Below are 144,179 nucleotides of genomic sequence, written 5' to 3'. Positions count from 1 at the left end.
TCCGTCAGCACACACAGGACGTCTGTGGCTGTCCATCAGTACACATATCAGCACACTGGTCCTTGGACTCAGCACGCCGGCCCTTCCCGTGGACTGTTCGGGTGATTTTGGCCCACGTGGGCTGTCTGTTCAGTACACATAAGACGTCTCTGGGTGTCCGTCAGCACACACAAGACGTCCGTGTATGTCCATCAGCACGCACAGGACGTCTGTGGCTGTCCGTGTGTGTCCATCAGCACACACAGGACGTCCGTGGCTGTCCATCAGTACACATATCACCACGTTGGTCCTTGGACTCAGCCCGCTGACCATTCCCATGGACTGTTTGGGTGATTTTGGCCCAAGTGGGCTGTCTGTTCAGTACATACAGGAAGTCTGTTGGTGTGCGAGCACACACAGGCATCTGTGGCTGTCCGTGGCTGTACATCAGCAAACACAGGACGTCCGTGGCTGTCCGTGTGTGTCCATGTGTTTCCGTTAGCACACACAGGACGTTTGTGTGTGTCCGTGTGTGTCCGTCAGCACACACAAGACGTCCTTGGCTGTCCATCAGTAAACATATCAGCACGTTGGTCCTTGGACTCATCACGCTGACCCTTCCTGTGGACTGTTCGGGTGATTTTGGCCCACGTGGGCTGTCTGTTCTGTACACACAGGACGTCCGTGGGAGTCCGCCAGCACACAAAGGACGTCCGTGGCTGTCCGTGTGTGTCCGTGTGTGTCTGTCTGTGTCCGTCAGCACACACAAGTCATCCGTGGCTTTTCATCAGTACACATATCAGCACGTTGGTCCTTGGACTCAAGACCCTGGCCATTCCCGTGGACTGTTTAGGTGATTTTGGCCCACGTGGGCTGTCTGTTCAGTACACACAGGATGTCTGTGGGTGTCCGCCAGCACACACAGGATGTCCGTGGCTGTCCGTCAACACACACAGGACGTCTGTGGCTGTCCGTGTGTGTCCATCAGCACACACAGGACGTCTGTGGGTGTCCGTCAGCACACACAGGACGTCCGTGGCTGTCCATCAGTACATATATCAACACGTTGGTCCTTCGACTCAGCACGCTGACCCTTCCCGTGGACTTTTAGGTGATTTTGGCCCAAGTGGGCTCTCTGTTCAGTACATACAGGACGTCTGTTGGTGTCCGCCAGCACACACAGGACGTCTGTGGTTGTCCGTGGCTGTCCATTAGCAGACACAGGACGTCCGTGGCTGTCCGTGTGTGTCCGTCAGCACACATAGGACGTCTGTGGCTGTCCGTGTGTGTGTCTGTATGTGTCTGTCAGCACACAGGACATCTGTGGCTGTCCATCAGTACACATATCAGCACGTTGGTCCTTGGACTCAGTACGCTGACCCTTCCTGTGGACTGTTTGGGTGATTTTGGTCCAAGTAGGCTGTCTGTTCAGTACACACAGGACGTCTGTGGGTGTCTGCCAGCACACACAAGACATCTGTGGCTGTCCGTGTGTGTCCGTCAGCACACACAGAACGTCTGTGGCTGTCCATCAGTACACATATCAGCACGGCTGTCCTTGGACTCAGCATGCTGGCCCTTCCCGTGGACTGTTCGGTTGATTTTAACCCACGTGGGCTGTCTGTTCAGTACACACACAACGTCTGTGGGTGTCCATCAGCACACACGGGACGTCCGTGTCTATCCTTCAGCACACACAGGACGTCCGTGGCTGTCCATCATTACACATATCAGCAAGCTGGTCCTTCCCGTGGACTGTTTGAGTGATTTTGGCACACGTGGGCTGTCTGTTCAGTACACACAGGACATCCATGGGTGTCCGCCAGCACACACAAGACCTCCGTGGCTGTCTGTCAGCACACACAGGACGTCTCTGGCTGTCCGTGTGTGTCCGTGTGAGTCCGTGTGTCTCTGTGTGAGTCCGTGTGTGTCCGTCAGCACACACATGACGTCCGTGGCTGTCCCTCAGTACACATATCAGCACGCTGGTCCTTGGACTCAGCATGCTGGCCCTTCCCGTGGACTGTTCGGGTGATTTTGTCCCACGTGGTCTGTCTGTTCAGTACACACAGGACGTCCGTGGGTGTCCGCCAGCACACACAGGACGTCTGTGGGTGTCCATCAGCACACACAGGACGTACGTGGCTGTCTGTGTGTGTCCGCCAGAACACACAGAACGTCCATGGCTGTCCAGCAGTACACATATCAGCACGTTGGTCCTTAGACTCAGCACGCTGACCCTTCCCGTGGACTGTTCGGGTGATTTTGGCCCATGTGAGCTCTCTGTTCAGTACACAAAGGACATCTGTGGGTGTCCGTCAGCACACACAAAACGCTTGTGGCTGTCCGTGTGTGTCCATGTGTGTCCTTCAGCACACACAGGACGTCTGTGGCTGTCCTTCAGCACACACAAGATGTCCGTGGGTGTCCGTCAGCACACACAAGACGTCTGTAGCTGTCCGTGTGTGTTCATGTGTGTCGGTCAGCACACACAGGACGTATGTGGCTGTCCATCAGTACACATATCAGCACGTTGGTCCTTGGACTCAGCACGCTGAGCCTTCCACGTGGGCTGTGTGTTCAGTACACACAGGACATCCGTAGGTGTCCGTTAGCACACACAGGACGTCTGTGGCTGTCTGTGTGTGTCTGTGTGTGTCCATAGGAAACATTTGAGAGCCATGCTGGAACGATTACGAGAGCACAAACTCTTTGCTAAACTCAGCAAGTGCAGTTTTTGGCAAAAGAGTATTTGGTTCCTCGGTCATATTGTTTCTGACCAGGGCGTCTCAGTGGATCCAGAGAAGATCAGGGCAATCAAGGATTGGCCCCGACCATGCAGTGCCACGGAAGTTAGAAGCTTCCTAGGCCTGGCAGGTTACTATAGAAAGTTTGTGAAGGGATTTGCAAGCTTGGCTCAACCTATGACACGGTTGACTTGGAAGGACGTTAAGTTCACATGGTCTGATGAGTGTACGAGATGTTTCTCCGCACTTAAAGATATGCTGACTAGCGCGCCCGTCCTGGTTCTTCTGGAGGCAGACCAACCTTATGTGGTCTACACGGATGGGTCCAACACTGGACTCGGTTGCGTGTTGACTCAACATGGGAAGCACATTGGCTGTCCGTCAACACACACAGGACATCTGTGGCTGTCCGTGTGTGTCCGTCAGCACACACAGGACATCCATGTGTGTCCGTTAGCACACACAGGACATCCGTGGCTGTCTATCAGTACACATATCAGCAAGTTGGTCCTTGGGCTCAGCACGCTGGCCCTTCCCGTGGACTGTTTGGGTGATTTTGGCCCACATGGGCTGTCTCTTCAGTACACACAGGACGTCCGTGGGTGTCCGCCAGCACACACAGGCATCTGTGGCTGTCCGTTACCACACACAGGACGTATGTTGCTTTCCGTGTGTGTCTGTGTGTGTCCGTGTGTGTCCGTCAGCAAATACAGGACGTCCGTGGCTGTCCGTGTGTGTCAGTTAGCACACACAGGATGTCCGTGGCTGTCCATCAGTACACATACTTGGACTCAGCACGCTGACCCTTCCCGTGGACTGTTCGAGTTATTTTGGCCCACGTGGGCTGTCTGTTCAGTACACAAAGGACATCCGTAGGTGTCCGCCAGCACACACAGGACGTCCGTGGCTGTCCGTGTCTGTCTATATGTGTCCGTCTGTGTCCGTCAGCACACACAGGACGTCTGTGGCTGTCCATCAGTACACATGTCAGCACGTTGGTCCTTGGACTCAGCATGCTGGCCCTTCCCGTGTATTGTTTGGGTGATTTTGGCCCACGTGGGCTGTTTGCTCAGTACACACAGGACGTCCGTGGGTGTCCGCCAGCACACACAGGACGTCCGTGGCTGTCTGTGGCTGTCCATCAGCACACACAAGATGTCTGTGGCTGTCCGTGTGTGTCCGTCAGCACACACAGAATGTCCGTGGGTGTCCGTTAGCACAGACATGACATCCATGTGTGTCTGTCACCCCACGCAGGATGTCCGTGGCTGTCCGTGTGTGTCCGTAAGCACACACAGGATGTTCGTGGCTGTCCACCAGTACACATCAGCACATTGGTCCTTGGACTCAGCACGCTGGCCCTTCCCGTGGACTGTTTGGGTGATTTTGGTCCACGTGGGCTGTCTGTTCAGTACACACAGGACGTCCGTGGGTGTCCGCCAGCACACACAGGACGTCCGTGGCTGTCCTTGCATATCCGTCTGTGTCCGTCAGCACACACAGTACGTCTGTGGCTGTCCATCAGTACACATATCAGCACGTTGGTCCTTGGACTCAGCACGCTGGCGCTTCCTGTGGATTGTTTGGGTGATTTTGGACCACGTGGGCTGTATGTTCAGTATACACAGGACGTCCGTGGGTGTCCGACAGCACGCACAGGACGTCTGTGGCTGTCTGTGGCTGTCTGTCAGCACACACAGGACATTCGTGGCTGTCCGTGTGTGTCCGTGTGTGTCTGTGTGTGTCCGTCAGCACATACAGTACGTCCGTGGCTGTTCGTGTGTGTCCGTCAGCACACACAGGATTTCCGTGACTGTCCATTGTGGGAACCGAAATTTGCACTGTCGATTTCCATTTAAATAAGGAAACTAGGAAAATCCTAATTTCCCAGAGGACTCGGATATCTGCTAATTACCACACGTCAAGCAATCAGAACACGAGAATAACAATGATAAAGTATAAGTAATCGAAAAAGAGAGCAAAGAAGATCTTATTCCGAATTTGCGTATGAGCGTTAACAACAAGGTATAAGCCTGGGCTCGAGAGCTGTCGGCGAGATTCCTAGTTCTAACCACCCTAAGACGGCTAAACCTAATTGAGTCGCAGCTCGAAATAACAAAAACGGAAAAATGCCTAAATTGCTCTAAATGCTAAGTTTGCTCTAAAAAAGTTCTCCTCCATGCTCTCGCCTAGGACTCCTTATATACTAGCTCCAAGGTTGGTTTACGCATTTACTCTTCTGCCCTTAGGCCGTCATAGCATAAAAATGGAGATATTCCATTTTCCCGATCTTCACAATTATCTTCAAAACTTCCGTATTTATCCGCGGAAACTTGACATTTATCTGCGGAAACTTGACATTTATCCTTCCTTGTGGGCCAAGCGTAAACCGTGCTGTGGTTTATGGGCTTTTGGTTAAGAAATCGTAGGATGGGCCTCGAGTCGTGTTTTAGGTCCCTTTGGGCCATCTTCCGACTCGACACGTTTACTACGATTTCTTTCGATAAAGAACGAACTTTCCGTGGTTTCTTATCCGTGAAGTATGATCGATAATTTTGAATAGCGGAAAACATGGACTCAGCTTGCTACCGTCTTCGGGAGATAGCATTTGAAGGTTTAGCGAGAATGCATAGATTGGTGTCGTATCGATGTTCGGAAGAGCCCGGTCGCTACGCAACGACCGAACTTTGGCTCGAGCTGGTTGCTATGTAGCGACCGAGCGGGACGAGTGTTCGGTCGCTACATAGCAACCAAGCGGGACGAGCGCTTGGTCGCTACGTAGCAACCGAGCTTTGGCTCGAGCTCAGTCGCTACATAGCGACCGAGCGGGACGAGCGCTCGGTCGCTACGTAGCACCAAGCTTCGGCTCGAGCTCGGTCACTATGTAGCAACCGAGCGGAGCGAGTGCTCGGTCGCTATGTAGCGACCGAGCTTTGGCTCGAGCTCGGTCGTCACGTAGCGACCAAGCGGGACGAGCGCTCGGTCGCTACGTAGCGACCGAGCGGGTTGGATGTTCGGTCGCTGCATGGTGACCAAGATCGGCTCAGACTTGGTTGCGACGTAGCGACCGGACAGCGTGTATGTGCAGTAGGTACGCACTGATCGAGCTTCGTTCGTTTGCTTCGAATCTTCAAGGATACTTCTTCGTAAAAACTTCGTATTGGTTATTTTTTACAAAAATTACATCTTTCTTTTTACTATCTCTTTTGGAAATGTGATTTCCGAGGGTTTTCGGGTGATAATTCCGTCGTGACCATTTTTGACCCCAACAGTTAGCCCCCCAGCCCGTTAGGACCATGCATCGTAGGGTCCTAGCGTGCGGCTAGGCATGTTTGGCAAGTTAGGCGTGTTGGACGGGATTAATATCCGAAAGTCCGAACTTGAATAGTAAATTCTCATGCCTATAAGAAGGGAGGTAACTTGTTTCTAGCTTTTCACTTCATTATCTTCTCAAAGTTTAAGAGTGAAAAAGTCCTTTCAATTTTCTCTCTCTACCATTGAGATTTTTCCTTTCCCTCCTTGTTGAGAATGTCTCAAGGGATTTCTGGAAATGCTCGGCCTACTATTTTCAATCGCGAAACCGTCTGTGACCAACGCGGCGAGGTTGTTCGAGAGATCGAGTTTGTGGCACACTCCACTGACCCTGCCGAGGCTGACGCGCATTGGGTGGCTTTGTGCAACGTGGAAGAACCAGCTCCCGAGCCGTGGGTTCCCGTGAGGCCTTTTTCGGAAAGGGTCGTCGGGAGACCGAGCAGGTGTACCCTCCCATTCCTTGGAACCGTACGCAGCTTTTTTCAAGTTCCAGAAAACGTGGATTTTCGATTACCCCTTGAGGGGGAGAGGGCTGACGAACCTCCCGAAGGCCTTTTTACTTTGTACAAGGAGCATCTGATGCGTGCTCGCCTATGGTTTCCCATTCTATCGGTTTATAGTAGAGTTTTTTACTTTATATCTGAACTATGTCTATTTTGCAGTGTACAACCCCATTCCTCCTTTTCCAGAAGATCTGTGCATCGTTCGGAACCTTCTCCGTGGTGGCCCGCTGTTTTGGGGTTATTTCTCTCCCGAGAGGGTCCGTGCTGCGGTCGAAACTCATCGATCTCGTTTCAGCTCGTCGATTGATGATGGCATGGGAGTGTTTTTTGAAGATACCTCCTTGCCTGCTGTCTATGCCATTGGTCAGAGTAGTGGTCAAAGGCCGCCCGACGCTGAGGATGATGCAAAACCGTCCGTTGAGGATCCCATCTTTAGTGGGTGAGAAGGTAGCAATTGGATGGACTGCTCCTTTATGTCGATGTTTGAGTTGGATTATTATTTATCTGGTTTCGGCCGAGTGTGGCCTTTTAAATTTAGATTTCGTTTAGGCCAAGATGGCCGTATTTGTATTTTCTGGGACTGGCCATTGGTGGCTTTGAATCCCTTACCGCTTTACGTGGTTTTGTATATATGATGAATATTTCATTTTGAGTTTTCCTGAGTAGGTTCAAAGTAAATATGAGTTGTCGTCTCATATTTAATTTCGATGAGACGTTCGATCTGTTAGTTCGTTCGTGATTTTCGTAAAAAATTACCTATTTTTACGATTTTTGGGAACATTGAGATGTGAACGGAGAGACATGGTTTAGTATCTCGTATCTTTTAGATATCATGTCTTGAGATGTTTGAGACCAGAGCGTTGGGTTTAGGGCAAGACCTAGGTTTACTTTCGATTAAGGTTTGTGCGGTGACTAGCCGGCTATCGTTTTTCCTGTTGCGATTTCTTCCTGACTCGTACCGATTTAAAGTCCGCGATAGGTTCTCGGCTTATATGACTTGTATGGTACGAATCGAGCATCTTCTCAGAGAAAACTGGAAGTGCTAAACCAAAATTTTGGATTTTTGTTGTAGCGCGCTTTTGTCCTAGTGTTGGACGTTTTTGATGATCAAAAGAGTGATCGAATTGCGTTTGTTTAAGATGGCTAGCGTGTTCGTCGGGGCCAAGTATGCCGCTAGACAATGGTTAGACAATGTAGTAGATTGATTCAAATGATGTTTGAAGCAAGACACTTTTGGAAGCACAACAAGAAGACCGGAAATTGGGCGAAAAACCCTAAAATTCGGTATTATGAAATTTTTTGAAGAAGCCGAAAGCTCGGTAAATATTTTTCCTCAAGATCAGAGTCCCAGTAGGGTTTATTAAAAATACTCAGGCCATCAGAACGGGCGTAGAAAAATATTTGGGATTGATCGCGGGATGAAAATTCACCGGAAAAGCCGAAATCGGCCGAATCAACCGAGAAGCTCGAGGTGGCTTGATGTGTATGTGTTCAGGACGTGGTGGCTGGCTCTTGACAGTGTGTGTGTCAAGGGAAGCAGGAGGTGTTGCAGTACATGCAACCTGTACATGTAAGTAGACATGTGGAGCACGAGGTGGAACGGCCAAGCACGAGGTGTTGCGATGCATGCGACCGAAGTATGCGGCCAGCCATGTGTGAGATGGGGTGTCGACCTGCATGCACTTCAGTCATGCAGCAGGCCATCTGGACGTGGGTGTGTCATCCTGCATGAGACTGAGGCATGCAGCCAGCCATGTGGAGTACGAGGTGGAATGGCCAAGCATGAGGTGTCGAGATGCATGCGACCGGGCCATGCGGCCAGACATGTGGAGGACGTGGTGTCAGCTTGCATGGGAGCAGGCCATGCATTCAGACAGGTAGAGGGCGTGGTGTCAGCTTTCATGTGAGCAGGCCATGCTGAAGGACATGTGGAGCACGAGGTGCCGCCGCGCATGCGTCCGGAGCCATGCGAAGCGACACACGGGCTGCCACACGGCTGGTTCCTGATTGGTTGCTGATTCCTATAAATAGGCCACGACCCCCTCTCATTTCAAACCATCCAGAACACATCAAACCTACTTCAAAACATAAAGAGAAAGCAAAGAAAGAAAGATCGAATTTCGATAGTTTTCGAGCGATTTAGGCAGTTTTCGAGAACAGTTACTCTGCCAATTTTGAGTCAGCACTTGGAGAAAGTTCTTTTCAAGTGAAGAGAGATAAGTTCTAGTGGAGACCAGTTCAAGTGGAATTCAGTCAAGAAGAGGGTCTACTTGTGAAGGTCGGGAAAGGGTTCGGATCGCAGAAGTCGAGCTTGGGGTTAAGGCCACGGTCAACCAAAAACTGTGAGTTATAATCAACTGATTGCTGAGTTGTTTTTATGCAGGGTACCGTTACTTGGAAGTTGGATCATGGCAGGAGGCCAGGTCTAACTGAGTAACGGTTTGAGTAGTTAATAATTGAGGTTATGTTGATTAAGTTGATAGCATGCTTAGTTATTGCTTGAGAACTTTAGTAGCATGCTAATGGTTAGGTTGATTGGTTAGTTAGCGAATGCAGAATGCTTAGATGATATCGCTAAGTTGTGGATAGTTAGGTATTCTGGAATTAGTCTTTATGCCAGATTCTGGAATGTGGTTGATTGTGTTGTGATTATTACTTGAAACCTTGTGTTATTTTTATCGGGTTTAGTATTAATCGTATATTGGCCGATAGCATTTGTGTAACCCACAATGCTAGGCATATTGTGGTGAGTTAGTGTTCCTTCAGACCTTGTACCCGGCGGGTTCAAGGAAACCCTTATTCGCTGGATCGGGAAGACTCAGACGAACGGTGTCATGTACTATGGCTGAGTATTACACGACGGTGTAATGGGGCAGTGACCCGAAGGACTGTGGGCTGTCGCGCGGTGACCCGAAGTACTGTGGGCCGCGGTCGGTTGAAAGTTCCTTCTTCTAGCCTTCGTGGTAGGAAGATAGGATATTGCCGATAGTGAAGGAGGAACATAACATCACCAGGGCCCGAGTTTGATATATATATATATATATATAAAATCGTGTTTTGGGTTGTTAAACCCTGGTTTAAATCGAGTTTGAGTTTGGCGATGAGCTAGTAATTAGCATAATGCTAGTTATCTTGCTATCTTTTACCGCTGCGTATTTCAGATATTGCTTATTGTTATTGAATTGTGTTGTTAGGTGAACCTCTCGCTTTAGATTGTTTGGGGTGGGATAGCGAGGGGTTGTATTTATTAGTTGGGGATTGTAACTCGCTGAGTAATGCTAGATTACTCACTCCTCACTCGTTGTTGTTATCAGGTGACCAGTAGTGAGCTTGTAGAAGGCGCGGGAGGGTAGGCTGGCAGGTGTAGATTTGCATCTTTTTGCTTAAGACGCTTTCAGACTATAAGTATGTACTTTCGCTTTCTTGGCATGCCACCAGTTGTACAATATTTTGTGTATTGTAAACCAGATATTATATAAAATAAATAAAGGGAATGTTTTATGCAAATGCCTTGTTGTTCTGATATTAGCTTGTCCGAGCTAACACAACGTCAGATTAGAGTACGGGTTGAGAAGCCTTAGGCTTTTGTCTGACGGGATGTGTTAGTGGGTGGCTGGCCTAGTTACAAATTGCACCTTTTGTAACTTTGTCTGGATTGCCCGTTAACCCATCTTGTAGCGCTCCTGAACCTTGGTAGACGGTCGGGCCGTCGGTCATGTTCTTGTTTGATTGTTGGCCGGTGGTTCGACCTATGCCTAGAACGGTTTGGGGGTGTTACAAACGGGGTGTTAGGTTTTTTGGTGGTCGCGTTCGGACAATTTGTTAGTATTATCGTCGAATTTTAACTTTTGCTACGTCTCGCAGTTGTTTCGGGGATTATACGTGTATCTTTGCGTGTTTGAAAGATGATAATTTTACGATTTTTGGACCGGATGAGGCCGCAGATAAGAGTCTTAATGTTTCCAGGCGTGTCCTGAAATTTTTTTGTGTTTAACTGAAGCGTAAACGTTTTCGATAAAAAGGAGCAACGTAGATTGTAGTAAAAGTTTTTGAAGTTTCTAAAAACTCGATTACAATAATGAAGATTTTTCTAAGTGTGAGTATACGAGTATATGCACCCACTCCCCCCCCCCCCTTTTTAGAGAGGGGGATAGCTGAACTCGTATTTTGACGAGCTGCCTACGTACCCCTTTCGAGGATCAAGCCATCTCGTAGTTATGTTTCATGCAGCAAGTGTTTTTACTCGGCAGTAGATGTCGCGATGTCCGCCTTGACCATGTCGATCGTGGCTGGGTCAATGCTATTTTCCGGATGTTCCGCTTGAGTTGTAGCGTGGGCTTCGGACTCGTGTCGAGTTTCGACGTCCGATGAGTTTGCGTCGGTAGACGATTTTAATTCTTCTTGTCTTGGGGTGTTTTTGGCCGAAGATCGATCTATCTTCGTGCGTTTGCCGTTTGCAGTTGCAGAAGTCGTGATTTGCCTTAACTTGTGCTCTGCGAGGAAGTATAACCGCGACTGTTTTTGGCATCCCCAGATAGCCGCGACTCCGCTTGGGGTTGGAAATTTGAGACCCAGATGGTAGGTCGACGGAACTGCTTGCATGGCGTTGAGCCATGGGGTTCCCATGATCACGTTGTAGATAGTGGGATGATCGACTACCGCGAACTCGACGATTTTCGTGATCTCCTTGGCCATGACTGGCAACTGGATCGATCCAAGAGTCATTGATACTTCGCCTGAAAAACCCGTGAGCGGTTTTGGCGTCGGAATTACTTCTCCGAGTTAGATGCTCATCCGCTTGAGAGTGTCGCGGAAGATTACATTGACCGTGCTTTCCGTGTCGACGAGTACCCTTCCAACTTCTAAGTCTCGTAAGACGAGATATTTGACGAGCGGGTCGCAGTGAGGTTGATCGATGCTGCCGGCTTCCTCCTTTGTGAAGGTGATCGAGCAATTTTGGCCATCTCGACTCTGCCTTATGTCGATAAGCCTTGATGGCCGACACAGTATCGCTGTAGTATTGTGATCCTCCGATGATCATATTGACTCTGCGACGATTGTTATCGTTCCCCTTGTCGTCCGGCCTCATTCCGCGTTTATCCCCAGGCTGGTTTTGTTGGGGGGATTTTTCAGCGGGCGGATTTCTATCCGTCTTTGGAGGGCGATCAGAATCAAGGATGAGGTCCTTGACGCTAGTTACTTCCGAGAGCTCTCCAGCGAGTAGCTTCGCGGCTAGTCTTGCTCCCAAAACTTTGCAGTTGGTGGTGGAGTGTCCTCGGAACTGGTGGAACTCGCAGAAGGTGTTTTCGTCATACCCTTGATTACGAGTCCATGTGTTGCCCGTACTTGTCATTACGAGAGTTCTTCTTTGTCCCTTTCGGATCCACGTCCTTCGAGGATGGTCTTGCCGCCTTATGTTTTTGCGATAAGACTTTAGTTTATTCCTCGACTATGATGTAGTCCGTCGCTTTGTGGAGGGCGTCCTGGATCGTTCGCGGTTTGTTGAGAGTTATCCACTTTCTGAATTTCGACTTGTACCAGAGCATCTTTCTCAGCGCGTCGATGGCCACTTTGTCGCTTATCCCGCTGACCCTGGACATTATCAGCTTGAACCGACTGATAAACTCGCAGAGGGTTTCATCTTCCCTCTAGGAGAGACTCCAGAGATCAACATCGGAAGTTTCTCTGTCTATGAATACAGAGTATTGTTTGAGAAAATCCGATGCGAGCTGTCGGAAACTCCCGATTGTGTTGCGACGAAGGCGCGCGAACCATTCGAGCGCTGCTCCTTCCTGATTTTCGACAAACAGGCGGCAGTAACCGGCATCCTTTTCGCCGTCCTTCAGTCTAGCTCTTCCCATCGCGATGTGGAAAGCCTGAAGGTGCGCTCTTGAATCGGCCGTACCATCGTACTTTGGTACTTTGATTTTTCCCCAATCGGACACCCTCATGTCCGAAATGCGACTGGTAGAAGGGGTCTTCTGAGCTCCTTCCAGCAGTCGATCGATTTTGGGGGCAGCACTAGTAGCATGATGGATTTGAGACTTTACGGCCCTCACTTCCGCCGCAGTCTTGGTGATGTAGTCGCAAAGATTGCGGATATCCGATGTCTCATCAGTAGATTTCCGAGCCTGTCGGTGTTTACTGCAAGTGAGCTCGGTTTGTCTTTCGGCCAGCTCCTCTTGTTCGTTACAATAGGCGATTTCCTCTTCTTCCGTCATTGGTTTTTCGAACGAGGAGCCTTCCCGAGCAGATCGGCTCCTGGTCCTTCTTTAATGTTTGTCGACGTCCTCGTCGGTGTCGTTGGAGACATCGCTAGGATCAAGGTCACTGTGTTCGGCTTCGTTATCCTCCGAGTCCTTTGCAGGGGGCGGAAGACTTTCAGGGTTCCCCTTTTCGATGGGAGATTTCTCGCTAGGGTTTTGACCATAAGGTCGTTCCCGCGCGACTCCAGATCTATCGAGTGGGGTAGCGAAGTCGAGCCTCTTCCCGTGGATTTTGGTGGTTCCGCGTGGACGGATTGCTTGAGTCCTCGCTGTTAAGGTTTCAACCTGTTTGGTCAAGGTATTCACGAGCTTATCCTGTTCTTCCGACCTTTTCTCATAGGTGGCAAACATCTTTTTAAACTCCTCAAGCGTTGCAGCGTTGGCTTGTGCGTTGGCCACGGATACGTCTGCTGCTGGAGTGTGGAGATCGGTGCCGCTGCCTCTGTTAAGAGGAGTTTGCACGTTATCCGCGTCGTTAGTTGACATGTCTGATTGAGAGTGATGTGGCTTTTGCGGGTTAGATTGATCCGTACCCCCCCCCTCCTTCTAGCGCCAAACTGTGGGAACCGAAATTCGCACTGTCGATTTCCGTTTAAATAAGGAAACTAGGAAAACCCTAATTTCCTAGAGGACCCGTATATCTGCTAATTACCACACATCAAGCAATCAGAACACGAGAATAACAACGATAAAGTATAAGAAATCAAAAAAGAGAGCAAAGAAGATCTTATTCCGAATTTGCGTATGAGCGTTTACAACAAGGTATAAGCCTGGGCTCGAGAGCTGTCGGCGAGATTCCTAGTTCTAGCAACCCTAAGACGGCTAAACCTATTTGAGTCGCAGCTCGAAATAACAAAAACGGAAAAATGTCTAAATTGCTCTAAGTGCTAAGTTTGCTCTAAAAAAGTTCTCCTCCATGCTCCTCGCCAAGGACTCATTATATACTAGCTCCAAGGTTGGTTTACGCATTTACACTTCTGCCCTTAAGCCGTCATAGCATAAACTTGACATTTATCCTTCCTTGTGGGCCAAGCGTAAACCGTGCTGTGGTTTACGGGCTTTTGGTTAAGAAATCGTAGGATGGGCCTGGAGTCGTGTTTTAGGTCCCTTTGGGCCGTCTTCCGACTCGACACGTTCATTACGATTTCTTTCGATAAAGAACGAACTTTCCGCGGTTTCTAATCCGCGAAGTTTGATCGATGATTTAGAATAGCGGAAAACATGGACTGAGCTTGCTACGGTCTTCGGGAGATAGTATTTGAAGGTTTGACGAGAATGCATAGACTGGTGTCGTATCGATGTTTTGAAGAGCCCGGTCGCTACGCAACGACCAAACTTTGGCTCGAGCCGGTTGCTACGTAGCGACCGAGCGGGACGAGCACTCGGTGGTTACATAGTGACCGAGCTTTGGCTTGATCTCGGTCGCTATGTAGGGACCGAGCGGGACGAGCGCTCGGTCGCTACGTAGCGACCAAGCGGGAAGATCGCTACGTAGCGACCGAGCTTTGGCTCGAGCTCGGTCGCTACGAAGCAACCGAGCGGGACAAGTGCTCGGTCGCTACGTAGCGACCGAGCTTGTCCGAGCTCGGTCGCTACATAGCGACAGAGCGGGACGACTGCTCGGTCGCTACGTAGCGACCGAGCTTTGGCTCGAGCTCGGTCTCTATGTAGCGTCCGAGCGGGTCGGATGTTTGGTCGCTGCATGGCAACCAAGATCGGCTCAGACTTGGTTGTGACGTAGTGACCGGACAGCGTGTATGTGCAGTAGGTACGCAACGATCGAGCTTGGTTTGTTTGCTTCGAATCTTCGAGGATACTTCTTCGTAAAAAATTCGTATTGGTTATTTTTTATGAAAATTTTATCTTTCTTTTTACTATCTCTTTCGGAAATGTGATTTCCGAGGGTTTTCGGGTGATAATTCCGTCGTGACCGTTTTTGACCCCAACATCCATCAGTACACATATCAGCGCGTTGGTCCTTGGACTCAGCATGCTGACCCTTCCCGTGGACTGTTCGCGTGATTTTGGCCCACGTGGGCTGTCTGTTCAGTACACAAAGGACGTCCGTAGGTGTCCGCCAGCACACACATGACATCTGGGGCTGTCCGTGTGTGTCTATGTGTGTCCGCCTGTGTCCGTCAGCACACACAGGACGTATGTGGCTGTCCATCAGTACACATATCAGCACGTTGGTCCTTGGACTCAGCACGCTGGCCCTTTTCGTGGACTGTTTGAGTGATTTTGGCCCACTTGGGCTGTCTGTTCAGTACACACAGGACGTCTGTGGGTGTCCGCCAGCACACACAAGACTTCTGTAGCTATCCGTGGCTGTCTGTCAGCACACACTGGACGTTTGTGGCTGTCTGTGTGTTTCCGTGTGTGTCCGTGTCTGTCCGTCAGCAAATACAGGACATCCGTGGCTGTCCGTGTGTGTCCGTGTGTGTCCGTCAGCACACATAGGATGTCTGTGGCTGTCCATCAGTACACATATCAGGACGTTGGTCCTTGAATTCAGCACGCTAACCCTTCCCGTGGACTGTTTGGGTAATTTTGGCCCAAGTGGGCTGTCTGTTCAGTACACACAGGACGTCCGTGGTTGTCCGCCAGCACACACAAGACACTTGTGGCTGTCTGTGGCTGTACATCAGCAAACACAGGATGTCCATGGTTGTCCGTGTGTGTCCATGTGTTTCCGTTAGCACACACAGGACGTCTGTGTGTCCATGTGTGTCCGTCAGGACACACAGGACGTTCGTGGCTGTCCATCAGTACACATATCAGCACGTTGGTCCTCGGACTCAGCACGCTGACCCTTCCTGTGGACTCTTCGGGTGATTTTGGCCCACGTGGGCTGTCTGTTCAGTACACACAGGACGTCCGTGGGAGTCCGCCAGCACACACAGGACGTCCGTGGCTGTCCGTGTGTGTTCGTGTGTGTCTGTCTGTGTCCGTCAGCACACACAAGTCGTCCGTGGCTGTTCATCAGTACACATATCAGCACGTTGGTCCTTGGACTCAAGACGCTGGCCATTCCTGTGGACTGTTTGGGTGATTTTGGCCCACGTGGACTGTCTGTTCAATACACACAGGACGTCCGTGGGTGTCCGCCAGCACACACAGGACGTCTGTGGCTGTCCGTCAACACACACAGGACGTCTGTGGCTGTCTGTGTGTGTCCGTGTATGTCCGTCAGCACACACGGGACGTTTGTGGGTGACCGTCAGCACACACAGGACATCTGTGTGTGTTTGTCAGCACACACATGACGTTCGTGGCAGGCCGTGTGTGTCCGTAAGCACACAGAGGACGTCTGTGGCTGTCCATCAGTACACATATCAGCACGCCGGTCCTTGGACTCAGCACGCTGGCCCTTCCCGTGGACTGTTTGGGTGATTTTGGCCCACGTGGGCTGTCTGTTAAGTACACACAGGACGTCTGTGGGTGTCCATCAGCACACATAAGACGTCCGTGTGTGTCCGTCAGCACACACAGGACGTCCGTGGCTGTCCGTGTGTGTCTGTATGTGTCCATCAGCACACACATGACGTCCGTGGCTGTCCATCAGTACACATATCACCACGTTGGTCCTTGGACTCAGCACGCTGACCCTTCCCATGGACTGTTTGGGTGATTTTTGCCCAAATGGGCTGTCTGTTCAGTACGTACAGGACGTCTGTTGGTGTCCGCCAGCACACACAGGACGTCTGTGGCTGTCCACAGGACGTCTGTGGCTGTCTGTGTGTGTCCGTGTGGGTCTGTCAGAACACACAGGACGTCTGTGGCTGTCCGTGTGTGTCTGTATGTGTCCGTCTGCACACACAGGACGTCTGTGGCTGTCCATCAGTACACATATCAGCACGTTGGTCCTTGGACTCAGCACGCTGACCCTTCCCGTGGACTGTTTGGGTGATATTGGTCCAAGTGGGCTGTCTGTTCAGTACACACAGGACGTCCGTGGGTGCCGCCAGCACACACAAGATGTCTGTGGCTGTCCGTGTGTGTCCGTCAGCACACACAGGACGTCTGTTGATGTGGTCATCAGATCAGCAATTGTACCGGATGTCAACCCAAAGCTCTACTCAACCAGCCAAGGCGCCAAGCAGAACACATGTGCACTAAAATGCCGTATCTTACAAACCAGGAGGGTTTAAATCACGAGAAGGAGTCCAGACCATTCGGAATCAGTCCAAAATATTCACGGAGCAAGAAGTTGTGAATTTTACAAGTCATAGGTTTTCCAGTCCGTCCATCTGCGAGTACCCGACTTTAGAAGCAGATTCCAGACCAAGGAAGGAGCGGCCTGAACCAAAGCCCATCATAGGATTCAAGAGAAATCTCTCAGATTTCCAGAAAGCCCAATATCAGGAGAAATTGCCACGGAATTTTGAAGTTATGATCCAAACTCCAAAACCGGCCAAACCAGTTATACACTTGCCTCAATTGGAAGCTAGCCGGTTCAATCAGCTTCAAACCAGACATTGGCGACCAGGAGATCATTTCAACTAATCAGGAGACATCATACACGGCCAAGAGGAGTTCTACAAGTCCATACCTTGCACCAGCCAACATAGGATAAAAAGGATCCTCATTAACTCCAACTTGCCTTATTTGGAAGCTTTTGCATTCAAACTCCAACAGCTCTTTTTCTTTGAGTTTATGCACGACATCAGAACCTTCCAAGCCATCCAGAAGATCCCAAGGAAGCTCTCTTATCCCCTTAAACCATCCAGGTTCAAGAAAGATCAGATTCTTTACTTGGAGCCAAAATCCCACAAAAAGGCTCTAACGGCTAGTTTTCGATTTCTTTCTTAGTTTTGATTTGTTTCCTTCTCTAATTGTTTTAGAACGTTAGGACCTTTGTCTCTGAGCATTATATAAGCTCCTAGACGTCCATTGTAAAGAGTACCCTTAATCACCAAGTTAATAGAAAGTTTTTTCAGTTTTATCAAAGTTGTTATTTGTATAAAATATCGGTCTTTAGGATTCAAAGAGAGATTCTTTGTTGTCTTATTGATTTCGTGAGTCTAGTTTGTTTGTGCAAATCAAACAATCTCAGTACACAGTTTGAGAGAGTCAATCACTTCGATCCATAATTCATTCAGATTGAGAGATTCAATCAAACCCTCATCCGCAAATCCACTTCAAGTCATCATTTGATCAAGCTGAGAGTGATACACATCCAGCAGCTTGATTCCGCCATATCTATCCCTTTCTGTTGTTTATTGTTTTTGTTTTATTCATATCATAAACCTCATATCATTTAATTCCCTTTGTTTCAGGTTATCAAATCATAATCCGGCCATATCGACAAATCAGCCTCATCTTTGGACGATCCGTTTAAGCTTGGTTCCACCATTCTATCCATTCGTGGGTTACCCCCCTGTGCCTACAACATCTGTGGCTATCCATCAGTACACATATCAGCACGGCTGTCCTTGGACTCAGCATGCTGGCCCTTCCTGTGGACTGTTCAGGTGATTTTAGCCCACGTGTGATTTCTTTCTTAGTTTTGATTTGTTTCCTTCTCTAATTGTTTTAGAACGTTAGGACCTTTGTCTCTGAGCATTATATAAGCTCCTAGACGTCCATTGTAAAGAGTACCCTTAATCACCAAGTTAATAGAAAGTTTATTCAGTTTTATCAAAGTTGTTATTTGTATAAAATATCGGTCTTTAGGATTCAAAGAGTGATTCTTTGTTGTCTTATTGATTTCGTGAGTCTAGTTTGTTTGTGTAAACCAAACAAGCTCAGTACACAGTTTGAGAGAGTCAATCACTTCGATCCATAATTCCATCAGATTGAGAGATTCAATCAAACCCTCATCCGCAAATCCACTTCAAGTCATCATTTGATCAAGCTGAGAGTGATACACATCCAGCAGCTTGATTCCGCCATATCTATCCCTTTCTTTTGTTTATTGTTCTTGTTTTATTCATATCATAAACCTCATATCATTTAATTCCCTTTGTTTCAGGTTATCAAATCATAATCCGGCCATATCGACCAATCGGCAACATCTTTGGACGATCCGATTTAAGCTTGGTTCCACCATTCTATCCATTCGTGGGTTACCCCCCCTGTGCCTACAACATCTGTGGCTATCCATCAGTACACATATCAGCACGGCTATCATTGGACTCAGCATGCTGGCCCTTCCCGTGGACTGTTCGGGTGATTTTAGCCCACGTGGGCTGTCTGTTCAGTACACACACGACGTCTGTGGCTGTCCGTCAGCACACACAGGACGTCCGTGTGTGTCCATCAGCACACACAGGACGTCCGTGGCTGTCCGTGTGTGTCCATCAGCACACACAGGACGTCTGTGGCTGTCCATCAGTACAGATATCAGGACGTTGGTCCTTGGACTCAGCATGCTAACCCTTCCATCAGCACACACGGACAGCCACGGACGTCCATCAGTACACATATCAGCACGTTGGACCTTGGACTCAGGACGCTAACCCTTCCCGTGGACTGTTTAAGTAATTTTGGCCCAAGTGGGCTGTCTGTTCTGTACACACAGGACGTCCGTGGGTGTCCGCCAGCACACACAGGACATCTGTGGCTGTCTGTGGCTGTCCACCAGCAGACACAAGACGTCTGTGGCTGTCCGTGTGTGTCCGTCTGCACACACAGGACGTCCGTGGCTGTCCGTGTGTGTCCGTTAGCACACACAGGACATCCGTGGCTGTCCATCAGTACACATATCAGCACGTTGGTCTTTGGACTCAGCACGCTGACCCTTCCCGTGGACTGTTCGGGTGATTTTGGCCCACGTGGGCTGTCTGTTCAGTACACACAGGACTTCCGTGGGTGTCCGCCAGCACACACAGGACGTCCGTTGCTGTCCATGTGTAGCACACACAGGTCGTCCGTGGCTGTTCATCAGTACACATATCAGCATGTTGGTCCTTGTATTCAGCATGCCGGCCCTTCCCGTGGACTGTTTGGGTGATTTTGGCCCACGTGGGCTGTCTGTTCAGTACACACAGGACGTCCATGGGTGTCCGCCAGCACACACAGGACGTCCGTGGCTGTCTGTGGCTGTCTGTCAGCACACACAGGACGTCTGTTGCTGTCCATGTGTGTCCGTCAGCACACACAGGACGTCCGTGTATGTCCGTCAGTACACACAGGACGTCCGTCACTGTCCGTGTGTGTATGTGTGTGTCCATCAACACACACAGGAAGTTCGTGCCTGTCCATCAGTACACATATCAGCACGTTGGTCCTTGGACTCAGCACGGTGACCCTACCTGTAACACCCCCGAACCGTCCTAGACATAAGGTCGATCAACCGGCCAACAATCAAACAAGAACATGACCGATCGACCGTCCTATACCCAGGGTTGGAGATGAAAGGCCAACCGGCCAGCCAACAATCAAACAAGAACATGACTGACCGTCCAACCCAACACCATGGTCCGGAAGCGCTACGTGACGGGCTAGGGACAATCCGGTCAGAGTCACAAACTTTACTCCACGACCTAGACCAGTTCATCCACTTCTCGTCCCGCTGCGTCAAGGCATAAGGCTTTGCAACCCGTACCTAGAGTTAGCGTTTTCCGTTAGTTCAAGGCCTAAGGCTTTTCAACCCGTACCTCGACTTAACGTTGTGTTCGACCGGACTAGTCAAATATCAGAGTACTCATGAAACGCATATAAAACAATTACTTTATTGATTCAAGAAATATCCATACATTGATACAATTCGAGACTGGTCCCGGCCTAATGCCAAATCGAGTCAACTAAACACAAATCCACAATACCGTTTACAAAAGGAATGAAAATCTACACCGGCAGTTCTAACGTCCAGCATCCAGCTATCCGATCATCCTTACCTAAGCTACCTGCAAAAAGGACAACGGAGTTGGATGAGTAACCTAATGTTACTCAGTGAATTATGATCCCCAACTAACAAATACAACCCCTCGCTATCCCACCCCAAACATTCTAAAGCGAGAGGTTCAACTAACAACATAATTCAATAGATATGCAATAAGCAATATCCAAAATACGCAGCAGATAGTAATAGCTAGATAATTAACGGTATGAAATCATAACCACTAATGACTAGCTAACCACTTAAACTCAAACTCAACCCAATCTAGGGTTCAACAACCCTCTACACTATCTACACTATAACTAGGGCCCTTTGTGACTTAGTGTTCCTCCTCTATCCTCGGCAATATTCTATCTCCCTACCACAAAGGCCAGAAGAAGGAACTTTCAACCGAACGCGGCCCACAGTACAGTCGGGTCACCGCGCGACAGCCCCAGTACAGTCGGGCCACTGGCGGTTGTTACACGACGATCGCGGCCCACAGTACGGTCGGGTCACCATGAGACAGCCCCAGTACAGTCGGGTCACTGCCGGTCACTACCCCGTCCGTGTAACCACTCAGCCATACGCCATGACCCCGTCTCTCTGAGTTTTCTCGATCCAGCGAATAAGGGGTTTCCTTGAACCCACTGGGTACGAGGTCGAGGAAACACTAATCCACCTCAAACATGCCTAGCATGGTGGGTTACACACAAGCTATATGGCATCACACTCTAACTCTACAACACTAACAACAATATCATCACTAAACAACTCAACCAGTTAGTCACTCCCTTACCAAGAGCTGACTAACCTCAATCAACAAGCATTAAATAACAAGCAAGCATTCAACATTCGCTAACTAACCAATCAACCTAACCATTAGCATGCTACTATGATTCCCAAGGAATAACTAAGCATGCTATCAACTCAATCAACTAATACTCAACTATTAACTAATCAAACCGTTACTCAGTTAGACTTGGCCTCCTGCCATGATCCAACTTCCAAGTAACGGGAACCTGCATGAAAACAAGTCAGCAAACAATTGATCACAACTCACAGTGTTCTTTGCCGATAAGCAGCTGGTTGATCGGAGAGGACTTGGCCAAAACCCAATGGATGACTTGACTTGACTGGACTGGACTCATCTTGTCTTGGACACAACCTTGGCTTCACCATGAAGAAGCTGACAGGCCTCGACAGGCTGATCTGGACGCGGACAGAACCTCCTCTAGATTCTGGACAGTTTTTCGGACTTCTCGGCGGAGTATCGAGCATAACTTCAACTGATCTGAAACCGTGGAACTGAACTAAATCCGGACGGCACCTCCACTTGACCATCACAGAATATGACTGGCCTGGACGGATAGATATGGACAGAGCTTCCGCCTCACAATCGTATAGAATCATCGATTGGACGGAACTGGCCTTCTCGGTCTTCAAAATCGATCAAACTCTAGATCGAACACTTTCCTTCTCTCTCTCTTTCTCTCTGGCCAGTTGACTTGATTCCCATCTGAGCTGATCTTCATTTGATTGGCCTTCAGTTGGACAGAACCTTCCCAAGGCGCTGACTCCAAATCAATAGAGAACTGATCTCGAAAACTCTCTAAGACTCTCGAAATAGCTCGGAATCACTTGCTTTCTTTTTCTACTTTTCTCTCACGGTTTTAACTTGGTTTCGACAGGTCTGGGTGTGAATAAATGAGCAGGGGTCGTGGGGTATTTATAGGAGACACCAGCCAATCAGCTTCAGGTTGGTGGCAGCCCGTGTGTCGCTCCGCATGGCTCCGGACGCATGCACGGCGACACCTCGTGCTCCACATGGCTGGCTGCATGTCCAGGATACATGCAGGACGCCACCACTCCTCCCAGATGTCAGGATGCATGACTGGAGCTCATGCAAGGCGACACACATCTTCACACATGTCGATCAGCATGCTTGGGTTGCATGCGCGGAGACACCTCGTGCTTGGCCGTTCCACCTCGTGCTTCTATGTGTCAAGCTGCATGTTCAGCTTTAATGCACGTCTACACCTACTCCTTTTGTTGACACTCAGCTGCGGATGTGATAGACAGAACGTCCTGGCCATATGCATAGGGACACCTCGAGCTTCTTGGTTGGTTTACGCGATTTTTGACCCTTCCGGCATATTTTCGTCTCGCGATCAATCCCGAATATTTTTCTGCTCCCTTTCTGATGCTCAGAACAATTTTAATAAATTCCACTTGATCTCTGAAGTTGAGGGAAAATATGTCCTGAGCCTCCGGCTTCCTCGAAAAATTTCATAATACTGAAATTAGGGTTTTCGTCCAATTTCGGGTTTTCCCGTCGTTCTTCAATCCCGTCGTGCTTGCTTCCCGTCGTGCTTACTTCCCGTCGTGCTTAATTCCCATCATGTTTCCAATGTCTTCGAAATAATATTCCACTGATACGAAGTTTTGCGGAAAACTTCGTGCTGAAGAAACGTCATTCTTCCAAAACGTCGAGCTTCTAAACGGTCGTGCTTCCAAAAATGTTATGCTTCGAAAACGTCCGTCTCATCAATCTAAGACATCTTCTAACTATGGTCGAGCAACTTATTCGACTCATAGTTAACTCGCGATCACTTCTTCGCCCACTTCGTACTTCAAAACTTCTCGATCGATCCTTATTGCCCGCGACTTAACCACCACAAAGATACTCGACCACTCTTTTCTTTTCTTCTTTTTTTTTTAACGGGTTTCTACACTACCCGTGGACTGTTTGGGTGATTTTGGCCCAAGTGGGATGTCTGTTCAGTACACACAGGACGTCCGTGGGTGTCCGCCAGCACACACAGGACGTATGTGGCTGTCGGTGCCTGTCCATCAGCAGACATATGACGTCCGTGGCTGTCCGTGTGTTTTCGTGTGTGTCCGTCAGCACACACAAAACATCCATGGCTGTCCGTGTGTGTCCGTATGTGTCCGTCAGCACACACAGGATGTCCGTAGCTGTCCATCAGTAGACATATCAGCACATTGGTCCTTGGACTCAGCACGCTGATCCTTCCTGTGGACTATTTGGGTGATTTTGGTCCACATGGGCTGTCTGTTCAGTACACACAAGACGTCCGTGGGTGTCCGCCAGCACACACAGGACGTCCGTAGCTGTCCATGTGTGTCCGTTTGTGTCCGTCAGCACACACATGTCGTCCATGGCTGTTCATCAGTACACATATCAGCACGTTGGTCCTTGGACTCAGGACGCTGGCCCTTCCTGTGGACTGTTTGGGTGATTTTGGCCCACGTGGGCTGTCTGTTCAGTACATAAAGGACGTCCGTGGGTGTCCGCCAGCACACACAGGACGTCCGTGTGTGTCTGTGGCTGTCTGTCAGCACACACAGGACGTCTGTGGCTGTCCGTGTGTGTCCGTGTGTGTCCGTGTGTGTCCGTGTGTGTCCGTGTGTGTCTGTCAGCACACACATGACGTCTATGGGTGTCCGTCAGCACACACAGGACGTCTGTAGGTGTCCGTCAGCACACACAGGACGTCTGTGGCTGTTCGTGGCTGTTCAAGGCTGTACATCAGCAGACACATGACGTCTGTGGCTGTCCGTGTGTGTCTGTGTGTTTCCGTCAACACACACAGGACGTCCGCGTGTGTCCGTGTGTGTCTGTCAGCACACACAGGACGTCCGTGGCTGTCCATCAGTACACATATCAGCACGTTGGTCCTTGGACTCAGCACGCTGACCCTTCCCGTGGACTGTGTGGGTGATTTTGGCCAAAGTGGGCTGTCTGTTCAGTACATACAGAACGTCCGTTGGTGTCCGCCAGCACACACAGGACGTCTGTGGCTGTCTGTGGCTGTCCATCAGCAGACACATGATGTCTGTGGCCGTCCGTGTGTGTCCGTGTGTGTCGGTCAGCACACACAGGTCGTCTGTGGCTGTCCGTGTGTGTCCGTATGTGTCCATCACCACACAAAGGACGTCTGTGGATGTCCATCCGTACACATATCAGCACGTTGGTCCTTGGACTCAGAACGCTGACCCTTCCCGTGGACTGTTTGGGTGATTTTGGTCCACGTGGGCTGTCTGTTCAGTACACACAGGACGTCCGTGGGTGTCCGCCAGCACACAAAGGACGTCCGTGGCTGTCCGTGTGTGTCCGTGTGTTTCCGTCAGCACACACAGGACGTTCGTGGCTGTCCATCAGTACACATATCAGCACACTGGTCCTTGGACTCAGCATGCTGGCCCTTCCCGTGGACTGTTCGGGTAATTTTAGCCCACGTGGGCTGTCTGTTCAGTACACCCACGACGTCTGTGGGTGTCCATCAGCACACACAGGACGTCCGTGTGTGTCCGTCAGCACACACAGGACGTCTGTGGCTGTCCGTGTGTGTCCATCAGCACACACAGGACGTCCGTGGCTGTCCATCAGTACACATATCAGGATGTTGTTCCTTGGACTCAGTACGCTAACCGTTCCCGTGGACTGTTTGGGTAATTTTGGCACAAGTGTCCGCCAGCACACACAGGACGTATGTGGCTGTCTGTGGCTGTCCATCAGCAAACACAGGACGTCTGTGGCTGTCCGTGTGTGTCCGTCAGCACACACAGGACGTTTGTTGCTGTCCGTGTGTGTCCGTATGTGTCCGTCAGCACACACAGGACATCTGTGGCTGTCCATCAGTACACATATCAGCACGTTGGTCCTCGGATTCAGCACGCTGACCCTTCCCGTGGACTGTTCGGGTGATATTGCCCCACGTGGGCTGTCTGTTTAGTACACACAGGACGTCTGTGGGTGTCCGCCAGCACACACATGACGTCCGTGGCTGTCCGTGTGTGTCCTTCCGTCTCCGTCAGCACACACACAGGTCGTCCGTGGCTGTTCATCAGTACACATATCAGCACGTTGGTCCTTGTACTCAGCACGCTGACCCTTCCCGTGGACTGTTCGGGTGATTTTGGCCCACGTGGGCTGTCTGTTCAGTACACACAGGACTTCCGTGGGTGTCCGCCAGCACACGCAGGACGTCCGTTGCTGTCTGTGTGTGTCCGTGTGTGACCATCTGTGTTCGTCAGCACACACAGGTCGTCCGTGGTTGTTCATCAGTACACATATCAGCATGTTGGTCCTTGTACTCAGCATGTCGGCCCTTCCCGTGGACTGTTTGGGTGATTTTGGCCCACGTTGGCTGTCTGTTCAGTACACACAGGACGTCCATGGGTGTCCGCCAGCACACACAGGACGTCCGTGGCTGCCTGTGGCTGTCTGTCAGCACACACAGGACGTCTGTTGCTGTCCTTGTGTGTTCGTCAGCACACACATGACGTCCATGGCTATCCGTGTATGTCCGTCAGTACACACAGGACATCCGTCGCTGTCCGTGTGTGTATGTGTGTGTCCACCAACACACACAGGACGTCCGTGCCTGTCCATCAGTACACATATCAGCACGTTGGTCCTTGGACTCAGCACGCTGACCCTACCCGTGGACTGTTTGGGTGATTTTGGCCCAAGTGGGATGTCTGTTCAGTACACACAGGACGTCCGTGGGTGTCTGCCAGCACACACAGGACGTATGTGGCTGTCGGTGCCTGTCCATCAGCAGACACATGACGTCCGTGGCTGTCCGTGTGTGTCCGTGTGTGTCCGTCAGCACACACAAAACATCCATGGCTGTCCTTGTGTGTCCGTATGTGTCCGTCAGCACACACAGGATGTCTGTAGCTGTCCATCAGTAGACATATCAGCACATTGGTCCTTGGAATCAGCACGCTGATCCTTCCCGTGGACTATTTGGGTGATTTTAGTCCACATGGGCTGTCTGTTCAGTACACACAGGACGTCCGTGGGTGTCCGCCAGCACACACAGGACGTCCGTAGCTGTCCATGTGTGTCCGTTTGTGTCCGTCAGCACACACATGTCGTCCATGGCTGTTCATCAGTACACATATCAGCACGTTGGTCCTTGGACTCAGGACGCTGGCCCTTCCCGTGGACTGTTTGGGTGATTTTGGCCCACGTGGGCTGTCTGTTCAGTACATAAAGGACGTCCGTGGGTGTCTGCCAGCACATACAGGACGTCTGTGTGTGTCTGTGGCTGTCTGTCAGCACACACAGGACGTCTGTGGCTGTCCGTGTGTGTCCGTGTGTGTCCGTGTGTGTCTGTCAGCACACACAGGACGTCTGTGGGTGTCCGTCAGCACACACAGGACGTCTGTAGGTGTCCGTCAGCACACACAGGACGTCCATGTGTGTCCGTCAGCACACACATGACGTCTATGGCTGTTCGTGGCTGTTCGTGGCTGTACATCAGCAGACACATGACGTCTGTGGCTGTCCGTGTGTGTCTGTGTGTTTCCGTCAACACACACAGGACGTCCCCGTGTGTCCGTGTGTGTCTGTCAGCACACACAGGACGTCCGTGGCTGTCCATCAGTACACATATCAGCACGTTGGTCCTTGGACTCAGCACGCTGACCCCCTTCATGTGGACTATTCGGGTGATTTTGGCCCACGTGGGCTGTCTGTTCAGTACACACAGGACGTTCGTGGGAGTCCGCCGCACAGGACATATGTGGCTGTTCGTGTGTGTCCGTGTGTGTCTGTCTGTGTTCGTCAGCACACACAGGTCGTCTGTGGCTGTTCATCAGTACAGATATCAGCACGTTGGTCCCTGGACTCAGGATGCTGGCCCTTCCCGTGGACTGTTTGGGTGATTTTGGCCCATGTGGGCTGTCTGTTCAGTACACACAGGACGTCCGTGGGTGTCCGCTAGCACACACAGGACGTCTGTGGCTGTATGTGGCTGTCCGTCAGCACACACAGGACGTCTGTGGCTGTCCGTGTGTGTATGTGTGTGTCCGTCAGCACACACAGGACGTCTGTGTGTGTCCGTCATCACACACAGGTTGGTCGTGGCTGGCCGTGTGTGTCCGTGTGTGTCCGTCAGCACACACAGGATGTCTGTGGCTGTCCATCAGTACACATATCAGCATGCTTGCCCTTCCCGTGGACTGTTCCGGTGAAATTGGACCACGTGGGCTGTCTGTTGAGTACACACAGGACGTCTGTGGGTGTCTGTCCGCACACAGGACGTCTGTGTGTGTCCGTCAGCACACACAGGACGTCTGTGGCTGTCCGTGTGTGTCTGTGTGCGTCCATCAGCACACACAGGACGTCCATGGCTGTCTATCAGTACACATATCACCACGTTGGTCCTTGGACTCAGCATGCTGACCCTTCCCATGGACTGTTTGGGTGATTTTGGCCTAAGTGGGCTGTCTGTTCAGTACACACAGAACGTCCGTTGGTGTCCGCCAGCACACACAGGACGTATGTGGCTGTCTGTGGCTGTCCATCAGCAGACACAGGACGTCTGTGGTGGTTCGTGTGTGTCCGTCAGCACACACAGGACGTCTGTGGCTGTCCGTGTGTGTCCGTATGTGTCCGTCAGCACACAAAGGACATCCGTGTGTGTCTGTGTGTTTCCGTCAGAACACACAGGACGTTCGTGGCTGTCCATCAGTACACATATCAGCACGCTGGTCCTTGGACTCAGCATGCTGGCCCTTTCCGTGGACTGGTCGGGTGATTTTAGCCCACGTGGGCTGTCTGTTCAGTACACACGGGACGTCCGTGGGTGTCCGCCAGCACACAAAGGACGTCCGTGGCTGTCCGTGTGTCTCCGTTAGCACACACAGGACGTTCGTGGCTGTCCATCAGTAAACATATCAGCACGCTGGTCCTTGGACTCAGCACGCTGACCCTTCCCGTGGACTGTTTGGGTGATTTTGGCCTAATTGGGCTGTCTGTTCAGTACACACAGACCGTCCGTCGGTGTTCGCCAGCACACACAGGACGTATGTGGCTGTCTGTGGCTGTCCATCAGCAAACACAGGACGTCTTTGGCTGTTCGCGTGTGTCCGTGTGTGTCCGTCAGCACACAAAGGACATCCGTGGCTGTCCATCAGTACACATATTAGCACGTTGGTCCTTGGACTCAGCACACTGACCTTTCCTGTGGACTGTTTGGGTGATTTTGGTCCAAGTGGGCTGTCTGTTCAGTACACACAAGACGTCCGTGGGTGTCCTCCAGCACACAAAAGACGTTTGTGGCTGTCCGTGTGTGTCCGTCAGCACACACAGGACGTTCGTGGCTGCCATCAGTACACATATCAGCACGCTGATCCTTGGATTCAGCATGCTGGCCTTTCCCATGGACTGTTCGGGTGATTTTTGCCCACGTGGGCTGTCTGTTCAGTTCACACACAACGTCTGTGGGTGTCCGTCAGCACACACAGGACGTCCGTGTGTGTCCGTCAGTACACACATGACGTCTGTGGCTGTCCGTGTGTGTCCATCAGCACACACAGGACGTCCGTGGCTGTCCATCAGTACACATATCAGGACTTTGGTCCTTGGACTCAGCACGCTAACCCTTCCCGTGGACTGTTTGTGTAATTTTGGCCCAAGTGTCCGCCAGCACACACAGGACATCTGTGGCTGTCTGTGGCTGTCCATCAGCAGACACATGACGTCTGTGCTATCCGTGTGTGTCCGTCAGCACATACAGGACGTCCGTGGGTGTCCGCCAGTACACACAGGACGACCGTGGCTGTCCGTGGCTGTCCGGCAGCACACAAAGGACGTCTGTGGGTATCCGTCAGCACACACATGACGTCTGTGGGTGTCCGTCAGCACACACAGGACGTCTGTGTGTGTTCGTCAGCACACACAAGACGTTCGTGGCTGGCCTTGTGTGTCTGTGTGTGTCGTCAGCACACACACGACGTCTGTGGCTGTCCATCAGTACACATATCAGCACGCTGGCCCTTCCCGTGGACTGTTCGGGTAATTTTATCCCACGTGGGTGGTCTATTCAGTACACACACGACATCTGTGGGTATCCGTCAGCACACACAGAACATCTGTGTGTGTCCGTCAGCACACACAGGACGTCTGTGGCTGTCCGTGTGTGTCCATCAGCACACAGAGGACGTCCGTGGCTGACCATCAGTTCACATATCAGGACGTTGGTCCTTGGACTCAGCACGCTAACCCTTCCCGTGGACTGTTTGGGTAATTTTGGCCCAAGTGTCTGCCAGCACAAACAGGACATCTGTGGCTGTCTGTGGCTGTCCATCAGTAGACACATGACGTCTGTGGCTGTTCGTGTGTGTCCGTTAGCACACACAGGACGTCTGTTGCTGTGCGTGTGTGTCCGTGTGTGTCTGTCAGCACACACAGGACATCTGTGGCTGTCCATCAGTACACATATCAGCACGTTGGTCCTCGGACTCAGCACGCTGACCCTTCCCGTGGATAGTTTGGGTGATTTTGGCCCACGTGGGCTGTCAGTTCAGTACACACAGGACGTTTGTGGGTGTCCGCCAGCACACACAGGACGTCCATGGCTATCCGTGTGTGTTGGTGTGTGTCCTTCTGTTTCCGTCAGAACACACAGGTAGTCCGTGGCTGTTCATCAGTACACATATCAGCAAGTTGGTCCTTGGACTCAGAACGCTGGCCCTTCCCGTGGACTGTTTGGGTGATTTTGCCCATGTATGCTGTCTGTTCAGTACACACAGGACATCCGTGGTTGTCCGCTAGCACACACAGGACATCTGTGGGTGTCCGTCAGCACACACATGACGTCTATGGGTGTTCGTCAGCACACACAGTGTTGTAGGCACGGGTCGAGGGTCGAACGGACGGACGGACGGACGGACTGATGGCCGTTCCGCGGTTCAGTCTTTGGCTCGGATGGATAGTACCGGCCGGGTTGTCTCTTGTTGGCGTTTGTACAGATGGAATCTGTTGCTGGACGTGTGTCTCTCTCAACAAGATCAACGGATGGTTTGAAGGATAGAAGTGGTTCCGGCTCTTGCTGGACGTGTGTCTCTCTCAAGATCGGACAAGAGATGGGATGGATCGAAGGACTCCACAAAGAACAATGGATCGGTTCTTTGATATGTCGGACGGCTGCTCTCAATAGTTTCTCACGACTGAAAGACTTAGGGTTTCTTTGCTTAAGCAAAACGATTTCATAAAAAGACTTGGCCGAAAATTTGGCTACTACAAGAGTTTAAATAGCTGTTCCTTAATGGACTCTAAAAGATAAAAAGGCCTAGACAAATGGCCATAGTCTTAACCGAAATAAATTAAAGAAAAGCAATAGACCGGTCGCGGCTTGAGATGTCCGGATCAGAACTCATAGTATGCTTGCATGTTGCCTCATTAAAACCTTTCGGAAAAACCCAGTGGGACAAAACCCGATAAGGAAAAAGAGTACAACACATACTACTCCTTCTGATGGACGGCTACATCTCTGAACCGGAAGCAAGTGGGTTGGATGGATTGAGGATGAAGGTGGAAATGATCAGGCCGGCTCCATTCTGGTCGATGGAGGAGAATTGGCTTGAATGGAAAGAGTCTGGAACCTCTAATGACTCGCTGGTGTCTTCAAGCTTTAAGTCGGCCAACTCCTGGATCAATAGTTGCTTGAATCCGGTTTGTTCCTGTGCAAGCAACTCCTGGACAGCTTTGGCAAATCCAGCTCTTATAACCCTTGAGCCGGACCTTGTGGTAGGACCTTTGCGGATGATGGGAACCTCAGTCGTGGGTACTACAACATCCCCTCCCTCTTGAACAGGTTCTGTCCTCAGAACATCTCCGTCATCTGCAACATAAGGAGACAAATCAGACACATTGAACGTTCGAGATACTTGGAACTCACCTGGCAGCTCTAGCCGGTAGGCATTGTCATTGATCCGGTCGAGTACTTGGAAAGGGCCGTCCCCTCGTGGGGATAATTTGCTCTTCCTCTCTTCCGGAAACCGTTCTGGCCTCATGTGGAGCCACACCCAGTCGCCTGGTTGGAATATAACTTCTGTGCGTCCTCTGTTGAGCTTAATCCGGTTCCGTTCAGCCTTCTTCTCCAAAGTCTCCTTGACTTGCCGGTGCATGTTCTTCACAAACTCGGCCTTTTTGTCACCACTTTGGCTAACTTGCATGGCTGGGGGCAGTGCGGATAGGTCCATGGGCGTCTCTGGTCTAAAGCCATACACAATCTCAAAAGGGGAGAGGTTAGTAATAGAGTGCCTTGCATGGTTATAAGCAAACTCAATGAAAGGCAAACAACTCAACCAATTTCTAAGATTCTTACCCACCGTAGCCCTCAACAACTGAGAGAGTGTACGGTTTACTACCTCGGTCTGACCATCAGTCTGTGGGTGGCAAGTGGTCGAGAAGAGGAGCTTGGTTCCAAGCTTCTTCCACAATGTTCTCCAGAAGTGGCTGAGGAATTTTGTGTCTCGGTCGGACACAATGGTACGTGGCACTCCATGTAAGCGCACTACTTCCTTGAAGAAGAGATCAGCGGTTTGGCTTGCATCATTGGTCTTAGAACACGGAATGAAATGTGCCATCTTGGAGAACCTGTCCACTACAACAAAAATGGAATCCTTGTGTTCTATCTTGGGCAAGCCCAGCACAAAGTCCATAGACAGATCAACCCATGGTGCAATAGGAATAGGTAAAGGCATGTGTAAACCATAAGGATGCGACCTGGATTTGGTTTTGAGACAGACAGTGCACTTGGAGCATAGGCTCTCGACGTATCGCCTCATCCTGGGCCAATAGAAGTGATCGGAGAGGACGCTCAGGGTTTTGTCTCGGCCGAAATGCCCCATCAACCCGCCCCCATGAGCTTCTCGTGTCAGTAAGTCTCGCATGGAACCATGAGGAATGCACAGGCGCTTCTCCTTGAAGAGGAACCCGTCCTGCTGATAGAATGGACCCATGGCTCCCTTAGCCGTGTTACTGTAAAGCTCAGAAAAATCAGGGTCAGTTTCATAAGACATTTTAAGTTGTTCAAAACCCATGATCTTGGCCTCCATGGTGGTAATGAGCGTGTGGCGTCGGGATAGAGCGTCGGCCACTACGTTGTCCTTCCCCTTCTTGTACTTGATCACATAAGGAAAAGTCTCCACGAACTCCAGCCACCTAGCATGCCTCCTCTTGAGTGTGGTCTGGCCCCTCAAGTGTTTAAGAGTCTCGTGATCTGTATGAATAATAAACTCTTTAGACAGAAGATAATGTTGCCAAGTCTCAAGTGACCTTACTAGAGCATATAGCTCTTTATCATAGGTGGGGTAATTGAGGGCGGCTCCACTCAATTTCTCACTAAAGAAAGCCACTGGCCGGCCTCCTTGGGTCAGTACGGCTCCAATCCCTGTCCCTGAGGCATCACACTCAATCTCAAAAGGTTTATCAAAATCAGGAAGAGTTAGGACCGGTGCATGCGTCAAACTATATTTAAGCCTGTTGAAAGACTCCTCTTGGGCAGGTCCCCAAGTAAAGGATACATTCTTCTTGATCACGGAGGTCATTGGGGCGGCAATGGTACTGAAATCCTTCACAAATCGTCGATAGAAACTGGCCAGGCCATGGAAGCTGCGGACATGTCCGATCGTGGTCGGGGTTGGCCAGTCTTGTATCGCCTTGATCTTCTCCTCATCAACCTTCAGTCCCTGTGAACTCACAACAAAGCCTAAAAATACCAACTGATCAGTGCAGAAAACACATTTCTTAAGGTTAGCATAAAGGCCTTCTTGCCTCAAGGCTTTCAAAACCTGTTCTAGATGTCCAATGTGTTCAGTTAAGGACCTGCTGTAAATCAGGATGTCATCAAAGTACACAACCACGAATTTACCAATGTAAGGTCGGAGGACCTCGTTCATGAGCCTCATGAATGTGCTAGGGGCGTTGGTAAGGCCGAACGGCATCACCAGCCACTCGTACAGTCCTTGCTTGGTCTTGAAGGCGGTTTTCCACTCATCTCCTTCCTTCATGCGGACTTGATGGTATCCACTCCTGAGATCAATCTTAGAAAACACAACAGACCCACTCAGTTCATCCAACATATCATCTAATCTAGGTATAGGGTACCGATATTTGATGGTTATGTTGTTGATGGCTCGGCAGTCCACACACATGCGCCACGTCCCATCCTTCTTAGGCACTAGTAGAACCGGGACCGCACAGGGACTAAGGCTCTCGCGGATGTAGCCTTTGTCCATGAGGTCTTGGACCTGCCGCTCCAACTCCTTAGCTTCCTCAGGGTTGACGCGGTAAGCGGCTCGGTTTGGTAGAGGCGCGCCGGGTACAAGGTCGATCTGATGTTCTATGCCACGGACAGGGGGTAAACCGGCTGGAATCTCATCAGGAAAGACATCCTTGTAGCGTCCCATGAGGTCTTGTACTACATCCGGCACTTCAGGAGCCTCAAAACCTGCAAAACAACCTTCCTTAAAGATCATTAGTAGCACCTGTGTCTCACGTTGCAATGATTTAAGCACTTGTCCGGAAGTCATGTAAAGGTTAGCGTTACTTACCTGGCCGGACTGTGTCATTGCCTTCTGCATATCATGAACTTCTTGGGGGCTGAGAGGTGCTAGGCTGTGCTTTTTGTTGTTGTGGACGAAGCTATAAATGTTGGTGCGTCCATGGTGAAGGGTCTCCTTGTCAAACTGCCACGGCCTTCCTAGAAGTATATGTCCGGCTTGCATGGGTACAACATCACACTTGACCTGGTCATGGTACTTGCCAATACTGAAGGACACGACAACTTGTTCGGCAATCTTGAGCTCAGTCTCATCATTGAGCCATTTGAGACGGTATGGCCGAGGATGGGCGGTTTTGACCAACCCTAGCTTATCAACAAGGTACTTGCTAGCCACGTTAGTACAAGATCCGCCATCTATGATCAAACTACATACCTTGTGATCAACACTACATCTGGTGTGGAAGATGTTCTCCCGCTGGATGGTCTCTGGATCAAAGAGGGTGCTAAGAGCTCTCCGGGTCACTAGCAGCTCACCTGTCTCCGGGTAATCGGTTACCTCCTCGTCAGAGATCACTGCCGCGGCCTCTGCCTCGTCTTGGGATTCATACTCGCCATCCCCCTTTAGGACCATCACTCGCTTGTTTGGACAATCCCGAGCGTAGTGGCCTTTGCCCTGACACTTATAACAAATGATGTCACGAGTGCGCAAAGTTTGGGCTTGAGTCTTACCCTGCTCCGGCTTAGATGCATTAGACGATTCAGCCTGGTTTGTCTTGAATCGGCTCTCAATCTCAATCGTCTTGCCCTTGTCGCCTTGTTTTGATCCCGGTTGAGTCCAAGCAGGCTTGCTGCGGCTGGTACTGGCCGTCTTGCGCTTGATGTGCTGCTCGGCTTGCGTAGCAAAGTGCAATAGATCGTTGAAATCTTCATAGTGTTGTCTCTCCACCTTGCGGGCAATGCGGTCTTGCAACCCTTCCAGGAATTGGGACATCATTGTCTCCTCGGGCTCGTCGGTCTCAAGCTTATTCCTAAGTGCCTCGAACTCCTCAAAGTACTCCTCCACAGTCTTAGTTCCCTGCGTAAGTTTACGAAAACGTTTTAGCACATCACGCTGGTAGTAAGATGGAATGTACCTCGCGCGAAGCTTGGTCCGCATCTCGGTCCAATTACGCGCTCTCCACACTGGCCCGGACTTAGCAACGTCTCGATCCCACCACGACAGAGCATTGTCCGTCAGCTGGGCTGCTGCTAGGGCAACCTTCTTGGCTTCACTATATTGGTAATAGTCGAAGATGTACTCCATGCGCTTCTCCCACACGATGTAGGCATCCGGATCAACCTTGCCAGCAAACGTTGGGGGATGAAGCTTAAGCGCCTTGCCTCCCAACCAGGGCTCTTCATCCTCTCGGTCTCGACCTCCCCTATGGTCGCGGCCGCCTCCTACTTGGGCCCGGGGTCCTCGCGCGTTCCTCCTACCTCCCCGGTTTGGCCTCTCCTCGTCCTGACTGTGCGTATCATCGGTACTGTCCGCGTCCGAGTCAGTGTCATGCGGATCCGGCTGACGCCTTCCTGGTGGTCGAGGTCCGTTGGGCCTGCCTCCCTGCCGTAGCTGAGCAAGCTCGGCGGTGATAGTCCTAAGGCTCGCCCTCAGTTCTTCATTGTCAGCTAAGAGCTGAGCGTTTATGGCCGCTTGGTCTTGACCTGCGTCTCCCATAGTTCTCTGCAAAGAAACTTCAAAGAAAGATTAAAAGGCAAGGGGGGGGGTTAAATAGTGGCTTGGGTCGGATACTTTGAGTATCGACCAAGGCTAAAAGTAAATGCAAAAATTTATGGTAAAATCGAATCAAATTGAATAAGGAAAGAGGAATATTTTTTTTGAATTTTCGAAAACTTGGAAAGAAAGCAAAACTTCTTATTTTTTTTTAAAAAAAAATGCAAAATCGAAAAAAAAAAAAAAAAAGAAAAGGAAAGTAAATATTTTTTTTTTTGAAATTATGACGGCTAGGGTTCAGAAAGAACTGAGTTTCGCAGGAAACTTCAGCTCTGATACCAAAATGTTGTAGGCACGGGTCGAGGGTCGAACGGACGGACGGACGGACGGACTGATGGCCGTTCCGCGGTTCAGTCTTTGGCTCGGATGGATAGTACCGGCCGGGTCGTCTCTTGTTGGCGTTTGTACAGATGGAATCTGTTGCTGGACGTGTGTCTCTCTCAACAAGATCAACGGATGGTTTGAGGGATAGAAGTGGTTCCGGCTCTTGCTGGACGTGTGTCTCTCTCAAGATCGGACAAGAGATGGGATGGATCGAAGGACTCCACAAAGAACAATGGATCGGTTCTTTGATATGTCGGACGGCTGCTCTCAATAGTTTCTCACGACTGAAAGACTTAGGGTTTCTTTGCTTAAGCAAAACGATTTCATAAAAAGACTTGGCCGAAAATTTGGCTACTACAAGAGTTTAAATAGCTGTTCCTTAATGGACTCTAAAAGATAAAAAGGCCTAGACAAATGGCCATAGTCTTAACCGAAATAAATTAAAGAAAAGCAATAGACCGGTCGCGGCTTGAGATGTCCGGATCAGAACTCATAGTATGCTTGCATGTTGCCTCATTAAAACCTTTCGGAAAAACCCAGTGGGACAAAACCCGATAAGGAAAAAGAGTACAACACATACTACTCCTTCTGATGGACGGCTACATCTCTGAACCGGAAGCAAGTGGGTTGGATGGATTGAGGATGAAGGTGGAAATGATCAGGCCGGCTCCATTCTGGTCGATGGAGGAGAATTGGCTTGAATGGAAAGAGTCTGGAACCTCTAATGACTCGCTGGTGTCTTCAAGCTTTAAGTCGGCCAACTCCTGGATCAATAGTTGCTTGAATCCGGTTTGTTCCTGTGCAAGCAACTCCTGGACAGCTTTGGCAAATCCAGCTCTTATAACCCTTGAGCCGGACCTTGTGGTAGGACCTTTGCGGATGATGGGAACCTCAGTCGTGGGTACTACAACACACAGGATGTCTGTGGGTGTCCGTCAGCACACACAGGACGTCAGTGTGTGTTCATCAGCACACACAGGACGTTCGTGGCTGGCATTGTGTGTCCGTGTGTGTCCGTCAGCACACACAGGACGTCTGTGACTGTCCATAAGTACACATATCAGCACGCTGGTCCTTGGACTCAGCACGCTGGCCCTTCCCGTGGACTGTTCGGGTGAAATTGGCCCACGTGGGCTGTCTGTTGAGTACACACAGGACGTCTGTGGGTGTCCGTCAGCACACACAGGACGTCTGTGTGTGTCCGTCAGCACACACAGGACGTCCGTGGCTGTCCGTGTGTGTCTGTTTGTGTCCATCAGCACACACAGGACGTCTGTGGCTGTCCATCAGTACACATATCAGCACGTTCGTCCTTGGACTCAGCACGCTGACCCTTCCCATGGTCTGTTTGGGTGATTTTGGCCAAAGTGGGCTGTCTGTTCAGTACACACAGAAGGTCCGTTGGTGTCCGCCAGCACACACTGGGCGTATGTGGCTGTCCGTGGCTGTCCGTGTGTGTCTGTATGTGTCTGTCAGCACACAAAGGACGCCCATGGCTGTCCGTGTGTGTCTGTGTGTTTCCGTCAGCACACACAGGACGTTCGTGGCTATCCATCAGTACACATATCAGCACTCTGGTCCTTGGACTCAGCATGCTGGCCCTTTCCGTGGACTGTTCGGGTGATTTTAACCCACGTGGCCTGTCTGTTCAGTACACACACGACGTCTGTGGGTGTCCGTCAGCACACACAGGACGTCCATGTGTGTCCGTCAGCACACACAGGACGTCTATGGCTGTCCGTGTGTGTCCATCAGCACACACAGGACGTCCGTGGCTGTCCATCAGTATACATATCAGGACGTTGGTCCTTGGACTCAGCACACTAACCTTTCCCGTGGACTGTTTGGGTAATTTTGGCCCAAGTGTCCGCCAGTACACACAGGACGTCTGTGGCTGTCTGTGGCTGTCCATCAGCAGACACATGACGTTTGTGGCTGTCCGTGTGTGTCCGTCAGCACACACAGGACGTCCGTTGCTGTGCGTGTGTGTCCGTGTGTGTCCGTCAGCCCACACAGGACATCTGTGGCTGTCCATCAGTACACATATCAGCACGTTGGTCCTCGGACTCAGGACGCTGACCCTTCCTGTGGATGGTTTGGGTGATTTTGGCCCACGTGGGCTGTCTGTTCAGTACAGACAGATCGTTTGTGGGTGTCCGCCAGCACACACAGGACGTCCATGGCTATACGTGTGTGTCCGTGTGTGTCCTTCTGTGTCCGTCAGCACACACAGGTCATCCGTGGCTGTTCATCAGTACACATATCAGCACGTTGGTCCTTGGACTCAGGACGCTGGCCCTTCCCGTGGACTGTTTGGGTGATTTTGGCCCACGTAGGCTGTCTGTTCAGTACACACAGGACGTCCGTGGGTGTCCGCCAGCACACACAGGACGTCTGTGGGTGTCCATCAGCACACACAGGACGTCTGTGGGTGTTCGTCAGCACACACAGGATGTCTGTGGGTGTCCGTCAGCACACACAGGACGTCCGTGTGTGTTCATCAGCACACACAGGACGTTCGTGGCTGGCCTTGTGGGTCCGTGTGTGTCAGTCAGCATACACAGGACGTCTGTGGCTGTCCATAAGTACACATATAAGCACACTGGTCCTTGGACTCAGCACGCTGGCCCTTCCCGTGGACTGTTCGGGTGAAATTGGCCCACGTGGGCTGTCTGTTGAGTACTCACAGGACATCTGTGGGTGTCCGTCAGCACACACATGACGGTCGTGTGTGTCCGTCAGCACACACATGGCATCCGTGGCTGTTCGTGTGTGTCTGTGTGTGTCCATCAGCGCACACAAGACGTCTGTGGCTGTCCATAAGTACACATATCAGCACGCTGGTCATTGGACTCAGCATGCTGGCCCTTCCCGTGGACTGGTCGGGTGATTTTAGCCCACGTGGGCTGTCTGTTCAGTACACACGGGACATCCGTGGGTGTCCGCCAGCACACAAAGGACGTCCGTGGCTGTCTGTGAGTGTCCGTCAGCACACAGGACGTTCGTGGCTGTCCATCAGTACACATATCAGCACGCTGGTCCTTGGACTCAGCACGCTGACCCTTCCCGTGGACTGTTTGGGTGATTTTGGCCTATGTGGGCTGTCTCTTCAGTACACACAGAACGTCCGTTGGTCTCCGCCAGCACACACAGGACGTATGTGGCTGTCTGTGGCTGTCCATCAGCAGACATAGGATGTCTTTGGCAGTTCGTGTGTGTCCGTGTGTGTCCGTCAGCACACACATGACGTCTGTGGCTGTCCGTGTGTGTCTGTATGTGTCCTAAACACACAAAGGACATCCGTGGCTGTCCATCGGTACACATATCAGCACGTTGGTCCTTGGACTCAGCACACTGACCCTTCCTGTGGACTGTTTGGGTGATTTTGGTTAAAGTGGGCTGTCTGTTCAGTACACGCAGGACGTCCGTGGGTGTCCTCCAGCACACAAAGGACGTTTGTGGCTGTCCGTGTGTGTCCGTCAGCACACACAGGACGTTCGTGGCTGTCCATCAGTACACATATCAGCACGCTGATCCTTGGATTCAGCATGCTGGCCTTTCCCATGGACTGTTCGGGTGATTTTAGCCCACATGGGCTGTCTGTTCAGTTCACACACAACGTCTGTGGGTGTCCGTTAGCACACACAGGAGAGCCGTGTGTGTCCGTCAGTACACACATGACGTCTTTGGCTGTCCGTGTGTGTCCATCAGCACACACAGGACGTCCGTGGCTGTCCATCAGTACACATATCAGGACGTTGGTCCTTGGACTCAGCACGCTGACCCTTCCCGTGGACTGTTTGGGTAATTTTGGCCCAAGTGTCCGCCAGCACACACAGGACATCTGTGGCTGTCTGTGGCTGTCTATCAGCAGACACATGACGTCTGTGGCTATCCTTGTGTGTCCGTCAGCACACACAGGACATCCGTGGGTGTCCGCCAGCACACAAAGGACGACCGTGGCTGTCCGTGGCTGACCAGCAACACACACAGGACGTCTGTGGGTGTCCGTCAGCACACACAGGACGTCTGTGGGTGTCCGTCAGCACACACAGGACGTCCGTGTGTGTTCGTCAGCACACACAGGATGTTCGTGGCTGGCCTTGTGTGTCCGTGTGTGTCGTCAGCACACACACGACGTCTGTAGCTGTCCATCAGTACACATATCGGCACGCTGGCCCTTCCTGTGGACTGTTCGGGTGAAATTGACCGACGTGGCCTGTCTGTTGAGTATACACAGGACGTATGTGGGTGTCTGTCAGAACACAGGACGTCCGTGTGTGTCCCTCAGCACACACAGGACGTCCGTGTGTGTCTGTGTGTGCCCATCAGCACACACATGACGTCTGTGGCTGTCCATCAGCACACATTTCAGCACGTTGGTCCTTGGACTCAGCACGCTGACCCTTCCCGTGGATTGTTTGGGTGATTTTGGTCCACGTAGGCTGTCTGTTCATTACACACAGGACATCTGTGGGTGTCCGCCAGCACACAAAGGACGTCCGTGGCTGTCTGTGTGTGTCCGTGTGTGTCCGTCAGCACACACAAGACATTCGTTGCTGTCCATCAGTACACATATCAGGACGTTGGTCCTTGGACTCAGCACGCTGGCCCTTCCCGTAGACTGTTTGGGTGATTTTAGCCCACGTGTCCGCCAGCGCACACAGGACGTCTCTCGCTGTCTGTGGCTGTCCAACAGCAGACACAGGAGTGTCTGTGGCTGGCCGTGTGTGTCTGTCAGCACACCCAAGACGTCCGTTGCTGTGCGTGTGTGTCCGTCAGCACACACAGGACATATGTGGCTGTCCATCAGTACACATATAAGCACGCTGACCCTTCCCGTGGACGGTTGGGGGTATTTTGGCCCAGTGGGCTGTCTGTTCAGTACACACAGGACGTCTGTGGGTGTCCGCCAGCATACACAGGACGTCCGTGGCTGTCCGTGTGTGTCCTCCTGTGTCCGTCAGCACACACAGGTCGTCCATGGCTGTTCATCAGTACACATATCAGCACGTTGGTCCTTGGACTCAGGACCCTGGCCCTCCTCGTGGACTGTTTGGGTGATTTTGGCCCACGTGGGCTGTGTGTTCAGTACACACAGGACGTCTGTGGGTGTTTGTCAGCACACATAGGACGTCCGTGGGTGTCCGTCATAACACACAGGACGTCTGTGGGTGTCCGTCAGCACACAAAGGACGTCCGTGTGTGTTTGTCAGCACACACAGGACGTTCGTGGCTGGCCTTGTGTGTTTGTGTGTGTCCGTCAGCACACACAGGACGTCTGTGGATATCCATCAGTACACATATAAGCACGCTGGTCCTTGGACTCAGCACGCTGGCCCTTCCCGTGGACTGTTCGGGTGAAATTGGCCCACCTGGGCTGTCTGTTGTGTACACACAGGCAACTGTGGGTGTCCGTCAGCACACACAGGACGTCCGTGTGTGTCCGTCAACACACACAGGACGTCCGTTACTGTCCGTGTGTGTCTGTGTGTGTCCATCAGCACACACAGGACATCCGTGGCTGTCCATAACTACACATATCAGCACGTTGGTTCCTTGGACTCAGCACGCTGACCCTTCCCATGGACTGTTTGGGTGATTTTGGCCTAAGTGGCTGTCTGTTCAGTACACACAGAACGTCCGTTGGTGTCCGCCAGCACACAAAGGACGTCTGTGGCTGTCCGTGTGTGTCCGTCTGTGTCCGTGTTTGTCCGTCAGCACACACAGGACGTTCGTGGCTGTCCATAAGTACACATATCATCACCATGGTCCTTGGACTCAGCATGCTGGCCCTTCCCGTGGACTGTTCGGGTGATTTTAGCCCACGTGGGCTGTCTGTTCAGTACACACAGGACATCCGTGGGTGTCCGGCAGCACACAAAGGACGTCTGTGGCTGTCCGTGTGTGTCCATCAGCACACACAGGACATTCGTGGCTGTCCATCAGTACACATATCAGCACGCTGGTCCTTGGACTCAGCACGCTGACCCTTCCCGTGGACTGTTTGGGTGATTTTGGTCCACGTGGTGTTGTAGGCACGGGTCGAGGGTCGAACGGACGGACGGACGGACGGACTGATGGCCGTTCCGCGGTTCAGTCTTTGGCTCGGATGGATAGTACAGGCCGGGTCGTCTCTTGTTGGCGTTTGTACCTGATTCAAATATAAGCTTTGGTGAGCTTTCAGTAGAACTAAGAACAGGAACAGAGAAGCTAGTGGACAAATGATAAACGGACAAGATATGATTTTTATGGGTTTTAAAGGAAAGGTGAATGAAATCTAAAAACTAAGATAGAGAGAAAGAGAAGGATAGCAGATGGAATCTGTTGTTGGACGTGTGTCTCTCCCAACAAGATCAACGGATGGTTTGAAGGATAGAAGTGGTTCCGGCTCTTGCTGGACGTGTGTCTCTCTCAAGATCGGACAAGAGATGGGATGGATCGAAGGACTCCACAAAGAACAATGGATCGGTTCTTTGATATGTCGGACGGCTGCTCTCAATAGTTTCTCACGACTGAAAGACTTAGGGTTTCTTTGCTTAAGCAAAACGATTTCATAAAAAGACTTGGCCGAAAATTTGGCTACTACAAGAGTTTAAATAGCTGTTCCTTAATGGACTCTAAAAGATAAAAAGGCCTAGACAAATGGCCATAGTCTTAACCGAAATAAATTAAAGAAAAGCAATAGACCGGTCGCGGCTTGAGATGTCCGGATCAGAACTCATAGTATGCTTGCATGTTGCCTCATTAAAACCTTTCGGAAAAACCCAGTGGGACAAAACCCGATAAGGAAAAAGAGTACAACACATACTACTCCTTCTGATGGACGGCTACATCTCTGAACCGGAAGCAAGTGGGTTGGATGGATTGAGGATGAAGGTGGAAATGATCAGGCCGGCTCCATTCTGGTCGATGGAGGAGAATTGGCTTGAATGGAAAGAGTCTGGAACCTCTAATGACTCGCTGGTGTCTTCAAGCTTTAAGTCGGCCAACTCCTGGATCAATAGTTGCTTGAATCCGGTTTGTTCCTGTGCAAGCAACTCCTGGACAGCTTTGGCAAATCCAGCTCTTATAACCCTTGAGCCGGACCTTGTGGTAGGACCTTTGCGGATGATGGGAACCTCAGTCGTGGGTACTACAACATCCCCTCCCTCTTGAACAGGTTCTGTCCTCAGAACATCTCCGTCATCTGCAACATAAGGAGACAAATCAGACACATTGAACGTTCGGGATACTTGGAACTCACCTGGCAGCTCTAGCCGGTAGGCATTGTCATTGATCCGGTCGAATACTCGGAAAGGGCCGTCCCCTCGTGGGGATAATTTGCTCTTCCTCTCTTCCGGAAACCGTTCTGGCCTCATGTGGAGCCACACCCAGTCGCCTGGTTGGAATATAACTTCTGTGCGTCCCTTGTTGAGCTTAATCCGGTTCCGTTCAGCCTTCTTCTCCAAAGTCTCCTTGACTTGCCGGTGCATGTTCTTCACAAACTCGGCCTTTTTGTCACCACTTTGGCTAACTTGCATGGCTGGGGGCAGTGCGGATAGGTCCATGGGCGTCTCTGGTCTAAAGCCATACACAATCTCAAAAGGGGAGAGGTTAGTAATAGAGTGCCTTGCATGGTTATAAGCAAACTCAATGAAAGGCAAACAACTCAACCAATTTCTAAGATTCTTACCCACCGTAGCCCTCAACAACTGAGAGAGTGTACGGTTTACTACCTCGGTCTGACCATCAGTCTGTGGGTGGCAAGTGGTCGAGAAGAGGAGCTTGGTTCCAAGCTTCTTCCACAATGTTCTCCAGAAGTGGCTGAGGAATTTTGTGTCTCGGTCGGACACAATGGTACGTGGCACTCCATGTAAGCGCACTACTTCCTTGAAGAAGAGATCAGCGGTTTGGCTTGCATCATTGGTCTTAGAACACGGAATGAAATGTGCCATCTTGGAGAACCTGTCCACTACAACAAAAATGGAATCCTTGTGTTCTATCTTGGGCAAGCCCAGCACAAAGTCCATAGACAGATCAACCCATGGTGCAATAGGAATAGGTAAAGGCATGTGTAACCCATAAGGATGCGACCTGGATTTGGTTTTGAGACAGACAGTGCACTTGGAGCATAGGCTCTCGACGTATCGCCTCATCCTGGGCCAATAGAAGTGATCGGAGAGGACGCTCAGGGTTTTGTCTCGGCCGAAATGCCCCATCAACCCGCCCCCATGAGCTTCTCGTGTCAGTAAGTCTCGCATGGAACCATGAGGAATGCACAGGCGCTTCTCCTTGAAGAGGAACCCGTCCTGCTGATAGAATGGACCCATGGCTCCCTTAGCCGTGTTACTGTAAAGCTCAGAAAAATCAGGGTCAGTTTCATAAGACATTTTAAGTTGTTCAAAACCCATGATCTTGGCTTCCATGGTGGTAATGAGCGTGTGGCGTCGGGATAGAGCGTCGGCCACTACGTTGTCCTTCCCCTTCTTGTACTTGATCACATAAGGAAAAGTCTCCACGAACTCCAGCCACCTAGCATGCCTCCTCTTGAGTGTGGTCTGGCCCCTCAAGTGTTTAAGAGTTTCGTGATCTGTATGAATAATAAACTCTTTAGACAGAAGATAATGTTGCCAAGTCTCAAGTGACCTTACTAGAGCATATAGCTCTTTATCATAGGTGGGGTAATTGAGGGCGGCTCCACTCAATTTCTCACTAAAGAAAGCCACTGGCCGGCCTCCTTGGGTCAGTACGGCTCCAATCCCTGTCCCTGAGGCATCACACTCAATCTCAAAAGGTTTATCAAAATCAGGAAGAGTTAGGACCGGTGCATGCGTCAAACTATATTTAAGCCTGTTGAAAGACTCCTCTTGGGCAGGTCCCCAAGTAAAGGATACATTCTTCTTGATCACGGAGGTCATTGGGGCGGCAATGGTACTGAAATCCTTCACAAATCGTCGATAGAAACTGGCCAGGCCATGGAAGCTGCGGACATGTCCGATCGTGGTCGGGGTTGGCCAGTCTTGTATCGCCTTGATCTTCTCCTCATCAACCTTCAGTCCCTGTGAACTCACAACAAAGCCTAAAAATACCAACTGATCAGTGCAGAAAACACATTTCTTAAGGTTAGCATAAAGGCCTTCTTGCCTCAAGGCTTTCAAAACCTGTTCTAGATGTCCAATGTGTTCAGTTAAGGACCTGCTGTAAATCAGGATGTCATCAAAGTACACAACCACGAATTTACCAATGTAAGGTCGGAGGACCTCGTTCATGAGCCTCATGAATGTGCTAGGGGCGTTGGTAAGGCCGAACGGCATCACCAGCCACTCGTACAGTCCTTGCTTGGTCTTGAAGGCGGTTTTCCACTCATCTCCTTCCTTCATGCGGACTTGATGGTATCCACTCCTGAGATCAATCTTAGAAAACACAACAGACCCACTCAGTTCATCCAACATATCATCTAATCTAGGTATAGGGTACCGATATTTGATGGTTATGTTGTTGATGGCTCGGCAGTCCACACACATGCGCCACGTCCCATCCTTCTTAGGCACTAGTAGAACCGGGACCGCACAGGGACTAAGGCTCTCGCGGATGTAGCCTTTGTCCATGAGGTCTTGGACCTGCCGCTCCAACTCCTTAGCTTCCTCAGGGTTGACGCGGTAAGCGGCTCGGTTTGGTAGAGGCGCGCCGGGTACAAGGTCGATCTGATGTTCTATGCCACGGACAGGGGGTAAACCGGCTGGAATCTCATCAGGAAAGACATCCTTGTAGCGTCCCATGAGGTCTTGTACTACATCCGGCACTTCAGGAGCCTCAAAACCTGCAAAACAACCTTCCTTAAAGATCATTAGTAGCACCTGTGTCTCACGTTGCAATGATTTAAGCACTTGTCCGGAAGTCATGTAAAGGTTAGCGTTACTTACCTGGCCGGACTGTGTCATTGCCTTCTGCATTTCATGAACTTCTTGGGGGCTGAGAGGTGCTAGGCTGTGCTTCTTGTTGTTGTGGACGAAGCTATAAATGTTGGTGCGTCCATGGTGAAGGGTCTCCTTGTCAAACTGCCACGGCCTTCCTAGAAGTATATGTCCGGCTTGCATGGGTACAACATCACACTTGACCTGGTCATGGTACTTGCCAATACTGAAGGACACGACAACTTGTTCGGCAATCTTGAGCTCAGTCTCATCATTGAGCCATTTGAGACGGTATGGCCGAGGATGGGCGGTTTTGACCAACCCTAGCTTATCAACAAGGTACTTGCTAGCCACGTTAGTACAAGATCCGCCATCTATGATCAAACTACATACCTTGTGATCAACACTACATCTGGTGTGGAAGATGTTCTCCCGCTGGATGGTCTCTGGATCAAAGAGGGTGCTAAGAGCTCTCCGGGTCACTAGCAGCTCACCTGTCTCCGGGTAATCGGTTACCTCCTCGTCAGAGATCACTGCCGCGGCCTCTGCCTCGTCTTGGGATTCATACTCGCCATCCCCCTTTAGGACCATCACTCGCTTGTTTGGACAATCCCGAGCGTAGTGGCCTTTGCCCTGACACTTATAACAAATGATGTCACGAGTGCGCAAAGTTTGGGCTTGAGTCTTACCCTGCTCCGGCTTAGATGCATTAGACGAGTCAGCCTGGTTTGTCTTGAATCGGCTCTCAATCTCAATCGTCTTGCCCTTGTCGCCTTGTTTTGATCCCGGTTGAGTCCAAGCAGGCTTGCTGCGGCTGGTACTGGCCGTCTTGCGCTTGATGTGCTGCTCGGCTTGCGTAGCAAAGTGCAATAGATCGTTGAAATCTTCATAGTGTTGTCTCTCCACCTTGCGGGCAATGCGGTCTTGCAACCCTTCCAGGAATTGGGACATCATTGTCTCCTCGGGCTCGTCGGTCTCAAGCTTATTCCTAAGTGCCTCGAACTCCTCAAAGTACTCCTCCACAGTCTTAGTTCCCTGCGTAAGTTTACGAAAACGTTTTAGCACATCACGCTGGTAGTAAGATGGAATGTACCTCGCGCGAAGCTTGGTCCGCATCTCGGTCCAATTACGCGCTCTCCACACTGGCCCGGATTTAGCAACGTCTCGATCCCACCATGACAGAGCATTGTCCGTCAGCTGGGCTGCTGCTAGGGCAACCTTCTTGGCTTCACTATATTGGTAATAGTCGAAGATGTACTCCATGCGCTTCTCCCACACGATGTAGGCATCCGGATCAACCTTGCCAGCAAACGTTGGGGGATGAAGCTTAAGCGCCTTGCCTCCCAACCAGGGCTCTTCATCCTCTCGGTCTCGGCCTCCCCTATGGTCGCGGCCTCCTCCTACTTGGGCCCGGGGTCCTCGCGCGTTCCTCCTACCTCCCCGGTTTGGCCTCTCCTCGTCCTGACTGTGCGTATCATCGGTACTGTCCGCGTCCGAGTCAGTGTCATGCGGATCCGGCTGACGCCTTCCTGGTGGTCGAGGTCCGTTGGGCCTGCCTCCCTGCCGTAGCTGAGCAAGCTCGGCGGTGATAGTCCTAAGGCTCGCCCTCAGTTCTTCATTGTCAGCTAAGAGCTGAGCGTTTATGGCCGCTTGGTCTTGACCTGCGTCTCCCATAGTTCTCTGCAAAGAAACTTCAAAGAAAGATTAAAAGGCAAGGGGGGGGGGGTTAAATAGTGGCTTGGGTCGGATACTTTGAGTATCGACCAAGGCTAAAAGTAAATGCAAAAATTTATGGTAAAATCGAATCAAATTGAATAAGGAAAGAGGAATATTTTTTTTGAATTTTCGAAAACTTGGAAAGAAAGTAAAACTTCTTAATTTTTTTTTTTAAAAAATGCAAAAATCGAAAACTAAAAAAAGGAAAGTAAATATTTTTTTTTTTTTTTTTGGAATTATGACGGCTAGGGTTCAGAAAGAACTGAGTTTCGCAGGAAACTTCAGCTCTGATACCAAAATGTTGTAGGCACGGGTCGAGGGTCGAACGGACGGACGGACGGACGGACTGATGGCCGTTCCGCGGTTCAGTCTTTGGCTCGGATGGATAGTACAGGCCGGGTCGTCTCTTGTTGGCGTTTGTAGCTGATTCAAATATAAGCTTTGGTGAGCTTTCAGTAGAACTAAGAACAGGAACAGAGAAGCTAGTGGACAAATGATAAACGGACAAGATATGATTTTTATGGGTTTTAAAGGAAAGGTGAATGAAATCTAAAAACTAAGATAGAGAGAAAGAGAAGGATAGCAGATGGAATCTGTTGTTGGACGTGTGTCTCTCCCAACAAGATCAACGGATGGTTTGAAGGATAGAAGTGGTTCCGGCTCTTGCTGGACGTGTGTCTCTCTCAAGATCGGACAAGAGATGGGATGGATCGAAGGACTCCACAAAGAACAATGGATCGGTTCTTTGATATGTCGGACGGCTGCTCTCAATAGTTTCTCACGACTGAAAGACTTAGGGTTTCTTTGCTTAAGCAAAACGATTTCATAAAAAGACTTGGCCGAAAATTTGGCTACTACAAGAGTTTAAATAGCTGTTCCTTAATGGACTCTAAAAGATAAAAAGGCCTAGACAAATGGCCATAGTCTTAACCGAAATAAATTAAAGAAAAGCAATAGACCGGTCGCGGCTTGAGATGTCCGGATCAGAACTCATAGTATGCTTGCATGTTGCCTCATTAAAACCTTTCGGAAAACCCCAGTGGGACAAAACCCGATAAGGAAAAAGAGTACAACACATACTACTCCTTCTGATGGACGGCTACATCTCTGAACCGGAAGCAAGTGGGTTGGATGGATTGAGGATGAAGGTGGAAATGATCAGGCCGGCTCCATTCTGGTCGATGGAGGAGAATTGGCTTGAATGGAAAGAGTCTGGAACCTCTAATGACTCGCTGGTGTCTTCAAGCTTTAAGTCGGCCAACTCCTGGATCAATAGTTGCTTGAATCCGGTTTGTTCCTGTGCAAGCAACTCCTGGACAGCTTTGGCAAATCCAGCTCTTATAACCCTTGAGCCGGACCTTGTGGTAGGACCTTTGCGGATGATGGGAACCTCAGTCGTGGGTACTACAACACGTGGGCTGTCTCTTCAGTACACACAGGACGTCCGTGGGTGTCCGCCAGCACACAAAGGACGTTCGTGGCTGTCCGTGTGTGTCCGTCAGTACACACAGGACGTTCGTGGCTGTCCATCAGTACACATATTAGCACGCTGATCCTTGGATTCAGCATGCTGGCTTTTCCCATGGACTGTTCGGGTGATTTTAGCCCACATGGGCTGTCTGTTCAATTCACACACAACGTCTGTGGGTGTCCGTCAGCACACACAGGACGTCCGTGTGTGTCCGTCACCACACACAAGACGTCCTTGTGTGTCCGTCAGCACACACAGGACGTCCATGGGTGTCCGCCAGCACACACAGGACGACCGTGGCTGTCCGTGGCTGTCCGGCAGCACACACAGGACGTCTGTGGGTGTCCGTCAGCACACACAGGCCGTCTGTGAGTGTCCGTCAGCACACACAGGACGTCTGTGAGTGTCCGTGAGCACACACAGGACGTTCGTGTGTGTTCGTCAGCACACACAGGACGTTCGTGGCTGGCCTTTTGTGTCCGTGTGTGTCCGTCAGCACACACACGACGTCTGTGGCTGTCCATCAGTACACATATCAGCACGCTGGTCCTTGGACTCAGCACGCTGGCCCTTCCCGTGGACTGTTCGGGTGAAATTGGCCGACGTGGGTTGTCTGTTGAGTACACACAGGACGTCCGTGTGTGTCCGTGTGTGTCCGTCAGCACACACAGGACGTCCGTGTGTGTGTGTGTGCCCATCAGTACACACAGGACGTCTGTGGCTGTCCATCACTACTCATATCAGCACGTTGGTCCTTGGACTCAGCACACTGACCCTTCCCGTGGACTGTTTGGGTGATTTTGGTCCACGTGGGCTGTCTGTTCAGTACACATAGGACGTCTGTGGGTGTCCGCCAGCACACAAAGGACGTCCGTGGCTGTCTGTGTGTGTCCGTGTGTGTCCGTCAGCACACACAGGACATTCGTTGCTGTCCATCAGTACACATATCAGCACGCTGGTCATTGGACTCAGCATGCTGGCCCTTCCCGTGGACTGTTTGGGTGATTTTAGCCCACGTGAGCTGTCTGTTCGGTACACACACGACGTCTGTGGGTGTCCATCAGCACACACAGGATGTCCGTGGGTGTCCGTCAGCACACACAGGACGTCTGTGGCTGTCCATGTGTGTCCATCAGCACACACAGGACGTCCGTGGCTGTCCATCTGTACACATATCATCACGATGGTCCTTGGACTCAGCACGCTAACCCTTCCGTGGACTGTTCGGGTGATTTTAGCCCACGTGGGCTGTATGTTCAGTACACACAGGACATCCGTGGGTGTCCGGCAGCACACAAAGGACGTCCGTGGCTGTCCGTGTGTGTCCATCAGCACACACAGGACGTTCGTGGCTGTCCATCAGTACACATATCAGCACGCTGGTCCTTGGACTCAGCACGCTGGCCCTTCCCGTGGACTGTTCGGGTGAAATTGGCCGACGTGGGTTGTCTGTTGAGTACACACAGGACGTCCGTGTGTGTCCGTGTGTGTCCGTCAGCACACACAGGACGTCCGTGTGTGTGTGTGTGCCCATCAGTACACACAGGACATCTGTGGCTGTCCATCACTACACATATCAGCACGTTGGTCCTTGGACTCAGCACACTGACCCTTCCCGTGGACTGTTTGGGTGATTTTGGTCCACGTGGGCTGTCTGTTCAGTACACACAGGACGTCTGTGGGTGTCCGCCAGCACACAAAGGACGTCCGTGGCTGTCTGTGTGTGTCCGTGTGTGTCCGTCAGCACACACAGGACGTTCGTTGCTGTCCATCAGTACACATATCAGCACGCTGGTCATTGGACTCAGCATGCTGGCCCTTCCCGTGGACTGTTTGGGTGATTTTAGCCCACGTGGGCTGTCTGTTCGGTACACACACGACGTCTGTGGGTGTCCATCAGCACACACAGGATGTCCGTGTGTGTCTGTCAGCACACACAGGACGTCTGTGGCTGTCCATGTGTGTCCATCAGCACACACAGGACGTCCGTGGCTGTCCATCTGTACACATATCAGGACGTTGGTCCTTGGACTCAGCACGCTAACCCTTCCGTGGACTGTTTGGGTAATTTTGGCCCAAGTGTCCGCTAGCACACACAGGACATCTGTGGCTGTCCAACAGCAGACACAGGACGTCTGTGGCTATCCGTGTGTGTCCATCAGCACACACAGGACGTCCGTGGGTGTCCGCCAGCACACACAGGACGACCGTCGCTGTCCGTGGGTGTCTGTCAGCACACACAGGCCGTCTGTGAGTGTCCGTCAGCACACACAGGACGTCTGTGAGTGTCCGTCAGCACACACAGGACGTCCGTGTGTGTTCGTCAGCACTCCTGTGTGTTCGTCAGCACACACAGGACGTTCGTGGCTGGCCTTTTTTGTCTGTGTGTGTCCGTCAGCACACACACGACGTCTGTGGCTGTCCATCAGTACACATATCAGCACGCTGGTCCTTGGACTCAGCATGCTGGCCCTTCCCGTGGACTGTTCGGGTGAAATTGGCCGACGTGGGTTGTCTGTTGAGTACACACAGGACGTCCGTGTGTGTCCGTTTGTGTCCGTCAGCACACACAGGACGTCCGTGTGTTTGTGTGTGCCCATCAGCACACACAGGACGTCTGTGGCTGTCCACCACTACACATATCAGCACGTTGGTCCTTGGACTCAGCACACTGACCCTTCCCGTGGACTGTTTGGGTGATTTTGGTCCACGTGGGCTGTCTGTTCAGTACACACAGGACGTCTGTGGGTGTCCGCCAGCACACAAAGGACGTCCGTGGCTGTCTGTGTGTGTCCGTGTGTGTCCGTCAGCACACACAGGACGTTCGTTGCTGTCCATCAGTACACATATCAGCACGCTGGTCATTGGACTCAGCATGCTGGCCCTTCCCGTGGACTGTTTGGGTGATTTTAGCCCACGTGGGCTGTCTGTTCGGTACACACACGACGTCTGTGGGTGTCCATCAGCACACACAGGATGTCCGTGTGTGTCCGTCAGCACACACAGGACGTCTGTGGCTGTCCGTGTGTGTCCTAAACACACAAAGGACATCCGTGGCTGTCCATCGGTACACATATCAGCACGTTGGTCCTTGGACTCAGCACACTGACCCTTCCTGTGGACTGTTTGGGTGATTTTGGTTAAAGTGGGCTGTCTGTTCAGTACACACAGGACGTCCGTGGGTGTCCGCCAGCACACAAAGGACGTTCGTGGCTGTTCGTGTGTGTCCGTCAGTACACACAGGACGTTCGTGGCTGTCCATCAGTACACATATTAGCACGCTGATCCTTGGATTCAGCATGCTGGCTTTTCCCATGGACTGTTCGGGTGATTTTAGCCCACATGGGCTGTCTGTTCAATTCACACACAACGTCTGTGGGCGTCCGTCAGCACACACAGGACGTCCGTGTGTGTCCGTCACCACACACAAGACGTCCGTGTGTGTCCGTCAGCACACACAGGACGTCCATGGGTGTCCGCCAGCACACACAGGACGACCGTGGCTGTCCGTGGCTGTCCGGCAGCACACACAGGACGTCTGTGAGTGTCCGTCAGCACACACAGGCCGTCTGTGAGTGTCCGTCAGCACACACAGGACGTCTGTGAGTGTCCGTCAGCACACACAGGACGTCCGTGTGTGTTCGTCAGCACACACAGGACGTTCGTGGCTGGCCTTTTGTGTCCGTGTGTGTCCGTCAGCACACACACGACGTCTGTGGCTGTCCATCAGTACACATATCAGCACGCTGGTCCTTGGACTCAGCACGCTGGCCCTTCCCGTGGACTGTTCGGGTGAAATTGGCCGACGTGGGTTGTCTGTTGAGTACACACAGGACGTCCGTGTGTGTCCGTGTGTGTCCGTCAGCACACACAGGACGTCCGTGTGTGTGTGTGTGCCCATCAGCACACACAGGACGTCTGTGGCTGTCCATCACTACACATATCAGCACGTTGGTCCTTGGACTCAGCACACTGACCCTTCCCGTGGACTGTTTGGGTGATTTTGGTCCACGTGGGCTGTCTGTTCAGTACACACAGGACGTCTGTGGGTGTCCGCCAGCACACAAAGGACGTCCGTGGCTGTCTGTGTGTGTCCGTGTGTGTCCGTCAACACACACAGGACGTTCGTTGCTGTCCATCAGTACACATATCAGCACGCTGGTCATTGGACTCAGCATGCTGGCCCTTCCCGTGGACTGTTTGGGTGATTTTAGCCCACGTGGGCTGTCTGTTCGGTACACACACGACGTCTGTGGGTGTCCACCAGCACACACAGGATGTCCGTTTGTGTCCGTCAGCACACACAGGACGTCTGTGGCTGTCCAACAGCAGACACAGGACGTCTGTGGCTATCCGTGTGTGTCCGTCAGCACACACAGGACGTCCGTGGGTGTCCGCCAGCACACACAGGACGACCGTCGCTGTCCGTGGGTGTCCATCAGCACACACAGGCCGTCTGTGAGTGTCCGTCAGCACACACAGGACGTCTGTGAGTGTCCGTCAGCACACACAGGACGTCCGTGTGTGTTCGTCAGCACACACAGGACGTTCGTGGCTGGCCTTTTGTGTCCGTGTGTGTCCGTCAGCACACACACGACGTCTGTGGCTGTCCATCAGTACACATATCAGCACGCTGGTCCTTGGACTCAGCACGCTGGCCCTTCCCGTGGACTGTTCGGGTGAAATTGGCCGACGTGGGTTGTCTGTTGAGTACACACAGGACGTCCGTGTGTGTCCGTTTGTGTCCGTCAGCACACACAGGACGTCCGTGTGTGTGTGTGTGCCCATCAGCACACACAGGACGTCTGTGGCTGTCCATCACTACACATATCAGCACGTTGGTCCTTGGACTCAGCACACTGACCCTTCCCGTGGACTGTTTGGGTGATTTTGGTCCACGTGGGCTGTCTGTTCAGTACACACAGGACGTCTGTGGGTGTCCGCCAGCACACAAAGGACGTCCGTGACTGTCTGTGTGTGTCCGTTTGTGTCCGTCAGCACACACAGGACGTTCGTTGCTGTCCATCAGTACACATATCAGCACGCTGGTCATTGGACTCAGCATGCTGGCCCTTCCCGTGGACTGTTTGGGTGATTTTAGCCCACGTGGGCTGTCTGTTCGGTACACACACGACGTCTGTGGGTGTCCATCAGCACACACAGGATGTCCGTGTGTGTCCGTCAGCACACACAGGACGTCTGTGGCTGTCCGTGTGTGTCCATCAGCACACACAGGACGTCCGTGGCTGTCCATCTGTACACATATCAGGACGTTGGTCCTTGGACTCAGCACGCTAACCCTTCCGTGGACTGTTTGGGTAATTTTGGACCAAGTGTCCGCCAGCACACACAGGACATCTGTGGCTGTCCAACAGCAGACACAGGACGTCTGTGGCTATCCGTGTGTGTCCGTTGGCACACACAGGACGTCCGTGGGTGTCCGCCAGCACACACAGGACGACCGTCGCTGTCCATGGCTGTCCGGCAGCACACACAGGACGTCTGTGGGTGTCCGTCAGCACACACAGGACGTCTGTGGGTGTCCGTCAGCACACACAGGACGTCCGTGTGTGTTCGTCAGCATAGTCCAGCTAGTGGAGCTGACTTAGTAGTGGCTGAGCTGGAGTGAACTCAACCTAGCTTCGTTAAGCTGGTCGAGCTACTTCTCTATCTCGTCCAGCTACCGTCTTACTTGTCTTAGCCGTGCTCATATAAGGTTAAGTCTAAGTTTCCTTATGTCTTTAACCTTCTTTCTTGACCATGGAACGCTTGCCTTGATGTCCTAAGACTGGCTGGTACGTTTCCTCGAACCATGGCCGTCCCGACAATCCTTTCCAGGATTGGGGGCTTGACAGACTCAACCAACACAACCTTTCGTGTTTAACCAGAGAAAAGAGAAGAGAAACGAATTGAAACAGATAAGGAGAGCCGGATGGGGCTTAGGAACCGAGCAGAGCCACGGTGCGGTCGCATGGACCGTCCGTTCGGTCTGATGGAGCCACGGCCCATCACATACCTTGAGAACCACGTCTGGGTTCTCCATGCTCTTCTCCTTGTCTTGATCTCCCATTCTTCACCGGAGTTAGTTCTCAAACGATCAGAGTCACCGGTACAAAACACCACCACAATCGGCCTTTCTCTTGGCCGGAACTCTCTCTTTTTCTCTTTCTTTCTCTCTACGTTTTTCTCTGAATATTTTACTCTGGAATTGGATAATGAAATCGACCAGAGAGCCCCCATATTTATAGAAAACGAGGGGGTATGTCTTGCCCCACGAACAGGCACGACTTGCTAGCGAATGGGAACAATCGGCCAAGGGTTGTCCCCTTTCGGCCACTTGCATCCCTTCGCCCTTTCGGATTGGGTTTGGGGTCGGTCACAAGCCCAACCCACGCCCCAGGCCTCCTGGACTTAGCCCACGGCCTTGTCCAAAGACCCAACAGCCCATGGCCTCATGGCCGGACCTCACAGCCCGCCACTGACCCAGACCCGGATCATCGGCCTAAATCCCGGACCGTCCGTCTAGCTGAGATGAGCTGACTCTCAGCTGCCTCAGCTGAGTGAGCTAGTAGTCCAGCTAGTGGAGCTGACATAGTAGGGACTGAGATGGTATGAACTGAACCTAGCTTCATTGAGCTGGCAGAGCTACTCGTCCACTTCGTCCAGCAACCGTCTTACTCGTCCTAGCTGTCTCTTAGCTTGTATAAGGTTAAATCTAAGTTTCCTTATGTCCTTAACCTTCTTTCTCAACCATGGAACGCTTGCCTTGATGTCTTAAGACTGGCTTGCATGTTTCCTTGAACCATGGCCGTACCGACAATCCTATTCAAGATTGGGGGCGTGACAAGTCTCCCCCCCCCTTGGGATGGATTCGTCCTCGAATCCGAATCGAATGCTTCCTCGGAAACAAACTGATCCAACCACTCTGGGTAGTCTGCTTTCATTCTAGCTTCGGTTTCCCAAGTGATTATATCCTGACCATTACAGTCCCAGACGACCTTGACCAACTGGCCTCGTTTCCAAGGTTAGGTTCTTACCCAGATTGTCTGGAATGGCAGGAAGAGCGGTGTCTTGGTCCGTCAAACATTTCCGAAGTTGGGAGACGTGGAACACATTAAGAAATGCGTCCATCTTGGCCGGCAAGTCCAACTTGTAGGCCACCATCCCAACTCTTTCAATGACCTTGAACGGCCCCAAGTATCTCGGGTCTAACTTCAGTCTCGTGGAAATTCGGACTCGTCCTTTGAAGGTAATCATTTTGAGATACACCAAGTCACCTACTTGAAACTCGAGATCTTTGCTCCTTCGATCTGCATAGTTATTTTGGCGATCTTGTGCCTGTCTCACCTTGTCCCTCAAGAACTTGACCTTTTCGGTTGTCTCTTCGACAATCTCCGGACCAATCATACTGCGTTCCCCAACTTGGGTCCAGCATAAGGGTGTCATGCATGGACGCCCATACAGAGCTTCGTATGGCGACATGCAAATACTACTATGGAAACTATTGTTGTAAGCAAATTCTACCAGAGGTAGATGTTTTTCCCAGGAATCACCCCAGTCTAAAACACATGCTCGCAACATATCTTCCAACGTCTGGATCGTACGTTCTGACTGTCCATCAGTCTGTGGGTGATAGGCTGTACTCATGTTCACTCTTGTTCCTAAAGCTTTTTGGAAAGCTTTCCAGAAGTAAGATGTAAACCTTGAATCCCTATCTGAAACTATGCTTGCCGGCACACCATGTAGTCGGACGATCTCATCAATGTACTTACGTACAATCTGATCTACCCCATCCGACTTCTTGATAGCCAGGAAGTGTGCTGATTTGGTTAGTCGACCAACTACAACCCAAACCGCATCTTTCTTATTCCTTGTGGTAGGGAACCCGGTCACAAAGTCCATTGTGATGTGATCCCATTTCCATTCCGGAATAGGCAAGCTTTGCAATAACCCACCAGGCACCTGATGTTCTGCTTTGATGAGTTGGCAAGTGGAACACTTGGCCACCCACTCCGCGACATCTGCCTTCATACGGATCCAATGATAGAATTTCTTAAGGTTCTGGTACATCTTGGTCGCACCAGGATGAACCGAGAATTTGGACTTATGAGCCTCCCTCATAATCTCTTCCTTTAGACTTCTATCATTAGGAACACTGATCCGTCCGTTTACTAGGATGGTACCATCCTATGCAGTCTGGTACTCCGTCCTATCATACTGAGCAACCTTATTCAGGTCCTCGTCCTGACCTTGAGCCAACCAGATTCGAGTATGCAGGTCGGCTTGGTTAACCGCCTCCAATCCCAAAGCTTCGGTTGCCGTAGTCAGCACGTTCAGCCGCAGAGCATGGACCATACCATCCAGGTCATCCGCCTCCCGTTCGGCCGATTCATCAGCCCTCTTCCGGCTCAAAGCGTCTGCTTCCAGATTAGCCTTTCCTGGATAGTAGGTGATGTCTAAATCGTAGTCAGCTACGAATTCCATCCACCTCCTCTGCCTTAAGTTTAACTCAGGCTGGGTGAATATATACTTAAGACTCTTATGGTCCGTAAGTATCTGAACTTTGGCGCCATACAAGTATGATCGCCAAATCTTTAAGGCGAATACTACCGCAGCCATTTCGAGATCATGGGTGGGGTAGTTTCCCTCATGTTTCCTCAATTGCCTGGACGCATAGGCAATGACCTTCCCATGCTGGGTCAATACGAAACCTAGTCCTGTGATGGACGCGTCCGTATAGACCACATATGGTTGATCGGCCTCCGGAAGCACCAGGACGGGTGCGCTAGTCTGCATGTTCTTAAGTGCGGAGAAACATTCCTCACACTCTTCAGCCCATGTGAACTTAACGTCCTTCCCAGTCAACCGCGTCATTGGCTGAGCCAAGCTTGTGAATCCTTTCACAAACTTCCTATAGTAACCTGCCAGCCCTAAGAAGCTTCTGACTTCCGTGGCACTGCGGGGTCGGGGCCAATCCTTGATTGCCCTGATCTTCTCTGGATCCACCGAGATGCCCTGATCGGAAACAATATGGCCGAGGAACCCAATACTCTTCCGCCAAAAACTGCATTTACTGTGTTTAGCATAGAGTTTGTGTTCTCGTAATCGTTCCAGCACGGCTCTCAAGTGTTTCCTATGAGATTCCTCATCCTTGGAATAAATTAGGATATCATCAATGAAGATGATCATGAATTCATCCAAGAAATCCCGGAACACGCTGTTCATCATTTTCATGAAAGCGGCAGGTGCATTGGTCAGACCGAATGGCATCACTACGAACTCGTAATGACCGTACCTGGTCCTAAATGCCGTCTCCCTAATATCATTTGGCTCTATAGGGATCTGATTATACCCTGAAGCCAAATCAATCTTGGAAAACCACTTGGCTCCTTTGAGTTGATCCAACAGCTCGTCTATCCTGGGCAATGGGTACTTGTTCTTCACAGTGACCCTGTTCAACCCTCGATAGTCGATGCACAGACACATGCTACCATCCTTCTTTTTCACAAAAAGGACTGGTGCACCTCAAGGGGAGCTACTTGGTCGTATGAACCCCTTGTCAAGGAATTCTTCCAATTGCTTCTTTAGCTCGGCCATCTCGGCCGGAGCGATTCGGTACGGACTCTTGGACAGCGGAGCTGTCCCTGGCTCTAGTTCAATCGTAAATGGATCCGACCTATCAGGGGGGACACCCTGAGGTACCTGGAACACATCTGGGAACTTCGACACCAACAAATCCTCTGAAAGGTCTTTCAGACAGACAGAACTGCCCGGCTCTGTAGTTGTAATTGTAGCCAAAAAGGACTGACAACCCTGTTCCAAAATCCGAATCGCTCGAACTGCTGAAACCACTACTTTCTCTTGAGCCGGACACAGACATTGGTACTGGATCGGTCGAAGCCCAGTCTCCAATTGCACACGACCTCTATGGCAATCGAGAGTGGCCCGATACTTTCCCAACCAGTCCATACCTAGGATCACTTCGTGATTCTTTAGGTGGACACAGACCAAATCCACAGGGAATACCTTTCCCTGTATTGACAGTGGGATATTTGACATGAGACCTAGTGAGTTCATGGCTTGCCCTCCGGCCGCCCTCACTATCCCAAAATTATCTCCAGCGTCCAGACAGAACAGACCCTTTCCGACCAGTCTCGGACTCACAAAACTATGTGTAGCCCTTGTGTCGAAAAGTACGTGGGTTTCCACACCACCAATCATGACGGTTCCTAACAGAGACCCCCATCAGAATCCCCTAGACATTCTAGGTTCCATACCAAGCATTTTATACTTGAATGTAAAAAGAAAAATTTAGGAATTACCAGAGATCGAATCAAACGATCCAGAAGCATCGTCATCCCGGGACAGCTCATACACCCTTGGTGTTGTGGTCGGCCTACTCTGGGTCGACTTGCCTGTGTCTCCACGGCCCTTCCCTTGTCCTCCTTGTAGCTTAGGACAGTCCGACTTGTAGTGTCTAGTCTTGCCACATAGGAAGCAAGTCACGGAGCCGCTGCCACTGGACTGGTCAGAGAATCGGTTTGGTCGAGTGCAGTTTTGGATCGTGTGATCCATGCTGCCACATCGCACACAAGCCCCCATGGCCTTCCAGCACTCACCCGGATGATTCTTTCCACACTTGGGACATGTAGGTCGGCCACCAGAGGTCTTACCTCCGTCCACCTGGTCCCACTTCCTCTTTTTATCATTTGTCTTACCCGACGGGCCAGACTGTGACTTAGCCTTAAGCTTAGCTTCTTCAGCCAAGTTAGTCTCTAGCAAAGCCACCCGTTCCACCAGTTCTCCGACGGTGTTGAAAGTGCGGATCGGGCAATGGGTCTTCAGTTCTGGCCTTAGGCCTCGGATGAACCTACGGACCTGGACTGCCTCGTCCTCCAGCTCTCTTCCAACAAACCGTCTGAGCCGGTTGAACTCTTCTTCGTACTCTCGTACGGTCCTGCGGCCTTGGGCCAAATCTAGAAACTGAGCTTCCAGACGATCCCAAGCCTCAGCAGGGAAGTATTTGCGGTTGAACTCAACTTCAATGTCCGCAAAACTTTCCAAACTCCCATTGGTGCGCTTGTCCACTGCAAGCCACCAATTATGCGCGTCCCCTTCCAGGAAGTGAACCGCAATGTCTCGTCTGTAATCCTCTGGACAGCGAGTTGATTGAAAGTTTTTGACCAGCCTACTCCTCCACTCGTCTGCCACAATAGGGTCGGTGCTACCGGAGAAATGCTTCGTACCCAACCTGGATAAATGTTGAAGCAGACTCAGATAGTCCACCTTCTTTTCAGACTTTTCCGGTGGATCGATCTCGATCACCTCAACCGTTTCCACAACTGGACCATTGGTGTTGGGGGTGGTCGTAGCCACAGGCGTAACCTGGCCAACCGAGGAGTTCACTAGTGGCGTGAACAGTTGAGCCATAGCCGCCACCTGAGTCCCCATTACCTTCATGGCCTCTAACAAGTCCTCTTTGGACAGTGTTGCGGGCACATTAGCCGTTCCATCGGCCACTCTCTCATGCTGGTCACGATCACGGTTAGCGTTCGAGGATTCCACTTCCTCATCACTCTCCCGATGTTCCTGACCATCCTGTTGCGTCCCCGTAAGGTTAGCCTGATCAGTTGGCAACACGTCTCTAGTGTCAGCCGCGGCCGGATCGGTTTGCAATCCGGATAGATTGGTCCCGTCCATGGCCACTTGACTAGACTGACCGGCTGTTTTCTTACTCCTTCGGGACTTTCCCGACTTGCTTTTTCCAGCCTAAGGATTCAGACAATGTTAGTACGAAACACACTAACATAAACAGAACAAAACAATCCCTAGACTAAGCAATCAAACCTCACCGTGAGACCTAATCAGCTGGCTGCGTGTGTGTGTGTGGACTGCATAACCCAACTATCCTAGAATCAAGCATGCTCTGATACCAACTTGTAAGACCCGAACCCTGGCCTCTCGACCTTATGGAGTCCGCAGGCTTACTTATTAATTTATTTGCTTGTTTGATCCATTTTAAGTCTTTTTTACTAAGTCATATTCGAATATGAGGTTCATAAACAAAGGAACAGATTGCACAGCGGAATAACAATGTATAAACTTTGTATTACATAGAAACATGAGATTCAATACACAACTTCTTAACAGTCTCATAGACAATCACTAGTTCATCCCTAGCATCATCTAACCACACGTTACACAGCCTCTCACTGACCGAGCCTTCACGGCTCCTTGGCTTGACCAGAACCATCCTTAGTTCCTGAAACCACAACCAGATAAGCATTAATCATAACCGAGAATAGAACAGATTGATTCCATAATGCTTGGCTTGGTTCCTAGAACATAGATAAACCTCAGTCAACATAATCATAAAACGTATGAACCTACCTACCGTATCCTAAGTCATTCAACCAACCACCCCTTGACTTAGAATCAGATAGATAGTCCAGAATAGATAAACAGAACACACGAACAGATCCAGATCGTCCCCAAAGACCAATCCGTCTAACCGGGTAGAATCTAGGTGCGACCGGCCAATGGAGTCCGGCTCAATGGCCCAACGGACTCCCTTACCTGATCCGGCCTTAGGCCTGGATCCAATCGGCCGAGTAAGCCTCAAGCCTAATCCGGAAGGCTTAGCAACCGGTCAGACCTTGCGACTCTACCTTGGCTTAGACAAACCGTGACCTTGTCTTAACTAGACAAGCCATAGGCTGATCCATAAGGATCGGTCCTAACCTGTCCCGAAAGACACCGTTTGGAACAAGCACCCTTTGGCCATTCGTGCCTCTTGGACACTCATGACTCTTGACAACTCGTGCCCTTTGGGTCATTCCCAACCGTTCGTCCTAACCGCCCAGTCTTGGTGCAATCGGATCATCCGACTAACCGACCCGTGTCTAGGCTAGCGGTTTGGTTATGTTCGGCCAAAGCCTAGGGACGTGTCCCTTGGACTCAACCAACACAACCTTTTGTGTTTAACCAGAGAGAAGAGAAGAGAAACGAATTGAAACAGATAAGGAGAGCCGGATGGGACATAGGAACCGAGCAGAGCCGCGGTGCGGTCGCATGGACCGTCCGTTCGGTCTGATGGAGCCACGGCCCATCACATACCTTGAGAACCACGTCTGGGTTCTCCATGCTCTTCTCCTTGTCTTGATCTCCCATTCTTCACCGGAGTTAGTTCTCAAACGATCAGGGTTGCCGGAACACAACACCACCACAATCGGCCTTTCTCTTGGCCGGAACTCTCTCTTTCTCTCTACGTTTTTCTCTGAGTATTTTACTCTGGAATTGGATAATGAAATCGACCAGAGAGCCCCCATATTTATAGAAAACGAGGGGGTAAGTCTTGCCCCACGAACAGGCACGACTTGCTAGCGAATGGGCACCATCGGCCAAGGGTTGTCCCCTTTTGGCCACTTGCTAGCGAATGGGCATCAGCAACCGTCTTACTCGTCCTAGCTGTCTCTTAGCTTGTATAAGGTTAAGTCTAAGTTTCCTTATGTCCTTAACCTTCTTTCTCGACCATGGAACGCTTGCCTTGATGTCTTAAGACTGGCTTGCATGTTTCCTCGAACCATGGCCGTCCCGACAATCCTATTCAGGATTGGGGGCGTGACAAGTCTCCCCCCCTTGGGATGGATTCGTCCTCGAATCCGAATCGAATGCTTCCTCGGAAACAAACTGATCCAACCACTCTGGGTACTCTGCTTTCATTCTAGCTTCGGTTTCCCAAGTGATTATATCCTGACCATTACAGTCCCAGACGACCTTGACCATCTGGACCGTCTTCTTCCTTGTTGCTTTTTCCATCCTATCTATGATTCGAATTGGCCTCGTTTCCATGGTTAGGTTCTTACCCAGATTGTCTGGAATGGCAGGAAGAGCGATGTCTTGGTCCGTCAAACATTTCCGAAGTTGGGAGACGTGGAACACATTATGAAATGCGTCCATCTTGGCCGACAAGTCCAACTTGTGGGCCACCATCCCAACTCTTTCAATGACCTTGAACGGCCCCAAGTATCTCGGGTCTAACTTCCGTCTCCCGGAAATTTTGGACTCGTCCTTTGAAGGAATCATTTTGAGATACACCAAGTCCCTACTATCATTCTGAGCAACCTTATTCAGGTTCGTCCTGACCTTGAGCCAACCGGATTCGAGTAAGCAGGTCGGCTTGGTTAACCGCCTCCAATCCCAAAGCTTCGGTTGCCGTAGTCAGCACGTTCAGCCACAGAGCACGGACCATACCGTCCAGGTCGTCCGCCTCCCGTTCGTTCGGAGGATTCATCAGCCCTCTTCCGGCTCAAAGCGTCTGCTACCAGATTAGCCTTTCCCGGATAGTAGGTGATGTCTAAATCGTAGTCAGCTACGAATTCCATCCACCTCCTCTGCCTTAAGTTTAACTCAGGCTGGGTGAATATATACTTAAGACTCTTATGGTCCGTAAGTATCTGAACTTTGGCGCCATACAAGTATGATCGCCAAATCTTTAAGGCGAATACTACCGCAGCCATTTCGAGATCATGGGTGGGGTAGTTTCCCTCATGTTTCGTCAACTGCCTGGACGCATAGGCAATGACCTTCCCATGCTGGGTCAATACGCAACCTAGTCCTGTGATGGACGCGTCCGTATAGACCATATATGGTTGATCGGCCTCTGGAAGCACCAGGACGGGTGCGCTAGTCTGCATGTTCTTAAGTGCGGAGAATCATTCCTCACACTCTTCAGCCCATGTGAACTTAATGTCCTTCCCAGTCAACCACGTCATAGGCTGAGCCAAGCTTGTGAATCCTTTCACAAACTTCCAATAGTAACCTGCCAGCCCTAAGAAGCTTCTGACTTCCGTGGCACCGCGGGGTCGGGGCCAATCCTTGATTGCCCTGATCTTCTCTGGATCCACCGAGATGCCCTGATCGGAAACATTATGGCCGAGGAACCCAATACTCTTCTGCCAAAAACTGCATTTACTGTGTTTAGCATAGAGTTTGTGTTCTCGTATTCGTTCCAGCACGGCTCTCAAGTGTTTCCTATGAGATTCCTCATCCTTGGAATAAATTAGGATATCATCAATGAAGATGATCACGAATTCATCCAAGAAATCCCGGAACACGCTGTTCATCATTTTCATGAAAGCGGCAGGTGCATTGGTCAGACCGAACGGCATCACTACGAACTCGTAATGACCGTACCTGGTCCTAAATGCCGTCTTCCTAATATCATTTGGCTCTATAGGGATCTGATGATACCCTGAAGCCAAATCAATCTTGGAAAACCACTTGGCTCCTTTGAGTTGATCCAACAGCTCGTCTATCCTGGGCAACGGGTACTTGTTCTTCACAGTGACCCTGTTCAACCCTCGATAGTCGATGCACAGACGCATGCTACCATCCTTCTTTTTCACAAAGAGGACTGGTGCACCCCAAGGGGAGCTACTTGGCCGTATGAACCCCTTGTCAAGGAATTCTTCCAATTGCTTCTTTAGCTCGGCCATCTCGGCCGGAGCCATTCGGTACGGACTCTTGGACAGCGGAGCTGTCCCTGGCTCTAGTTCAATCGTAAATGGATCCGACCTATCAGGGGGGACACCCTGAGGTACCTGGAACACATCTGGGAACTTCGACACCAACAAATCCTCTGAAAGGTCTTTCAGACAGACAGAACTGCCCGGCTCTGTAGTTGTAATTGTAGCCAAAAAGGACTGACAACCCTGTTCCAACATCCGAATCGCTCGAACTGCTGAAACCACTACTTTCTCTTGAGCCGGACACAGACATTGGTACTGGATCGGTCGAAGCCCAGTCTCTAATTGCACACGACCTCTATGGCAATCGAGAGTGGCCCGATACTTTCCCAACCAGTCCATACCTAGGACCACTTCGTGATTCTTTAGGTGGACACAGACCAAATCCACAGGGAATACCTTTCCCTGTATTGACAGTGGGATATTTGACATGAGACCTAGTGAGTTCATGGTTTGCCCTCCGGCCGCCCTCACTATCCCAAAATTATCTCCAGCGTCCAGACAGAACAGACCCTTTCCGACCAGTCCCGGACTCACAAAACTATGTGTAGCCCCTGTGTCGAAAAGTACGTGGGTTTACACACCACCAATCATGAGGGTTCCTAACAGAGACCCCCATCAGAATCCCCTAGACATTCTAGGTTCCATACCAAGCATTTTCTACTTGAATGTAAAAAGAAAAATTTAGGAATTACCAGAGATCGAATCAAACGATCCAGAAGCGCCGTCGTCCCGGGACAGCGCATACACCCTTGGTGTTGTGGTCGGCCTACTCTGGGTCGACTTGCCTGTGTCTCCACGGCCCTTCCCTTGTCCTCCTTGTAGCTTAGGACAGTCCGACTTGTAGTGTCCAGTCTTGCCACATAGGAAGCAAGTCACGGAGCCGCTGCCACTGGACTGGTCTGAGAATCGGTTTGGTCGAGTGCAGTTTTGGATCGTGTGATCCATGCTGCCACATCGCACACAAGCCCCCATGGCCTTCCAGCACTCACCGGGATGATTCTTTCCACACTTGGGACATGTAGGTCGGCCACCAGAGGTCTTACCTCCGTCCACCTGGTCCCACTTCCTCTTTTTATCATTTGTCTTACCCGACGGGCCAGACTGTGACTTAGCCTTAAGCTTAGCTTCTTCAGCCAAGTTAGTCTCTAGCAAAGCCACCCGTTCCACCAGTTCTCCAACGGTGTTGAAAGTGCGGATCGGGCAATGGGTCTTCAGTTCTGGCCTTAGGCCTCGGATGAACCTACGGACCTGGACTGCCTCGTCCTCCAGCTCTCTTCCAACAAACCATCTGAGCCGGTTGAACTCTTCTTCGTACTCTCGTACGGTCCTGCGGCCTTGGGCCAAATCTAGAAACTGAGCTTCCAGACGATCCCAAGCCTCAGCAGGGAAGTATTTGCAGTTGAACTCAACTTCAATGTCCGCAAAACTTTCCAAACTCCCATTGGTACGCTTGTCCACTGCAAGCCACCAATTATGCGCGTCCCCTTCCAGGAAGTGAACCGCAATGTCTCGTCTGTAATCCTCTGGACAGCGAGTTGATTGAAAGTTTTTGACCAGCCTACTCCTCCACTCGTCTGCCACAATAGGGTTGGTGCTACCGGAGAAATGCTTCGTACCCAACCTGGATAAATGTTGAAGCAGACTCAGATAGTCCACCTTCTTTTCAGACTTTTTCGGTGGATCGATCTCGATCACCTCAACCGTTTCCACAACTGGACCATTAGTGTTGGGGGTGGTCGTAGCCACAGGCGTAGCCTGGCCAACCGAGGAGTTCACTAGTGGCGTGAACAGTTGAGCCATAGCCGCCACCTGAGTCCCCATTACCTTCATGGCCTCTAACAAGTCCTCTTTGGACAGTGTTGCGGGCACATTAGCCGTTCCATCGGCCACTCTCTCATGCTGGTCACGATCACAGTTAGCGTTCGAGGATTCTACTTCCTCATCACTCTCCCGATGTTCCTGACCATCCTGTTGCGTCCCCGTAAGGTTAGCCTGATCAGTTGGCAACACGTCTCTAGTGTCAGCCGCGGCCGGATCGGTTTGCAATCCGGATAGATTGGTCCCGTCCATGGCCACTTGACTAGACTGACCGGCTGTTTTCTTACTCCTTCGGGACTTTCCCGACTTGCTTTTTCCAGCCTAAGGATTCAGACAATGTTAGTACGAAACCACTAACATAAACAGAACAAAACAATCCCTAGACTAAGCAATCAAACCTCACTGTGAGACCTAATCAGCTGGCTGCGTGTGTGTGTGTGGACTGCATAACCACCCTATCCTAGAATCATGCATGCTCTGATACCAACTTGTAAGACCCGAACCCTGGCCTCTCGACCTTATGGAGTCCGCAGGCTTACTTATTAATTTCTTTGCTTGTTTGATCCATTTTAAGTCTTTTTTTACTAAGTCATATTCGAATATGAGGTTCATAAACAAAGGAACAGATTTCACAGCGGAATAACAATGTATAAACTTTGTATTACTTAGAAACATGAGATTCAATACACAACTTCTTAACAGTCTCATAGACAATCACTAGTTCATCCCTAGCATCATCTAACCACACGTTACACAGCCTCTCACTGACCGAGCCTTCACGGCTCCTTGGCTTGACCAGAACCATCCTTAGTTCCTGAAACACAACCAGATAAGCATTAATCATAACCGATAATAGAATGGATTGATTCCATAATGCTTGGCTTGGTTCCTAGAACTTAGATAAACCTCAGTCAACATAATCATAAACCGTATGAACCTACCTACCGTATCCTAAGTCATTCAACCAACCACCCCTTGACTTAGAATCAGATAGATAGTCCAAAATAGATAAACAGAACACACGAACAGATCCGGATCGTCCCCAAAGACCAATCCGTCTAACCGGATAGAATCTAGGTGCGACCGGCCAATGGAGTCCGGCTCAATGGCCCAACGGACTCCCTTACCTGATCCAGCCTTAGGCCTGTATCCAATCGTCCGAGTAAGCCTCAAGCCTAATCCGGAAGGCTTAGCAACAGGTCAGACCTTGCGACTCTACCTTGGCTTAGACAAACCGTGACCTTGTCTTAACTAGACAAGCCATAGGCTGATCCAAAAGGATCGGTCCTAACCTGTCCCGAAAGACACCGTTTGGAACATGCACCCTTTGGCCATCCGTGCCTCTTGGACACTCATGACTCTTGACAACTCGTGCCCTTTGGGTCATTCCCAACCGTTCGTCCTAACCGCCCAGTCTTGGTGCAATCGGATCATCCGACTAACCGACCCGTGTCTAGGCTAGCGGTTTGGTTATGTTCGGCCAAAGCCCAGGGACGTGTCCCTTGGACTCAACCAACACAACCTTTCGTGTTAAACCAGAGAGAAGAGAAGAGAAACGAATTGAAACAGATAAGGAGAGCCGGATGGGACTTAGGAACCGAGCAGAGCCGCGGTGCGGTCGCATGGACCATCCGTTCGGTCTGATGGAGCCACGGCCCATCACATACCTTGAGAACCATGTCTGGGTTCTCCATGCTCTTCTCCTTGTCTTGATCTCCCATTCTTCACCGGAGTTAGTTCTCAAACGATCAGAGTTGCCGGAACACAACACCACCACAATCGGCCTTTCTCTTGGCCGGAACTCTCTCTTTCTCTCTACGTTTTTCTCTGAGTATTTTACTCTGGAATTGGATAATGAAATCGACCAGAGAGCCCCCATATTTATAGAAAACGAGGGGGTAAGTCCTGCCCCACGAACAGGCACGACTTGCTAGCGAATGGGCACCATCGGCCAAGGGTTGTCCCCTTTCGGCCACTTGCTAGCGAATGGGCACCAGCAACCGTCTTACTCGTCCTAGCTGTCTCTTAGCTTGTATAAGGTTAAGTCTAAGTTTCCTTATGTCCTTAACCTTCTTTCTCGACCATGGAACGCTTGCCTTGATGTCTTAAGACTGGCTTGCATGTTTCCTCGAACCATGGCCGTCCCGACAATCCTATTCAGGATTGGGGGCGTGACAAGTCTCCCCCCCTTGGGATGGATTCGTCCTCGAATCCAAATCGAATGCTTCCTCGGAAACAAACTGATCCAACCACTCTGGGTACTCTGCTTTCATTCTAGCTTCGGTTTCCCAAGTGATTATATCCTGACCATTACAGTCCCAGACGACCTTGACCATCTGGACCGTCTTCTTCCTTGTTGCTTTTTCCATCCTATCTATGATTCGAACTGGCCTCGTTTCCAAGGTTAGGTTCTTACCCAGATTGTCTGGAATGGCAGGAAGAGCGATGTCTTGGTCCGTCAAACATTTCCGAAGTTGGGAGACGTGGAACACATTATGAAATGCGTCCATCTTGGCCGGCAAGTCCAACTTGTAGGCCACCATCCCAACTCTTTCAATGACCTTGAACGGCCCCAAATATCTCGGGTCTAACTTCCGTCTCCTGGAAATTCGGACTCGTCCTTTGAAGGTAATCATTTTGAGATACACCAAGTCACCTACTTGAAACTCGAGATCTTTCCTCCTTCGATCTGCATAGTTCTTTTGGCGATCTTGTGCCTGTCTCACCTTGTCCCTCAAGAACTTGATCTTTTCGGTTGTCTATTCGACAATCTCCGGACCAATCATGCTGCGTTCCCCAACTTGGGTCCAGCATAAGGGTGTCCTGCATGGACACCCATACAGAGCTTCGTATGGCGACATACCAATACTACTATGGAAACTGTTGTTGTCAGCAAATTCTACCAGAGGTAGATGTTTTTCCCAGGAATCACCCCAGTCTAAAACACATGCTCGCAACATATCTTCCAACGTCTGGATCGTACGTTCCAACTGTCCATCAGTCTGTGGGTGATAGGCTGTACTCATGTTCACTCTTGTTCCTAAAGCTTTTTGGAAAGCTTTCCAGAAGTAAGATGTAAACCTTGAATCCCTATCTGAAACTATGCTTGCTGGCACACCATGTAGTCGGACGATCTCATCAATGTACTTACATACAATCTGATCTACCCCATCCGACTTCTTGATAGCCAGGAAGTGTGCTGATTTGGTTAGTCGATCAACTACAACCCAAACCGCATCTTTCTTATTCCTTGTGGTAGGGAACCCGGTCACAAAGTCAATTGTGATGTGATCCCATTTCCATTCCGGAATAGGCAAGCTTTGCAATAACCCACTAGGCACCTGATGTTCTGCTTTGATGAGTTGGCAAGTGGAACACTTGGCCACCCACTCCGTGACATATGCCTTCATACGGATCCAATGATAGAATTTCTTAAGGTTCTGGTACATCTTGGTCGCACCAGGATGAACCGAGAATTTGGACTTATGAGCCTCCCTCATAATCTCTTCCTTTAGACTTCTATCATTAGGAACACTGATCCGTCCGTTTACTAGGATGGTACCATCCTTTGCAGTCTGGTACTCCGTCCTATCATTCTGAGCAACCTTATTCAGGTTCTCGTCCTGACCTTGAGCCAACCGGATTCGAGTAAGCAGGTCGGCTTGGTTAACCGCCTCCAATCCCAAAGCTTCGGTTGCCGTAGTCAGCACGTTCAGCTGCAGAGCACGGACCATACCGTCCAGGTCATCCGCCTCCCGTTCGGCCGATTCATCAGCCCCCTTCCGGCTCAAAACGTCTGCTACCAGATTAGCCTTTCCTGGATAGTAGGTGATGTCTAAATCGTAGTCAGCTACAAATTCCATCCACCTCCTCTGCCTTAAGTTTAACTCAGGCTGGGTGAATATATACTTAAAACTCTTATGGTCCGTAAGTATTTGAACTTTGGCGCCATACAAGTATGGTCGCCAAATCTTTAAGGCGAATACTACCGCAGCCATTTCGAGATCATGGGTGGGGTAGTTTCCCTCATGTTTCCTCAACTGCCTGGACGCATAGGCAATGACCTTCCCATGCTGGGTCAATACGCAACCTAGTCCTGTGATGGACGCGTCCGTATAGACCACATATGGTTGATCGGCCTCCGGAAGCACCAGGACGGGTGCGCTAGTCTGCATGTTCTTAAGTGCGGAGAAACATTCCTCACACTCTTTAGCCCATGTGAACTTAACGTCCTTCCCAGTCAACCGCGTCATAGGCTGAGCCAAGCTTGTGAATCCTTTCACAAACTTCCTATAGTAACCTGCCAGCCCTAAGAAGCTTCTGACTTCCGTGGCACTGCGGGGTCGGGGCCAATCCTTGATTGCCCTGATCTTCTCTGGATCCACCGAGATGCCCTGATCGGAAACAATATGGCCGAGGAACCCAATACTCTTCTGCCAAAAACTGCATTTACTGTGTTTAGCACAGAGTTTGTGTTCTCGTAATCGTTCCAGCATGGCTCTCAAGTGTTTCCTATGAGATTCCTCATCCTTGGAATAAATTAGGATATCATCAATGAAGATGATCACGAATTCATCCAAGAAATCCCGGAACACGCTGTTCATCATTTTCATGAAAGCGGCAGGTGCATTGGTCAGACCGAACGGCATCACTACGAACTTGTAATGACCGTACCTGGTCCTAAATGCCGTCTTCCTAATATCATTTGGCTCTATAGGGATCTGATGATACCCTGAAGCCAAATCAATCTTGGAAAACCACTTGGCTCCTTTGAGTTGATCCAACAGCTCGTCTATCCTGGGCAATGGGTATTTGTTCTTCATAGTGACCATGTTCAACCCTCGATAGTCGATGCACAGACGCATTCTACCATCCTTCTTTTTCACAAAAAGGACTGGTCCACCCCAAGGGGAGCTACTTGGCCGTATGAACCCCTTGTCAAGGAATTCTTCCAATTGCTTCTTTAGCTCGGCCATCTCGGCCGGAGCCATTCGGTACGGACTCTTGGACAGCGGAGCTGTCCCTGGCTCTAGTTCAATCGTAAATGGATCCGACCTATCAGGGGGGACACCCTGAGGTACCTGGAACACATCTGGGAACTTCGACACCAACGAATCCTGTGAATGGTCTTTCAGACAGACAGAACTGCCCGGCTCTGTAGTTGTAATTGTAGCCAAAAAGGACTGACAACCCTGTTCCAACATCCGAATCGCTCGAACTGCTGAAACCACTACTTTCTCTTGAGCCGGACACAGACATTAGTACTGGATCGGTCGAAGCCCAGTCTCCAATTGCACACGATCTCTATGGCAATCGAGAGTGGCCCGATACTTTCCCAACCAGTCCATACCTAGAATCACTTCGTGATTCTTTGGGTGGACACATACCAAATCCACAGGGTATACCTTTCCCTGTATTGACAGTGGGATATTTGACATGAGACCTAGTGAGTTCATGGCTTGCCCTCCGGCTGCCCTCACTATCCCAAAATTATCTCCAGCGTCCAGACAGAACAGACCCTTTCCGACCAGTCCCGGACTCACAAAACTATGTGTAGCCCCTGTGTCGAAAAGTACATGGGTTTCCACACCACCAATCATGAGGGTTCCTAACAGAGACCCCTAGACATTCTAGTTTCCATACCAAGCATTTTCTACTTGAATGTAAAAAGAAAAATTTAGGAATTTCCAGAGATCGAATCAAACGATCCTGAAGCGCAGTCGTCCCGGGACAGCTCATACACCCTTGGTGTTGTGGTTGGTGTTGGGGTCAAAAACGGTTACGACGGAATTACCACCCGAAAATCCTCGGAGATCGTATTTCCGAAAGAGATAGTAAAAGAAGAGATGTAATTTTCGTAAAAATAACCAATACGAAGTTTTTACGAAAAAGTATCCGTTGGGATTCAAACCGAACAAACCAAGCTCGGTCACCACGTATACACGCCGTCCGATCGCTACGTAGCGACCGAGCCCGAGCCAAAGCTCGGTCACTACATAGTGACCGAGCGATCGTCCCGCTCGGTCGCTACGTAGCGACCGAGCTCGAGCCAAAGCTCAGTCGCTACGTAGCGACCGAGCGATCGTCCCGCTCGGTCGCTACGTAGCGACCGAGCTCGAGCCAAAGCTCGGTCGCTACATAGCGACCGAGTGATCGTCCCGCTTGGTCGCTACGTAGCGACCGAGCTCAAGCCAAAGCTCGGTCGCTACATAGCGACCGAGCACTTGTCTCGCTCGGTCGCTACGTACCGACCGGGCTCGAGCCAAAGTTCGGTCGCTGTGTAGCGATTGAACCTTTCCGAACATCGATGCGACACCAATCCTTGCATTCTCGTCAGACCTTCGAATGCTATCTCCCGAAGACCGTAGCAAGCTCAGTCCATGTTTCCCGCTATTCTAATTCATCGATCAAACTTCGCGGATTAGAAACCGCGGAGAACTCGTAGTAAACGTGTCGAATCGGAAGACGGCCCAAAGGGACCTAAAACACGACTCGAGGCCCATCCTACGATTTTTCCTAACCAAAGCCCATGAACCGCAGCATGGTTCACGCTTGGCCCACGAGGAAGGATAAATGTCAAGTTTCCGCGGATAAATACGGAAGTTTTGAAGATAATTGTGAAGATCGGGAAAAATGGAATATCTCCATTTTTATGCTATGACGGCTTAAGGGCAGAAGAGTAAAAGCGTAAACCGACCTTGGAGCTAGTATATAAGGAGTCCTAGGCGAGGAGCAGAGGGAGAACTTTTTCAGAGCAAACTTAGCACTTAGAGCAATTTAGGCAATTTTCCGTTTTTGTTATTTCGAGCTGCGACTCAATTAGGTTTAGCCGTCTTAGGGTTGCTAGAACTAGGAATCTCGCCGACAGCTCTCGAGCCCAGGCTTATACCTTGTTGTAACGCTCATACGCAGATTCGGAATAAAGATCTACTTTGCTCTCTTTTCGATTTCTTATTTTTATCGTTGTTATTCTCGTGTTCTGATTGCTTGACGTGTGGTAATTAACAGATATCCGGGTCCTCTGGGAAATTAGGGTTTTCCTAGTTTCCTTATTTAAACGGAAATCGACAGTGTGAATTTCGGTTCCCACAGTTTGGCGCTAGAAGGAGGGGGACTTACGGATCAATCTAACCCGCAAAAGCCACACACAATCTGACATGTCAACCAACGACGCGGATAACGTGCAAACTCCTCTTAATGGAGGCAGCGGCACCGATCTCCACACTCCAGTAGCGGACGTATCCGCGGCCAACGCGCAAGCCAACGCCGCGACGCTCGAGGAGTTCAAAAAGATGTTCGCCACCTATGAGAAAAGGTCGGAAGAACAGGATAAGCTCGTGAATACCTTGACCAAACAGGTTGAAACCTTAACGGCAAGGACCCAAGCTATCCGTCCCCGCGGAACCACCAAAATCCGCGGGAAGAGGCTCGACTTCGCCACCCCACTCGATAGAGCAGGACTCGCGCGGGAACGACCTTCCGGTCAAAACCCTAGCGAGAAATCTCCCATCGAAAAGGGGAACCCTGAAAATCTTCCGCCCCCTGCAAAGGACTCGGAGGATAACGAAGCCGAACACATTGACCTGGATCCTAGCGATGTCTCCAACGACACCGACGAGGATGTCGACAGACATCCAAGAAGGACCAGAAGCCGATCCGCTCGGGAAGGCTCCCCGTTCGAAAAACCAATGACGGAAGAAGAAGAAGTCGCCTATTGGAACGAACAAGAGGAGCTGGCCGAAAGGCAAACCGAGCTCACTCGCAGTAAACGCCGACAGGCTCGGAAATCTACTGACGAGACATCGGATATCCGCGATCTTCGCGACTACATCACCAAGACTGCGGCAGAAGTGAGAGCCGTAAAGTCTCAAATCCATCATGCTACTAGTGCTGCCCCCGAGATCGATCGACTGCTAGAAGGAGCTCGAAAGACCCCCTTTACCAGTCGCATTTCGGACATGAGGGTGTCCGATCCGGGAAAGATCAAAGTACCGAAGTACGATGGTACGGCCGATCCAAAAGCGCACCTTCAGGCTTTCCACATCGCGATGGGAAGAGCAAGACTGAAGGACGGCGAAAAAGATGCCGGCTATTGCCGCCTGTTCGTCGAAAATCTTGAAGGAGCAGCGCTCGAATGGTTCGCACGCCTTCGTCGCAACACCATCGGGAGTTTTCGACAGCTCGCATCGGAATTTCTCAAACAGTACTCTGTATTCATAGACAGAGAAACCTCCGATGTTGACCTCTGGAGTCTCTCCCAGAGGGAAGACGAACCCCTCCGCGAGTTTATCAGTCGGTTCAAACTGATAATGTCCAGGGTCAGCGGGATAAGCGACAAAGTGGCCATCGACGCGCTGAGAAAGACGCTCTGGTACAAGTCGAAATTCAGAAAATGGATAACTCTCGACAAACCGCGAACGATCCAGGACGCCCTCCACAAAGCAACGGACTACATCATAGTCGAGGAAGAAACTAAAGTCTTATCGCAAAAACATAAGCCGGCAAGACCATCCTCGAAAGACGCAGATCCGAAGGGGAAAAAGAAGAACTCTCGTAACGACAAGTACGTCCATCACGAGGGGGAAGATCTCCAAGGGGCGCATAACTATGCGATCAATTCGGATCAAGGCCGGACCACGGGCAACACATGGACTCGCAATCAAGGGTATGACGAAAACACCTTCTGCGAGTTCCACCAATCCCGAGGACACTCCACGACCAATTGCAAAGTCTTGGGAGCAAGACTGGCCGCGAAGCTACTCGCTGGAGAGCTTTCGGAAGTAACTAGCGTCAAGGATCTCATCCTCGATTCTGATCGCCCTCCAAAGACGGATAGAAATCCGCCCGCTGAAAAATCCCCTCAACGAAACCAACCTGGGGATAAACGCGGTAGGAGGCCGGATGACAAAGGGAACGATAACAATCGTCGCAGAGTCAATATGATCATCGGAGGATCACAATACTGCGGCGATACCGTGTCGGCCATCAAGGCTTACCAACGGAAGGCAGAATCAAGTGCAAATTGGCCTACATGGTCTCCTCCTCGAGACGGCCAAAGTTGCTCGATCACCTTCACAGAGGAAGATGCCGGCGGTATCGACCAACCTCACTGCGACCCGCTCGTCATAGATCTCGTCATACGAGATTTAGAAGTCGGAAGGGTACTCGTCGACACGGGAAGCACGGGCAACGTAATCTTCCGCGACACTCTCAAGCGGATGAGTATCGAACTCGGAGAAGTAATTCCGACGCCAAAACCACTCATGGGTTTTTCAGGCGAAGTGTCGATGACTCTCGGATCAATCCAATTGCCAGTCATGGCCAAGGAGATCACAAAAATCGCCGAATTCGCGGTAGTCGATCATCCCGCTATCTACAACGTGATCATGGGAACCCCATGGCTCAACGCCATGCAGGCAGTTCCGTCAACTTACCACCTGGGTCTCAAGTTCCCAACGCCGAGCGGAGTCGCGGCCATTTGGGGATGCCAAAAACAGTCGCGACTATGCTTCCTCGCGGAGCATAAGTTAAGGCAAACGCGCGAAGATAGATCGATCTTCAGCCAAAAGCGCCCCAGGAGAAGACAAAGTAAAATCGTCTATCGACGCAAACGCATCGGACGTCGAAGCTCGACATAAATCCAAAGCCCACGCGACAACTCAACCGGAACATCCGGAAAATAGCGTCAACCCAGCCACGATCGACACGGCCAAGGCAGACATCGCGACATCTACCGCCGAGTAAGAACACTCGCGGCATGAAACAGAACTACGAGATGGCTTGATCCTCGAAAGGGGTACGTAGGCAGCTCGTCAAAAGACGAGTTCAGCTATCCCCCTCTCTAAAAGGGGGGGGGGAGTGGGTGCGTATACTCGTATACTCCCACTTAGAAAAATCTTCATTATTGTAATCGAGTTTTTAGAAACTTCAAAAACTTTTACTACAATATACGTTGTCCTTTTTATCGAAAACGTTTACGCTTCAGTAAAACACAAAAGAAACTTTCAGGACACGCCTGAAAACGTTAAGACTCTTGTCTGCGGCCCCTTCCGGCCCAAAAATCGTAAAGATTATCATCTTTCAAACACGCAAAAATATACGTATAATCCTCGAAATAACTGCGAGACGTCGCAAAAGTTAAAATTCGAGGACAATGCTAACAAATTGTCCGAACGCGACCACCAAAAACCTTACACCCCGTTCGTCGATTGGCCCCGACGAACACGCCAGCCGTCTTAAACAAACGCAATCCGATCACTCTTTTGATCTTTAAAAACGTCCAGCACAAGGACAAAAGCGCGCTACAACAAAAATCCGAAATTTTGGTTTAGCACTTCCAGTTGATTCTGAGAAGATGCTCGATTCGTACCATACAAGTCATATAAGCCGAGAACATATCGCGGACTTTAAATCGGTGCGAGTCAGGAAGAAATCGCAACAGGAAAAACGATAGCCGGCTAGTCACCGCACAAACCTTAACCGAAAGTAAACCTAGGTCTTGCCCTAAACCCAACGCTCTGGTCTCAAACATCTCAAGGCATGATATCTAAAAGATACGAGATCCTAAACCATGTCTCTCCGTTCATATCTCAATGTTCTCGAAAATCGTAAAGATAAGTAAATTTTTACGAAAATCACGAACGAACCAACAGATTGAACGTCTAATCAGAACTAAATACGAGACGACAACTCGTATTTACTTCAACCCTACTCAGGAAAACTCGAAACAAAACATTTATCATATAAATAAACCGCGTAAAGCGGCAAGGGATTCAAAGCCACCAACGGCCAGTCCCGGTAAATACAAATACGGCCATCTAGGCCTAAACAAAATCCAAATTCAAAGGGCCACACTTGGCCGAAAACAGATAAAAGGATAACTAATCCGCCCCTCATAATCCAAAGTCAAAGTCCCTGGACAACGAAGCGCCGAACGCATCCGCGGGACGATCCACTTCCTCGCCACCATCGGGAAACCCGGTCGGAACCTCCTCGGTATCAGGGGAAACCGGGATTGAATCCCAGAACCCTTGAATTTTCTCGTCAATCGGAGGGATAAGCGCCTCAGCATGGGCACGTTCACTCATCCCATTCTTCATCAAGCTCATTTCCTCTTCAAACACATAGTCATCAGTTCGCGTCCTCCAAAGACTTCCGACCGAACCGCGGCACTCGCGAAAGTCACCCACCGAGGTAAAGGCATTCTTGAGGTTCCCATACTCAACCTGGAATTGAGATGCGCGAGTCTTCATCACCTCGACGATTTCTCTTTTGCCTTTCCTCTCCGCTTTACGAACAGCCCGCGCATGGTCACGAGTAAGTTGCGCCTCTCGCTCCAGCATCTCGACTTGCACGCGAGCGAGATCCTGCTCTGCTTTCTCTGCTTTAAAGCGGTAGACCATGGCTTCTCTATGGCCCGCCTCAATGGCCGAGCCCAGCAGGCTCAGGCCCTGCAAAATCGATTGACATGTTATAAACATATATACACAGGACAATCACCAAGAAATCCTCAAAAAAAACCCCATTGATGATGCGAGATCCCTCTGCAACGACTCTCGGCCTCGCCGATTCTTTCGTAGGAGGAGGAGCATCAAAACCCGGTGGCAGTCCAGAAAAGAAGTCATCGAAATCCAGAACAGGGGCCTCGCTCGAACCGCTCCCATCACCGTAAGCAAGGTTCGGATCCCATCCTGGAAGCATAGTCATCCATCGAAAACTCTATGTCGCCAAGATCGACATCTTTTCCCTTCCAAGAACTCGACTCCGGCACAGCCGTTGGAGCTTCGACGGGATTCTGGTCGTCAGGTTCGGAGTCGCTTCCCGTGTCCGCATCCAAAGCAAGACCGGGTTGCACGAATCTCAGTGCCTTCCAAACCCTCTTCGGCGTAAAAGAAGTCCAGAAGAAGGGACCATTCTTGAGAAGATCCCTCACCGAAATGATGTCCTCGGGGAACGGAGCAAAAGGGTTGATGAAGGGACGATCATTCGGCAACCTCCGGAACAGTGGAATGCAACTCTCTTCGACGGATGCAGCGTCTATACGAACGAAGAAAAAGAACTTCTTCCACGAGTTGAAGTTCGAAATAAACTTCTTAACCACTGACATAAATTTCCGAGGGACCAACCTATGCTTATCCGTATCTCTGACAAGTTGAAGCCTCAAAAGCGCTTCATAATGATCGACGGAAAGGGAAAGGCCATGCTCGTAGCTTAGGATCAGGATCCCAATAAGATGCTGAATGGCAAGGGGAGTCAACTGACTTATCGCAACTTCGAAACGATCCAACACTCGGACGAGAATTTCGGGTATGGGGAACCGTAGGCGACAACGCACTACGAACGCCTCATAGCAAGTAAAGTAACCCTCTGGGGGGCTGTTAGCACATTCCCCGCGGCGGGGAACCCGGAACTCCACAGCATCCGGGATATGGTAGAACGATCGCATCATCGCGAGAAACTCGTCGGTAGTCCTACTTGCATCCTCTTCCTCGACTCCACGATGGACCAGGACCGGGAACGGCTTCTCCTTGGGAGGGGTCAACGAGCCATAATGAGCAACCCACCATGCCTCGTTCTCGGCAGGATGGAGTGAGGCACGAACTCCATCTTCGGAACGACGAGCTCTTCATAAGGACTCGCGGACGAAGACCCTTTTTTTGCAATCTTTTTCTTGCTCGACATCTTTACACTTCTCTTGAGAAAATAGAGGAAAAGGGTGGAGAGAAAGATAGAAAGTTTTTTTTTTTTAAGAAAGATCTTAGAGAAAGACAAGAAAGTGAAAAAATTATGGAACAAGTTACCTCCCTTCTTATAAGACATAAGGATTTACTATTCAAGCTCGGACTTTCGGATATTAATTCCATCCATCACGCCTAACTTGCCAAACATGCCTAACCGCACGCTAGGATCCTACGATGCATGATCCTAACGGGCTGGGGGGCTAACTGTTGGGGTCAAAAACGGTTACGACGGAATTACCACCCGAAAATCCTCGGAGATCGTATTTCCGAAAGAGATAGTAAAAGAAGAGATGTAATTTTCGTAAAAATAACCAATACAAAGTTTTTACGAAAAAGTATCCTTTGGGATTCAAACCGAACAAACCAAGCTCGGTCACCACGTATACACGCCGTCCGATCGCTACGTAGCGACCGAGCCTGAGCCAAAGCTCGGTCGCTACGTAGCGACCGAGCGATCGTCCCGCTCGGTCTCTACGTAGCGACCGAGCTCAGCCAAGCTCGGTCGCTACGTAGCGACCGAGCGATCGTCCCGCTCGGTCGCTACGTAGCGACTGAGCGATCGTCCCGCTCGGTCGCTACGTAGCGACCGAGCTCGAGCCAAAGCTCGGTCGCTACGTAGCGACCGAGCGATCGTCCCGCTCGGTCGCTACGTAGCGACCGAGCACTCGTCTCGCTCGGTCGCTACGTAGCGACCGGGCTCGAGCCAAAGTTCGGTCGCTGTGTAGCGATTGAACCTTTCCGAACATAGATGCGACACCAATCCTTGCATTCTCGTCAGACCTTCGAATGCTATCTCCCGAAGACCGTAGCAAGCTCAGTCCATGTTTCCCGCTATTCTAAATCATCGATCAAACTTCGCGGATTAGAAACCATGGAAAACTCGTAGTAAACATGTCGAGTCGAAAGACTGCCCAAAGGGACCTAAAACACGACTCGAGGCCCATCCTACGATTTTTCTTAACCAAAGCCCGTGAACCGCAGCATGGTTCACGCTTGGCCCACGAGGAAGGATAAATGTCAAGTTTCCGCGGATAAATACGGAAGTTTTGAAGATAATTGTGAAGATCGGGAAAAATGGAATATCTCCATTTTTATGTTATGACGGCTTAAGGGCAGAAAGAGTAAAAGCGTAAACCGACCTTGGAGCTAGTATATAAGGAGTCCTAGATGAGGAGCAGAGGGAGAACTTTTTTCAGAGCAAACTTAGCACTTAGAGGAATTTAGGCAATTTTTCGTTTTTGTTATTTCGAGCTGCGACTCAATTAGGTTTAGCCATCTTAGGGTTGCTAGAACTAGGAATCTCGCCTACAGCTCTCGAGCCCAGGCTTATACCTTGTTGTAACGCTCATACGCAGATTCGGAATAAATATCTACTTTGCTCTCTTTTCGATTTCTTATTTTTATCGTTGTTATTCTCGTGTTCTGATTGCTTGATGTGTGGTAATTAACAGATATCCGGGTCCTCTGGGAAATTAGGGTTTTCCTAGTTTCCTTATTTAAACGGAAATCGACAGTGTGAATTTCGGTTCCCACAGTCGGCCTACTCTGGGTCGACTTGCCTGTGTCTCCACGGCCCTTCCCTTGTCCTCCTTGTAGCTTAGGACAGTCCGACTTGTAGTGTCCAGTCTTGCCACATAGGAAGCAAGTCACGGAGCCGCTGCCACTGGACTGGTCAGAGAATCGGTTTGGTCGAGTGAAGTTTTGGATCGGGTGATCCATGCTGCCACATCGCACACAAGCCCCCATGGCCTTCCAGCACTCACCGGGATGATTCTTTCCACACTTGGGACATGTAGGTCGGCCACCAGAGGTCTTACCTCCGTCCACCTGGTCCCACTTCCTCTTTTTATCATTTGTCTTACCCGACGGGCCAGACTGTGACTTAGCCTTAAGCTTAGCTTCTTCAGCGAAGTTAGTCTCTAGCAAAGCCACCCGTTCCACCAGTTCTCCGACGGTGTTGAAAGTGCGGATTGGGCAATGGGTCTTCAGTTCTGGCCTTAGGCCTCGGATGAACCTACGGACCTGGACTGCCTCGTCCTCCAGCTCTCTTCGGACAAACCGTCTGAGCCGGTTGAACTCTTCTTCGTACTCTCGTACGGTCCTGCGGCCTTGGGCCAAATCTAGAAACTGAGCTTCCAGACGATCCCAAGCCTCAGTAGGGAAGTATTTGCGGTTGAACTCAACTTCAAAGTCCGCAAAACTTTCCAAACTCCCATTGGTGCGCTTGTCCACTGCAAGCCACCAATTATGCGCGTCCCCTTCCAGGAAGTGAACCGCAATGTCTCGTCTGTAATCCTCTGGACAGCGAGTTGATTGAAAGTTTCGGACCAGCCTACTCCTCCACTCGTCTGCCACAATAGGGTTGGTGCTACCGGAGAAATGCTTCGTACCCAACCTGGATAAATTTTGAAGCAGACTCAGATAGTCCACCTTCTTTTCAGACTTTTCCGGTGGATCGATCTCGATCACCTCAACCGTTTCCACAACTGGACCATTAGTGTTGGGGGTGGTCGTAGCCACAGGCGTAGCCTGGCCAACCGAGGAGTTCACTAGTGGCGTGAACAGTTGAGCCATAGCCGCCACCTGAGTCCCCATTACCTTCATGGCCTCTAACAAGTCCTCTTTGGACAGTGTTGCGGGCACATTAGCCGTTCCATCGGCCACTCTCTCATGCTGGTCACGATCACGGTTAGCGTTCGAGGATTCCACTTCCTCATCACTCTCCCGATGTTACTGACCATCCTGTTGTGTCCCCATAAGGTTAGCCTGATCACTTGGCAACACGTCTCTAGTGTCAGCCGCGGCCGGATCGGTTTGCAATCCGGATGGATTGGTCCCGTCCATGGCCACTTGACAAGACTGACCGGCTGTTTTCTTACTCCTTCGGGACTTTCCCGACTTGCTTTTTCCAGCCTAAGGATTCAGACAATGTTAGTACGAAACACACTAACATAAACAGAACAAAACAATCCCTAGACTAAGCAATCAAACCTCACCGTGAGACCTAATCAGCTGGCTGCGTGTGTGTGTGTGTGTGGACTGCATAACCCAACTATCCTAGAATCAAGCATGCTCTGATACCAACTTGTAAGACCCGAACCTTGGCCTCTCGACCTTATGGAGTCCGCAGGCTTACTTATTAATTTCTTTGCTTGTTTGATCCATTTTAAGTCTTTTATTTACTAAGTCATATTCGAATATGAGGTTCATAAACAAAGGAACAGATTGCACAGCGGAATAACAATGTATAAACTTTGTATTACTTAGAAACATGAGATTCAATACACAACTTCTTAACAGTCTCATAGACAATCACTAGTTCATCCTTAGCATCATCTAACCACACGTTACACAGCCTCTCACTGACCGAGCCTTCACGGCTCCTTGGCTTGACCAGAACCATCCTTAGTTCCTGAAACCACAACCAGATAAGCATTAATCATAACCGAGAATAGAACGGATTGATTCCACAATGCTTGGCTTGGTTCCTAGAACTTAGATAAACCTCAGTCAACATAATCATAAAACATATGAACCTACCTACCGTATCCTAAGTCATTCAACCAACCACCCCTTGACTTAGAATCAGATAGATAGTCCAGAATAGATAAACAGAACACATGAACAGATCCGGATCGTCCCCAAAGACCAATCCGTCTAACCGGATAGAATCTAGGTGCGACCGGCCAATGGAGTCCGGCTCAATGGCCCAACGGACTCCCTTACCTGATCCGGCCTTAGGCCTGGATCCAATTGGCCGAGTAAGCCTCAAGCCTAATCCGGAAGGCTTAGCAACCGGTCAGACCTTGCGACTCTACCTTGGCTTAGACAAACCGTGACCTTGTCTTAACTAGACAAGCCATAGGCTGATCCATAAGGATCGGTCCTAACCTGTCCCGAAAGACACCGTTTGGAACATGCACCCTTTGGCCATTCGTGCCTCTTGGACACTCATGACTCTTGACAACTCGTGCCCTTTCGGTCATTCCCAACCGTTCGTCCTAACCGCCCAGTCTTGGTGCGATCGGATCATCCGACTAACCGACCCGTGTCTAGGCTAGCGGTTTGGTTATGTTCGGCCAAAGCCTAGGGACGTGTCCCTTGGACTCAACCAACACAACCTTTCGTGTTTAACCAGAGAGAAGAGAAGAGAAACGAATTGAAACAGATAAGGAGAGCCGGATGGGACTTAGGAACCGAGCAGAGCCGCGGTGCGGTCGCATGGACCGTCCGTTCGGTCTGATGGAGTTACGGCCCATCACATACCTTGAGAACCACGTCTGGGTTCTCCATGCTATTCTCCTTGTCTTGATCTCCCTATCTTCACCGGAGTTAGTTCTCAAACGATCAGAGTCGCCGGAACACAACACCACCACAATCGGCCTTTCTCTTGGCAGGAACTCTCTCTTTCTCTCTTTCTTTCTCTCTACGTTTTTCTCTGAGTATTTTACTCTGGAATTGGATAATGAAATCGACCAGCGAGCCCCCATATTTATAGAAAACGAGGGGGTAAGTCTTGCCCCACGAACAGGCACGACTTGCTAGCGAATGGGCACCATCGGCCAAGGGTTGTCCCCTTTCGGCCACTTGCATCCCTTCGCCCTTTCTGATTGGGTTTGGGGTCGGTCACAAGCCCAACCCACGCCCCAGGCCTCCTGGACTTAGCCCACGGCCTTGTCCAAAGACCCAACAGCCCATGGCCTCATGGCCGGACCTCACAGCCCGCCACTGACCCGGACCCGGACCATCGGCCTAAAGCCCGGACAGTCCGTCTAGCTGAGATGAGCTGACTCTCAAGTGCCTCAACTGAGTGAGCTAGTAGTCCAGCTAGTGGAGCTGACTTAGTAGGGACTGATCTGGTGTGAACTGAACCTAGCTTCATTGAGCTGGCCGAGCTACTCGTCCACTTCATCCAGCAACCGTCTTACTCGTCCTAGCTGTCTCTTAGCTTGTATAAGGTTAAGTCTAAGTTTCCTTATGTCCTTAACCTTCTTTCTCGACCATGGAACGCTTGCCTTGATGTCCTAAGACTGGCTTGCATGTTTCCTCGAACCATGGCCGTCCCGACAATCCTATTCAGGATTGGGGGCGTGACAGTCAGTGTGCTGAGTCCAAGGACCAACGTGCTGATATGTGTACTGATGGACAGCCACGGATGTCCTGTGTGTTCTGACGGACACACATGGACACACACGGATGGCCACGGACGTCTTGTCTGTATTGATGGACACACACAGACGTTCTGTGTGTGCTGACGGACACACACGAACACACACAGACACACACAAACATCCACGGACGTCCTGTGTGTGCTAACAGACAGCCACTGACAGCCACGGACGTCCTGTGTGTGCTGGCGGACACCCACGGACGTACTGTGTGTACTGAACAGACAGCCCACGTGGACCAAAATCACCCAAACAATCCACAGGAAGGGCCAGCATGCTGAGTCCAAGGACCAACGTGCTGATATGTGTACTGATGGACAGCCACGGACGTCCTGTGTGTGCTAACAGACAGCCACGGACGTCCTGTGTGTGCTGCGGACACCCACGAACGTCCTCTGTGTACTGAACAAACAGCCCACGTGGGCCAAAATCACCCAAACAGTCCACGGGGAAGGTCATCGTGCTGAGTCCAAGGACCAACGTGCTGATATGTGTACTGGTGGACAGCCACGAATGTCCTGTGTGTGCTGATGGACAGCCACAGACGTCCTGTTTGTGCTGATGGACACACACAGACGTTCTGTGTGTGCTGACGGACCCACACGGACACACACGGTCATACACGAACATCAACAGATGTCCTGTGTGTGCTGCCGGACAGCCACAGAAAGCAACGGACGTCCTGTGTGTGCTGGCGGACACCTGCGGACGTCCTGTGTGTACTGAACAGACAGCCCACGTGGACCAAAATCACCCAAACAATCCACAGGAAGGGCCAGCATGCTGAGTCCAAGGACCAGCGTGCTGATATGTGTACAGATGGACAGCCACGGACGTCCTGTGTCTGCTAACAGACACACACGGACATACACAGACAGCCCCGGATGTCCTGTGTGTGCTGACGGACAGCCACAGACAGCCACGGATGTCTTGTGTGTGCTGGCGGACACCCACGAACGTCTTATGTGTACTGAACAGACAGCCCACGTGGGCCAAAATCACCCAAACAGTCCACAGGGAGGGTCAGTGTGCTGAGTCCAAGGACCAACGTGCTGATATCTGTACTGATGGACAGCCACGGATGTCCTGTGTGTTCTGACGGACACACATGGACACACACGGACGTCTTGTGTGTGCTGATGGACACACACAGACGTTCTGTGTGTGCTGACGGACACACACCGACACACACAAACATCCACGGACGTCCTTTGTGTGCTAACGGACAGGCACTGACAGCCACGGACGTCCTGTGTGTGCTGGCGGAAACCCACGGACGTACTGTGTGTACTGAACAGACAGCCCACGTGGACCAAAATCACCCAAACAATCCACAGGAAGGGCCAGCGTGCTGAGTCCAAGGACCAACGTGCTGATATGTGTACTGATGGACAGCCACTGACGTCCTGTGTGTGCTGACGGACACAGACAGACACACACAGACAGCCACACATGCTTGTGTGTGCTGACGGACACACATGGACGTCCTGTATGTGCTGAAGGACACGCACAGACATCTTGTGTGTCATGACGGACACACACGGACACACACGGGCACACACAGACAGCCACGGATGTCCTGTGTGTGCTGACGGACAGCCACGGACAGCCACCGACGTCCTGTGTGTGCTAGCGGACACCCACGGATGTCCTGTGTGTACTGAACAGACAGCCCACGTGGGCCAAAATTACCCAAACAGTCCACGGGATGGGCCAATGTGCTGAGTCCAAGGACCAACGTGCTGATATGTGTACTGAGGGACAGCTACGGATGTCCTGTGTGTGCTGAAAGACACACACGGATAGCCACGGACGTCCTGTGTGTGCTGGCGAACACCCACAGACGTCCTGTGTGTACTGAACACACAGCCCACGAGGGCCAAAATCACCCGAACAGTCAACAGGAAGGGTCAGCGTGCGGAGTCAAAGGACCAACCTGCTGATATGTGTACTGATGGACCGCCACAGACGTCATGTGTGTGCTGACGGACACACACGCACAGCCACGAACGTCCTGTGTGTGCTGACGGACACACACGGACGTCCTGTGTCTGTTGATGGACACACACAAACGTCCAGCGTGCTGAGTCCAAGGACCAGCGTGCGGATATGTGTACTGATGGACAGCCACGGACGTCCTGTGTGTGCTGACGGACACACACAGACACACACAGATTGCCACGGACGTCCTGTGTGTGCTGGTGGACACCCACAGACGTCCTGTGTGTACTGAACAGATAGCCTACGTGGGCCAAAATCACCCAAACAGTCTACGGGAAGGGCCAGCGTGCAGAGTCCAAGGACCAACGTGCTGATATGTGTACTGATGTACAGCCACAGACGTCCTATGTGTGCTGACGGACACACACGGACCGCCACAGACATGCTTTGTATGCTTACGGACACACACGGACATCCTGTGTGTGCTGACCGACACCCGCGAACGTCCTGTGTGTGCTGACGGACACACACAGACACAAACGGATGTCCTGTGTGTGCTGACGGACAGCCACAAACAGCCCCGGACGTCCTGTGTGTACTGAACAGACAGCCCACTTGGGACAAAATCACCCAAACAGTCCATAGGAAGAGCCAGTGTGCAGAATCCAACGACCAACGTGCTAATATGTGTACTGAGGGACAGCCACGGACGTCCTGTGTGTGCTGACCGACACAGACGGACACAGACGGACAGCCACAGACGTCCTGTGTGTGCTGGCGGACACCCACATACGTCCTGTGTGTACAGAACAGACAGCCCACGAGGGCCAAAATCACCCGAACAGTCCACAAGAAGGGTCAGTGTGCGGAGTCCAAAGACCATCGTGGTGATATGTGTACTGATGGACAGCCACGGATGTCATGTGTGTGCTGACGGACACACACAGACACACACGGACATTCACGTACAGCCACGAACGTCTTATGTGTGCTGACGGACACACACGGACAGCCACGGACGTCCTGTGTGTGCTGACGAACACCCAAAGACGTCCTGTGTGTAATGAACAGACAGCCCACGTGGGCCAAAATCACCCAAACAGTCCACAGGAAGGGCCAGCGTGCTGAGTCCAAGGACCAGCGTGGTGATATGTGTACTGATGGACAGCCACAGACTTTCTGTGTGTGCTGACGGACACACACAGACGTCCTGTGTGTGCAGACGGACACACACAGACGTCCTGTGTGTGCTGACGGAGACACACGGACGTCCTGTGTGTGCTTACGGACAGCCACTGAGAGCCACGAACGTCATGTGTGTGCTGGCGGATACCCACAGACACACACGGACAGCCACATACATCATGTGTGTGCTAACGGACAGCCACGGACGTCCTGTTTGTGCTAGCGGACACCCACAGACGTCCTGTGTGTACTAAAAAGACAGCCCACGTGGGCCAAAATCACCCAAACAGTCCACGGGATGGGCCAATGTGCTGAGTCCAAGGACCAACGTGCTGATATGTGTACTGAGGGACAGCTACGGATGTCCTGTGTGTGCTGACAGACACACACGGATAGCCACGGACAACCTGTGTGTGCTGGCGAACACCCACAGACGTCCTGTGTGTACTGAACACACAGCCCACGAGGGCCAAAATCACCCGAACAGTCAACAGGAAGGGTCAGCGTGCGGAGTCAAAGGACCAACGTGCTGATATGTGTACTGATGGACCGCCACAGACGTCATGTGTGTGCTGACGGACACACACGCACAGCCACGAACGTCCTGTGTGCGCTGACGGACACACACGGACGTCCTGTGTCTGTTGACGGACACACACAAACGTCCAGCGTGCTGAGTCCAAGGACCAGCGTGCGGATATGTGTACTGATGGACAGCCACGGACGTCCTGTGTGTGCTGACGGACACACACGGACACACACAGATTGCCACGGACGTCCTGTGTGTGCTGGTGGACACCCACAGACGTCCTGAGTGTACTGAACATATAGCCTACGTGGGCCAAAATCACCCAAACAGTCTACGGGAAGGGCCAGCGTGCAGAGTCCAAGGACCAACGTGCTGATATGTGTACTGATGTACAGCCACAGACGTCCTATGTGTGCTGACGGACACACACGGACCGCCACAGACATGCATTGTATGCTTACGGACACACACGGAGGTCCTATGTGTGCTGACCGACACCCGCGAACGTCATGTGTGTGCTGACGGACACACACAGACACAAACGGATGTCCTGTGTGTGCTGACGGACAGCCACAAACAGCCCCGGACGTCCTGTGTGTACTGAACAGACAGCCCACTTGGGACAAAATCACCCAAACAGTCCATAGGAAGAGCCAGTGTGCAGAATCCAAGGACCAACGTGCTGATATGTGTACTGAGGGACAGCCACGGAAGTCCTGTGTGTGCTGACCGACACAGACGGACACAGACGGACAGCCACAGACGTCCTGTGTGTGCTGGCGGACACCCACATACGTCCTGTGTGTACAGAACAGACAGCCCACGAGGGCCAAAATCACCCGAACAGTCCACAAGAAGGGTCAGTGTGCGGAGTCCAAAGACCATCGTGGTGATATGTGTACTGATGGACAGCCACGGATGTCATGTGTGTGCTGACGGACACACACGGACACACACGGACATTCACGTACAGCCACGAACGTCTTATGTGTGCTGACGGACACACACGGACAGCCACGGACGTCCTGTGTGTGCTGACGAACACCCACAGACGTCCTGTGTGTAATGAACAGACAGCCCACGTGGGCCAAAATCACCCAAACAGTCCACAGGAAGGGCCAGCATGCTGAGTCCAAGGACCAGCGTGGTGATATGTGTACTGATGGTCAGCCACAGACTTTCTGTGTGTGCTGACGGACACACACAGACGTCCTGTGTGTGCTGACGGACACACACAGACGTCCTGTGTGTGCTGACGGAGACACACGGACGTCCTGTGTGTGCTTACGGACAGCCACTGAGAGCCACGAACGTCATGTGTGTGCTGGCGGATACCCACAGACACACACGGACAGCCACATACATCATGTGTGTGCTAACGGACAGCCACGGACGTCCTGTTTGTGCTAGCGGACACCCACAGAGGTCCTGTGTGTACTGAAAAGACAGCCCACGTGGGCCAAAATCAACCAAACAGTCCACGAGAAGGGCCAGCGTGCTGAGTCCGAGGACCAACGTGCTGATATGTGTACTGACGGACAGCCACAGACGTCATGTGTGTGCTGACGGCCACAGACGGACACCCACGGACACACACGGACAGCCACGGATGTTCTGTGTGTGCTGGTGGACACCCACAAACGTCCTGTGTGTACTGACCAGACAGCCCACGGGGGCCAAAATCGCCCGAACAGTCCACGGGAAGGGTCAGCGTGCTGAGTCCAAGGACCAACGTGCTGATATGTGTATTGATGGACAGCCACTGACGTCCGGTGTGTGCTGATGGACACATACGAACAGCCCGGGACATCTTGTGTGTGCTGACAGACACAGACGGACGTCATGTGTCTACTGACGGACACCCACGGATGTCCTGTGTGTACTGACCAGACAGCCAACGGGATAGGGTCAGCGTGCTGATACAAGGACCAATGCGCTGATATGTGTACTGAGGGACAGCCACAGACGCCTTGTGTGTGCTGACGGACACAGACGGACACAAACGAACACACGGACAGCCACGGACGTCCTGTGTGTGCTGACGGACATAGACGGACACACACGAACACACGGACAGCCACGGACGTCCTGTGTGTGCTGGTGGACACCCACAGACGTTATGTGTGTACTGAACAGACAGCCCACGAGGGCCAAAATCACCCGAACAGACCACAGGAAGGGTCAGCATGCTGAGTCCAAGGGCCATGGACGTCATGTATGTGCTGACAGACACACACGGACACACACGCACAGCCACGAACGTCCTGTGTGTGCGCTGACGGACACACACAGACGTCCTGTGTGTGCTGACGGACACCCACGGACGTCCTCTGTGTACTGAACAGACAGCCCACGTGGGCCAAAATCACCCAAACAGTCAACAGGAAGGGCTAGGGTGTTGAGTCCAAGGACCAGCATGCTGATATGTGTACTGATGGACAGCCACGGACGTCTTGTGTGTGCTGACGGACACACAAAGACAAACACGGACGTCCCGTGTGTGCTGACGAACACACACGAACGTCTTGTGTGTGCTGACAGACACACACGGACAGCCACAGACGTCTTGTGAGTGCTAACGGACAGCCACAGACAGGTACAGACGTCATGTGTGTGCTGACGGACACCCCCGGACGTCCTGTATGTACTGAACAGACAGTCTACGGGGGCCAAAATAACCCGAACAGTCCACGGGAAGGGCCAGCGTGCTGAGTCTAAGGACCAGTGTGCTGATATGTGTACTGATGGACAACCACAGACGTCCCATGTGTTCTAACGGACACACTCGGACAGCCACAGACAGCCACGGACGTCCTGTGTGTGCTGACAGACAGCCACGGACGTCATGTGTGTGCTGCGGACACCCACGAACGTCCTGTGTGTACTGAACAGGTAGCCCACGTGGGCCAAAATCACCCAAACAGTCCACGGGGAGGGTCATTGTGCTGAGTCCAAGGACCAATGTGCTGATATGTGTACTGGTGGACAGCCACGAATGTCCTGTGTGTGCTGACGGACAGCCACAGACGTCCTGTTTGTGCTGATGGACACACACGGACGTTCTGTTTGTGCTGACGGACCCACACAGACACACACGGAGACACACGGACATACACGGACATCCACGGACGTCCTGTGTGTGCTGACGGACAGCCACGGACAGCAACGGACGTCCTGTGTGTGCTGGCGGACACCCACGGACGTCATGTGTGTACTGAAAAGACAGCCCACGTGGACCAAAATCACCCAAACAATCCACAGGAAGGGCCAGCATGCTGAGTCCAAGGACCAACGTGCCGATATGTGTACTGATGGACAGCCACAGACGTCCTGTGTGTGCTTACGGACACAGACAGACACACACGGACAGCCACACACGTCTTGTGTGTGCTGATGGACACACACAGACGTCCTGTGTGTGCTGAAGGACACCCACTGACGTCTTGTGTGTCCTGATGGACACACACGGACACACACGCGCACACACAGACAGCCACAGACGTCCTGTGTGTGCTGACGGACAGCCACGGACAGCCACAGACGTCCTGTGTGTGCTGGCGGACACCCACGGACGTCCTGTGTGTACTGAACAGACTGCCCACGTGGGCTAAAATCACCCAAACAGTCCACAGGAAGGGCCAGCGTGCTGAGTCCAAGGACCAACGTGCTGATATGTGTACTGATGGAGAGCCACGAACGTCATGTGTGTGCTGACGGACACAGATGGACACGCACAGACACACACGAACAGCCTCATACATCCTTTGTGTGCTGGCGGACACCTACAGACGTCCTATGTGTACTGAACAGACACCCCACATGGCCAATATCACCCAAACAATCCACGGGAAGGGTCAGCATGCTGAGTCCAAGGATCAACGTGCTGATATGTGTACTGATGGACAGCCACGGACGTCCTGTGTATGCTGACGGAAACACACATACACACACAGACAGCCATAGACGTCCTGTGTGTGCTAACGGACACACACGGACGTCCTGTGTGTGCTGACACCCACGAAAGCCCTGTGTGTACTGAACAGACAGCCCACGTGGGCCAAAATCACCCAAACATTCCACGGGAAGGGCCAGCGTGCTGAGTCCAAGGACCAGCGTGCTGATATGTGTACTGATGGACAGCCACAGACGTCATGTGTGTGCTGACGGACACACAAGGACACACACGGACAGCCACAGATGTCTTGTGTGTGCTAACGGATAGCCACGGAAAGCCACAGACGTCCTCTGTGTGCTGGCGGACACCCACGGACATCCTGAGTGTACTGAACAGACAGCCCACGTGGGCCAAAATCACCCAAACAGTCCACAGGATGGGCTAGCGTGCTGAGTCCAAGGACAAGCATGCTGATATGTGTACTGATGGACAGCCACGGATGTCCTGTGTGGGCTGACAGACACACACGGACACACACGATCACACACGGACGTTCTGTGTGTGCTGACGGACACAACCGGACGTCCTGTGTGTGCTGACGGACAGCAACTGACAGCCACGGCCGTCCTGTGTGTGCTAGCGGACACCCACACACACACATGGACACCCACGGATGTCCTGTGTGTGATGACAGACAGCCACAGACGTCCTGTATGTGCTGGCGGTCACCCACGCAGGTCATGTGTGTACTGAACAGACAGCTTACGTGGGCCAAAATCACCCAAACAGTCTACGGGAAGGGCCAGCGTGCTGAGTCCAAGGACCAACGTGCTGATATGTGTACTGATGGACAGCCACAGACGTCCTGTGTGTGCTGACGTACAGCCACGAACGTCCTGTGTGTGCTAGCGGACACCCACAAACGTCATGTGTGTACTGAACAGTCTGCCCACATGGGCCATAATCACTTAAGCAGTCCACAGGAAGGGCCAGCGTGCTGAGTCCAAGGCCCAGCGTGCTGATATGTGTACTAATGGACAGCCACGGACGTCCTGTGTGTGCTGAAGGACACACACGGACACACATGCACAGCCACAAACATCCTGTGTGTGCTGACAGACAGCCACGGACAGCCACAGACGTCCTGTGTGTACTGGCGGACACCCATGGACGTCCTTTGTGTACTGAACAGACAGCCTACGTGGGACAAAATCACCCGAACAGTACACGGGAAGGGTCAGCGTGCTGAGTCCAAGGACCAAAGTGCTGATATGTGTACTGATGGACAGCCACGGACGTCCTGTGTGTGCTGACGGACACACATGGACACACACGGACAGCCATGAACGTCCTGTGTGTGCTGACGGACACCCACGGACGTCCTGTGTGTACTGAACAGACAGCTTACGTGGGCCAAAATCACCCGAATTGTCCAAGGGAAGGGCCAGCGTGCTGAGTCCAAGGACCAGCGTGCTGATTTGTGTACTGATGGACAGCCATGGACGTCCTGTGTCTGCTAACAAACACACACGGACACACAAAGACAGCCACAGACACCCACGGACATCCTGTGTGTGCTGACGGACAGGCACGGACAGCCACAAACATCCTATGTGTGCTGGCGGACACCCACGAACGTCCTGTGTGTACTGAAAAGACAGCCCACGTGGGCCAAAATCACCCAAACAGTACACGGGGAGGGTCAGCGTGCTGAGTCCAAGGACCAACGTGCTGATATGTGTACTGATGGACAGCCACGGATGTCCTATGTGTCCTGACGGACACACACGGACACACATGAACAGCCACGGACATCCTGTGTGTGCTGACGGACACCCACAGACATCCTGTGTGTGCTGACGGATAGCCACAGACAGCCACATACGTCCTGTGTGTGCTGACCGACACCCACGGACGTCCTGTGTGTACTTAACAGACAGCCTACGTGGGCCAAAGTCACCCGAACAATCCACGGGAAGGGCCAGCGTGCTGAGTCCAAGGACCAGCGTGCTGATATGTGTACTGATGGACAGCCACGGACGTCTTGTGTCTGCTAACGGACACACACGGACACACACAGACAGCCACAGATGTCCTGTGTGTGCTGACGGACAGCCACAGACAGCCACAGATGTTTTGTGTGTGTTGGCGGACACCCACGAACGTCCTATGTGTAATGAACAGACAGCCCACGTGGGCCAAAATCACCCAAACAGTCCACAGGGAGGGTCAGTGTGCTGAGTCCAAGGACCAACGTGCTGATATGTGTACTGATTGACAGCCACAAATGTCCTGTGTGTTCTGACGGACACACATGGACACACACGGACAGCCACAGACGTCTTGTGTGTGCTGATGGACACACACAGACGTTCTGTGTGTGCTGACGGACACACACGGACAGACACGGACACACACAAACATCTACGGACGTCCTGTGTGTGCTAACGGACAGCCACTGACAGCCACGGACGTCCTGTGTGTGCTGGCGGACACCCATGGACGTACTGTGTGTACTGAACATCTACGGACGTCCTGTGTGTGCTAACGGACAGCCACTGACAGCCACGGACGTCCTGTGTGTGCTGGCGGACACCCATGGACGTACTGTGTGTACTGAACAGACAGCCCACGTGGACCAAAATCACCCAAACAATCCACAGGAAGGACCAGCGTGCTGAGTCCAAGGACCAACGTGCTGATATGTGTACTGATGGACAGCCACAGACGTCCTGTGTGTGCTGACGGACATAAACGGACACACACAGACAGCCACACACGTCTTGTGTGTGCTGATGGACACACATGGACGTCCTGTGTGTGCTGAAGGACACGCACAGACGTCTTGTGTGTCATGACGGACCAACACGGACACACACGGGCACACACAGACGGCCACGGATGCCCTGTGTGTGCTGATGGACAGCCAAGGACAGCCACCGACGTCCTGTGTGTGATGGAGGACACCCACAGACATCCTGTGTGTACTGAACAGACTGCCCACGTGGGCTAAAATCACCCAAACAGTCCACAGGATTGGCCAGTGTGCTGAGTCCAAGGACCAAGGTGCTGATATGTGTACCGATGGACAGCCACAAACGTCCTGTGTGTGCTGACGGACACAGACGGACACGCACAGACACACACGTACAGCCACGGATGTCCTATGTGTACTGGCGGACACCCACGGACGTCCTGTGTGTACTGAACAGATAGCCCACGTGGGCCAAAATCACCCGAACAGTCGACGGGAAGGGTCAGCGTGCTGAGTCCAAGGACCAACGTGATGATATGTGTACTGATGGATAGCCACGGACGTCCTGTGTGTGCAGACGGACACAAACGGGCAGCCATGGACGTCCTGTTTGTGCTGAAGGACACACACAGACGTCCTGTGTGTGCTGACGGACACCCACGGACGTTCTGTGTGTACTGAACAGACAGCCTACGTGGGCAAAAATCACCCGAACAGTCCACAGGAAGGGCCAACGTGCTGAGTCCAAGGACAAGCGTGCTGATATGTGTACTGATGGACAACCACGAATGTCCTGTGTGTGCTGACAGACACACACAGACACACACAGACAGCGACAGACAGCCACAGACGTCCTATGTGTGCAGACGGACAGCCACAGACAGCCACGGACATCCTGTGTGCTGGCGGATACCCACGGAGGTCCTGTGTGTACTGAACAGACAGCCGACGTGGGCCAAAATCACCCAAACAGTCCACGGGAAGGGCCAGCGTGTTGAGTCGAAGGACCAACTTGCTGATATGTATATTGATGGACAGGCACAGACGTCCTGTGTGTGCTGACAGACACACTTGGACACACACGGACACAAACAGCCAACCACAGATGTCCTGTGTGCTGGCGGACACCCACAGACGTCCTGTGTGTACTGAACAGACAGCCCACGTGGGCCAAAATCACCCGAACAGTCCACAGGAAGGGTCAGCGTGCTGAGTCCAAGGACCAACATGCAGATATGTGTACTGATGGACAGCCACAGACATCCTAGGTGTGCTGACGGACACACACGAACAGCCACATAAGTCTTGTGTGTGCTGACGGACACCCACGGACGTCCTGTTTGTGCTGACGAACAACCACAGACAGCCACGGACGTCCTGTGTGTGCTGACGGACGTCCTGTGTGTGCTGACGGACGTCCTGTGTGTGCTGACGGACACACACGACCGTCCTGTGTGTGCTGACGGACACCCACAGACGTCCTGTGTGTACTTAACAGACAGCCCACGTGGGCCAAAATCACCCAAACAGTCCACGGGAAGGGTCAGCCACATACGTCCTGTGTGTGCTGACAGACACACACAGACACACATGGACACACAAGGACAGCCAAGGACGTCTTGTGTGTGCTGACGGACACCCACATACGTCATGTGTGTGCTGACGGACACCCACGGACATCCTGTGTGTACTGAACCGACAGCCCATGTAAGACCCGAACCTGACCCTTAGGTCCCACTAGGTCCGTGCCTTACCTAAACCATGTTTCTAAGTTCCATCAGTTTTAAAGTTCCATATTCACTAAGTCATTTTCGAAATCTTGAGGTTCATTCAATCAATGCACGACCAGATAGACAAGAGAAAACATTCATTGTATAAATATAAACATGTGATCCATACAATCAGTCAGTTGCACAATAGGCTAAGTCATAAGTCATAATACAATACTATCCCATAACCCACACATCCATCCACAGCTAAGTCCTCACGGTTCCTTGGCCTTGCCACGGTCCTGGTCCGATCCTGAAACCACAACACACACACAACACAACAACATAAGTACATAACAAACCGATACCCTAGTAAGCTCATCTAACATTGCATGGTTTGGTTCCCTTAAACTAAGTTCTCTAAGCTAACCGATCAGTCAACAAAGCACTCGGCCATACTCAGGACATCAACTAAGACATCCCAAACAACCATTTAACACACGGCCAGACTGATCCAATGTGATCTAACCCATCAATCACACTGAACCACAAACGACCAAGGCTAAATCCCATTTCTGGCCATTTTTAATACATCTCCAAAAACTAAATAAAATTCATGACAATTACTGATAATTCCCAACTAAGAAGAATCCACAATCAGATTAGACAGAACCGGCCTCCTTCACCTAGAACTCGGCCAAATTCCACTAAACCGGCCATAACTGACCACCATCAAATCGGACTGATAAATCCAATTAGAAACCATGATAATTCATGATAAATCATCACTAAGAACAATCCATGGTCGGATCCCAATAATCCCTTCAGGAACTATGAGATCTCAACACACCAGCCCAACCAAGGCCATGGAGGGTTTCTGGGTACCGACCAAGACCATGGCTCAGTCAGAACGTGTCTGAATCATCCAACACATTCAGAACATAGAAGAGATGAAGTAGAATAGTAAGGGAAAAGGAAGAGATGGGTCTGGTCCAACCAATCCGACCACAGCCTACACGGAATTCCACCGCGGCCATGGTAGGATGGTTCGGTCCATCCCACTCACCTTGGGCGTGCGCTCAGGAGTGCTCAAGCCCTTCTCCAGATCCTTCTCCTTGCCTCTGGTTGCCATCACCAAATGCTCTCCTCTTCCCACAGACCAACTTCTGGTCGGAGTCCGATCACCACCACCCACAGTCTCGGTTTGGCCGGCCTTCTTCTCTCTTTCTCTCTTTCTTTCTGTCACGATTTTGGCAGAGTTTTCCCTAAGGAATTTGATGCCATTTTCGACACCCAAGTGTCTGTATTTATAGAGAAAGGTCGGCCAATAACTGCCTGGGCGGACAGTTGCAACCGGTTGGAAGGGAAAAGACACAAACTGCCCAATTCCCACCTTTTCGCCCATCAACCGTCCAACTGCTCCCTTTGGCGTGTGGGCTGTCTGGAAATAGGCCCAATGCCTCAATCTGCATCCCAAGTACATCCACCAAGACCCACGGACCCAATAAAGACCCATAGGCCCTTAGTGGTTCAGCCACCACCCAGCCGGACCCTTGACCGCCCATGGACCGGCAACACTGGCCCGGACCATAACACTCCACCCAGCTGAGTTGAGCTGAGTGCCAGCTTCCCCAGCTGAGGGAGCTAGTGATCCAGCTACTGGAGCTGACCCAAGCTAGTGTGAGCTACACTAAGCTTGTCCTAGCTGACTGAGCTGCTTCCCATCATCGTCCAGCTGCCTTAGAACTCATCCAGCTCTTATTTCCTTGTCTCCATCCGATTCTGGTCAAGTCTCAGCATACTGATGCACTTAACCATCCATTCCAGCCATGATACGCTTGTCTTTAGGTCTTACGACCTGACTAGCACGTCTCCCCGTACCATGGCTGTGCCCGAAGGCTCTATCTAGAATCAGGGACATGACAAGTCTCCCCCACTTGAGATGGATTCGTCCTCGAATCCAAGTCTAGACTTGTCTCCATCATAAACTGACCATACCACTCTGGATAGTCAGCTTTCATTCTCATCTCGGTTTCCCAAGTGACTTGTTCTTGCCCACTGCATTCCCACACGACTTTGACCATTTGAATGGTCTTGTTCCTCATTGCTTTTTCCATCCTGTCTACAATCCGAACCGGCCTTGTCTCCAAGGTGAGGTTCGTGCCTAGATCAGATGGAATTTCCGGTATCACAATGTCTTGATCTGAAAGACATTTTCTCAATTGAGACACATGGAATACATTATGAAATGCTTCCATCTCAGTTGGTAGGTTAAGCTTGTAAGCCACCGAACCAACTCTCTCAATGATCCGGAATGGACCCAAGTACCTTGGATCCAACTTCCCTCGGCCAGAAACCCTTTTCCGACCTCTGAAAGTAATCATCTTGAGGTAGACCATGTCGTCCACCTCAAACTCAACATGTTTCCTTCTCTTATCCGCATAAGACTTGTGACGGTCCTGTGCCTCCTTCATCTTGTCACGGATGAACTTAATCTTCTCCGTGGTCTCCTCCACTATCTCAGGTCCTATCATGCTGCGCTCCCCCACTTGGGTCCAGCATAATGGTGTCCTGCAGGGCCGTCCGTACAAAGCTTCGTAGGGCGACATCCCAATACTGGTATGGAAGCTGTTGTTGTAAGCAAACTCTACCAATGGCAAGTGTCTTTCCCAGGAATTTCCCCAGTCCAAGACACAAGCCCTTAACATGTCTTCCAACGTCTGGATGGTTCTTTCAGACTGACCATCCGTTTGGGGGTGATAGGCTGTGCTCATGTGCACTCTTGTTCCCAAGGCCTTTTGGAAAGCCTTCCAGAAATAAGAAGTGAACCGAGGGTCCCTATCCGACACAATACTGGCTGGTACACCATGCAGGCGTACCACCTGATCCATGTAAATCTGTACCAAGGGCTCCACACCATCAGTCTTCTTGATTGGTATGAACAGAGCTGACTTGGTCAGACGATCCACCACTACCCAAACCGAATCCTTTCTATTCCTGGTCATGGGAAAACCTGACACAAAGTCCATGGTGATGTGATCCCACTTCCATTCTGGAATAGGTAGATTCTGGAGTAATCCACTGGGTACTTGGTGCTCAGCCTTGACGAGTTGGCAAGTAGGACACTTAGCCACCCACTCGGCCACATCCGTCTTCATACGGATCCAATGATAGTACCTCTTGATATCCTTGTACATCTTGTTCAGTCCCGGGTGCACAGAGAACTTAGACTTATGAGACTGACTCATAATCTCTTCCTTTAGTTCCCTTACATTCGGAACACTGATCCTCCCATGGACCAAAATCGTACCATCACTCGCAACCTGGTACTCGGTTTTATCATTCAGAGCAACCTTCTGGAGGTTCTCATCCAAGCTTTGTGCTTGCCTGATCCTGGTAAGGAGATCAGCCTGGTTCACTGCTTCTAAACCCAACGGCTCGTCCTCGCTGGCCAGTGTGTTTAAATGCAATGTCCTAACCATCCCTTCCAGCACCTCTGCTTCCCTCTCGGCTGATACCTCAGCTCTCCTACGGCTTAAGGCATCGGCCACTAGGTTTGCTTTACCTGGATGGTAAGCAATATCCAGATCATAATCGGCCACGAACTCCATCCATCTCCTTTGCCTCAAATTCAACTCAGGTTGAGTGAATATATACTTGAGACTCTTGTGGTCGGTCAAAATCTGAACCTTGGCACCATACAAGTATGATCGCCATATCTTGAGGGCGAACACCACTGCGGCCATCTCAAGGTCGTGGGTTGGATAGTTCCCCTCATGCTTCCTCAACTGCCTAGAGGCATAAGCGATGACCTTCCCATGTTGGGTTAATACACATCCTAATCCGGTTATGGAGGCGTCTGTGTAAACCACATATGGTTGGTCTGCCTCTGGCAACACCAATACCGGTGCACTTGTCAACATGTGCTTAAGTGCAGAGAAACATTCCTCACATTTCTCAGACCATACAAACCTCACGTCTTTCCCAGTCAGTTGTGTCATAGGTTGAGCCAAGCTGGCAAACCCCTTGACAAACTTCCTGTAATAACCGGCCAGACCTAGAAAGCTCCTGACTTCAGTTGCACTCTTAGGTCTAGGCCATTCTTGTATGGCCTTAATCTTTTCCGGGTCCACGGAGACACCTTGGTCGGATACAATGTGACCCAGGAACCCAACACTTCTTTGCCAAAAACTGCACTTGCTCAATTTGGCATAGAGCTGTTGTTCCCTCAATCGTCCCAACACTGCTCTTAGATGTCTCTCATGATCCTCTTTGGTCTTGGAGTAGACCAAGATATCATCAATGAAGATGATTACAAACTCATCCAGGAAATCCCTGAATATGCTGTTCATCATCTTCATGAAAGCTGCTGGTGCATTGGTTAATCCAAATGGCATGACCACAAACTCATAGTGGCCATACCTGGTTCGGAAGGCTGTCTTCCTTACATCATTTGGTTCAATGGGAATCTGATGATACCCTGAAGCCAAATCGATTTTAGAAAACCATTTTGCACCCTTGAGCTGATCCAACAACTCATCTATCCGAGGCAATGGGTACTTGTTCTTCACAGTCACCCGGTTTAACCCTCGATAGTCAATACACAATCTGAAGCTACCATCCTTCTTCTTCACAAAGAGGACTGGTGCTCCCCAGGGTGACACACTAGGCCGTATGAAACCCTTATCCAGCAACTCTTCAAGTTGCTTCTTAAGCTCGGCCATCTCGGCAGGAGCCATTCTGTAGGGACTTTTGGATAATGGGGCCGTCCCTGGTTCGAGTTCTATTATGAATGGATCCAACCTATCAGGGGGAATGCCCTGTAGCGCCCTAAACACATCCTGGAACTCACCAACCAGCGGTATTCCCTCCGGGTCACCACCCCCTACGACCTCCTTAGTGGCGATTGTGGCCAGATAAGCCTCACAACCCTTCCTCAGCATCCTCTCAACATGGATAGCTGACACCACCAAGCATCCAGAGATCGGACGTATACCTTGGAACCTGATCGGAGCCCCACACCCACTCTCAAAAAGCACACGCCCCCGGTGACAGTCAAGAGTGGCCCGATACTTTCCAAGCCAGTCCATACCCAAGATCACCTCGTGATTCTTTAGGTGGACTACCACAAGATCCACAGGCATGACCCTGTCCTGGATCATTACTGGGACGTCCTGAATCACCCCTAGCGAATGCATCACTTGCCCACCGGCCGCATTCACTACCCCAGGACAATCCCCCGTTCCCAACTGGAACAACCCCTTTCCGAGCATCCCTGGACTCACAAAACTATGTGTAGCTCCAGTATCGAAAAGTACATGTGTTTCCACACCACCAATACTTAGGGTCCCTACACATGACCCAAACTAAGTATCTAACCGTCCTAGGTTCCATACCATGCAATTCTACTGAATTGAAAGAATAAGATCAGACACATTACCAGTGATCGCGAGGAATGGTCCAGCCTTGTCCTCATCCTTGGACAGCTCATAGACGCGGGGTGCAGAGGTCTGACCGCGGTTCTGGTCTGGCTTGTTGCCCTCACCACGGCCCTTGCTCGACCCGGCTGCTAACTTGGGACAATCCTTACGGAGATGTCCCTTCTTTCCACAGTAGTGGCAAGTCCTGGTATCACCACCAGCTCCTTGCTCCTGTCTAGGACAGTCCCGAGCTGAGTGATCCATCTTACCACATCGAAGACAAGCTCCCATTGCTCTCCAACATTCACCTCCATGGTGTCGGCCACACTTGGGACACACAGGCCTACCACTTGAGGTTTTACCCTCTTCAGCCTGGTCCCTTTTCCTCTTCCGGTCACCACTCTGGCTTGAAGCCACCACCACACTTTTGACCTTCTGCTTATGCTCATCCGCAAGGTTGACCTCAAGCAAGGCCATCCTCTCAACCAGCTCAGACACAGTGGAGAAGGTACGGACTGAGCAATAGGTCCGGAGTTCAGCCCTAAGGCCTCTGATGAACCGGCGAACCTGAACTGCCTCGTCCTCCAACTCCTTACCCACATAGCGCCTGAGTCGGTTGAACTCTTCTTCGTACTCACGTACCGTCCTGCGTCCCTGAACCAAGTCCAGGAACTTAGCTTCCAAACGGTCCCATGCCTCAGCTGGGAAGTACTTGTGGTTGAACTCAACCTCAAAGTCCTCAAAGCGCTCTATGGTACCATTGGTGCGCTTGTCAAGAGCCAACCACCAGTTGTGGGCATCTCCCTCCAAGAAGTGAACCGCAATGTCCTTCTGGTAGTCCTCTGGGCAGCGGCTTGAGCTGAAGTTACGAGCCAACCTGCTCCTCCACTCATCCGCCTCAAGAGGGTCAACACTTCCAGCAAAGTGTTTAGTGCCCATACGAGTGATGTGCTCCAGCACCTTCAAGTAATCCACCTTCCTGGTCGCCCTAGCTGGGGGGTCAATCTCAATCACCTCAGCTTCCTGTTCCCCATGAACCGGAGCTGCTCCACCAGCTACCGGAGCTGCTGCTGCTCGGCCAGCCTGCTGGTTCCTTATAGGAATAGCAGTATGAGTCGGTATGTCCTGACCCAAAGGTGTAAACGCCTGAGTCAAAGCCAACATTTGAGTACTCATAGCTCTCATGACCTCCAGAACCTCATGCATGGATGGTTCCGCAGCCTGGTTCACCGGACCAGCTGCCCTGCCGTCCGCAGCCCCATTACGGTCACCAAGACGGCCAGTCTGTGAAGATTCGCCTTCACCTTCCAGCCCATCCTGTTGCTGCCGTCCATTCCCATCAGCTCCATTAGCTCCATCAGCTCGTTCTGGCTCATGTTCCAGCTGGAACTCAGCTCCATCCACACGAACCTCAGTAGGGTTGAGCTGAACCGAAGGCAATCCAGTCCCAACATTAACCCCATCCGCTTGGATTGGCAATGTTGCGGCCAGATTCACATCATCTGCACCCACTGGACCGGATGCCCCAGCTCCATCCTTACCCTTCCGAGATCTGGACTTGCTTTTTCCACCCTTGGGATTCAACACATGTAAACAATCATGTCAGCTCACATGATATAACAAAATAAATCACAACAATCCCTAAGGCTAAGCAAAACGACCAGACCTTACCATGAGAACCAGCCGGATGTGTGGTGACTAACCCAAACCCAAACAAATCCTAGAATCAACTCCGCTCTGATACCAACTTGTAAGACCCGAACCTGACCCTTAGGTCCCACTAGGTCCGTGCCTTACCTAAACCATGTTTCTAAGTTCCATCAGTTTTAAAGTTCCATATTCACTAAGTCATTTTCGAAATCTTGAGGTTCATTCAATCAATGCACGACCAGATAGACAAGAGAAAACATTCATTGTATAAATATAAACATGTGATCCATACAATCAGTCAGTTGCACAATAGGCTAAGTCATAAGTCATAATACAATACTATCCCATAACCCACACATCCATCCACAGCTAAGTCCTCACGGTTCCTTGGCCTTGCCACGGTCCTGGTCCGATCCTGAAACCACAACACACACACAACACAACAACATAAGTACATAACAAACCGATACCCTAGTAAGCTCATCTAACATTGCATGGTTTGGTTCCCTTAAACTAAGTTCTCTAAGCTAACCGATCAGTCAACAAAGCACTCGGCCATACTCAGGACATCAACTAAGACATCCCAAACAACCATTTAACACACGGCCAGACTGATCCAATGTGATCTAACCCATCAATCACACTGAACCACAAACGACCAAGGCTAAATCCCATTTCTGGCCATTTTTAATACATCTCCAAAAACTAAATAAAATTCATGACAATTACTGATAATTCCCAACTAAGAAGAATCCACAATCAGATTAGACAGAACCGGCCTCCTTCACCTAGAACTCGGCCAAATTCCACTAAACCGGCCATAACTGACCACCATCAAATCGGACTGATAAATCCAATTAGAAACCATGATAATTCATGATAAATCATCACTAAGAACAATCCATGGTCGGATCCCAATAATCCCTTCAGGAACTATGAGATCTCAACACACCAGCCCAACCAAGGCCATGGAGGGTTTCTGGGTACCGACCAAGACCATGGCTCAGTCAGAACGTGTCTGAATCATCCAACACATTCAGAACATAGAAGAGATGAAGTAGAATAGTAAGGGAAAAGGAAGAGATGGGTCTGGTCCAACCAATCCGACCACAGCCTACACGGAATTCCACCGCGGCCATGGTAGGATGGTTCGGTCCATCCCACTCACCTTGGGCGTGCGCTCAGGAGTGCTCAAGCCCTTCTCCAGATCCTTCTCCTTGCCTCTGGTTGCCATCACCAAATGCTCTCCTCTTCCCACAGACCAACTTCTGGTCGGAGTCCGATCACCACCACCCACAGTCTCGGTTTGGCCGGCCTTCTTCTCTCTTTCTCTCTTTCTTTCTGTCACGATTTTGGCAGAGTTTTCCCTAAGGAATTTGATGCCATTTTCGACACCCAAGTGTCTGTATTTATAGAGAAAGGTCGGCCAATAACTGCCTGGGCGGACAGTTGCAACCGGTTGGAAGGGAAAAGACACAAACTGCCCAATTCCCACCTTTTCGCCCATCAACCGTCCAACTGCTCCCTTTGGCGTGTGGGCTGTCTGGAAATAGGCCCAATGCCTCAATCTGCATCCCAAGTACATCCACCAAGACCCACGGACCCAATAAAGACCCATAGGCCCTTAGTGGTTCAGCCACCACCCAGCCGGACCCTTGACCGCCCATGGACCGGCAACACTGGCCCGGACCATAACACTCCACCCAGCTGAGTTGAGCTGAGTGCCAGCTTCCCCAGCTGAGGGAGCTAGTGATCCAGCTACTGGAGCTGACCCAAGCTAGTGTGAGCTACACTAAGCTTGTCCTAGCTGACTGAGCTGCTTCCCATCATCGTCCAGCTGCCTTAGAACTCATCCAGCTCTTATTTCCTTGTCTCCATCCGATTCTGGTCAAGTCTCAGCATACTGATGCACTTAACCATCCATTCCAGCCATGATACGCTTGTCTTTAGGTCTTACGACCTGACTAGCACGTCTCCCCGTACCATGGCTGTGCCCGAAGGCTCTATCTAGAATCAGGGACATGACAGCCCACGTGGGCCAAAATCACCCGAACAGTCCACGGGAAGGGCCAGCGTGCTGAGTCCAAGGACCAGCGTGCTGATATGTGCATTGATGGACAGCCATCGACATCCTATGTATGCTGACGGACACACACAGACAGCCACGGACACCCACAGACGTCCTGTGTTTACTGAACAGACTGCCCACGTGGGCCAAAATCACCCAAACAGTCCACGGGAAGGGCCAGCGTGCTGAGTCCAAGGACCACTGTGCTGATATGTGTACTGACGGACAGCCACGGACGTCATGTGTGTGCTTACGGACACACACGGACAGCCATGGATGTCCTGTGTGTGCTGACGGACACACACGTACAGCCACGGACGTCTTGTGTGTGCTGACGGACACCCACGGATGTCCTGTGTGTACTGAACAGACAGCCGACGTGGGCCAAAATCACCCAAACAGTCCACGGGAAGGGCCAGCGTGTTGAGTCGAAGGATCAACTTGATGATATGTATACTGATGGACAGGCACAGACATCCTGTGTGTGCTGACAGACACACACGGACACACACGGACACAAACAGCCAGCCACAGATGTCCTGTGTGTGCTGGCGGACACCCACAAACGTCCTGTGTGTACTGAACAGACAGCCCACGTGGGCCAAAATCACCCGAACTGTCCACAGGAAGGGTCAGCGTGCTGAGTCCAAGGACCAACATGCAGATATGTGTACTGATGGACAGCCACAGACATCCTAGGTGTGCTGACGGACACACACGAACAGCCACATAAGTCTTGTGTGTGCTGACGGACACCCACAGACGTCCTGTTTGTGCTGACGAACACCCACAGACAGCCACGGACGTCCTGTGTGTGCTGACGGACGTCCTGTGTGTGCTGACGGACACACACGACCGTCTTGTGTGTGCTGACGGACACCCACAGACGTCCTGTGTGTACTTAACAGACAGACCACGTGGGCCAAAATCACCCAAACAGTCCACGTGAAGGGTCAGCCACAGACGTCCTGTGTGTGCTGACAGACACACACTGACACACACGGACACACACGGACACACAAGGACAGCCAAGGACGTCTTGTGTGTCCTGACGGACACCCACAAACGTCATGTGTGTGCTGACGGACACCCACGGACGTCCTGTGTGTACTGAACCGACAGCCCACGTGGGCCAAAATCACCCAAACAGTCCACGGGAAGGGCCAGCGTGCTGAGTCCAAGGACCAGCGTGCTGATATGTGCATTGATGGACAGCCATCGACATCCTATGTATGCTGACGGACACACACGGACACACACAGACAGCCACGGACACCCACAGACGTCCTGTGTTTACTGAACAGACTGCCCACGTGGGCCAAAATCACCCAAACAGTCCACGGGAAGGGCCAGCGTGCTGAGTCCAAGGACCACTGTGCTGATATGTGTACTGACGGACAGCCACGGACGTCATGTGTGTGCTTACGGACACACACGGACAGCCATGAATGTCCTGTGTGTGCTGACGGACACACACGGACACACACGTACAGCCACGGACGTCTTGTGTGTGCTGACGGACACCCACGGATGTCCTCTGTGTACTGAACAGACAGCCCACGTGGGCCAAAATCACCCAAACAGTCCACGGGAAGGGCCAGCGTGCTGAGTCCAAGGACCACTGTGCTAATATGTGTACTGACGGACAGCCACGGACGTCCTGTGTGTGCTGACGGACACACACGGACAGCCATGGACGTCCTGTGTGTGCTGATGGACACACACGGACACACACGTACAGCCACGGACGTCTTGTGTGTGCTGACGGACACCCACGGACGTCCTGTGCGTACTGAACAGACAGCCCACGTGGGCCAAAATCACCCAAACAGTCCACGGGAAGGGCCAGCGTGTTGAATCCGAGGACCAACATGCTGATATGTGTACTGATGGACAGCCACGGATGTCCTGTGTGTGCTGACAGACACAGACGGACAAACAAAGACACAAACAGACAGCCACGGACGTCATGTGTGTGATGGCGGACACCCACGGACGTCCTGTGTGTACTGAACAGACAGCCCACGTGGGCCAAAATCACCCGAACAGTCCACAGGAAGGGTCAGCGTGCTGAGTCCAAGGACCACTGTGCTGATATGTGTACTGACGGACAGCCACGGACGTCATGCCATCGACGTCCTATGTATGCTGACGGACACACACGGACACACACAGACAGCCACGGACACCCACGGACGTCCTGTGTTTACTGAACAGACTGCCCACGTGGGCCAAAATCACCCAAACAGTCCACGGGAAGGGCCAGCATGCTGAGTCCAAGGACCACTGTGCTGATATGTGTACTGACGGACAGCCACGGACGTCCTGTGTGTGCTTACGGACACACACGGACAGCCATGGATGTCCTGTGTGTGCTGACGGACACACACGGACACACACGTACAGCCACGTATATCTTGTGTGTGCTGACGGACACCCACGGATGTCCTGTGTGTACTGAACAGACAGCCCACGTGGGCCAAAATCACCCAAACAGTCCACGGGAAGGGCCAGCGTGCTGAGTCCAAGGACCACTGTGCTGATATGTGTACTGACGGACAGCCACGGACGTCCTGTGTGTGCTGACGGACACACACGGACAGCCATGGACGTCCTGTGTGTGCTGATGGACACACACGTACAGCCACGGACGTCTTGTGTGTGCTGACGGACACCCACAGACGTCCTGTTCGTACTGAACAGACAGCCCACGTGGGCCAAAATCACCCAAACAGTCCACGGGAAGGGCCAGCGTGTTGAGTCCAAGGACCAACATGCTGATATGTGTACTGATGGACAGCCACGGACGTCTTGTGTGTGCTGACGGACACAGACGGACACAAACAGACAGCCACGGACGTCATGTGTGTGCTGGCGGACACCCACGGATGTCCTGTGTGTACTGGACAGACAGCCCACGTGGGCCAAAATCACCCGAACAGTCCACAGGAAGGGTCAGCGTGCTGAGTCCAAGGACCAACATGCAGATATGTGTACTGATGGATAGCCACAGACGTCCTGTGTGTGCTGACGGACACACACGGACAGCCACAGAAGTCTTGTGTGTGCTGACGGACACCCACAGACGTCCTGTGTGTGCTGACAGACACCCACGGACAGCCACGGACGTCCTGTGTGTGCTGACGGACACACACGGACATCCTGTGTGTGCTGACGGTCACCCACAGACGTCCTGTGTGTACTTAACAGACAGCCCACGTGGACCAAAATCACCCAAACAGTCCACGGGAAGGGTCAGCGTGCTGAGTCCAAGGACTAACGTGCTGATATGTGTACTGATGGACATCAACAGACATCTTGTGTGTGCTGACGGACACACACGGACACACACTGTAACACCCCAATCCGGCCGACTAGGCCGTGGTCGAAGCCTTATGTCGCTCGGTCCACTTCCTGGCCGAACCTCTTAATTTTTGCCCTTTATTTATAAGATCGCCTAAAGGCGAGGGCTAACTTAAACCTTAGCTAAAGACTTCCCTAGTCATTAATAGCATAGATCCATTCAACAGATACACAGCAGATTATTCTCTAATTAACCAATGGTTTAAAACCAATCTAACACTTGTTTGGTCGAATCACCTTAGCCTTGGCCAGTTTACTCAACTACCAATTAGCTTAAAGGTCAATCCTAAACCCAAACCAAGCCATACGATTCTGAGGTTCCATTCCCCCCAACCATTCTATCTAGATCTACATAAGTAAATGCTAGATCATACCTTTGCCACATCTATGGAGCTTATTAGCTCATCGGTCCTCCATTGACTTGAATTGCTCTTGCTTAACAGCTGGACCACGATCACTCAATGATCTTACTTAAGGTCCTTATCTTGACACCTGCATCAAACAACTCCCCTAGGTACTTAGTCATTCAACCAACCATCCCCACAGACATAAGTAACCTTTGAGAAGTCTTCGAAAGGATAAGGATATGTATTTGGCCTATCTCGGCTCAAGCACAATCCGAAATCCTTTTGCCTTATAGGCAATAGTACCAAGTCCATCTTCTGGACTGACATAGCTCATGAGAACCTAAGTCAATCAACCAACCATCCTCACATGACTTGGAACTGATGAGTCATCATCTGGCCTGACCGGCCTTGGGACTTAACCCAGACAACATATATGACTTGTTCATACCAACCGATGCATTCATTAATCAGGTTAGTACCGACACCTTGAACCATCATTCAGAGGTCAGGTCGTCCATACTCAACCATGATCAGATCTTACACGGCCTTCCTTGAACAATCACACTTAGGCTCAATATCTATGGTCTACGACACATAGTACTAGCCACACACTTCGTCATGACACTTAGCCAATTTCGAAGCTATCAACACCAAGGTTGATATCTAGAAGCATCAATCAATACTCTTACTCCTGCAACGTGAATATCCATACTAGTGTTTGGCCATCGAACCATCGTCATGAAACATGATCCGACCACTAGACTTGATAAGCCATCGTCCACTTAGCATGTACTGATATAATCGGCCTTCCATTGCCATCATGTGGGTCTACGCCCTACATAAGGCATATGGCGCCTATCCTACTCACCAACCCAAAGTTGATTGTAGGATATCCCACTTAGCCTTTGCGGCTAGAACCATCCAACCATAGCTGGATCGTCCATAGTCTCGTCTAACCGTTTGGTTAAGATCTAGGTGCGATCATGCGCGCGCCTAACTCGTCGGTTATGGACCGCGACCTCATTACTCAACCAGAACCACGGTTATAACCAATCCCAACAAATCAACAAGGCCACGCCAATGTACAGGAGGAGTAGAAGAAGAAATAGACGAAAAGAATAAGAAGAATAGGACACAATCCAAACGCCCATGGCTAGACCGGTTCAGACTGTCCGATGGTCTTAGCCGATGAGTCGGTGGTTACCCCACTGACCCTATCTGACTAAACCACGGGGTTGGAGTTCTTCTCCAGACCTTTCTCTATGCCTTGGGTATCCATAACCACACGGCCTCCTCTCTCCTAAACCGTTCTCCTTGCCGGAGATACTAAACCACCACAACCGAGCCTTTTCCGGCTTGGATCCTCGGTTCTCATTGGGGGATCCCTTTGTTTAGGACGTGTGTCCTTTGTCTCAGACAGAATGAGACTGAATAATACTGAATGCCTTGATCTCTGGTCGTGCATCCTATATATAGGCAACCAAAGGTCATGTGTGAAGGGACACATCCCTTCGAAGCATCCTTTTGGGACAGATCTTGGGCATCGATTACAATCAATGGTCCAGATCGTACCTGTTCGGAAATGGAAGGTTCCAGACCTTATAGGCACCTACAACTCAAGCGCAGACTTGATACCCAAGCCCACGGCCTGTCCCAAAGAGCCCAACGACTCATGGACCACATGGCCCGCCACTGACCCAGACCCGGACCATCGGCCCGAAACCCAAACAGTCCGTCGAGCTGAGATGAGCTGACTCCCAGCTGCCTCAACTGAGTGAGCTAGTAGTCCAGCTGGTTGAGCTGACTTAACTTGGAACGAGCTAGGCTGAGCTTGACCGAGCTATGTCTAGCTGTTCGAGGTTCCCGTAAGCATCGCCCAGCTTATGTACAGCTTGTTCTAGCTGACTTCTTTCTCTTATAAGGTTAAGTCTCAGCATCCTGACGTCCATAACCTTCTATCTTGGCCATGGAATGCTTGCCTTAAGGTCCTAAGACCGGCTGGTTCGTTTCCTCGAACCATGGCTGTCCCGACGGTCCTTATCCAGGATCGTGGATGTTACAAGTCTTCCCCACTTGAAATGGATTCGTCCTCGAATCCGGTGGTGATTATATCTTGTCCCAAGACAAAATATTCCAACCGACTTATTCTAGTCTTGATCAGGGAATAGAACAAGTTTGATTCAGATCCACCAATTGACCACTTCGATGATCAAGTTCCTTTGACCATCGTTGTACAGGTCTCCCCCACTTAATAAGTATTTAACCTCAAAAATCCTATCAAGTGGTCCTTTCTCGTTTCGCTGATGGCAACCTTACTTGTCTAATTCGACCACAGTCAAGAGTCCATCAAGCATCCATTCATGTGATACTTGTAAATCCATCCAAAGACATTCTTTGTGTCACTGACCAAACTCTCCAGGTTGCGGTCCTTGTATCCAACAAGTCTGTGTCTTTCTTTTGAATATCGTCTTCTTTAGACTTTATTCTTTCGCTGATCGTAGTCCATGACTATATCATAACCAGTCCGTAGGAACATGCTGCATACTCGAGCCTTAGTAGATTTGGCCAATCCCCACACCACTCGATGTACGAGTCAAGTCCTCACGAACTTGTTCCAATCTTTAGGCTGCTCGTCCTACAACGAGTCCTAACTGATTGTTATGGTTCTTTTGTCCTTCATGGACAATAAGGTTCATGACCTCAGCCACAACGTACTGGATCATCCCCTTAACCAGCCACAACCTTTTCAGGCTTGGCCACATTGCGAACTTAGTCCCTCCAGACTAAAAACCCCTCAGATTTGACTTATGTCCTTTACTGGACTTTGTCATAATTCGATCCTGGTCCATTTATGGACGTGATCGTTGTGGGAACCGAAATTCGCACTGTCGATTTCCGTTTAAATAAGGAAACTAGGAAAACCCTAACTTCCCAGAGGACCCGGATATCTGTTAATTATCACACGTCAAGCAATCAGAACACGAGAATGACAACGATAAAAATAAGAAATCGAAAAAGAGAGCAAAGTAGATCTTATTCCGAATCTGCGTATGAGCGTTACAACAAGGTATAAGCCTGGGATCGAGAGCTGTCGGCGAGATTCCTAGTTCTAGCAACCCTAAGACGGCTAAACCTAATTGAGTCGCGGCTCGAAATAACAAAAACGGAAAGTTGCCTAAATCACTCTAAGTGCTAAGTTTGCTCTGAAAAAGTTCTCCCCTTCTGCTCGTCGCCTAGGACTCCTTATATACTAGCTCCAAGGTCGGTTTACGCTTTTACTCTTCTGTCCTTAAGCCGTCATAGCATAAAAATGGAGATATTCCATTTTTCCCGATCTTCACAATTATCTTCAAAACTTCCGTATTTATCCGCGGAAACTCGACATTTATCCTTCCTCGTGGGCCAAGCGTGAACCATGCTGTGGTTCACGGGCTTTTGGTTAGGAAAAATCATAGGATGGGCCTCGAGTTGTGTTTTAGGTCCCTTTGGGCCGTCTTCCGACTCGACACGTTTACTACGAGTTTTCCGCGGTTACTAATCCGCGAAGTTTGACCGATGAATTAGAATAGTGGGAAACATGGACTGAGCTTGTTATGGTCTTCGGGAGATAGCATTCGAAAGTTTGACGAGAATGCAAGGACTGGTGTCGTATCGATGTTCGGAAAGGTTCAATCGCTACACCGCGACCGAACTTTGGCTCGGGCCCGGTCGCTATGTAGCGACCGAGAGAAACGAGCTTGGCTGAGCTCGGTCGCTACATAGCGACCGAGCGGGACGATCGCTCGGTCGCTACGTAGCGACAGAGCTTTGGCTCGAGCTCGGTCGCTACGTAGCGACCGAGCGGGACGATCGCTCGGTCGCTACGTAGCGACCGAGCTTTGGCTCGAGCTCGGTCGCTACGTAGCGACCGAGCGGGACGATTGCTCCGTCGCTACGTAGCGACCGAGCGGGACGATCGCTCGGTCGCTACGTAGCGACTGAGCTTGGCTGAGCTCGGTCGCTACGTAGCGACCGAGCCTTGGCTTGAGTTCGGTCGCTACGTAGCGACCGAGCGGGACGGACGTTCGGTCGCTGCGTAACGACCTGTTTCGAGCTTTCATCGGACATCTCGATTCTTTCTTCCGCCAAGCTTTTTCGTAAGGAAGAATCTATTTCGAAAAGTATTCGTCGGAGAAACTCTTATTTTCTTCTTCGGACGTTTTGAATGTTAAATTTGTCGTAACCGTTTTTGACCCCAACAGTTATCCCCCCAGCCCGTTAGAGTTGTGACTCTAGCGGGCGGATAGATGACTTTGACAAGGTTAAGTGTATTGGACGAAATTTACAGTTAAAACTCCGCGGAAAAAAGTTGTCGAGGCGACATTCCGAACCCATACTTCTATAAGTAGTGAGCTCTTGTCATTCATTTTCTTCACACCTTTCCTTCTTCATTTTCTTCAAAAACCTCTCTAGTTTCATAACTTTCCTTTCAACATGTCTTCCTCCCAAGGTGATAAAAAGGATTCCGACGTCGAGATGGGTGAGGCCACTTCTCCGGCTCTGGTTTCAACTTCTCCGGCGGAAGTGCCGGCTTGTGTTGCCGGTCATCTTTCTTTCCGAGAGAAACTAGTTCGTCCCCAAGCCGAGAAAGAATTGGCTCAGACTGGCTCCGAGTTTCCGTCTTCCTCCGCGCAGGTCGTTGCCCCGTGTCATGGGACCGACGTCGCGGCTCCTCTCCCGCAAGTCCTACCTGCGGGATCTTCCACTACTCCGATCCTTGTCGAGGACAAAGAGAAGGCCGCTGACTCTATGCCTCCGCCTCCAGCCAGAAAAGAAATCGTTCTGGCATTGCATGCTCCTAGCGCTGTCCAGGCTACTCAGCCTAAGAGTCGGAAGTGGAAACTGGCCAAGAGCGGTGACGGGGAGACTTCGCAGCGAGGTGGGTCGAGCCTAGCATCGGGACTTCGCGGAAAGGTTTGTTTCTTGTTTGAATTCTCGATCGTCTTTCATGCATTCTTTTCACGGACTTAGTCTTAAGAATTTTTACCGTTCGCAGTTCATATCGTTGATCGATGGGATGATCAGCGAATGTGGTTCTGAGACCAGTCGTCTTTCCGGGGAGTTGGTGGAGCTTCAGGGCAGATGGTCCGAAACCGAGGCTATGTTGACGGCTGTCGAGGACTCTCACTCTGCGAAAGTGTCGAAGCTCGAGGTTGCGATAGGAGAGCTTGAGAGGGACCTCGGGAAGACGGCGAGTTCCTTGCTTAAGGAAAAGAAGGCCAGGAAGGCCAAATCCTCGGAGGTGCGTCGACTCCAGCGTCAGATCGAGAGTGACGCTGGACTAGCGCGCCGCGGGATCCAAGAGGCTACGGATGCCCTTCGCGCGGAGTTTCAGGCTCGCTTGGCGAAGATTTCTGCTTCCCTGGGTTCCCTCGAGTGTATCCGGAGCAGGGATTTCGCTTTGGCGACGATTGAGGGCGGGATGGCCGTGGTTCGGTCGTTCCAAAGTGAGACTCCCCCGACCTTGGAGGCCGAAGAGGCCCGACTGTCCGGCTGAAAGGGAGATATGGCGGCCGAGGATGGCGATTTCGGTCTCATCCTGGCCGACCTAAAATCCGCTTGCTTCCTTCCGACGTGTTCAGAAGACCCAGAGGGGAAACATCCGATGGTCGGAGAGAACGGAAGCGACGCGGCTCCAGGCTCGGACGAGGCGGCGGGTGAAGAGGGGGCGTAAGTTCTGAGGGTGACTTGGGTTAGATCTCTTGCGAGAGATTTGTTTTTTTTTTTTATGTCTTTATGTTTCGGCCTTGAATGGCCTTGTTGTATTTCGGGACTGGCCGTGTGTGGCTTTGAATCCCTGCCGCTCCGCGGCTTTATAGTATGATAATCGGATAACGCTTTTTTATGAATTTGTGAATAGTGGGGAGGAAGGTGATGAGTTGTCGTCTCATATCCTTCTTCGATTGTGAAATGTTTTATTCGAGACCTGTTTCGAGAGTTCTTCCGCGAGATGTGAACTCTGCGGGGGTGCTGAAGGTGTTGAATGTAAACATAGAGGCGTGGTTTAAGAATCTCTTATCTTTCGATATCATGCCTTTGAGATGTTAGAGACCAGTGCGGTGGGTTTAGGGCAAGACCTAGGTTTACTTTCGGTTTAAGGATTGTGCGGTGACTAACCGGCTATCGTTTTTCCTGTCGCGATTTCTTCCTGATTCGTATCGATGTAAAGTCCGCGAAAAGTTCTCGGCTTATACGACATGTTTGATACGAATCGAGCATCTCTCCGGAGACCGGAAGTGCTAGACCAAAATTTCGGATTTCTTTTATAGCGCTATTATCCTTGTGTCGGATGTAAGAGAGTCATCTCCATGAGATGGCTATGTCTGTTTAGGACGTTTGTGAGCTTGATGTGATCAGCATCGGACTTGGTGGAGTGTGCCGTTGTTTTGATTAATTTGCGCAAAATAAATGTTAACGTGTGCATATATGTGCCTTTTTGCGGAGATTTCGTTTGCTTGGAAGCAACCAACTTTGAGGCATCTTTTGCGACGTCTCGCGATGCTAAAGGTTTGATTCTCCCAAGCGGCCGACTAATTTCCGAAGACCTTGTTGCGATTTCGCGGGTGAGGATGTTTTGATAAGTCGAAAACACCAAAAGTGCGGTAAGAAGTTTTTCGATTTTGTGGGAGTATACGAGTATACGTACCCACTCCCCCCCTTTTTAATGAGGGGGGACAGCTGAATTTGCCTTTCGGCAAACTGCCTACGTACTCCTTGCGGAGATCAAGCCGTCTCGTAGTTCAGTGATTGCGAGTTGGTTTGTTTAGTGATAGTATTTTTTGAGATGCATCGCATTCCAGGTTCTAGGGATTTTTATGCCCTGCATGTTGGCTATTTCGTAAGAACCTGGTCGGACGACTTTTTCGATTTTATAGGGACCTTCCCAGTTTGCTCCGAGTTTTCCCGCGTTTCGTTCAGTGGTGTTTTGGAAGACTTTGCGAAGGACCAGATCTCCCTGATTGAACCTACGGTTCCGTACGTTGGAGTTATAGTATCTCGCAGCGGCGTGCTGGTAGTTTTGAATTCGGATGAGCGCTCGATCCCGGCGTTCGTTAATGAGGTCGAGATCGTCCAATGCATAACATTCTTGAGTTCCTCTCATTCGGGTAAGAACCTTCTTTGAACACCGGGAAATTCTACTTCCACGGGAATCATGCACTCCGCACCGTATACCAAGGCGAAGGGAGTTTCTCCCGTTGCTCACCTTGGGGTGGTACGGTGAGACCAGAGGACTCCCTCGAGTTCGTCGGCCCACCTACCTTTTTTGGCCTCCAAGCGTTTCTTCAGTCCGTCGAGAATGGTCTTGTTGATTGTTTCAGCCTGTCCGTTGCACTGCGGATATCTAGGAGTTGACTTGTTGAGTCGTATCTTCCACTTTTCGCAGAATGCCTCGAATCGGGTGGAAATGAATTGAGACCCGTTATCGGTTACGATTTCGTAAGGAACTCCAGGCCTACAGATGATGTTTCTCCATACGAAATTCTCGACTTGGACGTCTTTTATACTCGCGTACGAGTCCGCCTCTACCCATTTTGAGAAGAAATCGGTAAGGACTAGAAGGAAACGCTTTTGCTTTGAATTATGCAGAGGTCCGACAATATCCATGGCCCAGCGCATAAATGGATAAGGCGACGTGATGGAGGAAAGAACTTCGGCCGGTTGTCGGATAGTTGGCGCATGCCTTTGGCATTTTTCGCATTTTCGTGCGAATTTTTCGCAATCTCCGATCATTGTTGGCCAATAGTATCCGTGGCGTTTGATTTTCACGGCTAGTGATCTTCCGCCGGAATGGTTGCCGCATGAGCCGGAATGTATTTCCTCCATTACTTTCCTCGCCTTTTCTCCTTCCAGGCACGTCAGGAGCGGTCCGGAGAATCTCCACTTGTAGATTTCGCCGTCCACTGTTACGTAGCGTGCGGCCTGTGTTCGGATCTTGCGAGCTGACCATTTTTCGGCGGGCAGTTGCCCGTCGATAATGTAGTCTCGAATCGTCTGAAGCCATGGGGTATCACAACCGTAATCGGATTGCTCCGATGGTGGTGGTATCGTAATCTCTTCTTCCTCGTCGTCTTGACCCTCTATGAGATTGACAACGACTGGCGGTCCGATACTCGGATGTTCGATGAATTCGACCGGAATTACCCTTTTGAGTCCTGGATCGGAACTTGATGCTAAGGCCGCGAGGGCGTCCGCCTGGACATTCTCGGAACGGGGGATCCGGGTAAGGGCGAAACAGTCGAAGTCTTGAGCTAGACCTTGGACCAGTTTGAGGTACGCGTCCATCCGTTCGTCTCTGGCTTCATATTCTCCGCTGAATTGACTGGCCACTAACTGGGAGTCGCAGTAAGCGTGGAGATTACGTATTTTTAAGCCGTGAGCCAAACGTAGACCTGCGATCAATGCTTCGTATTCGGCCTCGTTGTTTGAGGCATGGAATTCCAGTCTGAACGATTGTTCCAGGATCTCGCTCGTTGGAGATGTGAGACGGATCCCGATACCCGATCCTTGCTTGGATGAGGATCCGTCGACGTGGAGGAGCCAGGTGGAATTTGGTTCCTCGTTGGTTATTGCTCCCGTTGGAAGTTCGACCAAAAAGTCCGCGAGCACTTGTGATTTTGCGCTCGTCCTTGGTCGGTATTCGATGTCATACTCGCTCAACTCGACCGCCCACTTAGCCAATCGGCCTGATTGACTTGGGCTATGCAAAATTGTCCGTAAGGGAAAAGTCGTGAGGATAACAATCGTGTGGGATTGGAAATATGGTCGTAGTTTTCGGGCCGATGTTACGACCGCGCATGCCAATTTTTCCATCAACGGATACCTAGATTCGGCATCCAGCAAGGTTTTGCTTATGTAAAAAATAGGTTTCTGCTCCCCGCGTTCTTCCCTGATCAGGACTCCGCTTACGGCTGTTGCCGATACCGCGATGTACAAGAATAAAGGCTCCCCTTCCACGGGTTTTGCGAGGACTGGAGGAGTAGCTAAATAACGCTTCAGCTGTTGGAAGGCGTTTTCGCACTCTTCCGTCCATTCGAATTTTTTATTTCCTCGCAGGACGTCGTAGAAGGGCAGGCACTTATCTGTTGATCGTGAAATAAATCGGTTAAGTGCTGCGATTCTGCCGGTCAGTCTTTGGACTTCCCGTTTATTCTTCGGCGAAGCCATCTCGATTAGAGCGTTGATCTGTTTTGGATTTGCTTCGATACTGCGGTTGGTGACCAAGTAGCCGAGGAATTCTTCTGATGCCACGGCGAATCTACATTTCGTCGGGTTGAGCTTCATGTTATGGGAGTTTAGTTGTGCAAAGCATTCTTCGAGATGTGACACGTGATCTCTTGCTTTGAGGGATTTGACAAGCATGTCGTCGATATAAACTTCCATCGTTTTTCCGAGTTGTTTGGAGAACATTCGGTTCACGAGTCGTTGGTAAGTTGCTCCAGCGTTTTTGAGGCCGAAGGGCATTACCTCATAGCAATAGGTTCCGCGATCGGTAATGAACGCAGTCTTCTCACGATCGTCGGGATTCATCCTAATTTGATTATAGCCTGAGAAAGCATCCATGAAGGATAAGAGTTCGTTGCCCGCCGTTGCTTCTACCAATCGATCGATATGTGGTAGAGGGAAGCTATCCTTTGGACATGCCTTGTTTAGGTCGGTAAAATCTACGCAAACTCGCCACTTCCCGTTTTTCTTTTTGACTACTACGGGGTTGGCGAGCCAGTCCGGGTATCTTACTTCCGTTATCGACCCAACTTTAAGCAGTTTTTCGACCTCATCGTTTACTGCGGTAGCACGTTCGGGTCCCAGCTTCCGTCTTTTCTGTTTGACGGGTTTGAATGTTGGGTCGATATTCAGCTTGTGACATGTTATGTTAATGTCGATTCCTGGCATATCTTCCGCAGCCCATGCGAAAGTATTAAGGTTCTTTTTAAGACAGGTTATGAGTTCTGTCCTTAAAGGCTCGTGGAGATTGGCTCCAATCTCGACGCAGCGTTCTGGGAAGGCTTCGTCGAGACAGATCGTTACCACGGGTTCACAAGTTGGCTCGCGTTTTTCGTCTAGAGCTGCGAAGATACGAGATTGCCAGAAGAATTCCGCTGAATCCTGACTTCGCGTATCTTTGTTGGAGGTCTTTTTCTCCGCTTTCTTAGGAGTAATTTCGAGGATCGGTCTCTTTCGTTTTAGTTCCGCGGCGAAACAAACCTGTGAAACTCTTGGATTTCCCCAGATTACCTCGACTCCGTTAGGGGTCGGGAATTTGAGGCAAAGATGGTAGGTTGATGGGATTGCGCGCATGGTGTTCAGCCATGGCGTCCCCATGATAACGTTGTAAGATGCGGGGCGGTCAACGACTAGAAACTCTGTGATGTTTGTCACGGTTCCGGCTTTGACAGCGAGTCTAATCGATCCATAGCCATGGTTGTTTCCCCCGAAAGTCCTAGCAGTGGGCTTGGGCATTTTGCGATTTCGGATTGACTGATCCCATCTTTTCAAGAGTGTCTTTGAAGATGATATCGGCCGAGCTTCCGGTATCGATTAGCACTCTAGCGACGTCGATATCTCGAATCGTCAACTCGATAACAAGGAGATCGTTTCGAGGTTTGGCTCGATCGATTGTTTCTCCCCCCTTGAATGAGATGACGTTCGCGCACGTCGAATCTTGCATACCGTTCCTGATCGTTGAGTGGCTTTTGCGGGTTAGATTGATCCGTAAGTCCCCCTCCTTCTAGCGCCAAACTGTGGGAACCGAAATTCGCACTGTCGATTTCCGTTTAAATAAGGAAACTAGGAAAACCCTAACTTCCCAGAGGACCCGGATATCTGTTAATTACCACACGTCAAGCAATCAGAACACGAGAATGACAACGATAAAAATAAGAAATCAAAAAAGAGAGCAAAGTAGATCTTATTCCGAATCTGCGTATAAGCCTGGGCTCGAGAGCTGTCGGCGAGATTCCTAGTTCTAGCAACCGTAAGACGGCTAAACCTAATTGAGTCGCAGCTCGAAATAACAAAAACGGAAAGTTGCCTAAATCACTCTAAGTGCTAAGTTTGCTCTGAAAAAGTTCTCCCCTTCTGCTCCTCGCCTAGGACTCCTTATATACTAGCTCCAAGGTCGGTTTACGCTTTTACTCTTTTGCCCTTAAGCCGTCATAGCATAAAAATGGAGATATTCCATTTTTCCCGATCTTCACAATTATCTTCAAAACTTCCGTATTTATCCGCGGAAACTTGACATTTATCCTTCCTCGTGGGCCAAGCGTGAACCATGCTGTGGTTCACGGGCTTTTGGTTAGGAAAAATCGTAGGATGGGCCTCAAATCGTGTTTTAGGTCCCTTTGGGCCGTCTTCCGACTCGACACGTTTACTACGAGTTTTCCGCGGTTTCTAATCCGCGAAGTTTGACCGATGAATTAGAATAGCGGGAAACATGGACTGAGCTTGTTACGGTCTTCGGGAGATAGCATTCGAAGGTTTGACGAGAATGCAAGGACTGGTGTCGTATCGATGTTCGGAAAGGTTCAATCGCTAAACCGCGACCGAACTTTGGCTCGGGCCCAGTCGCTATGTAGCGACCAAGCGAAACGAGTGCTCGGTCGCTACGTAGCGACCGAGCTTCGGCTTGAGCTCGGTCGCTACGTAGCGACCGAGCGGGACGATCGCTCGGTCGCTACGTAGCGACCGAGCTTGGCTGAGCTCGGTCGCTACATAGCGACCGAGCGGGATGGACGTTCGGTCGCTGTGTAACGACCTATTTCGAGCTTTCATCGGACATCTCGATTCTTTCTTCCACCAAGCTTTTTCGTAAGGAAGAATCTATTTCGAAAAGTATTCTTCGGAGAAACTCTTATTTTCTTCTTCGGACGTTTTGAATGTTAAATTTGTCGTAACCGTTTTTGACCCCAACAATCGTATTCCGGTCCTGGTCCACTCAGGGACTCGACCGTTTCACCCTGACCATAGGTCCATATCCGAATAGGTCGTGGCCTGATCCTCATCCATTACTTGACTTGATCATTCTCAACCGTAGGTCAAACTCCGACTTGGTTGTACTACGACCATGGTCCTCTCTCGGACATGGTCAACTTTGGCTCTGCCATCTCGGCCGGAGCCAAAGAAATGGACTCAAGGACAGCGGAACTGTCCCTGGTTCCAGTTCAATCAGAAATTGATCAGACCTATCAGGGGGGACACCTTGTAGCGCCTGAAACACATCCTGGAACTCGGACACCAACGAATCCTCGCGTGGGTCTAGCAGAAAACCAGAACTGTCAGGCTTTGTAGTTGTAATTGTAGCCAAGAATGACTGACAACCCTGTTCCAGCATCCGAATCGCTCGAACTGCTGAAACCACTACTTTCTCTTGAGCATGACACAGACCTTGGTACTCTACCGGGTGAAGTCTATTCTCCAATTGCACACGACCCTTATGGCAATCGAGAGTGGCTCGGTACTTTCCCAATCAGTCCATGCCTAAGATCACTATTGATTCTTTAGGTGGACACCGACCAGATTCACAGGGAAGGCCTTTCCCTGGATCTGTACTGGGATATTCGACATGAGACCTAGTGAGTTCATGGCTTGCCCACTGGCTGCCCTCACTATCCCAAAATTATCACCTGCATCCAGACAGAACAAACCCTTTCCAACCAGTCCCGGACTCACAAAACCTATGTGTAGCCCTGCGTCGGAAAGTACGTGGGTTTTTCCCCATCGACCGTGAGGGTTCCTATCAGAGACCCCCATCAGAATCCCCTAGACCACGTTCTAGGTTCCAGACCAAGCATTACTACTTGAATGTAAAAAGATAAATTTAGAGATTGCCAGAGATCGAATCAAAGATCGGGAAGCTCCGTCGTCTCGTGACTGTTCATACACCCTCGGTGTTGTGGTTGGTTTGCCTTGGGACGCCTTGCCTGTGTCTCCACGGCCCTTCCACTGACTTCCTTGCAGCTTGGGACACTCCGATTTGAAATGTCCTTGCTTGCCACAATGGAAACAAGTCATCTGGCCGCTTCTACCAGACGGGTTCGGTCGAGGACAGTTCTGAACCCCATGGTCCATGCTGCCACAACAAACACAAGCCCCCTTGGCCTTCCAGCACTCACCAGGATGGGTCCGTCAATATTTGGAACACGCAGGTCGGCCACCAGAGGTCTTGCCTCCGTCCACCCGGTTCCATTTTCTCTTTTTATCATTAGTTTTGCCCGATGGGCCAGACTGTGGCTTAGCCTTAAGCTTTGCTTCTTCATCAAAGTTAGACTCCAACAAAGCCACCCGTTCCACTTGCAGTGGGTACCTAGATGAGTAGGATTTCGGTTTGATCACACATTTGGAAAACGTCCCATACCATTCTCCAAAGCGTCTTACTATTGCGAATGCTCACACCATTCACAACAGCAACTATAATATACCTCAATCCCCATCATACTAAGATATTTAACATCATGTTCTTCCAATGATTGGAACGAACATCCGAAGTTTCCTCATTCTTTCTTTGGACGGATTCAGATTGGAATTGATTCATTCCATCTGACTCGATCAATGGAAACCTACCTTAACTTATACCGAGTCCTAACTGATCCATCTGATCAGAAGTCCACTCGTGTACTGGTCATGTAGTGTATCCCTTGAGTCAGATTTTAATATTGCATATGCTTTACTTATTATGAACGACCATCAAGGGATAACACTTAACTTCAGTAGAATGCCGCACGTTTATTTCAACCTAAGCCACTCTCTGGTCCATGTTACTTCCCTTGTTTAGGTCATCCATAAACAAGTCTTGCATTGCTTCCATCCCTTCCAACCCGTCTATTACTTCTAAATAATAGATCGACCAACCTTTCTGTTTTTAGGTTCTTGCCCTTGGAAAATGTATCTTGGCTAAGCCGGTTCATCTTAGAATTCCCACATTCACAAGCATAATACCCTAGCTTACCTCAACTCTTTCTTGGCTCACCCCAACTAAGGTTTCATAGTCATCATAGATTTGGAAATAATTTCAGTATGGAACACATAATCATAGAGCGTTGTCCTAAACAGGATCAACCTGGCTCTGATACCAACTTGTAACACCCTGATCCGGCCGACTAGGCCGTGGTCGAAGCCTTACGTCGCTCGGTCCACTTCCTGGCCGAACCTCTTAATTTTTGCCCTTTATTTATATTATCGCCTAAAGGCAAGGGCTAACTTAAACCTTAGCTAAAGACTTCCCTAGTCATTAATAGCATAGATCCTTTCAACAGATACGCAGCGGATTATTCTCTAATTAACCATTGGTCTAAAACCAATCTAACATTTGTCTGGTCGAATCACCTTAGCCTTGGCCAGTTTACTCAGCTACCAATTAGCTTAAAGGTCAATCCTAAACCCAAACCAAGCCATACGATTCTGAGGTTCCATTCCCCTAAACCATTGTATCTAGATCTACATAAGTAATTGCTAGATCATACCTTTGCCACATCTATGGAGCTTATTAGCTCATCGGTCCTCCATTGACTTGAATTGCTCTTGCTTAACAGCTGGACCACGATCACTCAATGATCTTACTTAAGGTCCTTATCTTGACTCCTGCATCAAACAAATCCCCTAGGTACTTAGTCATTCAACCAACCATCCCCACAGACATAAGTAACCTTTGAGAAGTCTTCGAAAGGATAAGGATATGTATTTGGCCTATCTCGGCTCAAGCACAATCCGAAATCCTTTTGCCTTATAGGCAATAGTACCAAGTCCATCTTCTGGAATGACAAAGCTCATGAGATCCTAAGTCAATCAACCAACCATCCTCACATGACTTGGAACTGATGAGTCATCATCTGGCCTGACCGTCCTTGGGACTTAACCCAGACAACATATATGACTTGTTCATACCAACCGCTGCATTCATTAATCAGGTTAGTACCGACACCTTGAACCATCATTCAGAGGTCAGGTCGTACATACTCAACCATGATCAGATCTTACACGGCCTTCCTTGAACAATCACACTTAGGCTCAGTATCTATGGTCTACGACACATAGTACTAGCCACACACTTCGTCATGACACTTAGCCAATCTCGAAGCTATCAACACCAAGGTTGATATCTAGAAGCATCAAATCAATACTCCTACTCCAGCAACGTGAATATCCATACTAGTGTTTGGCCATCGAACCATCATCATGAAACATGATCCGACCACTAGACTTGATAAGCCATCGTCCACTTAGCATGTACTGATATAACCGGCCTTCCATTGCCATCATGTGGGTCTACGCCCTACATAAGGCATATGGCGCCTATCCTACTCACCAACCCAAAGTTGATTGTAAGATATCCCACTTAGCCTTTGCGGCTAGAACCATCCAACCATAGCTGGATCGTCCATAGTCTCGTCTAACCGTTTGGTTAAGATCTAGGTGCGATCGGCCAGTTATAAGTCCGGCCCAAAGGCTCACGGACGTTCTTACCTGATCCGACCCAAAGCCTGGATCCATACCACAGAGTAAGGCCCAAGACCAAAACGGATTGCCTTGCAACCAATCAGACCTTGCGACACAACACTCCGGTTAAACTAACCGTCTGTCCGTTCGACTATGCAGCCGCGGACTGTCCACTTGGTTCGGCCTAAGCCTTGAACCAATGGTACCGTTTGGAACTCCCACCTTTTGGGAACTAGTACCCTTTGGACACACGTGCCTCTTGGTAACTCATGACCCTTGGCAACTCGCACCCATTCAGATGTTCCAACCATTCGACCTAACCGTCCGTAGGGACTGTCTGGTCTGTGCGTGTGTCCGGCCTATGGCCAAAGGACCACGCCTTAACCTACACAAGTCATGAACCATTGTGACTGTTCAGGGTAGGGTTTCAGCCGTTCAGATCAGAACAGAACCGCCCCTATCCAATCGGATCACTTGAGCCCAGTCAGATCATGCGCGCGCCTAACTCGTCGGTTATGGACCGCGACCGCATTACTCAACAAGAACCACGGTTATAACCAATCCCAACACATCAACAAGGCCACGCCAATGTACAGGAGGAGTAGAAGAAGAAATAGATGAAAAGAATAAGAAGAATAAGACACAATCCAAACGCCCATGGCTAGACCGGTTCAGACTGTCCGATGGTCTTTGCCGATGAGTTGGTGGTGACCCCACTGACCCTATATGACTGAACCATGGGGTTGGAGTCCTTCTCCAGACCTTTCCCTATGCCTTTGGTATCCATAACCACACGGCCTCCTCTCTCCTAAACCGTTCTCCTTGCCGGAGATACTAAACCACCACAACCGAGCCTTTTCCGGCTTGGATCCTCGGTTCTCATTGGGGGATCCCTTTGTTTAGGACGTGTGTCCTTTGTCTCAGACAGAATGAGACTGAATAATACTGAATGCCTTGATCTCTGGTCGTGCATCCTATATATAGGCAACCAAAGGTCATGTGTGAAGGGACACATCCCTTCGAAGCATCCTTTTGGGACAGATCTTGGGCATCGATTACAATCAACGGTCCAGATCGTACCTGTTAGGAAATGGAAGGTTCCAGACCTTATAGGCACGTACAACCCAAGCCCATACTTGATACCCAAGCCCACGGCCTGTCCACAAGAGCCCAACGACTCATGGACCACATGGCCGGACCTCATGGCCCGCCACTGACCCAGACCCGGGCCATCGGCCCGAAACCCGAACAGTCCGTCGAGCTGAGATGAGCTGACTCCCAGCTGCCTCAGCTGAGTGAGCTATTAGTCCAGCTGGTTGAGCTGACTTAACTTGGAACGAGCTAGGCTGAGCTTGACCGAGCTATGTCTAGCTGATCAAGCTTCCCGTAAGCATCGCCCAGCTTATGTATAGCTTGTTCTAGCTGACTTCTTTCTCTTATAAGGTTAAGTCTCAGCATCCTGACGTCCTTAACCTTCTATCTTGGCCATGGAACGCTTGCCTTAAGGTCCTAAGACCGGCTGGTTCGTTTCCTCGAACCATGGCCGTCCCGACGGTCCTTATCCAGGATCGCGGATGTTACACACACGGACAGCAAAGGACGTCTTGTGTGTGCTGACGGACACCCACGGAGGTCATGTGTGTTCTGACGGACACCCACGGACGTCCTGTGTGTACTGAACAGACAGCCCACGTGGGCCAAAATCACCCGAACAGTCCACGGGAAGGGACAGCGTGCTGAGTCGAAGGACCAGCGTGCTGATATGTGCACTGATGGACAGCCACGAACGTCCTGTGTATGCTGACGGACACACACGGACACACAAAGACAGCCACAGACACCCACGGACGTCCTGTGTGTACTGAACAGACTGCCCACGTAGGCCAAAATCACCCAAACAGTCCACGTGAAGGGCCAGCATGCTGAGTCCAAGGACCAACGTGCTGATATGTGTACTGATGGACAGCCACGGACGTCCTGTGTGTGCTGACGGACACAGACGGACACGAACAGACACACACGTACAGCCACGAACGTCCTGTGTCTGCTGGCGGAAACCAACAGACGTCCTGTGTGTACTGAACAGACAGCCCACATGGGCCAATATCACCCGAACAGTCCACGGGAAGGGTCAGCGTGCTGAGTCCAAGGACCAACGTGCTGATATGTGTACTGACGGACAGCCACGGACGTCCTGTGTGTGCTGACCGACACACACGGACAGCCATGGACGTCCTGTGTGTGCTGAAGGACACATGGACGTCCTGTGTGCTGAAGGACACATGGACGTCCTGTGTGTGCTGACGGACACCCACGGAACTTCTGTGTGTACTGAACAGACAGCCTACGTGGTCCAAAATCACCCGAATAGTCAACAGGAAGGGCCAACGTGCTGAGTCCAAGGACCAGCGTGCTGATATGTGTACTGATGGACAACCACGGACGTCCTGTGTGTGCGAACAGACACACACGGACACACACGGACAGCGATAAACAGCCACGGACGTCGTATGTGTGCTGACGGACAGCCACAGACAGCCACGGACATCCTGTGTGTGCTGGCAGACACCCATGGACGTCTTGTGTGTACTGAACAGACAGCCGACGCGGGCCAAAATCACCCAAACAGTCCACGGGAAGGGCCAGCGTGTTGAGTCGATGGACAAACGTGCTGATATGTATACTGATGGACAGCCACAGACGTCCTGTGTGTCCTGACAGACACACACGGACACAAACAGACAGCCACGGACGTCCTGTGTGTGCTGGCGGACACCCACAGACGTCCTGTGTGTACTGAACAGACAGCCCACGTGGGCTAAAATCACCCGAACAGTCCACAGGAAGGGTCAGCGTGCTGAGTCCAAGGACCAACATGCAGATATGTGTACTGATGGACAGCCACAGACGTCCTGTGTGTACTTAACAGACAGGCCACATGGGCCAAAATCACCCAAACACTCCACGGGAAGGTTCAGCGTGCTGAGTCCAAGGACTAACGTGCTGATATGTGTACTGATGGACAGCCACGGACGTCCTGTGTGTGCTGACGGACACAGACAGACACATACAGACACACACGTACAGCCACAGACGTCCTGTGTGTGCTGGCGGACACCAACGGACGTCCTGTGTGTACTGAACAGACAGCCCAAGTGGGCCAAAATCACCCAAACAGTCCACCTGAAGGGCCAGCGTGCTGAGTCCAAGGACCAACGTGCTGATATGTGTACTGATGGACAGCCACGGACGTCCTGTGTGTGCTGATGGACACGCACAGACACACACGTACAGCCACGAACGTCCTGTGTCTGTTGGCGGAAACCAACAGACGTCCTGTGTGTACTGAACAGACAGCCCACGTGGGCCAATATCACCCGAACAGTCCAGGGGAAGGGTCAGCGTGCTGAGTCCAAGGACCAACGTGCTGATATGTGCACTGACGGACAGCCACGGACGTCCTGTGTGTGCTGACGGACACACACGGACAGCCATGGACGTTCTGTGTGTGCTAAGGACACATGGACGTCCTGTGTGTGCTGAAGGACACATGGACGTCTTGTGTGTGCTGACGGACACCCACGGACGTTCTGTGTTTACTGAACAGACAGCCTACGTGGTCCAAAATCACCCGAACAGTCAACAGGAAGGGCCAACGTGCTGAGTCCAAGGACCAGCGTGCTGATATGTGTACTGATGGACAACCACGGACGTCCTGTGTGTGCTAACAGACACACACGGACACACACGGACAGCGACAAACAGCCACGAACGTCGTATGTGTGCTGACGGACAGCCACAGACAGCCACGGACATCCTGTGTGTGCTGGTGGACACCCATGGACATCTTCTGTGTACTGAACAGACAGCCGACGCGGACCAAAATCACCCAAACAGTCCACGGGAAGGGCCAGCGTGTTGAGTCGATGGAAAAACGTGCTGATATGTATACTGATGGAGAGCCACAGACGTCCTGTGTATCCTGACAGACACACACGGACACAAATAGACAGCCACGGACGTCCTGTGTGTGCTGGCGGACACCCACAGACGTCCTCTGTGTACTGAACAGACAGCCCACGTGGGCTAAAATCACCCGAACAGTCCACAGGAAAGATCAGCGTGCTGAGTCCAAGGACCAACATGCAGATATGTGTACTGATGGACAGCCACAGACGTCCTGTGTGTACTTAACAGACAGGCCACATGGGCCAAAATCACCCAAACACTCCACGGGAAGGTTCAGCGTGCTGAGTCCAAGGACTAACGTGCTGATATGTGTACTGACGGACAGCCACGGACGTCCTGTGTGTGCTGACGGACACAGACAGACACGCACAGACACACACGTACAGCCACAGACGTCCTGTGCGTGCTGGCGGACACCAACAGACGTCCTGTGTGTACTGAACAGACAGCCCAAGTGGGCCAAAATCACCCGAACAGTCCACGGGAAGGGTCAGCGTGCTGAGTCCAAGGACCAACATGCAGATATGTGTACTGATGGACAGCCACAGACGTCCTGTGTGTGCTGACGGACACACACGGACAGCCACAGAAGTCTTGTGTGTGCTGACGGACACCCACGGATGTCCTGTGTGTGCTGACGGACACCCACAGACAGCCACGGACGTCCCATGCGTGCTGACAAACACACACGGACGTCCTGTGTGTGCTGACGGACACCCACAGACGTCCTGTGTGTACTTAACAGACAGGCCACATCGGCCAAAATCACCCAAACAGTCCACGGGAAGGGTCAGCGTGCTGAGTCCAAGGACTAACGTGCTGGTATGTGTACTGATGGACAGCCACAGACGTCCTGTGTGTGCTGACGGACACACACGGACACACACGGTCACACAAGGACAGCCAAGGACGTCTTGTGTGTGCTGACGGACACCCACGGACGTCATGTGTGTGCTGACAGACACCCACGGATGTCCTGTGTGTACTGAACAGACAGCCCACGTGGGCCAAAATCACCCGAACAGTCCACTGGAAGGGCCAGCGTGCTGAGTCAAAGGACCAGCATGCTGATATGTGCACTGATGGAGAGCCACAAACGTCCTGTGTATGCTGACGGACACACACGGACACACACAGACAGCCACAGACACCCACAGACGTTCTGTGTGTACTGAACAGACTGCCCACGTGGTCCAAAATCACCCAAACAGTCCACGAGAAGGGCCAGCGTGCTGAGTCCAAGGACCAACGTGCTGATATGTGTACTGATGGACAGCCACGGATGCCCTGTGTGTGCTGACGGACACAGATGGACACGCACTGTCATGCCCCCAATCCTGAATAGGATTGTCGGCCAGCTCAATGAAGCTAGGTTCAGTTCACTCCAGCTCAGTCCCTACTAAGTCAGCTCCACTAGCTGGACTACTAGCTCACTCAGCTGCGGCACCTGAGAGTCAGCTCATCTCAGCTAGACGGACTGTCCGGGCTTTAGGCCGATGGTCCGGGTCCGGGTCAGTGGCGGGCTGTGAGGTCCGGCCATGAGGCCATGGGCTGTTGGGTCTTTGGACAAGGCCGTTGGGCTATGCCCAGGAGGCTTGGGGCGTGGTTTGGGCTTGTGGCCGACCCCAAACCCAATCAGAAAGGGCGAAGGGATGCAAGTGGCCGAAAGGGGACAACCCTTGGCCGATGGTGCCCATTCGCTAGCAAGTCATGCCTGTTCATGGGGCAAGACTTACCCCCTCGTTTTCTATAAATATGGGGGCTCTCTGGTCGATTTCATTATCCAATTCCAGAGTAAAATACTCAGAGAAAAACGTAGAGAGAAAGAAAGAGAGAAAGAGAGAGTTCCGGCCAAGAGAAAGGCCGATTGTGGTGGTGTTGTGTTCCGGGGACTCTGATCGTTTGAGAACTAACTCCGGTCAAGAATGGGAGATCAAGACAAGGAGAAGAGCATGGAGAACCCAGACGTGGTTCACAAGTATGTGATGGGCCGTGGCTCCATCAGACCGAACGGACGGTCCATGCGACCTCACCGTGGCTCTGCTCTGTTCCTAAGTCCCATCCGGCTCTCCTTATCTGTTTCAATTCGTTTCTCTTCTCTTCTCTCCGGTTAAACACGAAAGGCTGTGTTGGTTGAGTCCAAGGGACACGTCCCTAGGCTTTGGCCGAACATAACCAAACCGCTAGCCTAGACACGGGTCGGTTAGTGGGATGATCCGATCGCACCAAGACTGGGTGGTTAGGACGAACGGTTGGGAATGACCCAAAAGGCACGAGTTGTCAAGAGTCATGAGTGTCCAAGAGGCACGAATGGCCAAAGGGTACATGTTCCAAACGGTGTCTTTCGGGACAGGTTAGGACCGATCCTTATGGATCAGCCTATGGCTTGTCTAGTCAAGACAAGGTCACGATTTGTCTAAGCCAAGGTAGAGTCGCAAGGTCTGACCGGTTGCTAAGCTTCCGGATTAGGCTTGAGGCTTACTCGGCCGATTGGATCCAGGCCTAACGCCAGATCAGGTAAGGAAGTCCGTTGGGCCATTGAGACGGACTTCATTGGCCGGTCGCACCTAGATTCTATCCGGTTAGACGGATTGGTCTTTGGGGACGATCCGGATCTATTCGTGTGTTCTGTTTATCTATTCTAGACTATCTATCTGATTCTAAGTCAAGGGGTGGTTGGTTGAATGAATTAGGATACGGTAGGTAGGTTCATACTGTTTATGATTGTGTTCACTGAGGTTTATCAAAGTTCTAGGAACCAAGCCAAGCATTGTAGAATAAATCTGTTCTATTCTCGGTTATGATTAATGCTTATCTGGTTGTGGTTTCTGGAACTAAGGATGGCTCTGGTCAAGCCAAGGAGCCGTGAAGGCTCGGTCAGTGAGAGGCTGTGTAACGTGTGGTTAGATGATGCTAGGGATGAACTAGTGATTGTCTATGAGACTGTTAAGAAGTTGTGTATTGAATCTCATGTTTCTAAGTAATACAAAGTTTATACATTGTTATTCCGCTGTGCAATCTATTCCTTTGTTTATGAACCTCATATTCGAATATGACTTAGTAAAGAAAAGACTTAGAATGAATCAGACAAGCAAAGAAATTAATAAGTAAGCATTCGTATCCAGTTGGGTCGAGAAACAAGGAACGGGTCTTACAAGTTGGTATCAGAGCATGCTTGATTCTAGGATAGTTGGGTTATGTAGTCCACACACACACACGCAGCCAGCTGATTAGGTCTCACGGTGAGGTTTGATTGCTTAGTCTAGGGATTGTTTTGTTCTGTGTATATTAGTTTGTTTTGTACTAACATTGTCTGAATCCTTAGGCTGGAAAAAGCAAATCGGGAAAGTCCCGAAGAAGTAAGGGAATGGCCGGTCAGTCTAGCCGAGTGGCCGTGGACGGAACTAATCTGTCCGGTTTGCAAACCGATCCGGCCGCAGCTAACGCGGAAGATGTGTTGCCAACTGATCAGGCTAACCTTACGGGGACGCAACGGGATGGTCAGGAACATCAGGAGAGTGATGAGGAAGTGGAATCCTCGAACGCTAACCGTGATGGTGGCCAGCGTGAGAAAGTGGCCGATGCTACGGCCAATGTAACCGCAACACTGTCCAAAGAGAACTTGTTAGAGGCCATGAAGGTAATGGGGACTCAGGTGGCGGCTATGGCCCAACTGTTCACGCCATTAGTGAACTCCTCGGTTGGCCAAGCTACGCCTGTGGCTACGACCGCCCCCAAAACCAATGCTCCAGTTGTGGAAACGGTCGAGGTGATCGAGATTGATCCACCATAAAGGACCGGGAAAAAGGTGGACTATCTGAGTTTGCTTCAGCACATCTCCCATCTAGGGACGAAGCATTTCTCAGGAAGCACCGATCCTATTGAGGTAGACGAGTGGAGGAGTAGGTTAGTTCGAAACTTCAGCTCAACTGGTTGTCCCGAGGATTACAAGAGAGCCATTGCGGTTCACTTCCTGGAAGGGGACGCGCATAATTGGTGGCTGGCTGTGAACAAGCGCACCAATGGAAGTCTCCAGAGTTTTGCGGATTTCGAAGATGAATTCAACCGCAAATACTTTCCTGCAGAGGCTTTGGACCGTCTGGAAGGTAGATTCCTAGAACTTACCCAAGGCCGCAGGGCCGTACGTGAGTACGAAGAGGAGTTCAACCGGCTCCGACGGTTTGTTGGAAGGGAACTTGAGGACGAGACAGTCCAGGTTCGTCGGTTCATTCGAGGCTTAAGGCCGGAGCTGAGAACCCACTGTTCGATCCGCACCTTCAGCACCGTCGGAGAGCTGGTTGAACGTGTAGCTCTTTTGGAGTCTAACTTGGCCGAAGAAGCCAAGCTTAAGACAAAGTCGCAGTCTGTCCCGACGGGTAAGATTAACGACCGAAAGAGGAAGTGGGACCAGGTTGACGGAGACAAGGCCTCTAGTGGACGACCTGAATGTCCCAAGTGTGGTAAGAACCATCCAAGTGAATGCTGGAAAGCCATGGGAGCTTGTGTGAGATGTGTCAGCTTGGATCATTCCATCCGAGATTGCACTCGACCAAGCCGGACTCAGGGCCAATCCAGTGGCAGCGGCTCTCGGACTTGTTTTCATTGCGGCCAAAGCGGACACTTCCAAAGTGAATGTCCTAAGCGGCAAGGAGGACAAGGGAAGGGTCGTGGAGACACGGGAAAGTCGACCCAGAGCAGGCCGACCACAACACCAAGGGTGTATGAGCTGTCCCGAGACGACGGCGCTTCTGGATCGTTTGATTCGATCTTTGGTAATTTCTGAATTTATCTGTTTACATTCAATAGAATGCTTGGTCTGGAAGCTAGAGTGGCTAGGGGATTCTGATGTGGGTCTCTTATAGGGACCCTCATTATTGGTGGTGTGAAACCCACGTACGTTTCGACACAGGGGCAACACATAGTTTTGTGAGTCCGGAACTGGTCAGAAAGGGTCTGTTCTGCCTCTGTTCTGGGGATAATTCGAGACTTGTGAGGGCGGCCGGTGGGCAAATCATGCACTCATTAGGGCTCATGACTAATATCCCGGTAATGATCCAGGAGAAAAATCTGCCTGTAGATCTGATTGTGTTGCGCCTACAGAATCACGATGTGATCCTAGGCATGGATTGGTTGGGAAAGTATCGGGCCACTCTCGACTGCCACAGAGGATGTGTCCGGTTGGAGACTGGACCTCACCCGATCCAGTACCAAAGTCTGAATATGAGTCCGGCTCTGGATAGAGTAGTGGTGTCAGCAATCCGAGCAGAACGGATGCTTAGACGGGGTTGTGAAGCATATTTGACCACAATTACCACTATGGAGCACGGCAGGTCTGATGATCAGAAAGATCTAACTGAGGACCCGTTGGTGTCTGAGTTCCCAGATGTGTTCCGTTCACTACAGGGTGTCCCCCCTGATAGGTCGGATCCATTTACGATTGAACTAGAACCAGGGACAGCTCCGCTGTCCAAGAGTCCGTACCGAATGGCTCCGGCCGAGATGGCCGAGCTAAAGAAGCAATTAGAAGAATTGCTGGACAAGGGGTTCATACGTCCAAGTAGCTCTCCTTGGGGTGCACCAGTCCTCTTTGTGAAAAAGAAGGATGGTAGCATGCGTCTGTGTATTGACTATCGAGGGTTGATTAGGGTTACTGTGAAGAACAAGTACCCGTTGCCCAGAATAGATGAGTTGTTGGATCAACTCAAAGGAGTCAAATGGTTTTCTAAGATTGATTTGGCCTCAGGGTATCATCAGATCCCTATAGAGCCAAATGATATTAGAAAGACATCATTCCGGACCAGGTACGGCCACTACGAGTTTGTGGTTATGCCATTCGGTCTGACCAATGCGCCTGCTGCATTCATGAAAATGATGAACAGTGTGTTCTGAGACTTCCTGGACGAATCAGTGATCATCTTCATTGATGATATCCTGATTTCCTCCAAGGATGAGGAATCTCATCGGAAACACCTGAGAGCCGTGCTGGAACGATTACGGGAACACAATATCTATGCAAAACTCAGTAAATGCATTTTTTGGCAGAAGAGCATTGGGTTTTTCGGGCACATTGTGTCCGGTGAGGGCGTCTCGGTGGATCCAGAGAAGATCAGGGCAATCAAGGATTGGCCTCGACCATGCAGTGCCACGGAAGTCAGAAGCTTCCTAGGGCTGGCAGGTTATTATAGAAAGTTTGTGAAAGGATTCGCAAGCTTGGCTCATCCTATGACACGGTTGACCGGGAAGGACGTTAAGTTCATATGGTCTGAGGAGTTTGGGAAATGTTTTTCCGCGCTTAAAGACATTCTGACTAGGGCACCCATTCTGGTTCTTCCAGAGGCCGACCAACCCTATGTGGTTTATACGGATGCGTCCATAACAGGACTAGGTTGCGTATTAACCCACCATGGGAAGGTCATCGCCTATGGGTCAAGGCAGTTGAGAATACATGAGGGAAACTACCCCACCCATGACCTTGAAATGGCTGCGGTGGTGTTCGCCTTAAAGATTTGGCGATCATACTTGTATGGTGCCAAGGTTCAGATACTTACGGACCATAAGAGTCTTAAGTATATATTCACCCAGCCTGAGTTAAACTTAAGGCAGAGAAGGTGGATGGAGTTTGTAGCTGATTACGATCTGGATATCACCTATCATCCGGGAAAGGCTAATCTGGTCGCAGATGCCTTGAGCCGGAGAAGGGTCGATGTATCAGCTGAACGAGAAGCGGACGACCTGGACGGTACGGTTCGTGCCTTACGGTTGAACGTATCGACCAAAGAGTCTTAACCACTCGGATTAGAGGCGGTCAATCAGGCCGACCTGCTTACCCGAATTCGGTTGGCTCAAGGTCAGGATGAGAACCTGAACAAGGTTGCTCAGAATGATAGGACGGAGTACCAAACTGCAAAGGATGGTACCATCCTAGTAAACGGTCGGATCAGTGTTCCTAATGATCGAAGTCTAAAGGAAGAGATTATGAGGGAGGCTAATAAGTCCAGATTCTCGGTTCATCCTGGTGCGACCAAGATGTACCAGAACCTTAAGAAGTTCTATCATTGGATCCGTATGAAGGCAGATGTCGCGGAGTGGGTGGCCAAGTGTTCCACTTGCCAACTCATCAAAGCAGAACATCAAGTGCCTAGTGGGTTATTGCAAAGCTTGCCTATTCCAGAATGGAAATGGGATCACATCACAATGGACTTTGTGACTGGGTTCCCTACCACGAGGAAAAAGAAAGATGCGGTTTGGGTTGTGGTTGATCGCCTAACCAAATCAGCACACTTCCTGGCTATCCAAAAGTTGGATGGGGTAGATCAGATTGTACGTAAGTACATTGATGAGATCGTCCGACTACATGGTGTGCCGGCAAGCATAGTTTCAGATAGGGATTCAAGGTTCACATCTTACTTCTGGAAGGCTTTCCAAAAGGCTTTAGGAACAAGAGTGAACATGAGTACAGCCTATCACCCACAGACGAATGGACAGTCTGAACGTACGATCCAGACATTGGAAGATATGTTGCGAGCATGTGTTCTAGACTGGGGTGATTCCTGGGAGAAACATCTACCTCTGGTAGAATTTGCTTACAACAATAGTTTCCCTAGTAGTATTGGCATGTCGCCATACGAAGCTCTGTATGGGCGTCCATGCAGGACACCCTTATGCTGGACCCAAGTTGGGGAACGCAGCATGATTGGTCCGGAGATTGTCGAAGAGACAGCCGAAAAGATCAAGTTCTTGAGGGACAAGATGAGACAGGCACAAGACCGCCAAAAGAAATATGCAGATCGAAGAAGGAAAGATCTCGAGTTCCAAGTAGGTGACTTGGTGTATCTCAAAATGATTACCTTCAAAGGACGAGTCCGGATTTCCAGAAGACGGAAGTTAGATCCGAGATACTTGGGGCCGTTCAAGGTCATTGAAAGAGTTGGGATGGTGGCCTACAAGTTGGACTTGCCAGCCAAGATGGACGCATTTCATAATGTGTTCCACGTCTCCCAACTTCGGAAATGTCTGACGGACCAAGACATCGCTCTTCCTGCCGTTCCAGACGATCTTGGTAAGAACCTAACCTTGGAAACGAGGCCAGTTCGAATCATAGATAGGATGGAAAAAGCAACAAGGAAGAAGACGGTCCAGATGGTCAAGGTCGTCTGGGACTGTAATGGTCAGAATATAATCACTTGGGAAACCGAAGCTAGAATGAAAGCAGAGTACCCAGAGTGGTTGGATCAGTTTTTTTCCGAGGAAGCATTTGATTCGGATGGACGAATCCATGCCAAGGGGGGGAGACTTGTCACGCCTCCAATCCTGAATAGGATTGTCGGGACGGCCATGGTTCGAGGAAACGTGCAAGCCAGTCTTAGGACATCAAGGCAAGCGTTCCATGGTCGAGAAAGAAGGTTAAGGACATAAGGAAACTTAGACTTAACCTTATACAAGCTAAGAGACAGCTAGGACGAGTAAGACGGTAACTGGACGAAGTGGACGAGTAGCTCAGCCAGCTCAATGAAGCTAGGTTCAGTTCACTCCAGCTCAGTCCCTACTAAGTCAGCTCCACTAGCTGGACTACTAGCTCACTCAGCTGAGGCACCTGAGAGTCAGCTCATCTCAGCTAGACGGACTGTCCGGGCTTTAGGCCGATGGTCCGGGTCTGGGTCAGTGGCGGGCTGTGAGGTCCGGCCATGAGGCCATGGGCTGTTGGGTCTTTGGATAAGGCCGTGGGCTATGCCCAGGAGGCTTGGGGCGTGGGTTGGGCTTGTGGCCGACCCCAAACCCAATCAGAAAGGGCGAAGGGATGCAAGTGGCCGAAAGGGGACAACCCTTGGCCGATGGTGCCCATTCGCTAGCAAGTCATGCCTGTTCGTGGGGCAAGACTTACCCCCTCGTTTTCTATAAATATGGGGGCTCTCTGGTCAATTTCATTATCCAATTCCAGAGTAAAATACTCAGAGAAAAACGTAGAGAGAAAGAAAGAGAGAAAGAGAGAGTTCCGGCCAAGAGAAAGGCCGATTGTGGTGGTGTTGTGGTCCGGCGACGCTGATCGTTTGAGAACTAACTCCGGTCAAGAATGGTAGATCAAGACAAGGAGAAGAGCATGGAGAACCCAGACGTGGTTCACAAGGTATGTGATGGGCCGTGGCTCCATCAGACCGAACGGACGGTCCATGCGACCGCACCGCGGCTCTGCTCGGTTCCTAAGTCCCATCCGGCTCTCCTTATCTGTTTCAATTCGTTTCTCTTCTCTTCTTCTGGTTAAACACGAAAGGCTGTGTTGGTTGAGTCCAAGGGACACGTCCCTAGGCTTTGGCCGAACATAACCAAACCGCTAGCCTAGACACGGGTCGGTTAGTGGGATGATCCGATCGCACCATGACTGGGCGGTTAGGACGAACGGTTGGGAATGACCCAAAAGGCACGAGTTGTCAAGAGTCATGAGTGTCCAAGAGGCACGAATGGCCAAAGGGTACATGTTCCAAACGGTGTCTTTCGGGATAGGTTAGGACCGATCCTTATGGATCAGCCTATGGCTTGTCTAGTCAAGACAAGGTCACGGTTTGTCTAAGCCAAGGTAGAGTCGCAAGGTCTGACCGGTTGCTAAGCCTTCCGGATTAGGCTTGAGGCTTACTCGGCCGATTGGATCCAGGCCTAAGGCCGGATCAGGTAAGGAAGTCCGTTGGGCCATTGAGCCGGACTTCATTGGCCGGTCGCACCTAGATTCTATCCATTTAGACGGATTGGTCTTTGGGGACGATCCGGATCTGTTCGTGTGTTCTGTTTATCTATTCTGGACTATCTATCTGATTCTAAGTCAAGGGGTGGTTGGTTGAATGACTTAGGATACGGTAGGTAGGGTCATACTGTTTATGATTGTGTTGACTGAGGTTTATCTAAGTTCTAGGAACCAAGCCAAGCATTGTAGAATCAATCCGTTCTATTCTCGGTAATGATTAATGCTTATCTGGTTGTGGTTTCAGGAACTAAGGATGGTTCGGGTCAAGCCAAGGAGCCGTGAAGGCTCGGTCAGTGAGAGGCTGTGTAACGTGTGGTTATATGATGCTAGGGATGAACTAGTGATTGTCTATGAGAGTGTTAAGAAGTTGTGTATTGAATCTCATGTTTCTAAATAATACAAAGTTTATACATTGTTATTCCGCTGTGCAATCTATTCCTTTGTTTATGAACCTCATATTCGAATATGACTTAGTAAAGAAAAGACTTAGAATGAATCAGACAAGCAAAAAAATTAATAAGTAAGCATTCATATCCAGTTGGGTCGAGAGACCAGGAACGGGTCTTACAAAGTTGGTATCAGAGCATGCTTGATTCTAGGATAGTTGGGTTATGTAGTCCACACACACACACGCAGGCAGCTGATTAGGTCTCACGGTGAGGTTTGATTGCTTAGTCTAGGGATTGTTTTGTTCTTTGTATGTTAGTGTGTTTTGTACTAACATTGTCTGAATCCTTAGGCTGGAAAAAGCAAATCGGGAAAGTCTCGAAGAAGTAAGGGAATGGGTGGTCAGTCTAGCCGAGTGGCCGTGGATGGAACTAATCTGTCCGGTTTGCAAACCGATCCGGCCGCGGCTAACGCGGAAGATGTGTTTCCAACTGATCAGGCTATCCTTACGGGGACGCAACGGGATGGTCAGGAACATCAGGAGAGTGATGAGGAAGTGGAATCCTCAAACGCTAACCGTGATGGTGGCCAGCGTGAGAAAGTGGCCGATGGTACGGCCAATGTAACCGCAACACTGTCCAAAGAGGACTTGTTAGAGGCCATGAAGGTAATGGGGACTCAGGTGGCGACTATGGCCCAACTGTTCACGCCATTAGTGAACTCCTCGGTTGGCCAAGCTACGCCTGTGGCTACGACCGCCCCCAAAACCAATGGTCCAGTTGTGGAAACGGCCGAGGTGATCGAGATTGATCCACCATAATGGACCGGGAAAAAGGTGGACTATCTGAGTTTGTTTCAGCACATCTCCCGTCTAAGAACGAAGCATTTCTCAGGAAGCACCGATCCTATTGAGGCAGACGAGTGGAGGAGTAGGCTAGTCTGAAACTTCAGCTCAACTCGTTGTCCCGAGGATTACAAGAGAGACATTGCGGTTCACTTCCTGGAAGAGGACGCGCATAATTGGTGGCTGGCTGTGAACAAGCGCACCAATGGAAGTCTCCAGAGTTTTGCGGATTTCGAAGATGAATTCAACCGCAAACACTTTCCTGCAGAGGCTTTGGACCGTCTGGAAGGTAGATTCCTAGACCTTACGCAAGGCCGCAGGGCCGTACGTGAGTACGAAGAGGAGTTCGACCGGCTCCGACGGTTTGTTGGAAGGGAACTTGAGGACGAGACAGTCCAGGTTCGTCGGTTCATTCGAGGCTTAAGGCCGGAGCTGAGAACCCACTGTTCGATCTGCACCTTCAGCACCGTCAGAGAGCTGGTTGAGCGTGTAGCTCTTTTGGAGTCTAACTTGGCCGAAGAAGCCGAGCTTAAGACAAAGTCGCAGTCTGTCCCGACGGGTAAGATTAATGACCGAAAGAGGAAGTGGGACCAGGTTGAAGGAGGCATGGCCTCTAGTGGACGACCTGAATGTCCCAAGTGTGGTAAGAACCATCCAGGTGAATGCTGGAAAGCCATGGGAGCTTGTGTGAGATGTGGAAGCTTGGATCATTCCATCCGAGATTGCACTCGACCAAGCCGGACTCAGGGCCAATCCAGTGGCAGCGGCTCTCGGACTTGTTTCCATTGCGGCCAAAGCGGACACTTTCAAAGTGAATGTCCTAAGCGGCAAGGAGAACAAGGGAAGGGTCGTGGAGACACAGGAAAGTCGACCCAGAGCAGGCCGACCACAACACCAAGGGTGTATGAGCTGTCCCGAGACGACGGTGCTTCTGGATCGTTTGATTCGATCTCTGGTAATTTCTGAATTTATCTGTTTACATTCAATAGAATGCTTGGTCTGGAACCTAGAGTGGCTAGGGGATTCTGATGTGGGTCTTATATAGGTACCCTCATGATTGGTGGTGTGAAACCAACATACTTTTCGACACAGGGGCTACACATAGTTTTGTGAGTCCGGAACTGGTCGGAAAGGGTCTGTTCTGCCTCTGTTCTGGGGATAATTCGAGACTAGTGAGGGCGGCCGGTGGGCAAATCATGCACTCATTAGGGCTCATGACTAATATCCCGGTAATGATCCAGGAGAAAAATCTGCCTGTAGATCTGATTGTGTTGCGCCTACAGAATCACGATGTGATCCTAGGCATGGATTGGTTGGGAAAGTATCGGGCCACTCTCGACTGCCACAGAGGATGTGTCCGGTTGGAGACTGGACCTCACCCGATCCAGTACCAAAGTCTGAATATGAGTCCGGCTCTGGATAGAGTAGTGGTGTCAGCAATCCGAGCAGAACGGATGCTTAGACTGGGTTGTGAAGCATATTTGACCACAATTACCACTATGGAGCACGGCAGGTCTGATGATCAGAAAGATCTAACTGAGGACCCGTTGGTGTCTGAGTTCCCAGATGTGTTCCGTTCACTACAGGGTATCCCCCCTGATAGGTTGGATCCATTTACGATTGAACTAGAACCAGGGACAGCTCCGCTGTCCAAGAGTCCGTACCGAATGGCTCCGGCCGAGATGGCCGAGCTAAAGAAGCAATTAGAAGAATTGCTGGACAAGGGGTTCATACGTCCAAGTAGCTCTCCTTGGGGTGCACCAGTCCTCTTTGTGAAAAAGAAGGATGGTAGCATGCGTCTGTGTATTGACTATCGAGGGTTGAACAGGGTTACTGTGAAGAACAAGTACCCGTTGCCCAGAATAGATGAGTTGTTGGATCAACTCAAAGGAGTCAAATGGTTTTCTAAGATTGATTTGGCCTCAGGGTATCATCAGATCCCTATAGAGCCAAATGATATTAGAAAGACAGCATTCCGGACCAGGTACGGCCACTACGAGTTTGTGGTTATGCCATTCGGTCTGACCAATGCGCCTGCTGCATTCATGAAAATGATGAACAGCGTGTTCCGAGACTTCCTGGACGAATCAGTGATCATCTTCATTGATGATATCCTGATTTACTCCAAGGATGAGGAATCTCATCGGAAACACCTGAGAGCCGTGCTGGAACGATTACGGGAACACAATATCTATGCAAAACTCAGTAAATGCAGTTTTTGGCAGAAGAGCATTGGGTTTCTCGGCCACATTGTGTCCGGTGAGGGCGTCTCGGTGGATCCAGAGAAGATCAGGGCAATCAAGGATTGGCCTCGACCATGCAGTGCCACGGAAGTCAGAAGCTTCCTAGGGCTGGCAGGTTATTATAGAAAGTTTGTGAAAGGATTCGCAAGCTTGGCTCAGCCTATGACACGGTTGACCGGGAAGGACGTTAAGTTCACATGGTCTGAGGAGTTTGGGAAATGTTTTTCCGCGCTTAAGGACATGCTGACTAGCGCACCCATTCTGGTTCTTCCAGAGGCCGACCAACCCTATGTGGTTTATACGGATGCGTCCATAACAGGACTAGGTTGCGTATTAACCCAGCATGGGAAGGTCATCGCCTATGGGTCAAGGCAGTTGAGAAAACATGAGGGAAACTACCCCACCCATGACCTTGAAATGGCTGCGGTAGTGTTCGCCTTAAAGATTTGGCGATCATACTTGTATGGTGCCAAGGTTCAGATACTTAAGGACCATAAGAGTCTTAAGTATATATTCACCCAGCCTGAGTTAAACTTAAGGCAGAGAAGGTGGATGGAGTTTGTAGCTGATTACGATCTGGATATCACCTATCATCCGGGAAAGGCTAATCTGGTCGCAGATGCCTTGAGCCGGAGAAGGGTCGATGTATCAGCTGAACGAGAAGCGGACGACCTGGACGGAATGGTTCGTGCCTTACGGTTGAACGTATCGACCAAAGAGTCTTAACCACTCGGATTAGAGGCGGTCAATCAGGCCGACCTGCTTACCCGAATTCGGTTGGCTCAAGGTCAGGACGAGAACCTGAACAAGGTTGCTCAGAATGATAGGACGGAGTACCAAACTGAAAAGGATGGTACCATCCTAGTAAACGGTCGGATCAGTGTTCCTAATGATCGAAGTCTAAAGGAAGAGATTATGAGGGAGGCTCATAAGTCCAGATTCTCGGTTCATCCTGGTGCGACCAAGATGTACCAGAACCTTAAGAAGTTCTATCATTGGATCCGTATGAAGGCAGATGTCGCGGAGTGGGTGGCCAAGTGTTCCACTTGCCAACTCATCAAAGCAGAACATCAAGTGCCTAGTGGGTTATTGCAAAGCTTGCCTATTCCAGAATGGAAATGGGATCACATCACAATGGACTTTGTGACTGGGTTCCCTACCACGAGGAATAAGAAAGATGCGGTTTGGGTTGTGGTTGATCGCCTAACCAAATCAGCACACTTCCTGGCTATCAAAAAGTCGGATGGGGTAGATCAGATTGTACGTAAGTACATTGATGAGATCGTCCGACTACATGGTGTGCCGGCAAGCATAGTTTCAGATAGGGATTCAAGGTTCACATCTTACTTCTGGAAGGCTTTCCAAAAGGCTTTAGGAACAAGAGTGAACATGAGTACAGCCTATCACCCACAGACGGATGGACAGTCTGAACGTACGATCCAGACATTGGAAGATATGTTGCGAGCATGTGTTCTAGACTGGGGTGATTCCTGGGAGAAACATCTACCTCTGGTAGAATTTGCTTACAACAATAGTTTCCATTGTAGTATTGGCATGTCGCCATACGAAGCTATGTATGGGCGTCCATGCAGGACACCCTTATGCTGGACCCAAGTTGGGGAATGCAGCATGATTGGTCCGGAGATTGTCGAAGAGACAGCCGAAAAGATCAAGTTCTTGAGGGACAAGATGAGACAGGCACAAGACACCAAAAGAACTATGCAGATCGAAGAAAGAAAGATCTCGAGTTCCAAGTAGGTGACTTGGTGTATCTCAAAATGATTACCTTCAAAGGACGAGTCCGGATTTCCAGAAGACGGAAGTTAGATCCGAGATACTTGGGGCCGTTCAAGGTCATTGAAAGAGTTGGGATGGTGGCCTACAAGTTGGACTTGCCGGCCAAGATGGACGCATTTCATAATGTGTTCCACGTCTCCCAACTTCGGAAATGTCTGACGGACCAAGACATCGCTCTTCCTGCCGTTCCAACGATCTTGGTAAGAACCTAACCTTGGAAACGAGGCCAGTTCGAATCATAGATAGGATGGAAAAAGCAACAAGGAAGAAGACGGTCCAGATGGTCAAGGTCGTCTGGGACTGTAATGGTCAGGATATAATCACTTGGGAAACCGAAGCTAGAATGAAAGCAGAGTACCCAGAGTGGTTGGATCAGTTTGTTTCCGAGGAAGCATTCGATTCGGATTCGAGGACGAATCCATCCCAAGGGGGGAGACTTGTCACGCCCCCAATCCTGAATAGGATTGTTGGGACGGCCATGG

The sequence above is a fragment of the Brassica napus genome, unplaced genomic scaffold (assembly GCF_020379485.1).
Source record: "Brassica napus cultivar Da-Ae unplaced genomic scaffold, Da-Ae ScsIHWf_1226;HRSCAF=1752, whole genome shotgun sequence".
NCBI classification, from domain to species: Eukaryota; Viridiplantae; Streptophyta; class Magnoliopsida; order Brassicales; family Brassicaceae; genus Brassica; species Brassica napus.
The sequence above is the reverse complement of the archived record's forward strand: the minus strand, read 5'-3'. Positions refer to the sequence as shown.